Source organism: Bufo bufo, chromosome 4 (genome assembly GCF_905171765.1).
Source record: "Bufo bufo chromosome 4, aBufBuf1.1, whole genome shotgun sequence".
NCBI classification, from domain to species: Eukaryota; Metazoa; Chordata; class Amphibia; order Anura; family Bufonidae; genus Bufo; species Bufo bufo.
In genome coordinates, this window is record NC_053392.1 from 629,330,115 (window position 1) to 629,472,172 (window position 142,058).

General features: G+C 47.0%; 3 protein-coding genes across 4 annotated transcripts; 2 read left to right on the top strand and 1 right to left on the bottom strand.

Moving 5' to 3' along the window:
* Positions 1-13,307: 13,307 nt before the first annotated feature.
* AARS2 (alanyl-tRNA synthetase 2, mitochondrial) lies at positions 13,308-38,868 on the top strand. The gene is made up of 22 exons (XM_040430795.1): positions 13,308-13,651; positions 15,141-15,329; positions 17,996-18,141; positions 18,246-18,437; positions 19,929-20,073; positions 20,155-20,300; positions 20,392-20,500; positions 20,581-20,619; positions 20,702-20,813; positions 20,886-21,013; positions 23,256-23,403; positions 23,477-23,646; positions 23,720-23,833; positions 28,169-28,309; positions 28,443-28,580; positions 28,961-29,070; positions 29,213-29,321; positions 30,374-30,496; positions 31,360-31,470; positions 33,460-33,546; positions 38,107-38,217; positions 38,673-38,868. The coding sequence occupies exons 1-22, from the start codon at positions 13,358-13,360 to the stop codon at positions 38,838-38,840; spliced, it is 3,030 nt and encodes a 1,009-aa protein (XP_040286729.1). The 5' UTR covers positions 13,308-13,357; the 3' UTR covers positions 38,841-38,868.
* A 399-nt stretch (positions 38,869-39,267) lies between these two features.
* On the bottom strand, positions 39,268-68,278 carry LOC120999805. 2 transcript variants are annotated; one of them, XM_040430794.1, is made up of 19 exons: positions 68,131-68,278; positions 65,356-65,438; positions 61,348-61,505; positions 60,584-60,825; positions 54,124-54,258; positions 53,821-53,899; positions 53,584-53,752; positions 53,233-53,393; positions 52,974-53,019; positions 50,151-50,290; positions 48,526-48,652; positions 48,316-48,431; positions 47,917-48,074; positions 47,332-47,473; positions 46,337-46,417; positions 45,034-45,907; positions 44,205-44,388; positions 39,483-39,646; positions 39,268-39,414 (listed from the first exon to the last, which is right to left on the bottom strand). In XM_040430794.1, the coding sequence occupies exons 1-19, from the start codon at positions 68,135-68,137 to the stop codon at positions 39,286-39,288; spliced, it is 3,195 nt and encodes a 1,064-aa protein (XP_040286728.1). In that variant the 5' UTR covers positions 68,138-68,278; the 3' UTR covers positions 39,268-39,285. The 2 variants fall into 2 exon arrangements, with proteins under 2 accessions (XP_040286728.1, XP_040286727.1); XM_040430793.1 differs by having other exon boundaries at positions 65,356-65,444.
* A 12,680-nt stretch (positions 68,279-80,958) lies between these two features.
* On the top strand, positions 80,959-101,597 carry LOC120999809 (epoxide hydrolase 1-like). Its single transcript, XM_040430798.1, has 9 exons — positions 80,959-81,097; positions 83,476-83,683; positions 84,167-84,347; positions 86,190-86,417; positions 96,596-96,725; positions 97,721-97,935; positions 98,469-98,577; positions 98,907-99,032; positions 101,322-101,597. Exons 1-9 carry the CDS (start codon positions 81,069-81,071, stop codon positions 101,521-101,523), a joined length of 1,428 nt encoding a protein of 475 aa, XP_040286732.1. The 5' UTR covers positions 80,959-81,068; the 3' UTR covers positions 101,524-101,597.
* The last annotated feature ends 40,461 nt before the right edge of the window (positions 101,598-142,058 follow it).

The following is a 142,058-nucleotide window of genomic DNA, read 5'->3' on the forward strand; positions in this document are numbered from 1 at the left end:
TATGGTGGGAGGACGGAGATACAGATTCAGAGCCAACAGAATACAGAATGAAAGTACACTTGTTTGCAGCAGCATCATCTCCAGGTTACGCCAATTATGGTATGAAGTACCTGGCCAATCAGAATGAAAAGGGTTTCCCATCAGCAGCAAATTTTCTGAAGAAAAACTTTTATGTAGATGATGGTCTCATAAGTCTAGAGTCCACAGAATCTGAAATCAAACTAGTGAAAGAAAGCCAAGAGTTATGCGCAAGAGGAAACCTGCGCCTTCATAAATTAATCTCAAACAACAGAGAGGTACTGGAATCCATCGGTGACTCTGAACGTGCATCAACAATGAAGAATGTAGATCTCAATTATGATCATCTTCCAGTTCAGAACGAACTTGGATTGGGAAGGAATGTAGAGAATAACAAGTTCGTCTTTGAAGTATCTATTGAAGAGAAAGTTGCAACTAGACGTACCATTCTGTCCGCAGCGGCTTCTATATATAATCTATTAGGATTCTTGGCCCCAGTGATCCTCAAAGCAAGATAAATACTGCAAGAATTATGCAGACAGAAGTTAGGATGGGATAAACCCATACCTGAAAATTTGACGCCAAGGTGGGAGAGACAAATAGGAGACTCAAAACTTGACAAAAAAGGAAAACGTCTCACTACTCCACTCAAGTTGGAACGTCCTATACAGAAGTTAGATGTTCTACTTGAGAGTGATGTCCTAAACCGTAGGATATGTAGGCTAATCTCTCAATTTTAAAATCAGTTTGAGGGTTTAGTAAGACCGCAGAGTGCACCTGTCTTTGTTATTTTGTTATATTGATTATCACATCCACATAATTGCTATCTTGTGTAGGATGTCTATTGTGGTACTTGTGGTTCGCTGCGGTCATCCTCCACTGTAAGCATTTTTTATGGGTATCGTTATTAGCAACGGGCCACAAGTGCAGGATCTGCTCCCCTATATACACTGCGTGCAGAATTATTAGGCAAATGAGTATTTTGACCACATCATCCTCTTTATGCATGTTGTCTTACTCCAAGCTGTATAGGCTCGAAAGCCTACTACCAATTAAGCATATTAGGTGATGTGCATCTCTGTAATGAGAAGGGGTGTGGTCTAATGACATCAACACCCTATATTAGGTGTGCATAATTATTAGGCAACTTCCTTTCCTTTGGCAAAATGGGTCAAAAGAAGGACTTGACAGGCTCAGAAAGGTCAAAAATAGTGAGATATCTTGCAGAGGGATGCAGCACTCTTAAAATTGCAAAGCTTCTGAAGCGTGATCATCGAACAATCAAGCGTTTCATTCAAAATAGTCAACAGGGTCGCAAGAAGTGTGTGGAAAAACCAAGGCGCAAAATAACTGCCCATGAACTGAGAAAAGTCAAGCGTGCAGCTGCCAAGATGCCACTTGCCACCAGTTTGGCCATATTTCAGAGCTGCAACATCACTGGAGTGCCCAAAAGCACAAGGTGTGCAATACTCAGAGACATGGCCAAGGTAAGAAAGGCTGAAAGACGACCACCACTGAACAAGACACACAAGCTGAAACGTCAAGACTGGGCCAAGAAATATCTCAAGACTGATTTTTCTAAGGTTTTATGGACTGATGAAATGAGAGTGAGTCTTGATGGGCCAGATGGATGGGCCCGTGGCTGGATTGGTAAAGGGCAGAGAGCTCCAGTCCGACTCAGACGCCAGCAAGGTGGAGGTGGAGTACTGGTTTGGGCTGGTATCATCAAAGATGAGCTTGTGGGGCCTTTTCGGGTTGAGGATGGAGTCAAGCTCAACTCCCAGTCCTACTGCCAGTTTCTGGAAGACACCTTCTTCAAGCAGTGGTACAGGAAGAAGTCTGCATCCTTCAAGAAAAACATGATTTTCATGCAGGACAATGCTCCATCACACGCGTCCAAGTACTCCACAGCATGGCTGGCAAGAAAGGGTATAAAAGAAGAAAATATAATGACATAACCTCCTTGTTCACCTGATCTGAACCCCATTGAGAACCTGTGGTCCATCATCAAATGTGAGATTTACAAGGAGGGAAAACAGTACACCTCTCTGAACAGTGTCTGGGAGGCTGTGGTTGCTGCTGCACGCAATGTTGATGGTGAACAGATCAAAACACTGACAGAATCCATGGATGGCAGGCTTTTGAGTGTCCTTGCAAAGAAAGGTGGCTATATTGGTCACTGATTTGTTTTTGTTTTGTTTTTGAATGTCAGAAATGTATATTTGTGAATGTTGAGATGTTATATTGGTTTCACTGGTAAAAATAAATAATTGAAATGGGTATATATTTGTTTTTTGTTAAGTTGCCTAATAATTATGCACAGTAATAGTCACCTGCACACACAGATATCCCCCTAAAATAGCTAAAACTAAAAACAAACTAAAAACTACTTCCAAAAATATTCAGCTTTGATATTAATGAGTTTTTTGGGTTCATTGAGAACATGGTTGTTGTTCAATAATAAAATTAATCCTCAAAAATACAACTTGCCTAATAATTCTGCACTCCCTGTATATGCACAACTGCATGTTGGTTTGGGCACGTCCTGCTTGTTTAATACCACGCCATTCTTTTTAGTTTGTATATATGAAGTACCTGGCCAATCAGAATGAAAAGGGTTGCCCATCAGCAGCAAATTTTCTGAAGAAAAACTTTTATGTAGATGATGGTCTCATAAGTCTAGAGTCCACAGAATCTGAAATCAAACTAGTGAAAGAAAGCCAAGAGTTATGCGCAAGAGGAAACCTGCGCCTTCATAAATTCATCTCAAACAACAGAGAGGTACTGGAATCCATCAGTGACTCTCAACGTGCATCAACAATGAAGAATGTAGATCTCAATTATGATCATCTTCCAGTTCAGAACGAACTTGGATTGGGAAGGAATATAGAGAATTACAAGTTCGTCTTTGAAGTATCTATTGAAGAGAAAGTTGCAACTAGACGTACCATTCTTTCCGCAGCGGCTTCTATATATAATCCATTAGGATTCTTGGCCCCAGTGATCCTCAAAGCAAGATAAATACTGCAAGAATTATGCAGACAGAAGTTAGGATGGGATAAACCCATACCTGAAAATTTGACGTCAAGGTGGGAGAGACAAATAGAAGACTCAAAACTTGACAAAAAAGGAAAACGTCTCACTACTCCACTCAAGTTGGAACGTCCTATACAGAAGTTAGTTGTTCTACTTGAGAGTGATGAAAGACACTTGAGAGTTGAGAACATGATGGAAAATTTCTCAAATTCATGTTTAAGTCCTACTACTGAGAACATGGAATTATAGGTAATTTTGGTGGGAATGTAGCTGGCCAGCTAAGACCTGTCCTAGGTTAATAACATAGCTTATATTTTATACAGCTAGACCTGCCAATAACCTTAATACAGTTCCTATGTTTGTGTGTTAAAGACAAAAGCAGAGTTATTTACAGTGACTTCATGTTTGGATGTCATATAATAGTTATATTTTGTGTCCACAGAAGCAGAAAAAGATCATTTGCCTTTAAGAGTCATTATATAATGTAAGGTAAGCTCAATGACACAGAAGACACAACAGAAAGCATAGAGTTAAACTGTTGTTGCTAAGCAGGAGTCTTGACCAATCCTAGCTAGCCTCACACAGCCCAGGAGTTTTGACCAATCATAGCCAGCCACACGCATAGCTTCTGTGTGAAATTCCCCTAGCAGGAGCTGCTGGAATCATTATTCACCAGAGAGAGGAGCTGAACAGACACGCACTCTCCTAAGAGCTGTGTTTTATGGAAGTAAGAGGCCAAAATAGGTATTTAAAACAGTTATAGAATGTTCCTACTGATAATATAGTGATTAGAACTGTATACTGAACTGGTTATATGTGTATGTTTACTTACAGTTAGACCAAACCACAAATTCAAATTCCATATTGCAATCCAAATTGCATACAATCCAAACAAATTGCATACAAATGCGAACTGCTCATACCAGATCATAAGCAAGTGTATAGAGCAAACTGCAAACCAAGTAGAGCAAGTGAACTAATAGTTTGACCTCAGATATACCTCTCAGAGAGATCATAAAGTGCTTAACTAACCTAAAGTGAGAGTACAGATACTCAAGAGAGAAATATATCCACCATTTTATGTTGAATGACAAGATTGAACAGTTGAACCACCATTTTATGCATACCACCATTTTGTGATATCTTTTCAATAAGTGTACATGGACTATCTGCTGCGGAGGCGGCAATGTTATATGAAGAAAAGTTGAAGTTAATAAAGAAGTTTTTCAAGCATTTGGTGTGCACTTTAAACCTACTTTTGCAGTATAGTGGACTGTAAGATAACATCAGATCAGCTGCCCCAGAGGCGCCCCTCTTTAATGAATCTGTGGGGTTCTCCTTTCCTTAGGACCATCAATGTCCTTTTCTTCCAATCCTATTGATCCACTGATCTAAGGATTACTTTTGCATATTTTTGGATCTCTTCCCCTGATGATTTATCACTTGAACGTGACACGTTGGGAACCATCCTATAGGGCATTAATAGGGATACCCGCCTAATCTAGGGTAAGGTATCCGGACAGGGCCGCCCCTTGCGGGGTAGGAACTCTGTGTAGATAGGCAGGTGAACAGCAGCTTTGCCCCCTTCCCCAATCAGGGCTTACTAGGGACAACGGTTCCCTGTACCAGTCTACAACCTGAAATTACCTACGACCACATCTAACCATCGGCCCAGACGCGGTATTATTTCCACCACGCTAGGCTGATCCCTTTCAGGGGGCGTCTGTCACGACTGTGACTGATCCAGACAGGTCTGGGAGGAGAAGGTCGCAGCGACTTGCTACTCGCGATAGCTTGTGAGTTTGCTCCGTGGTTCAGGGTATGTCATCTGGGTTTTGCCTTGTGAACCTTTTTGTCCTGACTGGGAGTTTGTAGGCATCCTTCTCAGGTGAGTCCTGTCTGCCACTCCCAGCTACTATATTAGTTTCACTTTCACTTGCAGTCATTGCCAGATATAGTCCTTACTTCCAGTTCTATTCTGACCTTTGAAGGAGATCGTTTGATGGTGTTGCTGTGGAGCTCTTGTCCGGCGTGGACTGTCGCGATTGGGATCGCCTTCTCTGCTCGTGACTGGATAAGTCTATCTCTGTTATAGTTTGTTTGTTGCTGTCTTCCCCTGCTGTTCTCCTAGACATGAGTGATGGTGACTAGTGCTCCCATCGGCCTTTCCCCACTCTAGGCTTTAGGGTGACTGAGGGTTTAGGCATCCTGCTCGCCGCACAGGTTCACACCCCGTCTAGGGTATCAGGGCAGACAGGTGCCAGCTTAGGGTTAGTCAGGGGTGGCCATTCTATTTCCCATCCACAGTCCAACGGTCAGACTGAACGTACCAATCAAAACCTAGAGACATATTTGAGATGCTTTGTTTCCGAAAATCAGGAGGAATGGTCATCTTATTTACCGTTAGCCGAGTTTGCCATTAATAATCGTCGTCAAGAATCCACCGATAAGTCACCATTTTTTGGTGCGTATGGTTTCCATCCTCAGTTTTGTACGTTTAGTGAGGGGGGGCCGTCTGGGATTCCCGAGGAGGAACGATCTGCGTCTTCACTTTCTTCAGTGTGGCAGAGTGTGCAAGAAAGTTTGAAGAGAATTGGTGGTAGATACAAACGTGCGGCTGATAGGAAGCGCTCTGAAGGTCCAGACCTTGGGGTGAATGACTTGGTGTGGTTGTCTACCAGAAATATCAAGTTGAAGGTTCCCTTGTGGAAATTAGGTCTGAGATTTATTGGTCCTTATAGGGTAATTAAGATCATTAACCCGGTGGCTTTTCGTCTGGAGCTACATCAGATTCTAAGGATCCATAATGTCTTCCACAGATCTCTGCTTAAGAGATATGTAGAACCTCCTGAACCATTGCCACTACCGCCTCCACCGGTGGTTGTTGATGGCAGTCTTAAGTTTCAATTAGAAAAGATTGTTGATTCACGATATGTTCGCCGCTCTCTTCAGTACCTGGTGCACTGGAAAGGTTATGGTTCCGAAGAGAGAATGTGGGTTCCAGCATCAGAGATAAAAGCGGACAGACTCATTCGGGCTTTTCATAGCTCCCATCCGGAGAGGCCTGGTCTTGAGGGTCCAGGGGCCCTTCGTAGAAAGGGGGGTACTGTCACGACTGTGACTGATCCAGACAGGTCTGGGAGGAGAAGGTCGCAGCGACTTGCTACTCGCGATAGCTTGTGAGTTTGCTCCGTGGTTCAGGGTATGTCATCTGGGTTTTGCCTTGTGAACCTTTTTGTCCTGACTGGGAGTTTGTAGGCATCCTTCTCAGGTGAGTCCTGTCTGCCACTCCCAGCTACTATATTAGTTTCACTTTCACTTGCAGTCTTTGCCAGATATAGTCCTTACTTCCAGTTCTATTCTGACCTTTGAAGGAGATCGTTTGATGGTGTTGCTGTGGAGCTCTTGTCCGGCGTGGACTGTCGTGATTGGGATCGCCTTCTCTGCTCGTGACTGGATAAGTCTATCTCTGTTATAGTTTGTTTGTTGCTGTCTTCCCCTGCTGTTCTCCTAGACATGAGTGATGGTGACTAGTGCTCCCATCGGCCTTTCCCCACTATAGGCTTTAGGGTGACTGAGGGTTTAGGCATCCTGCTCGCCGCACAGGTTCACACCCCGTCTAGGGTATCAGGGCAGACAGGTGCCAGTTTAGGGTTAGTCAAGGGTGGCCATTCTATTTCCCATCCGTCGATAAGGGTCCCCCTTCCCCTCCGTCTGATGCGACACGACTGCTGCTGGGGTAGCGGTCGTGACAGCGTCTGAATGGTAAGACTGTTCCTTACATTTTAGCCATATTTCAAGTATCTGTCTGTGGCGCTATATATTTTATATAAATTAACAGTAAAAGTTATATTTTAAGCTGTCCCAAATTCTCTATTGTTCATTAAATTGTTAGTGGGAGCGCCAATATCTATAAATACTAACTACTCTACATATAATTTTTGGACTGTAAGATAGATGACAGATAGGACACTTGGTTTTGGTCTGATATGTAAATCTGTGTGACTGGAACTGACCCAGTCTAATTGCGATTAGATATGACCATACCAACTGTGGATATTTGAGATTAACAGAATGGAACACTAGTCTTAAGTGTTGGGAATATAAACAAGTGGAAACTACATCTAGAGTCAGTAAAGGTGAAGGTTTGTCGGAAAGGATGACTGTCCTAAAGGGAAAACCACTAAACAGTTGTAAACATAATGAGTGTAATCCTCTGTTCCTGTCCATTATAAATCCTATCCAACAGGATTCGGGGATATATGTTTTAAGAGCATGTGTAAGTGACAAAGATCCCCTAGGCCAATTTAGAATGTAGGTAAGGGAAAAACCTCAAAGTTAAGTTGCATCTGTGGCTCCTACATCCTTACTTATAATTGGCATTAAATATTTGGCCAATTTAAAAATATGAAGACAAATTGGCCTTAGAGACAGGATTTAGATTGGAATAACATCTCTATTGTCATCAACAGAGATTTGTGAATTACACCTGTGATGCTGCAAAGGGAATGGCGGAACAACTGAGCTCTTTTTCGTTGATGACTCTACAGAATTGACTGGTCCTTGACAGCAGAAAAAGGAGGGGTCTACCAGATGGTTGGAAGTTCCTGCTGCATCTACATTTCGGACAACACTGCCCCTGATGGAAGGATCACCAAGGATCTGAAGAAACTGATGGACTTTATCAAATGAACTGACGGGAAAAATTCTGAAATTAATCACATCATGGCCAGAACAATGTTTTGGGAACTGGTTCAGTGACTACAGTGTTTTTAGCATTTGGCTTTAACAGGCTGTTATATAGTTCTCCGTTTTAGGAAAATTGTTTTTAAAAATGTTTAATACATCCATGCCCACACTATGTATATGTGCTGTGCCCCTGTCAAAGACAAAGATTATTCCATCTTGAAGTAAATAAAAAATAATTAAATAAACCTTGTTGATGGTTGCAGGGTAAATAGAACAAGGTGAAGGCAAACCCGAAAGGGAGTTGAGGGGACCTGGTGAAGCAATAAGGAAAGTCCAGCTCTTCTCTGTTTAGGGCATTGGGAGAGTACCTCATTTTACCTGTTCACCTTTGGTCTATTTCCTGCAAAAGGAGGGATTTGTGAGAGATAGGTTTTTATATATATTGTGAACATCCTGTATAACACATTTTTGTCCACAAGGTGGCAGCTAACCAGCTGTGTCAGCCTCTGTACATTTTCTTTGTTTCTAAGACAACTGTAGGGAGAAGGTTGAATGCTATTTGCAGTTTTCAAATCTACCTATGAACTCAGAGTTGAAGTTGCTGAAACCACTCCTATCAAGTAAAGGAGCCAATAATCTTTTCTTAAGGAACACAGGATGAGAAGATCTTTTCATGAAACCAACTTGGGTGTCTGGTCTCATTATAAAAGCAGTATGGCATGTGCATACTTATACTTCTAATTGATTTGGCACCACACAAAGAAGATGAGAATCGCTTACGTTGCGATAACAGACTTAGCGGAGAAGTTGTTTGTTGGAGAGGTTGCACAGCTTTTTCTCTCTATGAAAAGGGTCTGTAGATATTTGAAACTCCAAGAGAATTATCATAAAGTGTTAACAAGGTGGCATTATATCCCTAGAAAGCTACATCGTGTCTTCCTGGCAGTGAACTCCATGTGCTGGAGGTGTGGGATGCAGAGGGCTCCTATTATCGCTGAGGTCCTGCGTTCAAATCCGACCAAGCACAACATCTGCATGGAGTTTGTATGTTCTCCCTGTGTTTGCGGGGTCCTTCCGTTTCCTCCCACGCTCCATAAACATACTGATAGGGTGCTTAGACTGTGAGCTCCTGGGGGCTGTAGCCTGCTCTCACTACATTCATTGGAAGCCGTCTGGCACAAGGAAAGGTATAGAGTGGGCTTGGCATGCATGTTGGTACCTGCATTCCTTGTAATGGAGGCCATTATGGCACCAAAAAGGGTAAAAAGCAGAGTGGATCCAGCATGCATGTGGATCCAACACTCCCTGAACATAATGGCGCATAACAGGTAGTATTTAGTGTTAGGACCCATCTAACAGAGATCGCCTTGACGTTCGGCAGACGGGCTCAGATGGTTTCGTACAAAATGCATTGGCCAAGCATCTCACTTTATAAATAAGCGTAGCATTAGCACTATAATTTTTGGCATTATTGTACTTTATCTTATTTGCAGGGTGCTGCTGCATTGACTCTTTTTTTCCTCTAGGTCTTTGCCATGGCGGCGTGCACCTGCGCACTGGGAGGTGCTGACTAACCCCTCTTTTTTTGCAGGGGGCGGCAAGTGGTTATAATGTCTGTACATATGCCCTGACATCGGATCGCGCAGTAAAAGGGGCACAGTACATGCGCGAGACTTCGGAAAGCGAACCCGAATTGAGGGCTGTCACTCAAAGGCAAGAGGGGGCGTGGTTACCTTGACTTGAAGCAAGGAGGCCGCTGCCCACTTGACTTCAAGCTGACATGCAAATTAGCGCGGACGGAGGATAAAAGATCGTTTTCTGACCTTATACAGCATCGGACTGCAGGGTAAAAAGTATGATTAGTATCACACTGCGGACGGGTTTACATGCATTTAGGAGGTGACAGGTTCCCTTTAACTATGCTGTATAGTAAGCCTATAGTACTGTCTTATGCATAGGTGGATCCCCCTGTCTTCCCTTTATTCTATCTCTTCTTTTAGTTTCCTTTATTCTTTTCATTAGGTTACCACTGATACATACGCATCGGCATTACACAATTAGCTGTAGTAGGAAGCACTGTAATACTGCGGATGATGTGATTTATGTTTATTGTCCCGGTTAACCTTCTTACCAATAAAATATAATTTAAAGGGGTTGTCCAGGTTCAGAGCCCATTCTTCACCCCTCTTTCATGCTCCGACGTTCCCCCTTCACCCGCTGTTTGTTTACCTTTTTACACGGCTAGGCGGAGGCTAGGACAGCGCTAAAGCCTGCCCATTAGTGCTGGTGACGTCACCTGGATCACTGCTGGGCGGAAGCCACCGCTTAGCACAGCCTAGGACTTCACCGGATCTTAAGAAAAAGCCATTGCCCTGCGCTATACAGGTCAAGAGTAGTGCTGAGCGAAGCGAGCTTTGGATGCTTCCTCCGAAGTTGCTTCGTTCAAAACTTCGGAATAATACTGTACAGAGATCCGTCTCCGTACAGTATTAGAATGTATGGGCTCCGATGAGTCGAAGTTCTTCTTCATTGAATAACTTCGGTAGTTGATTTTTAAAATGAAAAAACACTTTAAAACTTGAAACCGAACTCGGCTTCAGTTCCGACTAGTACCTCAGAACCACAGCAGAGTTAACTCTTAAGTTGTGAAGTGGTTTTCCACTTTAAAAATCTATTACAGACTTTGTGAATAACTAACTTTGGCTCATCGGAGCCCCTACATTCTAATTTGTCTCCGTACAGTATTATTCCGAAGTTTTGAACGAAGCAACTTCGCATAAAACATACGAAACTCGCTTCGCTCAACACTAGTCAAGAGACTAGAAAGAAAACCTAAAGTGGACCGTGTATATGTGAAGGCGGAGAGGCTGGAGATGAAGAAAGAAAACTTAAAGGGGTTATTCAACTTCAAGAAACCCCCCCCCCCCATGTGTTGGGCCCCTCACCGGTAACATACTTACCCCGCTCCAGCTTCTCCCTGTACATGGATGAAAACATCCAGTGTCGGGGTGGAGAGCAGCCAATGGCAGCTGGGGACGAGCCTCCCTAGGGTCACCCGCGATGCTAGGAAGGCTCGTCCCTGTCTGCCATTGGCTGCTCCCCCCCGACACCAGATGTTTTCATGCGTGTACAGGGAGAAGCAGCAGCAGCGGTGCGGGGACCAGGAGCGGGGTAAGTATATTACTGGTGAGGAGCCCGGCACATGGGGGGGGGGGTTTCTTGAAATTGGATAACCCCTTTAAAAGAAACCGATGTGAAAAATGAGGATTTGAAAGAGGTCAGTCCGCCTATAGTGGAGGAATGCGAAGAAACAGCCGTAAAGAGCAAGAAGGGAGAAAAAGAAAGTGAAGATAAAGGGATGAAGATCAGAAGAGAATTTGTCCTGGAAGGAGGACAGAGCAGTGAAGATTAGAAAGGAACCTGTTGTTTTGTGTTTTTTTAATAAAAATAAAAAAATTAAAAATAGATGTTGGTTCAGATGATGAGGCGTTAGACATGTTGGAAAAATGATGTTGTGACCTCTGACGTGCCAACTTATGGCAGATGCTGTAAGCTGCTCAGTGTGGCTCCATGGATCCCGCAGATGACGATCGGATTGAGCGCTGGGAATTTGGAGACAAGTCGTCCCCTTCATCTCTTTGTCGTGTTCCTCATTCCTGGACAGTTTTTACAGTGTGGCCGGGCGTTATCCTGCTGAAAGAGGGCACTGCCATTAGGAGGCACTTGCCTGTACAATAGTTAGGTAGGTAGTACGTGCCACATCCACATGATGTCAGGACCTGAGTGCTCCTGCAGATCATTGCCCAGAGCTTCAGACTGCCTCTGCTGACCTGTCTGCTTCCCATAATGTACCTGTAACCTGATTCCTCAGACCAGGCTACCTTCTTCACATAGTGCACCTGTAACCTGATTCATCAGACCATGCTGCCTTCTTCACATAGTGCACCTAGTGCCATCTACTCCCCAGTAAGAGAAACACACACCGGCCGTCCACATGATGTAACCTGATTCATCAGACCATGCTGCCTTCTTCCCATAGTGAACCTGCTGCCATCTACTCCCCAGTAAGTGAAACACACACCGGCCGTCCACATGATGTAACCTGATTCATCAGACCATGCTGCCTTCTTCCCATAGTGCACCTAGTGCCATCTACTCCCCAGTAAGAGAAACACACACCGGCCGTCCACATGATGTAACCTGATTCATCAGACCATGCTGCCTTCTTCCCATAGTGAACCTGCTGCCATCTACTCCCCAGTAAGTGAAACACACACCGGCCGTCCACATGATGTAACCTGATTCATCAGACCATGCTGCCTTCTTCCCATAGTGCACCTAGTGCCATCTACTCCCCAGTAAGAGAAACACACACCGGCCGTCCACATGATGTAACCTGATTCATCAGACCATGCTGCCTTCTTCCCATAGTGAACCTGGTGCCATCTCTTCTCAGGTAAGTGACGCACATACACCCGGCTGTCCACATGATGTAACCTGATTCATCAGACCAGGCCGCCTTCCTCCCATAGTGCACCTGGTGCCATCCGTACCCCAGATAAGTGACGCACACACACCCGGCCGTCCACATGCTGTAACCTGATTCATCAGACCATGCTGCCTTCTTCTCATAGTGAACCTGATGCCATCTACTACCCAGGTAAGTGAAACACACACACCGGACCATTCACATGACGTAACCTGATTCATCAGACCATGCTGCCTTCTTCTCATAGTGCACCTGGTGCCATCTACTACCCAGGTAAGTGAAACACACACACCGGACCATTCACATGACGTAACCTGATTCATCAGACCAGGGCGCCTTCTTCCCATAGTGCACCTGGTGCCATGATGTAAAAGAATTCCTCAGGCCACCTTCCACCATTGCTCCAGTTCTGATGCTTTCACGCCCACTGTAGGCACTTCTGGAGGTGGACAGGGTATAGCACAGACATTCGGACCAGTCTGGGGGTACACTGCCCCTTATAACGCAAGCTGCATGCCATGTCTGTCCTGACACCTTTCTCTCATCACCGGCACTCATGTTGTCAGCAGTCTGGTCTCCTGTGGGATCTGACGAGACGTTTTCTCTTTCACCCCCCACATGGTGAGCCTTGGGAGCCATCGCCCCGTGTCTTGTCCCTCAGTTCTCCCCCCTTGGACCAGTCTTGGTTGGTGCTGTCTTCTACACACCGGGGACGCCCCAGAAGACATTTGGAGGTGCTTCAAACCCGTCGTCTTTACTCTCTTTCGTTCTTGTCGGAGTCGTTCCTTATGTTTGCCCATTTTCTTGCTTCCAATACATCACCTTCTACAACTACCCAATACCTCTATCCCCATAGTCACTGGTCTTAATGTTATGGCTGATGGGCATCTAGTTACCAATAGGCAATGTCGCCGGACAGCTATGGGGTCCTCACTGTAGCACAATATGGTGTCCTGGAGTCATGTCTGTGGCATGATCAGATCAGCCAGCACCTGTCCTCAGACTTCTACGACCTATAATGACAAGGCTTCCACCGTTTCCTCATCTAATCCTGAGTCTTACCTGGTTTGCTTACAATTTGGGTTTATTTAATAAAGTTTCCAATTCAAACCCCCTCTATTGCGCATGCGCACAAACAGGCCGGACGTGCTCCCACTCCCCTCCTCCCCTTTTCGTAATAGCGGTGTCCTTGCCATTCCCAAGATGGCTGCTCCCTTGCGGCTGCTCCAGGGACTGACAAGTTGCGTGTCGTGCAGCGGCCGGTCCCTGTCCTCAGCATCCTCCACGTCCTCCGCCGCCATCCGCCGCACCTTCTTGCGCTATTTCGAGGAGCGGCATGGACACCGGCACGTCCCGTCCTCCTCAGTCCGGCCTCGGGGAGACCCTAGTTTACTCTTCGTAAATGCAGGCATGAACCAGGTGAAGTCACGTGGGGGCAGGAGCAGCCGTCTATTGGCTATAGGAAAGGGGCGCGTTTCGAGGTTGTCATGGTGGTGGAAACCGAGGGGCGGGGCCATTTTTATGATTGACAGGCGAGTTGTCAGCGGTGACCCTGTGTAATAATGTGTTATCTCCCGGGTATATGCGCAGCATGTAAATAATATATATATATATACACACACCGTACTTGTATCATTTCCGTAGTCGTTCACCGCGTCTCACGTGACTTCGGGCAAGACAAAGTTTTCCTCTCTGGAGCCAATACATTTTACTGCTGTACAGAAACATTAACATTGAAGGAATCGGCTGCGGATCTATCGTCCTAAGCTTGATTCGCTCACGCCTAGCCGCGCTCGGCGCTCGTTTACTTCAGCCTATCACACAGGCCGATGCACAGTGAATGGGGAGGAATGATCGCTGCCGCAGTCATCGCTCACTGTCGGTGCTGGCGATTATTGTGCATCTCTCATCCTGATAACGTACCGCCATTATCAGCAGGATCCCAGGGATTGTCTGAATATCGAAGGGATTTCCCAGTAAAAATGATTTCCTGCAGCGCGGCCTCTGAAACCGGAGACGTGCGCTCACCTGCTCCGCTGTCGTCATCCTCATGGACACGGTCACATCACTGCTGAAGCCATGCACGAGTCCACAGCGCAGAGACCAGAGGATGGCGACAGCGGAGCGGGTAAGTGTGCCCCCCGGCACCAACGGGTTAAAAATAATTTTTACCGGTAAATCCCTTTAAGTGGCGACATTTCCTTCCATCTGCCTGGTATTCATAAACCATCGGAGGACAGCGCTCGCTGGTTATCACCGCCTGCCCCCAGTTATAGGGCCCCGCCATAACCAGTGAGCACTGGTTAACCCTTTAATGACCACTTTTGTACGTTTTAGTGCAAGTGGTTCAAACGGTTGTAACTTTTTTATTTGTTGGACTATCAAAATAATTTTTAGTTTTTTTGTATTTTATTATATTTTTTATTTTATTGTGTTTTCATTTTAATTATTTCTATTTTTTTAAATATATTTTTGGCACAGAATGTGTCGTCCCCAAGAGGTCACTGAAAGACCTTTTGGAGACAATGAGACTTTTATTTTCCTTATTCTGCAGGAGCCCTGGGTACAGGGGTCCGCAGCCTTCTGCGGGGGCTTTGTAGACCCCTGACCCTGCAGCACTCCTCCACCGTGATCGCCGGGATCACACCGCACAGCGCTAACCTATCTGAGAAGCGCTTCTGCCTTCTCCTCAGCTCCCCCCGACGTCACGGACGGCCAGGGGCCCGACCCGCTCCCGTGCAGATGCTGTCGCCCAGCTCAGTGCCCCGCTCCGGGCAGAGCATGGTCAGCTCTGTTTCTGCTGCGGACCGTATGCAGGCCGCGGGTCGCGCACCCCTGATGTAGGCGTCACTATGTAAATCCGGCCCACACCTCGCACTTCAGGGTCATGTCTTTTTTTTCCTTCCAGTTTAAGCCCATTTTCCTGGGCACTGCGGACCCCCGGAGCGAGATGGCGCAGTACCGCAGGGTGGTGAACAGCCAGAAGTGTGTGCGGGCCGGGGGGAAACACAACGACCTGGAGGACGTGGGCCGAGATGTTTACCACCACACCTTCTTCGAGATGCTGGGAAACTGGTCATTTGGAGATTACTTCAAGGTATGAATGTGACCCCGACCTTACACGTACCGGCTATCTGCCCCCGGTTATATCTGATGTCACCACATACCGGCTATCTGCCCCCGGTTATATCTGATGTCACCACATACCGGCTATCTGCCTCCTGTTATATCTGATGTCACCACATACCGGCTATCTGCCTCCTGTTATATCTGATGTCACCACATACCGGCTATCTGCCTCCTGTTATATCTGATGTCACCACATACCGGCTATCTGCCTCCGGTTATATCTGATGTCACCACATACCGGCTATCTGCCTCCTGTTATATCTGATGTCACCACATACCGGCTATCTGCCCCCTGTTATATCTGATGTCACCACATACCGGCTATCTGCCTCCTGTTATATCTGATGTCACCACATACCGGCTATCTGCCCCCTGTTATATCTGATGTCACCACATACCGGCTATCTGCCCCCGGTTATATCTGATGTCACCACATACCGGCTATCTGCCCCCTGTTATATCTGATGTCACCACATACCGGCTATCTGCCCCCTGTTATATCTGATGTCACCACATACCGGCTATCTGCCTCCTGTTATATCTGATGTCACCACATACCGGCTATCTGCCTCCTGTTATATCTGATGTCACCACATACCGGCTATCTGCCCCCTGTTATATCTGATGTCACCACATACCGGCTATCTGCCTCCTGTTATATCTGATGTCACCACATACCGGCTATCTGCCCCCGGTTATATCTGATGTCACCACATACCGGCTATCTGCCCCCGGTTATATCTGATGTCACCACATACCGGCTATCTGCCCCCGGTTATATCTGATGTCACCACATACCGGCTATCTGCCCCCGGTTATATCTGATGTCACCACATACCGGCTATCTGCCCCCGGTTATATCTGATGTCACCACATACCGGCTATCTGCCCCCTGTTATATCTGATGTCACCACATACCGGCTATCTGCCTCCTGTTATATCTGATGTCACCACATACCGGCTATCTGCCCCCGGTTATATCTGATGTCACCACATACCGGCTATCTGCCCCCTGTTATATCTGATGTCACCACATACCGGCTATCTGCCCCCTGTTATATCTGATGTCACCACATACCGGCTATCTGCCCCCGGTTATATCTGATGTCACCACATACCGGCTATCTGCCCCCTGTTATATCTGATGTCACCACATACCGGCTATCTGCCCCCGGTTATATCTGATGTCACCACATACCGGCTATCTGCCCCCTGTTATATCTGATGTCACCACATACCGGCTATCTGCCCCCGGTTATATCTGATGTCACCACATACCGGCTATCTGCCCCCTGTTATATCTGATGTCACCACATACCGGCTATCTGCCCCCGGTTATATCTGATGTCACCACATACCGGCTATCTGCCTCCTGTTATATCTGATGTCACCACATACCGGCTATCTGCCTCCTGTTATATGTGATGTCACCACATACCGGCTATCTGCCCCCGGTTATATCTGATGTCACCACATACCGGCTATCTGCCTCCTGTTATATCTGATGTCACCACATACCGGCTATCTGCCCCCTGTTATATCTGATGTCACCACATACCGGCTATCTGCCTCCTGTTATATCTGATGTCACCACATACCGGCTATCTGCCCCCGGTTATATCTGATGTCACCACATACCGGCTATCTGCCCCCGGTTATATCTGATGTCACCACATACCGGCTATCTGCCCCCGGTTATATCTGATGTCACCACATACCGGCTATCTGCCCCCGGTTATATCTGATGTCACCACATACCGGCTATCTGCCCCCGGTTATATCTGATGTCACCACATACCGGCTATCTGCCCCCTGTTATATCTGATGTCACCACATACCGGCTATCTGCCTCCTGTTATATCTGATGTCACCACATACCGGCTATCTGCCCCCTGTTATATCTGATGTCACCACATACCGGCTATCTGCCCCCTGTTATATCTGATGTCACCACATACCGGCTATCTGCCCCCTGTTATATCTGATGTCACCACATACCGGCTATCTGCCCCCGGTTATATCTGATGTCACCACATACCGGCTATCTGCCCCCTGTTATATCTGATGTCACCACATACCGGCTATCTGCCCCCGGTTATATCTGATGTCACCACATACCGGCTATCTGCCCCCTGTTATATCTGATGTCACCACATACCGGCTATCTGCCCCCGGTTATATCTGATGTCACCACATACCGGCTATCTGCCCCCTGTTATATCTGATGTCACCACATACCGGCTATCTGCCCCCTGTTATATCTGATGTCACCACATACCGGCTATCTGCCTCCTGTTATATCTGATGTCACCACATACCGGCTATCTGCCTCCTGTTATATGTGATGTCACCACATACCGGCTATCTGCCCCCGGTTATATCTGATGTCACCACATACCGGCTATCTGCCTCCTGTTATATCTGATGTCACCACATACCGGCTATCTGCCCCCTGTTATATCTGATGTCACCACATACCGGCTATCTGCCTCCTGTTATATCTGATGTCACCACATACCGGCTATCTGCCCCCGGTTATATCTGATGTCACCACATACCGGCTATCTGCCCCCGGTCTTTATTTATGCCTTTCTCCTGACATGACCCTTCATTTCTAATGTTGTCCTCCTGCAGCTAGAAGCCTGTGCTATGGCGTGGGAGCTGCTGACACACGGTTACGAAATCCCAGCTGATCGCCTTTATGTCACATACTTTCGGGGAGACCCAGAACTTGGCCTTTCCGCAGATGAGGAGACCAAGGAGATTTGGCTCAGCCTGGGGTAAGTATTGATCGGCAGGTATGTAGCACTAAGATCCCATCCTCCAGGCCGAGGCCTCTATGTACATCAGTTGTAACTCTCATTATTTGTGTCTCCCCCATCAGTGTGCCGCCTTCACGTATCCTACCATTTGGGCTAAAGGAGAACTTTTGGGAAATGGGGGACACGGGCCCCTGTGGGCCCTGCACAGAGATTCACTATGATCACATTGGAGGACGAAATGCTGCCCCTCTGGTGAACCAGGATAGTCCAGAAGTGGTGGAGATCTGGAACCTGGTGTTCATGCAGTATAACAGGTAGAGCAATGCTGATATACTGCTGTATATGGATGGTGAGGGATTGATGATCTAGAACCTGAGGGTCATGTCTGGAGGTTACTATACATTAGTGTCATAGATATGAACATCTGGGTGATGTCTGTCTAGAAGCTGGTGATGAAGGAGAGATAAGTAACGTTCTTCATGCAGTGTAACAAGGAGATTATAGTCTAGTGGATGTTGCTGGGAGGTGATCATAATCTAGAACCTATAGTGTGCAGGTGGTGACCATAGCAAATCATTGCCTAGAACTGTCCGTCATACAGTATGGTGAATTGTGATCATCTAGAAGTCTTTTGTACTCTATTATAGCTCTATCTAGAATCGGCCTCATCTAGAATATGTCATTATACATGATCTGGTGCTTGTGCAGTGGGATTGTTAGTGTATTATAATCTAGAACCTGTTATTAATGCAGTGTAAGGATGGGTTATTATCATCTAAAACCAGGTGCTCATATAATGAGTATTATTTATTTTGGATCATCTTAGATCCTGGACACTGCTTATAGACCGCCATATAGTGCTTTCACAGCGCCTGTTGAGGGGAAATCTGATGAGGCGCAGTAATATTACTCCAGTAGGGGGCAGCGTAAAAAGTGGAGTAATGTCTCTAGACAAAAGTGTTAGTGTTAAGATGCTCCATATCTATCAGCTGTCTGCAAATTATAGCAATGCAGAATCAAAACTGTGGCAAAAATGACTTCAGGAATTCCTCCTGGTATCAGGTAGATTGTAATACTCGAGTGCTTGGTGACAGGTAGGTGATGGCAATCTAGAACCTGGTGCTGATGTAGAACAGGTAGGTGAGGATAATCTAGAACCTGGTGTTTGTGATGTACGACAGGTAGGTTATGATAATCTAGAACCTGGTGTTTGTGATGTATGACAGGTAGGTGAGGATAATCTAGAACCTGGTGTTTGTGATATATGACAGGTAGGTGATGATAACCTAGAACCTGGTGTTTGTGATGTACGACAGGTTGGTGATGATAACCTAGAACCTGGTGTTTGTGATATATGACAGGTGATGATAACCTAGAACCTGGTGTTTGTGATATATGACAGGTGATGATAACCTAGAACCTGGTGTTTGTGATATATGACAGGTAGGTGATGATAATCTAGACCCTGGTGTTTGTGATGTACGACAGGTTGGTGATGATAATCTAGAACCTGGTTCTTGTGATATATGACAGGTTGGTGATGATAACCTAGAACCTGGTGCTGATGTTGTAGAACAGGTAGGTGAGGATAATCTAGAACATGGTGTTTGTGATGTATGACAGGTAGGTGATGATAATCTAGAACCTGGTGTTTGTGATGTATGATAGGTAGGTGATGATAATCTAGAACCTGGTGTTTGTGATGTATGACAGGTAGGTGATGATAATCTAGATCCTTTTGCTTGTGAAGGATAACAGATAGGCGATGATGATCTAGAACCTGGTTTTTGTGTCGTTTGGTGCAGGGAGTCAGATGGATGCCTCAGGCCTCTGCCGCAGTGTCATGTGGACACGGGGATGGGACTGGAGAGACTGGTCACAATCCTTCAAGGTAAACGCTCCAACTACGCCACAGACCTTTTCGCTCCCGTCCTGAAGGCCATCGAGAGGGTGAGTGTCATGGATCACGTTCCCATCATCCGGTGCGGACAGTTCTCACACGGCCTTAACCATTGAACACCTCTATTTTAGGGCTCACAGGCCCCTCCGTACCAGGGGAGGCTGGGCAGCGAGGACTCCCAACATGTGGACATGGCGTATCGGGTGGTGGCCGATCACATCAGGACTCTGTCAGTCTGCATAGCTGATGGGGTGTATCCCGGGACATCTGGAGCAGAGTGAGTGCAGCTAAGGCCGACAGGGGGTCACTGAACGCAGGGCGATCCATCCAGTAATGCCCCCTTTAACAGCTGCTTCTCTGTTCTGCAGACTCGTGTTACGCCGCATCCTCCGCAGAGCCGTCCGGTTCTCTTCTGAGGTTCTCCGTGCTCCTCCTGGCTTGTTGTCTTCCTTGGTGCCCACTGTGGTGGAGATCTTGGTAAGTTGAGACCTTCAGCCCCATTCCTCAAACAAGCTCCGTCTCTGAGCTGAGTCCTGACGTTGGCGATTATATTACAGGGTGATGCATATCCGGAGCTGGAGCGCGAGAAATCTCAGGTGAGTGGTGCGTCGTCCTCTCCGATGCGTCACCTTGTCGCGCTCACACGGCGCGTTTCTGTGACTTTTGTGCTGATTTCAGATCATGAGGATTCTAAACGAGAGTGAGGACGCATTTCTGGTCTCCCTCCAGCGGGGGCGCCATATCATCGAGCGCACTATTCAACAAGGAGTGGCTAATCAGACATTCCCAGGTAAGTGATATGACGGGAGGAAGGGGCAGCTCTTGGCGTTCCTCGCTCACATGCCGCGTGCTGTCTCCGCAGTGACCGCGGCCTGGTCTCTGTACAGGAACCTGGGCTTCCCGCTGGATCTCATTGGGCTGATGCTGGAGGAGAGAGGACTATACCTGGACACGGCAGCTCTAGACCGGCTGGCTGTGGAGGAGGCCGAGGTCAGTCACTGGACTCCCTGTAATCTGAGGAAGTCCAGCTCTAACTTCTCTAGACTTTGATGTTCACTTCCTCATGATGTCCAAGATCCCAGCTTGCTGTCAGTGAATGGGAACATTCTGACCCGAGTCCTGATTATAGCCATATACAGTTGCAAGAAAAAGTATGTGAACCCTTTGGAATGATCTGGATTTCTGCACAAATTGGTCATAAAATGTGATCTGATCTTCATCTAATTCACAACAATAGACAATCACAGTCTGCTTAAACTAATAACACACAAAGAGTTAAATGTTACCATGTTTTTATTGAACACACCATGTAAACATTCACAGTGCAGGGGGGAAAAGTATGTGAACCCTTGGATTTAATAACTGGTTGAACCTCCTTTGGCAGCAATAACTTCCCCCAAACGTTTCCTGTAGTTGCAGATCAGACGTGCACAACGGTCAGGAGTAATTCTTGACCTTTCCTCTTTACAGAACTGTTTCAGTTCAGCAATATTCTTGGGATGTCTGGTGTGAATCGCTTTCTTGAGGTCAGGCCACAGCATCTCCATCGGGTTGAGGTCAGGACTCTGACTGGGCCACTCCAGAAGGCGGATTTTCTTCTGTTTAAGCCATTCTGTTGTTGATTTACTTCTATGCTTTGGGTCGTTGTCCTGTTGCAACACCCATCTTCTGTTGAGCTTCAGCTGGTCGACAGATGGCCTTAAGTTCTCATGAAAAATGTCTTGATAAACTTGGGAATTCATTTTTCCTTTCGTGATAGCAATCCATCCAGGCCCTGACGCAGCAAAGCAGCCCCAAACCATGATGCCCCCACCACCATACTTCACAGTTGGGATGAGGTTTTGAGGTTGGTGTGCTGTGCCTCTTTTTCTCCACACATAGTGTTGTGTGTTTCCTCCAAACAACTCAACCTTGGTTTCATCTGTCCACAGAATATTTTGCCAGTACTGCTGTGGAACATCAAGGTGCTCTTGTGCAAACTGTAAACGTGCAGCAATGTTTTTTTTTGGACAGCAGTGGCTTCCTCTGTGGTGTCCTCCCATGAAATCCATTCTTGTTTAGTGTTTTACGTATCGTAGATTCGCTAACAGGGATGTTAGCATATGCCAGAGACTTTTGTAAGTCTTTAGCTGACACTCTAGGATTCTTCTTCACCTCATTGAGCAGTCTGCGCTGTGCTCTTGCAGTCATCTTTACAGGACGGCCGCTCCTAGGGAGAGTAGCAGCAGTGCTGAACGTCCTCCATTTATAGACAATTTGTCTTACTGTGGACTGATAAACAGCAAGGCTTTTGGAGATACTTTTATAACCCTTTCCAGCTTTATGAAAGTCAACTATTCTTAATCGTAGGTCTTCTGAGAGCTCTTTTGTGCGAGGCATCATTCACATCAGGCAATGCTTCTTGTGAAAAGCAAACCCAGAACTGGTGTGTGTTTTTTATAGGGCAGGGCAGCTGTAACCAACGCCTCCAATTTCATCTCATTGATTGGACTCCAGTTGGCTGACACCTCACTCCAATTAGCTCTTGGAGATGTCATTAGTCTAGGGGTTCACATACTTTTTCCACCTGCACTGTGAATGTTTACATGGTGTGTTCAATAAAAACATGGTAACATTTAACTCTTTGTGTGTTATTAGTTTAAGCAGACTGTGATTGTCTATTGTTGTGACTTAGATGAAGATCAGATCACATTTTATGACCAATTTGTGCAGAAATACAGATCATTCCAAAGGGTTCACATACTTTTTCTTACAACTGTATGTACCATTTCTCCCTTCACGGACTCTTCTCCACATCCTCCCACTTTTAGGGCGATTATAGTCAACCTGAAATATCCCTCTTTCCTCCATGTCCAGGAAGCTGAGATATAGGATGCGGTTTGCGGTGGATCTGCGTCAGCTGCCCCTGTGGCATGGAGGGGACACTGGGGTCACCAGGGATTTTCTATACCTGACTGTCCATAATGACCCTATTGACTCCTGACCCCTGCAGCGCTCTAGGCCCCTGCTATATGGGGGTGGGGGGTGCTGAGCAGGGAATTGTGGGAAGATGGTGCTGATCTATACGTCCTGTGCTCTGCTGGTGTCAGCCTTCACTGTTTAGCTGGCATTCCATTCATGAATTGGTAGGGCCAGACATTGAGAGGCAGTTTTACCCTAGTTCCTGCGCTCTGAGTATCAGGAATGACCATTTGGCGCATTTCTTTCTTTTCTCCATGTTTTCTGTATGTAGAAGAAGGTTAGAAACCAGCAAGCGGATGGCGCCCCAGCCCGGGTACAGCTGGACGTTCACTCTCTGGCTGAGCTGCAGCACCGGGGGGTCCCCAGGACCAATGATTCGCCAAAATACAACTACCGCCTGGGGGCTGATGGGAGATACGGTAAGATGGCTGCCGTTTTTCTCTCGGCAGGGGGGCGGTTTACTCCTATATCACATGAACCTCTCCCCCGCAGTGTTCACGCCCTGCCAGGCCACCGTACTGACGCTTTACAAGGACCAGTCTCTAGTCTCTGCAGTGGACAGGGGTGAGCGCTGCACAGCAATCCTGGACCGGACATGTTACTACGCGGAGCAGGGGGGCCAGAGCTGTGATGTGGGGTACTTTGTACGAGACGGAGAGCAGGTAACGGGCGTCTGGCTGTGTGCTCTGTGCTTTCCCTCCCCGTCATCTTACGACTCCTTTACCCTCCCTGCAGGATGTCCTGTTCCCGGTGGAGTCCGTACACGTGGCAGGAGGTTACGTGGTGCATGAGATCACTGCCGCTGAGCCGCTGAGGGTCGGGGATCGCCTCCTGCTGTATCTGGACGAGGTATTTATGGCTGAGCACTTGGCTTTTCTTCTAGTTGGATCTCTTCGAAGTCCCTGCTGGTTCAGTGTCTGCGCAGTGCGAGCTCTGGCGCGGTGCATGGTGGGAGATGTAGTGCTTATGGCTGATACTACACTGAGCGCCTGTGCGCACACACTACTACTCCTGCAATGTGGTGCATGGTGGGAGATGTAGTGCTTATGGCTGATACTACACTAAGCGCCTGTGCACACACACTACAACTCCTGCAATGTGGTGCATGGTGGGAGATGTAGTGATTATGGCTGATACTACACTGAGCGCCTGTGCGCACACACTACTACTCCTGCAATGTGGTGCATGGTGGGAGATGTAGTGCTTATGGCTGATACTACACTAAGCGCCTGTGCACACACACTACAACTCCTGCAATGTGGTGCATGGTGGGAGATGTAGTGCTTATGGCTGATACTACACTAAGCGCCTGTGCACACACTACAACTCCTGCAATGTGGTGCATGGTGGGAGATGTAGTGCTTATGGCTGATACTACACTGAGCGCCTGTGCACACACACTACAACTCCTGCAATGTGGTGCATGGTGGGAGATGTAGTGCTTATGGCTGATACTACACTAAGCGCCTGTGCACACACTACAACTCCTGCAATGTGGTGCATGGTGGGAGATGTAGTGCTTATGGCTGATACTACACTAAGCGCCTGTGCACACACTACAACTCCTGCAATGTGGTGCATGGTGGGAGATGTAGTGCTTATGGCTGATACTACACTAAGCGCCTGTGCACACACACTACAACTCCTGCAATGTGGTGCATGGTGGGAGATGTAGTGCTTATGGCTGATACTACACTGAGCGCCTGTGCACACACTACAACTCCTGCAATGTGGTGCATGGTGGGAGATGTAGTGCTTATGGCTGATACTACACTAAGCGCTGTGCACACACACTACAACTCCTGCAATGTGGTGCATGGTGGGAGATGTAGTGCTTATGGCTGATACTACACTAAGCGCCTGTGCACACACACTACAACTCCTGCAATGTGGTGCATGGTGGGAGATGTAGTGCTTATGGCTGATACTACACTGAGCGCCTGTGCACACACTACAACTCCTGCAATGTGGTGCATGGTGGGAGATGTAGTGCTTATGGCTGATACTACACTGAGCGCCTGTGCGCACACACTACAACTCCTGCAATGTGGTGCATGGTGGGAGATGTAGTGCTTATGGCTGATACTACACTGAGCGCCTGTGCACACACACTACAACTCCTGCAATGTGGTGCATGGTGGGAGATGTAGTGCTTATGGCTGATACTACACTAAGCGCCTGTGCACACACACTACAACTCCTGCAATGTGGTGCATGGTGGGAGATGTAGTGCTTATGGCTGATACTACACTGAGCGCCTGTGCGCACACTACAACTCCTGCAATGTGGTGCATGGTGGGAGATGTAGTGCTTATGGCTGATACTACACCGAGCGCCTGTGCACACACACTACAACTCCTGGAATGTGGTGCATGGTGGGAGATGTAGTGCTTATGGCTGATACTACACTGAGCGCCTGTGCACACACACTACAACTCCTGCAATGTGGTGCATGGTGGGAGATGTAGTGCTTATGGCTGATACTACACTAAGCGCCTGTGCACACACTACAACTCCTGCAATGTGGTGCATGGTGGGAGATGTAGTGCTTATGGCTGATACTACACTAAGCGCCTGTGCACACACTACAACTCCTGCAATGTGGTGCATGGTGGGAGATGTAGTGCTTATGGCTGATACTACACTAAGCGCCTGTGCACACACACTACAACTCCTGCAATGTGGTGCATGGTGGGAGATGTAGTGCTTATGGCTGATACTACACTGAGCGCCTGTGCACACACTACAACTCCTGCAATGTGGTGCATGGTGGGAGATGTAGTGCTTATGGCTGATACTACACTAAGCGCTGTGCACACACACTACAACTCCTGCAATGTGGTGCATGGTGGGAGATGTAGTGCTTATGGCTGATACTACACTAAGCGCCTGTGCACACACACTACAACTCCTGCAATGTGGTGCATGGTGGGAGATGTAGTGCTTATGGCTGATACTACACTGAGCGCCTGTGCACACACTACAACTCCTGCAATGTGGTGCATGGTGGGAGATGTAGTGCTTATGGCTGATACTACACTGAGCGCCTGTGCGCACACACTACAACTCCTGCAATGTGGTGCATGGTGGGAGATGTAGTGCTTATGGCTGATACTACACTGAGCGCCTGTGCACACACACTACAACTCCTGCAATGTGGTGCATGGTGGGAGATGTAGTGCTTATGGCTGATACTACACTAAGCGCCTGTGCACACACACTACAACTCCTGCAATGTGGTGCATGGTGGGAGATGTAGTGCTTATGGCTGATACTACACTGAGCGCCTGTGCGCACACTACAACTCCTGCAATGTGGTGCATGGTGGGAGATGTAGTGCTTATGGCTGATACTACACCGAGCGCCTGTGCACACACACTACAACTCCTGGAATGTGGTGCATGGTGGGAGATGTAGTGCTTATGGCTGATACTACACTAAGCGCCTGTGCACACACACTACTACTCCTGCAATGTGGTGCATGGTGGGAGATGTAGTGCTTATGGCTGATACTACACTGAGCGCCTGTGCACACACTACAACTCCTGCAATGTGGTGCATGGTGGGAGATGTAGTGCTTATGGCTGATACTACACTGAGCGCCTGTGCACACACACTACAACTCCTGGAATGTGGTGCATGGTGGGAGATGTAGTGCTTATGGCTGATACTACACTAAGCACCTGTGCACACACACTACAACTCCTGCAATGTGGTGCATGGTGGGAGATGTAGTGCTTATGGCTGATACTACACTAAGCGCCTGTGCACACACACTACAACTCCTGCAATGTGGTGCATGGTGGGAGATGTAGTGCTTATGGCTGATACTACACTGAGCGCCTGTGCACACACTACAACTCCTGCAATGTGGTGCATGGTGGGAGATGTAGTGCTTATGGCTGATACTACACTGAGCGCCTGTGCGCACACACTACAACTCCTGCAATGTGGTGCATGGTGGGAGATGTAGTGCTTATGGCTGATACTACACTGAGCGCCTGTGCACACACACTACAACTCCTGCAATGTGGTGCATGGTGGGAGATGTAGTGCTTATGGCTGATACTACACTAAGCGCCTGTGCACACACACTACAACTCCTGCAATGTGGTGCATGGTGGGAGATGTAGTGCTTATGGCTGATACTACACTGAGCGCCTGTGCGCACACTACAACTCCTGCAATGTGGTGCATGGTGGGAGATGTAGTGCTTATGGCTGATACTACACCGAGCGCCTGTGCACACACACTACAACTCCTGCAATGTGGTGCATGGTGGGAGATGTAGTGCTTATGGCTGATACTACACTAAGCGCCTGTGCGCACACTACAACTCCTGCAATGTGGTGCATGGTGGGAGATGTGGTGCTTATGGCTGATACTACACTAAGCGCCTGTGCGCACACACTACTACTCCTGCAATGTGGTGCATGGTGGGAGATGTAGTGCTTATGGCTGATACTACACTAAGCGCCTGTGCGCACACACTACAACTCCTGCAATGTGGTGCATGGTGGGAGATGTAGTGCTTATGGCTGATACTACACTAAGCGCCTGTGCGCACACACTACAACTCCTGCAATGTGGTGCATGGTGGGAGATGTAGTGCTTATGGCTGATACTACACTAAGCGCCTGTGCACACACTACAACTCCTGCAATGTGGTGCATGGTGGGAGATGTAGTGCTTATGGCTGATACTACACTAAGCGCCTGCGCACACACACTACAACTCCTGCAATGTGGTGCATGGTGGGAGATGTAGTGCTTATGGCTGATACTACACTAAGCGCCTGCGCACACACACTACAACTCCTGCAATGTGGTGCATGGTGGGAGATGTAGTGCTTATGGCTGATACTACACTAAGCGCCTGTGCACACACACTACTACTCCTGGGATGTGGTGCATGGTGGGAGATGTAGTGCTTATGGCTGATACTACACTAAGCGCCTGTGCACACACACTACAACTCCTGCAATGTGGTGCATGGTGGGAGATGTAGTTTTCCTAGATCAGAATTGACATTGCAGTGTATTTCAGGAGTTGTAGTGTTTCCCAGACAGGCCTCAGCTGAGCCGTCAGTACGGGCATGACAGAAATGGCCGCCCTGATAATAATTATCCTTACATAGCGCCAGCATATTCCGCTGATGATGCCGATCTGTCACTCTCCCCTCCAGGGCCAGCGGCTGGCATGTATGGTGAAGCACACGGCCACCCACCTGCTGAACTTTGCCCTGCGTCAGGTCCTTGGTGAGAGCACAGCCCAGCGCGGGTCACATGTCACGGCAGAACGCCTGCGCTTTGATGTCGGCGTCACGGTGAGTCTGCGGCGGTCTGCCTCCGGGCTCTGCTTCATCATCTTTACTGCCTCCTGCGTTCTATGGTTACCCAGGGCGGGGCTCCTATGTAATATATAGCGGAGGTGTAATATACTTGTCTTCGTGTCCCCAGGGTCCAGTGAGCGGCGTGCAGCTGCAGGAGGCGGAGAAGCTGCTGCAGGAGTTGATCGCGCAGGATCTGGAGATTGACACGGCGCACGTTCCACTCTCCGACGCCAAATGCATGCGGGGTCTGCGGACAGTGGATGAGGTAGACCGGACCCAGAGTTACGCTCTGCTGCATTGCATTGTGGGCGATGTGACAGACCGGAGTATGAGACGTGTTGGGAGACGTCCTGATATTATGTCAGAACCCTCCTGTGGTCTGCTCACCCCCCCCACCCCCCTATACAAACTGCAGATGTCTCGCAGGATGGAGGGATGCTGGGAGTTGTAGCCTTGCAACATGGGGTACCAGACGGCAGTGATAAGGGGGTTCAGTGCTCGGCACGTCGGCCCTTTCCTCTGGGATTGTAGTTCCCCTTTAAGTGCAGCAGAGTATCTCCATCCAAGAGCACTACAAGGGTGACAACTGCAGGGATGTTTTCCGTTGTCACCTCGCCCATTCTGTAACGGGAATGTCTCCCCTAGGTGTACCCGGATCCCGTACGCGTGGTCTCGGTTGGGGTCCCTGTGGAGAAGCTGATGAATCCGAGTTGTCAGGATGGTCTGCAGACATCTGTGGAGCTCTGCTGTGGGACGTGAGTGAACGATGTTCTCTGTGGTCCTCCAGTTATGTGACCCCGGTGCCTCTGACTGTTCTCCCGTCACATCGCCTCCCCCTGTGACATCACAGTTTGAGGAGAGCGCCCCCATCCACATCACCTTGTCTTCTGTACCCAGACATCTGCTCAGGACCGCAGCCATTGAAGACCTGGTGATTATCTCAGAAAAACCGCTGGTGAAAGGGATCGTTCGTCTCATCGCTGTGACTGGAGAGGAAGCCAAACAGGTGTGTGCATCTACTCCAGTCATCCCAGTATACTCCAGTCAGTCCGGCCCTGGCTGACACAGTGTGGTCAACCTCCAATGCATTTAGACTGGCAGTGTAAACGCCACGGTGGTATGGGCTGCAATATTGCCATGTCCGGGTATGACTGCCATCGTGCCGACAGTGCGCCCAGGTGCAGGCTCCGGACACGGATCAGGGTGGAATAGACTAGTAGGTGCCGTAGAAGCAAAGTGTATATTGCCAATGTGGGCGTACAAGTCGTAATCCAATATCATGAGCACCACAGGTCGTGCTAGTAAAAATACTCCTCTTACTCTTGAGTATTTTTAGCCAAGGAGGAAGTAGAAGTAAGTTAAAATACATAATACGTGGCCTGCACTTGTATACATTTGCGTTGGAGGCCGCGTTTGGACACATCTCACCACCGGTGTTTTCCTTGTTTCGGATTTAGCCGAGGCGTTCGCCGATCCAGTGTTAGGACTAGGGAATCGTTTTTCCAACGTATTTCGTGCCACAAGTTCAGGCGATCAGATAAGATGACGAAGGATCTGATGAAGAGCACTTTGTCCATTCGTTGCCTACTCAGAAGGAGCAGTTATGGGTCAGCCGCGTCTTGTAGGTGACTGGACGGACCGTCTGTCTTTGAGGTTACGGCCTCGGCGATATTCCCCTACTAGAGAGCGTAAAGACGATATGTGTTCAGGATCTCCCGGACTTCTGTGTTGGCAGCATCATGGGTGGCAATTATACGGAATCGCTCCTCTCCCTTGTCCCGAGTTTTAGGGATCAATAGGCTGCTCCAGGAATTCTGGGATGTGTCCTTCAGGATCTGTGATGGACCTGGACCTCAGGTCTCCTGCCGCCCTTTGGAAATCCAACATAAGCGTACGATTGCAGCGGGCTCGCACATATTGCCCTTTCATCATTGTTACGCCTTCAGAGCAGCATTCACCTTTCTTATACTCCAGTCACATCCAGAGTAGCATACACCATTGTTATAATCCAGTCACCTCCGGAGCAGCATTCACACAATTCTGACTGATAATCCACAGGCGCGAGAGACGGGGCAGCTCCTGCATAGAGAGGTGGAGTCCATCACCGAGCGCATGAAGACGAGGCCGACCACCCTGAGTGAGGCCCAGCAGCTGTCCAAGGAGATCGGCCTCCTATCAGAGGTGAGTAGAATGGAGAAACATGGACAAGCGGGGGAGGGGGAAGTTCCCATTTTGCGGCAAAATCTGCAAGTAGGTTGGGTGTCAAGTGAATTGGTGCTGTGGCTCCTTCATCTTCCTATTGGCGGGGAACCCCCCCCCCAAAGGTGGGATAACGGCATTTCGGGCATTTTTTTTGTTTGTTTTTCTTTCCCAATGGTCTCCTTAGGGGTTAAACAGGTTTTCCAGGACTCACATATTAGGATACACGGCGCAGCGCCATGCATTGTACAGTGGCCGTGCTTGGTATTGCAGCCCACTTGAAAGGGACCGAGTTACACAAAGTCCACGTGACCGATGGGTGTGATGTCAGGCCGAGTGCTGACTGATGGGGGTGACCAGAGTCGGACCCCCTCTAATATTGATGACCTGTCCTAAGGCAGGCTCCATTAGGTGTAGTAATAACATGGGGGATCCTATCACAGGTATGCCAGCGTAGAGAGCCCCCCATCCCCCGTAAACCTTTTAGGTGCTGCACCCAGCGGGGTGTCAGCTGTAATGGACATCGCTGCGCTGTGCATGTGGCGGGAAGGGTTAAGGCCCATTTACACACACAAAGACTGCAGCGACCGAAAGACTGGCGCTAAACCGCTCACTGATCGTAGTCAGAAAACGATCGATCACCAACCACATGATAGCCGCAGACCGATGTGTGAATGTATCCGTTCTCCGGCATTGCGCGGTAATACGAATATCTGCTCATGTGTCAGGACCTCTGCTGTAATCATAACAGGGTCTGAGGGGTTAAAGAAAGGTAGAAAGACCCCCACTGTAAGGGGCCCGCAGACAGGACCCCTTTAATGATGTTTTGTATTTGTGTATTTCAGAATGTGGACAACGCCCCCATACCTCAGTGGCAGAGGAAGGAACTGCAGACATCTCTCAAATCTCTGCAGAGATCTGCTAATACGGCCATACGCAAGATGGAAGAACGACAGGTGAAGATGGTGGAGGGGGTATCAGTTACATCCTGTGTTATACTCCAGAGCAGCACTTCCTGTTCTGCTTGTTGTTATTGGAAACAGTCAGCAAACTTGTGGGTGTGCTCGGGAGAAGAAGAAAGGCTGCTGTAAAACAACACTTCCCAGACTGCAAATCTCCATAGCAAACTGATCAGTGCTGAAATAGTGAGTGCAGCTCTGGAGTGTAATACTGCATGTAACGCAGGATCAGTACAGGATAAGTAATGTATGTACACAGTGACTGCACCAGCAGAATAGTGAGTGCAGCTCTGGAGGATAATACAGGATGTAACTCAGGATCAGTACAGGATAAGTAATGTATGTACACAGTGACTGCACCAGCAGAATAGTGAGTGCAGCTCTGGAGTATAATACAGGATGTAACTCTGGATCAGTACAGGATAAGTAATGTATGTACACAGTGACTGCACCAGCAGAACAGTGAGTGCAGCTCTGGAGTATAATACAGGAAATAACTCAGGATCAGTACAGGATAAGTAATGTATGTACACAGTGACTGCACCAGCAGAATAGTGAGTGCAGCTCTGGAGTATAATACAGGATGTAACTCAGGATCAGTACAGGATAAGTAGTGTATGTACACAGTGACTGCACCAGCAGAATAGTGAGTGCAGCTCTGGAGTATAATACAGGATGTAACTCAGGATCAGTACAGGATAAGTAATGTATGTACACAGTGACTGCACCAGCAGAATAGTGAGTGCAGCTCTGGAGTATAATACAGGATGTAACTCAGGATCAGTACAGGATAAGTAATGTATGTACACAGTGACTGCACCAGCAGAATAGTGAGTGCAGCTCTGGAGTATAATACAGGCTGTAACTCAGGATCAGTACAGGATAAGTAATGTATGTACACAGTGACTGCACCAGCAGAATAGTGAGTGCAGCTCTGGAGTATAATACAGGATGTAACTCAGGATCAGTACAGGATAAGTAATGTATGTACACAGTGACTGCACCAGCAGAATAGTGAGTGCAGCTCTGGAGTATAATACAGGACGTAACTCAGGATCAGTACAGGATAAGTAATGTATGTACACATTGACTGCACCAGCAGAATAGTGAGTGCAGCTCTGGAGTATAATACAGGACATAACTCAGGATCAGTACAGGATAAGTAATGTATGTACACAGTGACTGCACCAGCAGAATAGTGAGTGCAGCTCTGGAGTATAATACAGGATGTAACTCAGGATCAGTACAGGATAAGTAATGTATGTACACAGTGACTGCACCAGCAGAATAGGGAGTGCAGCTCTGGAGTATAATACAGGATGTAACTCAGGATCAGTACAGGATAAGTAATGTATGTACACAGTGACTGCACCAGCAGAATAGTGAGTGCAGCTCTGGAGTATAATACAGGATGTAACTCAGGATCAGTACAGGATAAGTAATGTATGTACACAGTGACTGCACCAGCAGAATAGTGAGTGCAGCTCTGGAGTATAATACAGGATGTAACTCAGGATCAGTACAGGATAAGTAATGTATGTACACAGTGACTGCACCAGCAGAATAGTGAGTGCAGCTCTGGAGTATAATACAGGATGTAACTCAGGATCAGTACAGGATAAGTAATGTATGTACACAGTGACTGCACCAGCAGAATAGTGAGTGCAGCTCTGGAGTATAATACAGGATGTAACTCAGGATCAGTACAGGATAAGTAATGTATGTACACAGTGACTGCACCAGCAGAATAGTGAGTGCAGCTCTGGAGTATAATACAGGATGTAACTCAGGATCAGTACAGGATAAGTAATGTATGTACACAGTGACTGCACCAGCAGAATAGTGAGTGCAGCTCTGGAGTATAATACAGGATGTAACTCAGGATCAGTACAGGATAAGTAATGTATGTACACAGTGACTCCGCTTTCTCTGTAGATTCATCATGGCAGTCGCCTCATTCTTAGTTTCATTTGTTCTTTGTTTCAGGCTATGGAGAAGGTTGAGAGCCTCGTGGAGAAGTACTCCCACCATCAGCCAGTCATCGTGGACGCTGTGTATGTGGAGTCTCTTCCGGTGAGTATTTATTAGTGTGGCAGAATTGTGGTGAATTTCAGGTGCATTGTTGGCAGTGTGCACACTGAGGGTCTGTAATGCAGTAATTTAAATAGCCCATAACCACAGTAAGTAGAAGCTCTGGAGTCGTCTTCTTCTGTCCAGATGGAAATTCTATGTATATTTGTTGATGACCTCACTGTGTCTGGGGATGTTTGATGATGACCTCACTGTGTCTGGGGATGTTTGATGATGACCTCACTGTGTCTGGGGATGTTTGATGATGACCTCACTATGTCTGTGGATGGTTGATGACCTCACTGTGTCTGGGGATGTTTGATGACCTCTGTGGCGAAACCAAACTCGCCACTGGGTTTTGGAGAGGACTGGCTGCTGGCCTCTTGCCCCTGGATTATGGGCCATATACTAACTTTTAAACCCCTGAACCTATTCAAGGGAATTTTGGATAGGTTTGTCCCCAAGTTATACTGTTTAAATTGATGTAAGTTATATGTATGGCCAATGTAAACTCACAAAGTTGTAACAATTTATAATAAGTGTAACTTGTCAGCTTGGGAGGAATATGCTGGGTGTGTTTCTATTGTGCCATTGTCCCATTGTGTGTTTAAAGGGTGATGTCTGTCCTGTTGTCTACACATGTGTATTGGCGATCTCCCTTTGTCCTCAGAGATAATTGGATTGCTCCTCAGGTTGTCTCCGGGACAGAGAGGAGGAGACCATGATGCATTGTGGGGATATGTTGTATCTGTCCTGTGTCGCAGTCTTCATTCTGGTCCTCTGGGGGTGTGAACGATTGGTTGCTGTAGTTACATTGTATGTGTTGTAAATTACTGATTGGTTGTATTTCAAACCCCTGTGGGCAGTACTATGTTTGTGGTTTATGAATAAAAGAGGCTGTACGTGAAGTACAGTCAGACCACTGCTTGACCCTCAACACGGAGCCTTGTCTCGTTATTGGGGGGATCCGCTGTATGCTGTTAGAGATTGATTGGCAGGAGTGTAAGCTGATTCCTGTTCGTCTGCTAGCAGCTATTCGTGAGGTTCCAGTTTGGAGTGCTACTTTGTATCCAGTTTGGGAGGTTGGTGTATCCTGCAGTAGCTGGGCCTGTCTCTCAGAAAAGGGGCATATCGCCTAAACAGATTTTAACCCCTTGTCTGCTGAAACGGTCTGTTACATTGGTGGCAAGCAGCGGGATCGTTCCCACAGCCCAGAAGGACAGCTACAAAGAAACATCATTCCCTGGAATTACAATTTGAGGGCAACGCATGTCCCAGTACAGCGACCCTGACTGCACCAGAATGGAAACAGCAGTGGAGTACGATGAGGGTATCATGGATGACCGAGATGCAGTCCTCAAAGGCATCTGGTACCAGGTACTGGGTATTGTGGAGTATATGCGTGACGAGAGACTCCCCACGGAAGACCAGCGGTTGCAGAAGCGAGTAGCCCTGCGGATGCCCTTCCTGGGAGAGCAGCCCCGGGAGGAATGGGTAAAGGAATTGGAACTCCTAGCATGGCGGGAGCTGTGGCTGGAAGATGCCTACCAGGCGCTCTGGTGGTATGGGGCACAGTACCTACCCAGGACAGCTGAGCATGACAAGCCGGAGGGAGAGGAGTTTGATGGTCCTGGCTTGTTATGGGAGACTTTTTCAGAGCTGGAGTTTGGGAGCCCTACACAAGTCCGGTTCCATGATCTCTTGGAATGGAGGGAGAGCAGGTATGACTGGGACGACACTCATGAGATTGAGCAGGACCTGGTCCACCTGGTGACCCGGGAGATGGAGCTGGAACAGGGCTACCAGCAGCTGTTCCACGCCAGTGAGAAGGCTCAGCAGGACAGTAAGGTGACAGACCCAGTCTCCATTCCCCAGCGGCAGTGTGAAGTGCAGGGAGAGGAGAGCAGCGTCCTCCCTCCCCAGCGGCAGGCTGAGTTACAGGGGGCAGAGGTAGTTGTTCCTGCCCGCCAGCAGCAGCATGATTTTTTGGGAATTGGGAGCCCAGTCTCCATTCCCCAGCGGCCGTATGAATTATTGGGGATTGGGAGCCCAGTCTCCATTCCCCAGCGGCCGTATGAATTATTGGGGATTGGGAGCCCAGTCTCCTTTCCCCAGCGGCAGGCGGAGTTACAGGGGGCAGAGACAGTCGGTCCTGTCCCCCAGCGGCAGAGTGTCCAGCAGGGAATAGAGAGCCCAGTCTCCTTTCCTTAGCAACAGGACACTGTATTGGGAGCGGAGACGGTCGGTCGCCCTCCCCAGCGGCCGGAAGTATGTATGGGAGAGGAGCTTGTTACCCCCTCTCCCCAGCGGCAGCTTAACGCACCAGGGGGAGACAGTAAGCCCCACAACAGTGCAGATGGGACCGTGGTCTCTGCACTTACAGCACAGGGGGTAGAGACAGTCGGTCTCCCCCTCCAACAACCAGGCTCCAACCAGGCTTCTTCCGTGGTAGCGTTGGCACCAGGGCAGAGTACCGCTGATTCCTGCCCACAAAGCAACCTCCACTCCAAGCCAGGGAGCAACACAGAGACCGGGAGTACCAGCTACCAACCTAACCTTGGTGGACTCACTGGACAGAGACAGGCTACTAAAGTCAACAGGTCCAGTATTTGGTTGTGGGTGGGCTGCCAGACTAACTCAGGTACCGACTGGCGTGAGGTCAGGTATCTGGTTAGTCTTCCCTGGGGGGGAAAGATGTGTGGCGAAACCAACCTCGCCACTGGGTTTTGGAGAGGACTGGCTGCCGGCCTCTTGCCCCTGGATTATGGGCCATATACTAACTTTTAAACCCCTGAACCTATTCAAGTGAATTTTGGATAGGTTTGTCCCCACGTTATACTGTTTGAATTAATGTAAGTTATATGTATGGCCAAAGTAAACTCACAAAGTTGTAACAATTTATAATAAGTGTAACTTGTCAGCTTGGGAGGAATATGCGGGTGTGTTTCTATTGTGCCATTGTCCCATTGTGTGTTTAAATGGTGATGTCTGTTCTGTTGTCTACACATGTGTATTGGCGATCTCCCTTTGTCCTCAGAGATAATTGGATTGCTCCTCAGGTTGTCTCCGGGACAGAGAGGAGGAGACCATGATGCATTGTGGGGATATGTTGTATCTGTCCTGTGTCACAGTCTTCATTCTGGTCCTCTGGGGGTGTGAACGATTGGTTGCTGTAGTTACATTGTATGTGTTGTAAATTACTGATTGGTTGTATTTCAAACCCCTGTGGGCAGTACTATGTTTGTGGTTTATGAATAAAAGAGGCTGTACGTGAAGTACAGTCAGACCACTGCTTGACCCTCAACACGGAGCCTTGTCTCGTTATTGGGGGGATCCGCTGTATGCTGTTAGAGACTGATTGCCAGGAGGGTAAGCTGATTCCTGTTCGTCTGCTAGCAGCTATTCGTGAGGTTCCAGTTTGGAGTGCTACTTTGTATCCAGTTTGGGAGGTTGGTGTATCCTGCAGTAGCTGTGCCTGTCTCTCAGAAAAGGGGCATATCGCCTAAACGGATTTTAACCCCTTGTCTGCTGAAACGGTCCGTTACAACCTCACTGTGTCTGGGGATGGTTGATGACCTCACTGTGTCTGGGGATGTTTGATGATGACCTCACTGTGTCTGGGGATGTTTGATGATGACCTCGCTGTGTCTGGGGATGTTTGATGACCTCACTGTGTCTGGGGATGGTTGATGACCTCGCTGTGTCTGGGGATGTTTGATGATGACCTCACTGTGCCTGGGGATGTTTGATGATGACCTCGCTGTGTCTGGGGATGTTTGATGATGACCTCGCTGTGTCTGGGGATGTTTGATGATGACCTCACTGTGCCTGGGGATGGTTGATGATGACCTCACTGTGTCTGGGGATGTTTGATGATGACCTCACTGTGCCTGGGGATGGTTGATGATGACCTCACTGTGCCTGGGGATGGTTGATGATGACCTCACTGTGCCTGGGGATGGTTGATGATGACCTCACTGTGCCTGGGGATGGTTGATGATGACCTCACTGTGCCTGGGGATGGTTGATGATGACCTCACTGTGTCTGGGGATGTTTGATGATGACCTCACTGTGTCTGGGGATGTTTGATGATGACCTCACTGTGTCTGGGGATGTTTGATGATGACCTCACTGTGTCTGGAATGTTTGATGACCTCACTGTGTCTGGGATGTTTGATGACCTCACTGTGTCTGGGGATGTTTGATGATGACCTCACTGTGTCTGGGGATGTTTGATGACCTCACTGTGTCTGGGGATGTTTGATGATGACCTCACTGTGTCTGGGGATGTTTGATGACCTCACTGTGTCTGGGGATGTTTGATGATGACCTCACTGTGTCTGGGGATGGTTGATGATGACCTCACTGTGTCTGGGGATGGTTGATGATGACCTCACTGTGTCTGGGGATGGTTGATGACCTCACTGTGTCTGGGATGTTTGATGACCTCACTGTGCCTGGGGATGTTTGATGATGACCTCACTGTGCCTGGGGATGGTTGATGATGTTTGGGATGGTTGATTGTATTTCTGGTCTTGGAGTCATCTCCGTGTCTCCGACAGGTGTTGGTGAAGCTGGTGAATCAGGTGTGTGACAGACGTCCGGGCTCCGCTGTGATGCTGCTCAGCCGACAAAGCTCTGGGAAAGTGCTGTGCGCCTGTCACGTCCCGAAGGTGAGACTCTTTCTAAAATGGCGTCAGCGCAAAGTATCAAGTGTCGGTGACATCTTCAAGCCCTTCTGGTCCAAGAAACCAAAGACCCCCCCCCCCCAGACAGTTACACGTTACCTGCGTTGATACATTGTAACAAACCTACCAGGACAGGAATGAGATCTGTGCTGCTGTTGTTTTTAGCTCACAGAGGATTGTCTGGACTGATATATTGTGACAAACCATCAGCTGTTTGACCAGCACTAGGACCGGTTTTCGGCTTTTGCATGTAAACTAGAACACTCCAATACACTGACAGCAAGCAGAGATTGATACACAAAGTTAACAGAGAGTTGCATACGTTACACAATACGGTAATTCAGTGTCATGGATATAAAATCTGAAGCCACTGTTTCTCGTGCAGTGCCCCCTCCCCCACAGGTCCGGGGGGGTCTCATACTTTGCTCTCTCTTCTCCAGGGCTCCACGTCCGGTCTGTCCGCTGCTGATTGGGCCATCGCTGTGTGCTCGACCATGAAGGGTAAAGCAGGAGGCTCCATCGTCGTGGCCAATGGCACTGGAACTAGCGACACCTTAGACCATGTTCTGCAGACCGCCATGAATTTTGCACAGATGAAGCAGCAGTAAGTGGACGGGAAGCGCACGGAACGCCAATACGCTAATGACCTCAGGTACGAGGCACCTGGACTTGCTCAGAACTTCATATTGGCTCTGTGAGCTGCAGTCCCTGTTCTGCTGTTACTAATCACATTCAGAGCTGCAATCATAATTCTGCTAGCTTCCAGGTACAAGAGCACAACGCCTCGCTGGACTCCCTGCAGGTTCAGTCTCTGTGCAGAGCATCTTCTGTTGACGCACATTTATGGAGATATAGGCACGCGTGCATTTCTACCATGGTGTCTCTGTCAGCTCCGTGGCAGGCAGCAGAATTGTAAATGCTGCTCTGGATGTGACAGGAGCAGACACCAAATAATAAAGGATCAAAATGTAAAGTGATGTTGAAGTGGAGCTGCACATTACTGGCTACGTCGGCTCTGATGTGATTAATGTTCAGTCAGGATGGAGTTAACATTTATTCATCATCGGCTGCGATCACATCGGGCTGTGCCGTCTCTGGGAATGTGGGACTTATGGACGGTAAGAGCCCAGGCTGGGATGGTCTTCTGCTGGCCGGATGGTCGGGCGTCTGTGCAGTGTTCTCCTATGGAGATTACACCGATTAAATGTCTGCCCTGTACACAGCGTGTTGTGGTTATTGGTGTACTGTACCTTTAAGGTGAGCCCGGCGGTCATACTGAAGCTGAAGGTGACCATGGATGATCCTGCTTTTTGGGGGTTGTGCTGCACGGGAGGGAGCTGGAATGTTTTCAATGGCGTCTCTTCTACCTCAAACTTGGCCAAGCGTTTCCTAAGCATTTGCTGGACCCGGAGCTCTGTAACGAGATATAGTGATATAGACGAGTCACATAGAGTGCTGCCCCCTGTGTATAGAGTCATGTAGAGAGCTGCCCCCTGTGTATAGAGTGCTGCCCCCTGTGTATAGAGTGCTGCGCAGAGGTATGACAATAGACAAGTCATGTAGAGAGCTGCCCCCTGTGTATAGAGTGCTGCCCCCTGTGTATAGAGTGCTGCGCAGAGGTATGACAATAGACAAGTCATGTAGAGAGCTGCCCCCTGTGTATAGAGTGCTGAGCAGAGGTATGACAATAGACAGGTCATGTAGAGAGCTGCCCCTGTGTATAGAGTGCTGCACAGAGATATGACAATAGACAAGTCATGTAGAGTGCTGCCCCCTGTGTATAGAGTGCTGTGCAGAGATATGACAATAGACAAGTCATGTAGAGAGCTGCCCCCTGTGTATAGAGTGCTGCACAGAGATATGACAATAGACGAGTCATGTAGAGAGCTGCCCCCAGTGTATAGAGCGCTGTGCAGAGGTATGACAATAGACGAGTCATGTAGAGAGCTGCCCCCTGTGTATAGAGTGCTGCGCAGAGGTATGACAATAGACGAGTCATGTAGAGAGCTGCCCCCTGTGTATAGAGTGCTGTGCAGAGGTATGACAATAGACAAGTCATGTAGAGAGCTGCCCCCTGTGTATAGAGTGCTGCGCAGAGGTATGACAATAGACGAGTCATGTAGAGAGCTGCCCCTGTGTATAGAGTGCTGTGCAGAGGTATAATGATATAGACAAGTCATGTAGAGAGCTGCCCCCTGTGTATAGAGTGCTGCGCAGAGGTATGACAATAGACGAGTCATGTAGAGAGCTGCCCCCTGTGTATAGAGTGCTGAGCAGAGGTATGACAATAGACGAGTCATGTAGAGAGCTGCCCCTGTGTATAGAGTGCTGCACAGAGGTATGACAATAGACGAGTCATGTAGAGAGCTGCCCCCAGTGTATAGAGCGCTGCGCAGAGGTATGACAATAGACAAGTCATGTAGAGAGCTGCCCACAGTGTATAGAGTGCTGCGCAGAGGTATGACAATAGACAAGTCGTGTAGAGAGCTGCCCCCTGTGTATAGAGTGCTGCGCAGAGGTATAACAATAGACAAGTCATGTAGAGAGCTGCCCCCAGTGTATAGAGCGCTGCGCAGAGGTATGACAATAGACAAGTCATGTAGAGAGCTGCCCCTGTGTATAGAGTGCTGCACAGAGGTATGACAATAGACAAGTCATGTAGAGAGCTGCCCCCTGTGTATAGAGTGCTGCGCAGAGGTATAACAATAGACGAGTCATGTAGAGAGCTGCCCCCTGTGTATAGAGTGCTGCATAGAGGTATGACAATATACGAGTCATGTAGAGAGCTGCCCCCTGTGTATAGAGTGCTGTGCAGAGGTATGACAATAGACGAGTCATGTAGAGAGCTGCCCCCTGTGTATAGAGTGCTGCGCAGAGATATGACAATAGACAAGTCATGTAGAGAGCTGCCCCCTGTGTATAGAGTGCTGCGCAGAGGTATGACTGACACGAGTCACATAGAGTGCTGCCCCCTGTGTATAGAGCGCTGAGCAGAGGTATGACAATACACAAGTCGTGTAGAGAGCTGCCCCCTGTGTATAGAGTGCTGTGCAGAGGTATGACAATAGACAAGTCATGTAGAGAGCTGCCCCCTGTGTATAGAGTGCTGCGCAGAGGTATGACAATAGACGAGTCATGTAGAGAGCTTCCCCCTGTGTATAGAGTGCTGCGCAGAGGTATGACAATAGACGAGTCATGTAGAGAGCTGCCCCCTGTGTATAGAGTGCTGCGCAGAGGTATGACAATAGACGAGTCATGTAGAGAGCTGCCCCCTGTGTATAGAGTGCTGTGCAGAGGTATGACAATAGACAAGTCATGTAGAGAGCTGCCCCCTGTGTATAGAGTGCTGCGCAGAGGTATGACAATAGACGAGTCATGTAGAGAGCTGCCCCTGTGTATAGAGTGCTGTGCAGAGGTATAATGATATAGACAAGTCATGTAGAGAGCTGCCCCCTGTGTATAGAGTGCTGCGCAGAGGTATGACAATAGACGAGTCATGTAGAGAGCTGCCCCCTGTGTATAGAGTGCTGAGCAGAGGTATGACAATAGACGAGTCATGTAGAGAGCTGCCCCTGTGTATAGAGTGCTGCACAGAGGTATGACAATAGACGAGTCATGTAGAGAGCTGCCCCCAGTGTATAGAGCGCTGCGCAGAGGTATGACAATAGACAAGTCATGTAGAGAGCTGCCCACAGTGTATAGAGTGCTGCGCAGAGGTATGACAATAGACAAGTCGTGTAGAGAGCTGCCCCCTGTGTATAGAGTGCTGCGCAGAGGTATAACAATAGACAAGTCATGTAGAGAGCTGCCCCCAGTGTATAGAGCGCTGCGCAGAGGTATGACAATAGACAAGTCATGTAGAGAGCTGCCCCTGTGTATAGAGTGCTGCACAGAGGTATGACAATAGACAAGTCATGTAGAGAGCTGCCCCCTGTGTATAGAGTGCTGCGCAGAGGTATAACAATAGACGAGTCATGTAGAGAGCTGCCCCCAGTGTATAGAGCGCTGCGCAGAGGTATGACAATAGACAAGTCATGTAGAGAGCTGCCCCCTGTGTATAGAGTGCTGTGCAGAGGTATGACAATAGACAAGTCATGTAGAGAGCTGCCCCTGTGTATAGAGCGCTGAATAGAGGTATGACAATAGACAAGTCATATAGAGAGCTGCCCCTGTGTATAGAGCGCTGTGCAGAGGTATGACAATACACAAGTCATGTAGAGAGCTGCCCCCTGTGTATAGAGTGCTGCGCAGAGATATGACAATAGACAAGTCATGTAGAGAGCTGCCCCCTGTGTATAGAGCGCTGTGCAGAGGTATGACAATAGACAAGTCATGTAGAGAGCTGCCCCCTGTGTATAGAGTGCTGCCCCCTGTGTATAGAGTGCTGTGCAGAGGTATGACAATAGACAAGTCATGTAGAGAGCTGCCCCCTGTGTATAGAGCGCTGTGCAGAGGTATGACAATAGACAAGTCATGTAGAGAGCTGCCCCCTGTGTATAGAGCGCTGTGCAGAGGTATGACAATAGACGAGTCATGTAGAGAGCTGCCCCCTGTGTATAGAGTGCTGCGCAGAGATGACAATAGACAAGTCATGTAGAGAGCTGCCCCTGTGTATAGAGTGCTGCGCAGAGGTATGACAATAGACAAGTCATGTAGAGAGCTGCCCCTGTGTATAGAGTGCTGCACAGAGGTATGACAATAGACAAGTCATGTAGAGAGCTGCCCCCTGTGTATAGAGTGCTGCATAGAGGTATGACAATAGACAAGTCATGTAGAGAGCTGCCCCCTGTGTATAGAGTGCTGGGCAGAGGTATGACAATAGACAAGTCATGTAGAGAGCTGCCCCCTGTGTATAGAGTGCTGCACAGAGGTATGACAATAGACAAGTCATGTAGAGAGCTGCCCCTGTGTATAGAGTGCTGCACAGAGGTATGACAATAGACAAGTCATGTAGAGAGCTGCCCCCTGTGTATAGAGTGCTGCATAGAGGTATGACAATAGACAAGTCATGTAGAGAGCTGCCCCCTGTGTATAGAGTGCTGGGCAGAGGTATGACAATAGACAAGTCATGTAGAGAGCTGCCCCCTGTGTATAGAGTGCTGCGCAGAGATATGACAATAGACGAGTCATGTAGAGAGCTGCCCCCTGTGTATAGAGTGCTGTGCAGAGATATGACAATACACAAGTCATGTAGAGAGCTGCCCCCTGTGTATAGAGTGCTGCGCAGAGGTATGACAATAGACGAGTCATGTAGAGAGCTGCCCCCTGTGTATAGAGCGCTGCCCCCTGTGTATAGAGTGCTGCATAGAGGTATGACAATAGACAAGTCATATAGAGAGCTGCCCCCTGTGTATAGAGCGCTGCACAGAGGTATGACAATATACGAGTCATGTAGAGAGCTGCCCCCTGTGTATAGAGTGCTGCGCAGAGATATGACAATAGACGAGTCATGTAGAGAGCTGCCCCCTGTGTATAGAGTGCTGCGCAGAGATATGACAATAGACGAGTCATGTAGAGAGCTGCCCCCTGTGTATAGAGTGCTGCATAGAGGTATGACAATAGACGAGTCATGTAGAGAGCTGCCCCCTGTGTATAGAGTGCTGCATAGAGGTATGACAATAGTCAAGTCATGTAGAGAGCTGCCCCCTGTGTATAGAGTGCTGCATAGAGGTATGACAATATACGAGTCATGTAGAGAGCTGCCCCCTGTGTATAGAGTGCTGCATAGAGGTATGACAATATACAAGTCATGTAGAGAGCTGCCCCCTGTGTATAGAGTGCTGCGCAGAGGTATAACAGTCCATTTATCAGATCCGTCTTGCCATGAGCCATGCCACTGTGTGCCCATCACATGCTTCCTATTGAATGACAGCAAGCAGAGATCTTAAAAAAACAACACTTTTTTTTCTGCTGCTCCGTTCCACCGAAGCCTAATCATCCTGCGCTTGTGATTCGCCTCCTGCCATACTTACGTGGGACCCTCTGAGCGCTGGATGGGGAGCGGACCGCCCATGCTTTCCGAAATCCAGCCCAGAATGGCAATAAAGAGTTGGTCAGCCAGTCATGGAGGTGATCGAATAGTGAGATTGCGGGCAGGTCGCTGTGTGCCGCCACCTCCGCGTCTCTTAGCGCAGCCTCCAGGAGTTCCGGGGACAGCTGGACACAACACAGATTCACAAGTCACATCATGCTCGATGATGAGGGTTGTAGTCTACATCTACCTTAGGCCTCTTGCACACAACCATGGTTTGGTTCCGCATCCGAGCCACATTTTTTTGCGTCTTGGGTGCGGACCTATTCACTTCCATAAGGCCGCAAAAGATGCGGACAGCATTCCGTGTGCTGTCCGCATCCGTGATGCGGGGTGCATACGGCCGGTGCCCATGTATTGCGGACCCGCCGTACGCCGGCCACAATACGGCCACGGACACACAACATTTGTGTGCAAGAGGCCTAAGGTCCACGAGAAGCGGCATTGCCAGTGATTCTAGTTATAATACTCCTCCCAATTTGTGTCTACAGCTCCTATGCAGAGCTATGTGTCACCGTGGTTACAGACTACACATGAAGCCTGAGCAGTCACGCTCCCTAGCACCTGCCCCCTACTTCTAACTAACCTACAAGGAAGAGATGGAAGGGAGCATGACTGCAGGATCAGACTACACACAGTTTTGTGTAGTCTGTAACCATGGAGACAAATAGCCCTGCACATGAGCTGCAGACACGAAAACGATACATTTTAATCAGGGATGTTCCTGGCCCTCTTGTCTCCTCACCTGAGGTTGGTGAGAAGCCTCTTACCTGCAGCACAGGATTCCCATGTAAAAAGAGAAATCTCTCCTTGATGACATGAACCTTCCTCTTCAGGAGGCCATGGTCCGGCATGGCATGATGGGCATTCTTATACTTCATCAGCTCCAAACAGCACAGCAGGTTGTTCTCCAGTAAAGGTAACCCCTCCTGAGGACCATGTATCTGCAGATACTTCAGGAAATGCAGAACTTCTGGAGTTGGCCATCCCTTAGCTGCCATCTCCAGGGCTTGGTGGAAGGTATCTCCATCGTCAACACTCGGCTGCAGCTGTGCTGGATGATACACATCGTTCCTTCGACCGTGAAGGCGCTTCATGGCCATTTTAGTGCTTAGCACTAGAAGAATTGGCTCAAGTCTCGCCCAACCTTCATTTCCTGACTGCTCCACTCCATAATCCTTCAGCCTTCCTAACATCTCCACCCAGAACTTGTTAAAGGAGGCGGCCAGGAGCCCCCCGAGGAACCTTGTGACCTGTGTGATGGACGAACTGCTGACCATACCTTTGGACAGTTCATTTGTCAAATGTTTCCTCAGTCCTTGCAGTTGTGGGTTCTGAATAGCATCCAACTCTAGAACTTTCTGGATCAAACCCAACATCTTAGCCTCCCCTTTTTTGCTCTGTAACGCATGAAGCATCTCCAGAACCCTCAAGGCCTGTGGCATCTCCGTCTCCTGCACCAGTTTCTTGTAGGCCTTGTAGACTGCTCTGTGCTGAAGCATCTCCAGGGGGATGTTGGGATCATGCAGGAGGTGACTGGGACATCCTGTAATCTGACTGGGGACCGTGAAAGGGTCTCTCCTCTTGCTGGCCTTCTTGCTGCCCCCATGGTGAAGACCCCCATGTCCGTTTTCCTTGTGTGACCTAAATAAGACAAGAAAATCAACCCATGACACAATCCTCACCCATGATTGCCTCATGATTACCTGTTGCCTCATGGAGAACTTTTTATTGGTCTGAAGCATTGGCATCGATGGAAGTTCATCCAACTTAGCCTTGCGGTGGGATTTATTACAAAGATCAGCAGCACCTCACCACTTTATTGAGATGTCTTTCCAGCAATAAATATCAGGTGGCTGCCTCTAAAGGCGCCGTCACCCAAGGTACTTCACTAGCAGTAATGGCTGGTGGTGGAGACGGGAACTGGAGGGCTAGCAGCACCTGGCTTCTCTACTGCAGTCCAGTATTGCACCCATAAACCGGGGCCCCATAGCACTCATTGGAGGGCCACACTACCAGCCAGTGTGAGGCTCCCAGCCCCTCAGACATGATAATCTCTACTGGCAGGTTTACCTTTTCTGTCTTGTTTTTACCCCTTTACTTGCTGATGACCCCGACTTCTTGGACTTGTGGTGCGATGGTGGAACACAGTACCTGTAAGGACAAAGTAACTGCAATCAGTGCAGGGCTCACACAGCTGAGGGTCTGTTACAGTGTATCAGTGTTGACAATCAGCTTGGACTGTAGCAGTGCTTGGGTCACAGTGAATTGTCTACACTGATACATTGTAACAAACACTCAGCTACTAGGTCAAGATGGGTTTTGAACGTGTCAGAATAAACAGTGCTCCCAGTCACTGACAGCAAGCAGAGATCTTCAGAATGGTGAGGAATTGAAAAATAAAGTATATTAGAAAGTTACAGGTCATAGGCGCCGGTGAGGTCATCAGCCAGCCACAAAACGGTCGTAACGTCAGATTAGCAGGAAATCGCCCAGTAATCCGGCATATTGAGTAGTGCTGGAGCATTAGTCCAGTAGGCGGATGGGAGTCGTAGTCTGTGCACAGATAAGTCCTGATCAGTTCTTACCCCCATGTCACCCTCCTGTCGCTGGGGTCTGCTGCCCCCTCTCCCTGCACGGGCAACATATCCGGGTGTGGCGTAGGTGCTCAGAGCTGATGGTTCTGCACAGTGTTCAGTCCGCAGGTTGAATAATCTCACCCAACATCTCAAGTGTTCCCCGGGGTGTCCTTATGTGTGAGTTACATCAGCGGATTTAACCCTTCTGTCCCCGGAGAACTCAGACTGTTGTCAGGATGGAGGAGGGAGCGCAACGAGCACCCGGGCACAGTTGGCAGAGCACGGAGGGGGGGATCGGTGAGTATAAGCGCAGTTGCTGCCCCCTTTTTTGCCTTCATCACGCACCCAGAGAGAACATGGGCGTTGTACACGGCTCCTGTATTCTGCTGACCCCCCAGCTGCACCCTGACGCATTGTATCGGGGGCTTCTTCATAATTCGATCCCCAGACTGGAGCGCCCCCTCCCCCAACCAGCGTTTCATCACTTACTTCAGGAACATGGAGATGTCGTAGTTCAGGAATCGTATCCAGGAGTCGCGCAGAGCGTCCAGCGCCAAGTGATACGCAGACCCTAGATCCTCCAGGTGTATCTGTCCTGAGGAGGCGTCCGAGTGCCCCACGGCCGGCTCACCTGGAAGAGGAGAGCGCGTCCACAGGGGTGTGGAAGTAGTGAATGGGGGACTGCTGTGAAGGGTTAATAACTACTGTGAAGGGCCTAGCCGTCTGGGCAACCCCACAGATCATCCCCCAACCCCCTTGTACTTGTTCCACTGATCCACTACTTGCTGGCTGCGTGGGCATGAGTTAAGTCACTTCGGTGCGGCGGCAGGTCTCGCTGGATCACGCGCCGCAGGACAGGATTGTGCACTGCGCAGCCCACAAGTAGCGGAACAAGTACAAGGGGGGTGGGGAATAGCCATATTTTTTTTTTTAAATGCTACCAGGCCAGCATAACATTCGGGGCACTGGACAAAACATCCGGGGCTCGAGCCCGGAATGTTTTGACCTAACGACGCCCCTGCCGACCTGTACATTATATAGACACCCGCACCCTATGGAGGCCGCAGCCCGTACCTGCATGTGTAATGGAGGACTCCGGGTAAACATCAGGGCTGCGCCCCCAGACTTGGCGCTGACTGGCGCCGCTTTGGTTCCGCTCTGCCCCCCATTCTCCATAGTCACTTAGTTCTTGCCACAGAAGGAAAATCTGAGTCGTCTTCGGCAGCTCAAACCTGTTGGTGAATTATATGAGAATCATCCCCATTGTGATTGTCAGCTCCTTCTACCGCTACACTTCTGTTCATCCTGATCTTTCTGTTTCATGAATAGAATGCTAGAACTAGCATGAAGATTGACACTCGGTCCTTATTGTCACGTGGACACAGCTAGTTGTATCTTGGCCCTTGTGCTTGAGGGGCCCTTAGGCCTGGTAGGTGGGGTTCCTGGACCTTCGTGTTGTGTCTGTCTTGTCACCTGTTCAGATAGTGCAGGAACGTCCCCCCGGCTGTTGCGTCATTCTTCAGAGCTGGAATCATTCTGTCTGGTAGAGAGGAGCCGGGAATCTGCGGATCGTCCGGATACCTGAAGATCTGGGACAGACGGACATCGCCAGTGATTTCTGCCCCATTAGCTCTATGTATTACGGTCCACGCCTTCCCAGATATCTGAGGTCGGCGGACTCACCGTGTCATTGTCCTTGTTCCCCAGGGGGGTGGACGCGTCGCCTTCGACTGGATCCATAAAAGGTGAAGTATGAATGGCGACCTCCAGAGATGGGGCGTCCGGCTTCACCCCCTTATGTTCTGTACGCCTAAAATAAATGGATTTATGTGGAGGTTGCAAAGGATTGGGCTATTATAATAATTCTCAGGATATTAGGGCCACCCGAGGCGGAATCCAGAAATACCGCGGAGGGGGGCGCTGTTTCTCAAAAAAAAAAAAAAAATACACACTTTTCTCTGATCCTGGACAAAGCCTGCAAGTCTCCAGTAAATAGTCAGCTGCGTAGTAACAGAAAGGCAGCGTGCAGTGACTGCCTCCCCTTCTCAAGCGATTCAAGCCAATTGTACTAAAAAAAAATAATCCTTACCCTGGATAAATATAACATTGTTATAACTCTTGTGTAAACACCACAAGCTCCACAAGTAATCCCCTCTTGTGGTATATCTGGGCAGACACTGTACCAGCAGGTGATGATCTGTACAGACACTGAACCAGCAGGGGATGACCTGTACAGACACTGAACCAGCAGGGGATGATCTGTACAGACACTGAACCAGCAGGGGATGATCTGTACAGACACTGAACCAGCAGGGGATGATCTGTACAGACACTGAACCAGCAGGGGATGATCTGTACAGACACTGAACCAGCAGGGGATGATCTGTACAGACACTGAACCAGCAGGGGATAATTTCTGCAGACACTGAACCAGCAGGGGATGACCTGTACAGACACTGAACCAGCAGGGGATGATCTGTACAGACACTGAACCAGCAGAGGATGATCTGTACAGACACTGAACCAGCAGGGGATGATCTGTACAGACACTGAACCAGCAGGGGATGATCTGTACAGACACTGAACCAGCAGGGGATAATTTCTGCAGACACTGAACCAGCAGGGGATGACCTGTACAGACACTGAACCAGCAGGGGATGATCTGTACAGACACTGAACCAGCAGGGGATGATCTGTACAGACACTGAACCAGCAGGGGATGATCTGTACAGACACTGAACCAGCAGGAGATGATCTGTACAGACACTGAACCAGCAGGGGATGATCTGTACAGACATGTAACCAGCAGGGGATGATCTGTACAGACACTGAACCAGCAGGGGATGATCTGTACAGACACTGAACCAGCAGGGGATGATCTGTACAGACATGTAACCAGCAGGGGATGATCTGTACAGACACTGAACCAGCAGGGGATGATCTGTACAGACACTGAACCAGCAGGGGATGATCTGTACAGACACTGAACCAGCAGGGGATGATCTGTACAGACATGTAACCAGCAGGGGATGATCTGTACAGACATGTAACCAGCAGGGGATGACCTGTACAGACACTGAACCAGCAGGGGATGATCTGTACAGACACTGAACCAGCAGGGGATGATCTGTACAGACACTGAACCAGCAGGGGATGACCTGTACAGACACTGAACCAGCAGGGGATGATCTGTACAGACACTGAACCAGCAGGAGATGATCTGTACAGACACTGAACCAGCAGGAGATACCTGTGAGATATGAGGTCCTAACGGGTCACTGCACTGTGTGAATTTGGCTGATACTTACCTGAGCGGGTGTTCCCTCTGCCAGTGGATGAGGAACCTGGGGATCCAGTAGGAGCGCAGGCGTCTCAGGGCATCATATTGGGATCTCCTGAGGGCGTGGTAGGAAGGACCCCGACTCTGCTGACACAGACGGATCTGCTCCTGTAAATTAATGACTGCCAGTAAAATGGCCGCTCTTCGTGCAGCCGTCCTCTTATGGTAGGAAAGAGCAAGGAGAGTCCGCTACATGGACCAATGGCCGATCCAGGGCCTGGAGCTTCACACAAAGGGGCCCAAACTTTGGGTACTGAAAAGGTCTGCAGCTTTTCAAGATCTGTGCTTGCTGCTAGCAATATTTTTGTTTAAATCCAAAGGCTGAAAACTCGATACAGCTCTCAGCTGAGATTTTGTTACGGTTGGATCCAGTCTAGACGGTCCCTGGACCCCGGACTGCTCTGCTTAGCTCACAGAGGATTCTCTACATCAGGGCTTTTCAAACCTTTTCTACTCTGGCCTCACCAGCTACCAAATACTGCTGTGCAATGTCCACAGTACCTCTGTAGCAGCTCCAAATACACCAGAAGTAGCACTAAATACCACTGTACAGCACAACATACCTCCCCAGCAGCGTCAGATCACAGTGCAGCACAACATACCTCCCCAGCAGCGTCAGATATCACAGTGCAGCACAACATACCTCCCCAGCAGCGTCAGATATCACAGTGCAGCACAACATACCTCCCCAGCAGCGTCAGATATCACAGTGCAGCACAACATACCTCCCCAGCAGCGTCAGATACCACAGTGCAGCACAACATACCTCCTCAGCAGTGTCAGATATCACAGTGCAGCACAACATACCTCCCCAGCAGCGTCAGATATCACAGTGCAGCACAACATACCTCCTCAGCAGTGTCAGATATCACAGTGCAGCACAACATACCTCCCCAGCAGCGTCAGATATCACAGTGCAGCACAACATACCTCCCCAGCAGCGTCAGATATCACAGTGCAGCACAACATACCTCCTCAGCAGTGTCAGATATCACAGTGCAGCACAACATACCTCCCCAGCAGTGTCAGATATCACAGTGCAGCACAACATACCTCCCCAGCAGTGTCAGATATCACAGTGCAGCACAACATACCTCCCCAGCAGCGTCATATCACAGTGCAGCACAACATACCTCCTCAGCAGTGTCAGATATCACAGTGCAGCACAACATACCTCCCCAGCAGCGTCAGATATCACAGTGCAGCACAACATACCTCCCCAGCAGTGTCAGATATCACAGTGCAGCACAATATACCTCCCCAGCAGCGTCAGATACCACAGTGCAGCACAACATACCTCCTCAGCAGTGTCAGATATCACAGTGCAGCACAACATACCTCCCCAGCAGCGTCATATCACAGTGCAGCACAACATACCTCCCCAGCAGCGTCAGATATCACAGTGCAGCACAACATACCTCCCCAGCAGCGTCAGATATCACAGTGCAGCACAACATACCTCCCCAGCAGCGTCAGATATCACAGTGCAGCACAACATACCTCCCCAGCAGCGTCAGATATCACAGTGCAGCACAACATACCTCCCCAGCAGTGTCAGATACCACAGTGCAGCACAACATACCTCCCCAGCAGTGTCAGATATCACAGTGCAGCACAACATACCTCCCCAGCAGCGTCAGATCACAGTGCAGCACAACATACCTCCTCAGCAGTGTCAGATATCACAGTGCAGCACAACATACCTCCCCAGCAGCGTCAGATATCACAGTGCAGCACAACATACCTCCCCAGCAGCGTCAGATATCACAGTGCAGCACAACATACCTCCCCAGCAGCGTCAGATATCACAGTGCAGCACAACATACCTCCCCAGCAGCGTCAGATACCACAGTGCAGCACAACATACCTCCTCAGCAGTGTCAGATATCACAGTGCAGCACAACATACCTCCCCAGCAGCGTCAGATATCACAGTGCAGCACAACATACCTCCTCAGCAGTGTCAGATATCACAGTGCAGCACAACATACCTCCCCAGCAGCGTCAGATATCACAGTGCAGCACAACATACCTCCCCAGCAGCGTCAGATATCACAGTGCAGCACAACATACCTCCTCAGCAGTGTCAGATATCACAGTGCAGCACAACATACCTCCCCAGCAGTGTCAGATATCACAGTGCAGCACAACATACCTCCCCAGCAGTGTCAGATATCACAGTGCAGCACAACATACCTCCCCAGCAGCGTCATATCACAGTGCAGCACAACATACCTCCTCAGCAGTGTCAGATATCACAGTGCAGCACAACATACCTCCCCAGCAGCGTCAGATATCACAGTGCAGCACAACATACCTCCCCAGCAGTGTCAGATATCACAGTGCAGCACAATATACCTCCCCAGCAGCGTCAGATACCACAGTGCAGCACAACATACCTCCTCAGCAGTGTCAGATATCACAGTGCAGCACAACATACCTCCCCAGCAGCGTCATATCACAGTGCAGCACAACATACCTCCCCAGCAGCGTCAGATATCACAGTGCAGCACAACATACCTCCCCAGCAGCGTCAGATATCACAGTGCAGCACAACATACCTCCCCAGCAGCGTCAGATATCACAGTGCAGCACAACATACCTCCCCAGCAGCGTCAGATATCACAGTGCAGCACAACATACCTCCCCAGCAGCGTCATATCACAGTGCAGCACAACATACCTCCTCAGCAGTGTCAGATATCACAGTGCAGCACAACATACCTCCCCAGCAGCGTCAGATATCACAGTGCAGCACAATTTACCTCCCCAGCAGCGTCAGATGTCACTTACCTGACTCTCAGGACGCAGGTAGATCTGATACTTATTCTGGATGCTCCTATCAAGGAACAACAAAGTAATCGTTAATTATAGTTTATTACGAGTTTCCTCACATACATGACAGGCGGGCGAGGCAACGGCCACTGTCTTCCCTGCCATGTAGGCTGCAAGCTAAAGTGGCACACAGAGGAGGGGGTAGTAGTACTGTAGGAGGTAAGTGATCATGGTGAGGCAGAAGCAAGTCTTTAACCCTACCCTAGCCAGACTCTACCTGAAGAGGTGGACACACAGGTGCCGGGCGTCCTCAGGGCTGTGGTTGACTTCGAGATCCACTGACTGCTCCTTGAAAGCTTCACAGTCCATCCAAAAATGAAGGATGTGACTCCCCTTCGTGTCCTGGAGGAAGCGCATGAACCTCCCAATGCCAGCTCTCTGCAAGAGAAAGCATCAAACAAACCAGCGGGGGCAACAGTGAAGGCTTACAGGAAATGAGCAGAATTATGGATGCAGCTCTGGATGTGATTGGAGGACAATACATGACATAGCCTGGGATCCTCCCAAGACTCTGCCCATACAATGACACAGGCTGACCCCTAGGACAGAGGCCAGTAGATGACCTCACCGAGCTCAGAGCTTCCTCCTTCAGTTGCTGCAGGTCGTACATGGTGAGATTGTGCTGCTTCACAAAGTTCTCCTCCTCCTCTGTGATGCTGTAAAGGTCCTCATGGTCCTCGTGGTCTGCCCAGCCCATCCCCTGCTCCTCGTTACTCCGGGCTGCACTTCCAGGATCTCTGTACCAATACCATTATAATTAGTGACGTTTACAGGCTGCAGTGCAGAGGACCTCAATGAATCATACCTGGTATCCCTCTGGTATTCAGCCCAGGCCGGGGCCTCAGTGCGGAGCCGGATACTTGGAGACTCTGGACACCCGAGGCCTATAGAATCGCACAGAAAATGAAGGTTCACCAAATATCCATGGGAGGAGGGGGATGCAGCTGCAGCTTCTGTGACTGCATGCTGTGAGAGGGGGAGGAGGAACTGGGAGAGACATTTCTGACATCACACCAGGAAGTCCCGGTCACTCAGCTAGCATGGACAGAAAAAATCCAGCTCCACTGATGTATAATAATGGCGGACATATCTCCTGGCCACTTCTCACCGATGGTTTGACTGTGTGTGAAGGCCACATAGAGGTCTCCGTCCTCCATCTGAGGGTCCGAGGGATGGCAGAGCCTCATAATGGCGTCTCCATACTGCGCCAGGAGAGACAATCTGTAGGTGTCAGATTCATATCCTGTGGGACAAAACAACAGGTCGCTGCTTCAGCATTTATGGACTGTGATGTGGACTGCAGATCCAGACATTGATGACAATGAGCGAAGGTGCGACACAAGACTTTACCCAAGACTCTGTGGAAGGCGCCCAAGATTAGTGGAGAAATGCAGAAAATATTCCTGCGTCCAGTTGGAGGGGACTCCCTTCCTACAGAGATTCAGCTGAAGATCTTATCAGCTGTATTCAGGATCATAATCCCTGACAAGCAGAGCAGAGAGGAGGATGAGGCAGCTCTTTAGCTCAGTGTTGTGAAGTAACTTGTCCTGCTGTGTGATTAGGACAGGTTCTGTGTGTACTTATAGGATGGCGGCCATTTTATTTCTCCTAATGATCGCTCCCCAGACAAAACGACCCATTATAACTAATGAAAGGTATTTGGGAATATGTTTATAATAAAGTGATATTTAAGTATGTCATTTTCTTAATTCACAGAGAACCCCTATATGAAAAGTTGGAATCGGGTTCATTCATTCTAAGCATCATAAACCAGACGATGTGCCTCTGTACCCTGTAACCCCAAAATTTAACATCAAGTCTTTTTAGGTACAACATTCTGCACTGATTAGCTTCTAGTTTCCTGATACAGAGTTCCAACTCCTCTGCATAAACATAGAAATACCTGATGACATTATATCTGTCTGCAGCCACCAGTGGGGGAGCTCAGGAGATTACTACATACAGATATATACAGCCACCACTAGAGGGAACTCAGGAAATTACTACATGCAGATATATACAGTCACCACTAGAGGGAGCTCAGGAGATTACTACATACAGATATATACAGCCACCACTAGAGGGAGCTCAGGAGATCACTACATACAGATATATACAGCCACCACTAGAGGGAGCTCAGGAGATTACTACATATAGATATATACAGCCACCACTAGAGGGAGCTCAGGAGATTACTACATACAGATATATAGGGCCACCACTAGAGGGAGCTCAGGAGATTACTACATACAGATATATACAACCACTACTAGAGGGAGCTCAGGAGATTACTACATACAGATATATACAGCCACCACTACAGGGAGCTCAGGAGATTACTACATACAGATATATACAGCCACCACTAGAGGGAGCTCAGGAGATTACTACATACAGATATATACAGCCACCACTAGAGGGAGCTCAGGAGATTACTACATACAGATATATACAACCACCACTAGAGGGAGCTCAGGAGATTACTACATACAGATATATACAGCCACCACTAGGGGGAGGTCAGGCGATTACTACATACAGATATATACAGCCACCACTAGAGGGAGCTCAGGAGATTACTGCATGCAGATATATACAGCAACCACTAGAGGGAGTTCAGCAGCTCACTACATACAGATATATACAGCCACCACTAGAGGGAGCTCATGAGATTACTACATACAGATATATACAGCCACCACTAGAGGGAGCTCAGGAGATTACTACATACAGATATATACAGCCACCACTAGAGGGGGCTCAGGAGATTACTACATACAGATATATACAGCAACCACTAGAGGGAGTTCAGCAGCTCACTACATACAGATATATACAGCCACCACTTTAGGAAGCTCAGGAGTTTACTACATACAGATATATGCAGCCACCAGTAGAGGGAGCTCAGGAGATTACTACATACAGATATATACAGCCACCACTAGAGGGAGCTCAGGAGATTACTACATGCAGATATATACAGCCACCACTAGAGGGAGCTCAGGAGATTAATACATACAGATATATACAGCCACCACTAGAGGGAGCTCAGGAGATTACTACATACAGATATATACAGACACCACTAGAGGGAGATCAGGAGATATCCACTAGGGATGAGCGAATCGACTTCAGATAAAACATCCGAAGTCGATTCGCATAAAACTTTGTTTGAATACTGTACGGAACGAGCGCTCTGTACAGTATTAGAATGTATTGGCTCCTATGAACCGAAGTTATTACTTCGCAAAGTCTCAGGAGACCTCGGGTAATAACTTCAGAAATTAATTTCTACTGTAAAAAACTTTTTACCAAACTCGGGTTCGGTTCCAAGGTACCACCTGGTACAGCATTCAAATGAAGTTTTATACGTATCGACTTCGGATGTTTCATCCGAAGTCAATTCGCTCATCCCTAATTACAACATACAGATACCACTAGAGGGAGCTCAGGAGATTACTACATACAGATATATATATACAGCCACCACTAGAGGGAGCTCAGGAGATTACTACATACAGATTTATACAGCCACCACTAGAGGGAGCTCAGGAGATTACTACATACAGATATATACAGCCACCACTAGAGGGAGCTCAGGAGATTACTACATACAGATATGTACAGTCACCAATAGCGGGAGCTTGAGAGATTACTGCATACAGATATATACAGCCACCACTAGAGGGAGCTCAGGAGATTACTACATACAGATATATACAGCCACCACTAGAGGGAGCTCAGGAGATTACTGCATACAAATATATACAGCCACCACTAGGGGATGCTCAGGAGATTACTGCCTACAGATATATACAGCCACCACTAGGGGAAGCTCAGGAGATTATTATATACAGAAATACATAGCCACCACTAGAGGGAGCTCAGGAAATAACTGCATACAGATATATAAAGCCACCAATAGAGGGAGCTCAGGAGATTACTACATACAGATATATACGGCCACCACTAAAGGGGGCTCAGGAGATTACTGCATACAGATATATACAACCACTACTAGAGGGGGCTCAGGAAATTACTACATACAGATATATACAGCCACCACTAGATGGAGCTGTGGAGATTACTGCATACAGATATACACAGCCACCACTAGAGGGAACTCAGGAGAATATTACATACAGAAATACACAGCCACCACTAGAGGGACCTCAGGAGATTACTACATACAGATATATACAGCCACCACTAGAGGGACCTCAGGAGATTACTACATACAGATATATACAGCCACCACTAGATGGAGCTGTGGAGATTACTGCATACAGATATATACAGCCACCACTAGAGGGAGCTCAGGAGATTACTGCATACAGATATATACAGCCACCACTAGAGGGAGCTCAGGAGATTACTACATACAGATATATACAGCCACCACTAGAGGGACCTCAGGAGATTACTACATACAGATATATACAGCCACCACTAGAGGGAGCTCAGGAGATTACTACATACAGATATATACAGCCACCACTAGAGGGAGCTCAGGAGATTACTACATACAGATATATACAGTTGCCTTCAGGGTGTAGTTTCTATAGGGGACAGGGACATGATAAAAAAAAATAGCTGCACAACTTTACACATGCAAACAATACAGCTGAGAAATGGGGATCATTCTAAATTAAAGTGGTATTATACCTACTATAAATGGAAAATTGGAAGCTCTTAGCGCACATTTTTGATCAAACGTGTGTCGAGCCCATCTACCAGGTGTCAAGGTGGCTTCTGCAGATGGGTGCCTAACACTAATATATCGCCTCTCTTGGACTTACCTAAGCCTACATTTTTAGGGCAGTGTAGGAACCAGCTACATTTGAACTCTTGTAGTACATATAGATATATACGGCCACCACTAGAAAGAGCTCAGGAGATTACTGCATACAGATATATACAGCCACCACTAGGGGGAGGTCAGGAGATTACTACATACAGATGTATACAGCCCCCACTAGGGGGAGGTCAGGAGATTTTTATATACAGATATATACAGCCCCCACTAGAGGGAGCTCAGGAGATTACTACATACAGATATATACAGACACCACTAGAGAGAGCTCAGGAGATTACTACATACAGATATATACAGCCACCACTAGAGGGAGCTCAGAAGATTACTGCATACAGATATATACAGCCACCACTAGAGGGAGCTCAGGAGATTACTACATACAGATATATACAGCCACCACTAGAGGGAGCTCAGGAGATTACTACATACAGATATATACAGCCACCACTAAAGGGAGCTCAGGAATTACTACATACAGATATATACAGCCACCACTAGAGGGAGCTCAGGAGATTACTGCATACAGATATATACAGCCACCACTAGGGGAGGTCAGGAGATTACTACATACAGGTATATACAGCCACCACTAGAGGGCGCTCAGGAGATTACTACATACAGATATATATAGCCACCACTAGAGGGAGCTCAGGAGATTACTACATACAGATATATACAGCCACCACTAGGGGGAGGTCAGGAGATTACTACATACAGATATATACAGCTACCACTAGAGGGAGTTCAGGAGATTACTACATACAGATATATATACAGCCACCACTAGATGGAGCTCAGGAGATTACTACATACAGATATATACAGACACCACTAAAGGGAGCTCAGGAGATTACTACATACATATATATACAGACACCACTAGAGGGAGCTCAGGAGATTAGTACATACAGATATATACAGCCACCACTAGAGGGAGCTCAGGAGATTACTACATACAGATATATACAGCCACCACTAGAGGGAGCTCAGGAGATTACTGCATACAGATATATACAGCCACCACTAGAGAGAGCTCAGGAGAGTACTACATACAGATATATACAGCCACCACTAGAGGGAGCACAGGAGATTACTACATACAGATATATACAGCCACCACTAGAGGGAGCTCAGGAGATTACTACATACAGATATATACAGCCACCACTAGAGGGAGCTCAGAAGATTACTACATACAGATATATACAGCCCCCACTAGGGGAAGTCAGGAGATTACTACATACAGATATATACAGCCACCACTAGAGGGAGCTCAGGAGATTACTACATACAGATATATACAGCCCCCACTAGAGGGAGCTTAGGAGATTACTACATACAGATATATACAGCCCCCACTAGAGGGAGCTCAGGAGATTACTACATACAGATATATACAGCCACCACTAGAGGAAGCTCAGGAATTACTACATACAGATATATACAGCCACCACTAGAGGGAGCTCAGGAGATTACTGCATACAGATATATACAGCCACCACTAGAGGAGGTCAGGAGATTACTACATACAGGTATATACAGCCACCACTAGAGGGCGCTCAGGAGATTACTACATACAGATATATATAGCCACCACTAGAGGGAGCTCAGGAGATTACTACATACAGATATATACAGCCACCACTAGGGGGAGGTCAGGAGATTACTACATACAGATATATACAGCTACCACTAGAGGGAGCTCAGGAGATTACTACATACAGATATATATACAGCCACCACTAGATGGAGCTCAGGAGATTACTACATACAGATATATACAGACACCACTAAAGGGAGCTCAGGAGATTACTACATACATATATATACAGACACCACTAGAGGGAGCTCAGGAGATTAGTACATACAGATATATACAGCCACCACTAGAGGGAGCTCAGGAGATTACTACATACAGATATATACAGCCACCACTAGAGGGAGCTCAGGAGATTACTGCATACAGATATATACAGCCACCACTAGAGAGAGCTCAGGAGAGTACTACATACAGATATATACAGCCACCACTAGAGGGAGCACAGGAGATTACTACATACAGATATATACAGCCACCACTAGAGGGAGCTCAGGAGATTACTACATACAGATATATACAGCCACCACTAGAGGGAGCTCAGGAGATTACTACATACAGATATATACAGACACCACTAAAGGGAGCTCAGGAGATTACTACATACAGATATATACAGCCACCACTAGATGGAACTCAGGAGATTACTACATACAGATATATACAGCCACCACTAGAGGGAGCTCAGGAGATTACTACATACAGATATATACAGCCACCACTAGAGGGAGCTCAGAAGATTACTACATACAGATATATACAGCCACCACTAGAGGGAGCTCAGGAGATTACTACATACAGATATATACAGCCACCACTAGAGGGAGCTCAGGAGATTACTGCATACAGATATATACAGCCACCACTAGAGGGAGCTCAGGAGATTACTACATACAGATATATACAGCCACCACTAGAGGGAGCTCAGGAGATTACTACATACAGATATATACAGCCACCACTAGAGGGAGCTCAGGAGATTACTACATATAGATATATACAGTTGCCTTCAGAATGTAGTCTCTATAGGGGGCAAGGACATGACTCACATGACTGGATTGGCTATAAGAGAGAACATAATCACATCTTATTAATCGCAGCCGATCACAACCTTTTATTGTCTCGTTATTACAGTTCATTTCACATTTTAATCACCAGGCGCGGCGGGGGTGCTGTGGACGCGGCTGGGAAACCTTCCCTCAATTGGCGGTGGCTCCTCTGGCCAGATACTGGGGGTCCTGAACTGATGGGGGACAGCGGAGCAGAGGGCGGTGGACAGGGCGGCGCTGTCAATCTGGCGGCTGTACCCGCGGATGTCATAGCGGCTGGCAGGCTGGGGATCCTCCAGGGGGCGCACTAATAATTTGGCCAACTTGTATTCTAAATAGAGCGGAGACCTAAGAAATAAGGAAGAAAAAATATATCATGAACTATTGTTTGTGGGTGTGGCCTAATGGAGGGGGCGTGGCTCAGTTTTCTTAGAGGGACATGTCCTGTCTTTAGAAATAACTTGTGATCAGTGTTTCATTAAAAGTTTGGCAACTTTCTAACAGAAAGTTTACATTTCTAATCAATATCGAGATCTCTGCTTACTTTGAATGGAAGTAATTGCTGACATTCAAAGACTGGGAGCTCATCCTGGTCTACTACTGCTCGGACAGCTGAAGGATTGTAACAATGTATCAGTACACGTAACAGCAGTCATCAGACAGCCCAAATGAAGAAACATTTTGTTGTACCAATACATTGTAACAAATCCTCAGCTGTATGGAAGAACTGAGTGAATGTGCTCATTTACAGCAAGCCGAGAACTTATATATAGTTGGGAATTATATTGAGAATCCTTTGACCGCCCCAACCTCTGCAGGCTGCTCTGCCCATGTCATAAGGGTTGGGACCACCTTTATGTTCCTGCTCACCTCCTAAACAGCAAGAGTCTCTCTTGTTGCAACCACAGGAGCGTCGTCTCTCTCTGCAGGTCCCCGGCTCCGAACTCCTGGGGCCCATCCTGTAACGTCCCGTCCAGATCCCGAACATGGCCAGTCAGCCGGTCATAGAATATTCTCACTGGGAAGGCCTGGGAACAAGTAATAATGGGAAGGAGGAGTAAGTGGTCAGTGATAGAGCCCAGAAAAACAGGGGATGGGGGGTGCAAAGTACCCAGAACCCCTTCAAAACTACTGAAGAGGGAAGGGGAACACACAGCCATAGTGTAAATTGGAGAGTTATTTCTTCCTTAACACCACTAGAGGACGCTGCTTACATATGAATATGTAGAGCTAGTAGTGAATTTAAAAAGAGCTCTATCATCTGTATGCAATGAGCTCCCTCTACTGGTGGCTGTATAATCTGTATGTAGTGAGCTCCTCCTAGTGGTGGCTGTATAATCTGTATGTAGTGAGCTCCCTCTAGTGGTGACTGTATAATCTGTATATAGTGAGCTCCCTCTAGTGGTGACTGTATAATCTGTATATAGTGAGCTCCCTCTAGTGGTGACTATATAATCTGTATGTAGTGAGCTTCCCCTAGTGGTGGCTGTATACTCTATATGTAGTGAGCTCCCTCTAGTGGTGACTGTATAATCTGTATGTAGTGAGCTTCCCCTAGTGGTGGCTGTATAATCTGTATGTAGTGAGCTCCCTCTAGTGGTGGCTGTATAATCTATATGTATTGAGCTCCCCCTAGTGGTGGCTGTATAATCTGTATGTAGTAAGCTCCCTCTAGTGGTGGCTGTATAATCTGTATGTAGTGAGCTCCCTCTAGTGGTGGCTGTATAATCTATATGTATTGAGCTCCCCCTAGTGGTGGCTGTATAATCTGTATGTAGTAAGCTCCCTCTAGTGGTGGCTGTATAATCTGTATGTAGTGAGCTCCCTCTAGTGGTGGCTGTATAATCTATATGTAGTGATCTTCCCCTAGTGGTGGCTGTATAATCTGTATGTAGTGAGCTCCCTATAGTGGTGGCTGTATAATCTGTATGTAGTGAGCTCCCTCTAGTGGTGGCTGTATAATCTGTATGTAGTGAGCTCCCTCTAGTGGTGACTGTATAATCTGTATGTAGTGAGCTCCCTCTAGTAGTGGCTGTATAATCTGTATGTAGTGAGCTCCCTCTTGTGATGGCTGTATAATCTGTATGTATTGAGCTCCCTTTAGTGGTGGCTGTATAATCTGTATGTAGTGAGCTCCCTCTAGTGGTGGCTGTATAATCTGTATGTAATGAGCTCCCTTTAGTGGTGGCTGTGTAATCTGTATGTAGTGAGCACCCTCTAGTGGTGGCTGTATAATCTGTATGTAGTGAGCTCCCTCTAGTGGTGGCTGTATAATCTGTATGTAGTGAGCTCCCTCTAGTGGTGACTGTGTAATCTGTATGTAGTGTGCTCCCTCTAGTTGTGACTATATAATATATATGTAGTGAGCTCCCTCTAGTGGTGGCTGTATAATCTGTATGCAGTGAGCTCCCTCTAGTGGTGACTAAATAATCTGTATGTAGTGAGCTCCCTCTAGTGGTGGCTGTATAATCTGTATGTAGTGAGCTCCCTCTAGTAGTGACTGTATAATCTGTATGTAGTGAGCACCCTCTAGTGGTGGCTGTATAATCTGTATGTAGTGAGCTCCCTCTAGTGGTGGCTGTGTGATCTGTATGTAGTGAGCTCCCTCTAGTGGTGGCTGTATAACCTGTATGTAGTGATCTCCCTCTAGTTGTGACTATATAATATATATGTAGTGAGCTCCCTCTAGTGGTGGCTGTATAATCTGTATGTAGTGAGCTCCCTCTAGTGGTGACTAAATAATCTGTATGTAGTGAGCTCCCTCTAGTGGTGGCTGTATAATCTGTATGTAGTGAGCTCCCTCTAGTGGTGACTGTGTAATCTGTATGTAGTGAGCTCCCTCTAGTTGTGACTATATAATATATATGTAGTGAGCTCCCTCTAGTGGTGGCTGTATAATCTGTATGTAGTGAGCTCCCTCTAGTGGTGACTAAATAATCTGTATGTAGTGAGCTCCCTCTAGTGGTGGCTGTATAATCTGTATGTAGTGAGCTCCCTCTAGTAGTGACTGCATAATCTGTATGTAGTGAGCTCCCTCTAGTTGTGGCTGTATAGTCTGTTTGTAGTGAGCTCCCTCTAGTGATGGCTGTATAATCTGTATGTAGTGAGCTCCCCCTAGTGGTGGCTGTATAATCTGTATGTAGTGAGCTCCCTCTAGTGGTGGCTGTATAATCTGTATGTAGTGAGCTCCCTTTAGTGGTGGCTGTATAATCTGTATGTAGTGAGCTCCCTCTAGTGGTGGCTGTATAATCTATATGTAGTGAGCTCCCTCTAGTGGTGGCTGTATAGTCTGTATGTAGTAATCTCCTGAGCTCCCTCTAGTGGTGGCTGTATAATCTGTATGTAGTGAGCTCCCTTTAGTGGTGGCTGTATAATCTGTATGTAGTGAGCTCCCTCTAGTGGTGGCTGTATAATCTGTATATAGTGAGCTCCCTCTAGTGGTGGCTGTATAATCTGTATGTAGGGAGCTCTCTCTAGTGGTGGCTGTATAATATGTATGTAGTGAGCTCCCTCTAGTGGTGGCTGTATAATCTGTATGTAGTGATCTCCCTCTGGAAACCCTCGTTCACACCCCGCTTTAAGATCTTGGCCTCTGGACTCTTCTCTCTGACTCCTTTTGATGTGGAGTAAAATAATATTTCTTCTATGTTCTATATTTGGTGGATTTTCCATTCATTTGTCTGGGAAAGCTGGGATATAGTGAAGCGCCTGCAGGGTGACTGAGCAGAGCCAGATGTGTTGGCAGATCCTGCGTTTTGTGGTTTGGGGTTGCTATGGTTAATTATCCACCTCGTGCGGTTGTCGGATTGTGTCATCGGACTGATACGTCTGAAGTGTCTGTACAATGTGCGAGAACCTTGTACCCGGCCGCAGGTCACCACACCCGACCCATCCCCTAATCCGGGCCCACTGCCACTCAGTAAACGGTGTGACCTGACGACTGCCCGGTGAGCGCCAGCTGCTGCTCCCTGTTATCAGCTATGGGCGGACCACCAGTATTTGACACCTGAAGAACCGTCCCTGACATCAGCTCATTAGTTAGTAAATCGTTAATATTTGGATAATTTGTTTCATTAATCCTTTTCTTTTACTTTAGAATTTTTTTTGTTTGCCTTTACCAGGAAATCATCAGGAAACCATCAACAAGCATGGCAGTTCTGTAATCATCGTGTTTCCGGACAGTTGTGCTGGATAGGATTAGTGCGAATGAGCCCCCTCTAAACAGAGGCGCATGATCCGAATAACACAGGGTTTACCCTGCTTGCTGATGGTTTCCAGCGAGCAAAACCATCCCCTACTGCACAGAGATAAACTAATCCGAAAGATTAGGCAAAATGGCAAAATGGGAATCAGGATATAGGACAACGGTGCTGAGTCTTCCGATGTCCATTAAAGGTGGAGCGTCCCTTTAACTGACCCCTCGCTGTTTATTGTGGACATCTCTGTTAAGAGCAAATAATGTTATTTTGCACAAACCCATAGATCCCAAGTCCCATGGACTCATTAGAATGAAAACTTCTGCAGCTTTCCGGAAAGTAAATGTACAGCGGCAGAAATCCCCCCTGTCCAGATAGTCTGTTACAATGTATCAGTGCAGTAACAATGTATCAGTCTGGAGTGCAGGAGGTTTTCCTCACAGAGGATCATCTAGTCTTTATGCAATTGTAACAACCCTCAGCTGTGAGAAGTGTTCGGTTAGAACTGAATTTTATCCTCCAGGTGTCAAGAAGAACTTTCTGTTTCACTGACAGCAAGCAGAGATATTGAATATTGTAAGATATTAAAATGCAAAGCTGCAGAGGTTCATTACAGAGAGACGAGTCCCATTATCTTTGTGATCTGTGGATAGAAATGTCCATCATTCCTGACGTCACTCACCGGAAGCGCGACAAAAGCGTTGAAGTATTCCAGGAAGAGGTCGTCGTATATGAGAAGCTCCTCCAGATCCGCCTCGTGGACGTCTGGTGCTGCCGAGAGACATGGAGACACCTGACCTCAGCCCAAGGCTACATGCACACGAATGTTGTTTGTTTCCATGTCTGTTCCGTTTTTTTTTTGCGGATTGGATGCGGACCCATTCATTTCAATGGGTCCGAAGAAAATGCGGACAGCACACGGTGTGCTGTCCGCATCCGTATGTCTGTTCCGTAGCCCCACAAAAAAAAAAATAGAACATGTCCTATTCTTGTCCGTTTTAGGCATTGTTACAATGGCAAAAAAAAAAACGGATGGCATACAGATGTCATCCATTTTTTTTTGCGGAACGCAAAACACATACGGTCGTGTGCATATAGCCCAATGTGGAGATCGTTACTTTCAGTCCATCTGACCAGGGCCCGAAGTTCTGCTACCAGGACCTATCCCAGACAGGACAATGAGGGGGTCCGGAGGGGGCTGCCCCCCAATTAATCAGCGGTGAAGAGGAATTCCCCTTTAAAAATAATCCGTCACAGGAATCACTGCTCTCTGAATCCTGCTGCTGATGACCATGCTGACCCACGCTCCTAAATACCCCAATCTACTCCAGTCACATCTAGAGCTGCAGGCATAGTTCTGCTATTACATCATAAGGTTATTGTGACTATGCTAGACGCCGTATGGAGAGTCCAAACATTCTAATCAATGTCATAGTAAGGCCTCATGCACACGGCCGTGCCGTTTTTTGCGGTCCGCAGACCGCGGATCCGCAAGAAACGGAAGCCGCCCTTGTGCCTTCCGCAATTTGCGGAACGGGCGGCCCATTGTAGACATGCCTATTCTTGTCCGCAAAATGGACAAGAATAGGACATGCTATATTTTTTTTTGCGGGGACCACGGAACGGAGCAACGGATGCGGACAGCTCACGGAGTGCTGTCCGCATCTTTTGCGGCCCCATTGAAGTGAATGGGTCCGAACCCGAGTCGCATCGGATGCGGACCATAACTACGGTCGTGTGCATGAGGCCTAAGAATGAAGAAAAGCAGATTAGAACCTGTCTGCTGTACAGTGCCCAAATAATACCGCCATACAGTATCCAAATAATACTATCACACAATACCTATATAATACCACCATACAATGCCCCAAAAATGCCACAGTATAGTGCCTACATAAAGCCACCATACAATCCACAAATAATATAACCATACAGTGCTCAAATAATACTACCACAAAATACCACTATCCATTACCCAAATAATACTGCCATACAGTATCAAAATACTACCACAAAATGTCTAACTAATACCACCATACGATGCCCCAGAAATACCAAAGCATAGTGCTCAGATAATACCACCATGCAATGCTCAGATAATACCACCATACAATGCTCAGATAATACCACCATACAATGCTCAGATAATACCACCATACAATACCAGTCCCATTTGCTGCAGATCGGAGCAGTCTGAGGTGTTGTATGTGGAGTCTGGTTTCAGGTTTCCATGCCCGAGGAGAAGCATTGTATGAGGGAAACCTTGTATCCTGAGGCCACTGTATCTGGAGAGACCACAGTACCGCCAGGTAACACCCCAAATTATACTGTCATTCAGTGCCATACCTACATGTTTTACCCAAATAATGATACTAAACGGTTCCCATAAAATACCACCATATAGTCACTGAGTAACATTACTATACAGTGTCCATATATCACCATACAGTCACTGGATATCACTGCCATACCGTGCTCATATATTACCCCCATACATTCATTAATAAAACACTGCCATACCGTGCTCATATGATGCAGTCACTGAATAACACTGCCATACAGTGCCCATATAATACCACCATATAATACCACCATACAGTGCCCATATAATACCACCATACAGTCAGTATATAACACTGCAGTGCCCATATAATACCACCATATACAGTGCCCATATAATACCACCATATACAGTCAGTATATAACACTGCAGCGTCCATATAATACCACCATATACAGTGCCCATATAATACCACCATATACAGTGCCCATATAATACTGCTATATAGCACCTACTACAAAGTGGTTTTGTCATTTTACCAGATATCTGTATCGGGGCGCCCCCTGGGTTCCACTGTCACGTCTCTATTCTGCCAGAATACTGTATTCAGGGCTCCCCCATATCACCACTCGCCTGACGTCTCCAGGACCATAGTGCGGTATAACTAGATCACTATTGTCACATGAAGGCGCCAAGCTCCCGATAATCTGTGCAGAAGTTTGTGCACCCTGGCATCAGGGGGGTGCGTAGCCTTTCTGCTGCCTGGTATAGAACCTACCTAGACGTGATGTGAATGCAGAACTACTATGTATCATCTCAGCTCTGTGCAAAAATATCCACGCCCTGCATTTGAGTGAGAATCTTCCAGGGGTCTCCTGAGATTTTCCATTGATGACCTGAGACCCCCGGCCTGGTAATGCCCCCCACTCTTACTGCTGAAGGGTCGGGCCCCCATCAGTCACACTTTCCTGGGTCATCGATGTAAAATCCTACATGACTGTTACTGTCGGAAGTTTATATCAATAATGTCACTTTCTGAAGGGTGTGAAAACTTTTGGGGCCGAGACCGGTACCCAGGATGATTTGCCAATCAGGAGCCAAGAGAAGCTGGGTGACAACGGCCGGGGGTTCTGAGATGCGGGATAGGGAGGATTTGGGGCAGAGGGGCTCACAGACCTGTCATGTCCTCTCCTGCCTGTCGGGGATCCAGGATGTCTGCATCTCGCTGTTATCAGCCGGTGTTACTGTGTGCAGGACAAACACGGCGCGCTGGTTACTGGCTGCCAGGGCAAGGTGCGGCTGAACAACGCACACGCCCGACCTCAGCCCTGCCCTGATGATAAATCACCCCCGACTGATACATTGCAACAAACAGGAGAGACTTCTGCTGCTGATGTGTGCAGCTCACTGACACATTGTAACAAACCCTCAGTATCACGACAGGCTTTTGGCCTCTGAACGTACAACCCCCAGTTCCAGAAAAATGAGGACGCTTAGTAAAATAAACGTGAATAAGAGCAGAAGGCAATTGTAACGGATCTCCTGGCACCCCGACCGGGTACCTCCGTCGATGGATGCTCCTAGTGCTTCCAGAGGACTCCAAGCACTCCACTTGACACCGTCAGCACTGCAGACCCCACGAACCGCCGAAGCTTGGTGGAGGTCTCGCCGTCTCCTACCCACCCTGGACCTACGACAAGTCTCCAGGCTCCAGTGGGTGAACCTCTCCTAAATCCCGAGACAGGAACCAGGAACAAGCTCTTACAAGAGCTTATACTCAGGGGAGTATTGTGATATAGCAATCCCAAGAGTGTAGTTATCCCATCCCCCAAACATGAGCCAAAACTTCATGAAGGTATAAAAACAGGAACTCTCTTTATTTTAACACACAAGCATTGATTTATACACATCTTCCAACAAGGTTACCACCCCAGGGTTTTGTAAAAACAGCCAATCACCACGTACAATACACTCAGACACTCCCACACAAAATCCTCCCCTCTGTTTGTGACACAATTACCTCACTCTGGGTTGATGCAATCATCACAGGCAGGAGAATACACAATGTCCTCTGTCCTGGAGACAACCGAGACGTAATTCAATTATCTCTCAGGACAAAGGACATCGCCAATACACACAGAGAGACAATGGAACAGACCTCACTACTCAACGTATACAATGCCCAACCCTTTTCAATACACATAGTCATTTAACATCCCAAAATGGCACGAATTAGACCAGGGGTTCAAGTTAGTCCAAGTCCTTTGTGAACAAATGAGGCCTGGCTGATGAGAGGGCCCATAATCCTGGGGCAAGAGGCTGGTAGCCAGGCCCCTCCAAAACCCAGTGGCGAGGTTGGTTTCGCCACAGCAATGATTAGTAAATCTGGAGGCTCAGATGATGGGAGTAGACATTTATTTCATGAAGAACACGACCTTGTCTAGAACGTGACGGCGACACATCGCAGAAAACCGGGAAAAGTAATAATCTGTCAGAACAGAAAAATAAAGAAAAAAAGCATCCTGTATTTTAAGCCTCCGTTATGCGCAGTTCTCTGAGATCCGTTATTTTAGACTAAAAAAAATTCCAGCTTGCAACGTATGCCCATCTACAGGACAAAATATCATGAAAAGATCCGTAAAATCTGGAGAAATCCCCGTGTGATGATGTTTCCACCAATGTTGGCGCGCTTGGTCCGCGCAAGAGTGCCTGTACGCGTCAGGCAGAACGCACGCGCAATTGGAAAAGTGCTAGAGCACTGCAAGATTTGGATTCCGACTCTGAAGTCGGATCCGAGGAGGAGGCTACGGATGACGCCTTTAAGGAGGCAGAGGAGGACCCATCAGGGGTCATGGATGATAACCCCCTACCCGGGTGTAGCTCCCTTATGTCCGCTGCAGAAGGTATGCCTGCATCTTTAACGGACCCCTCTGGGGAACCCTTGTTCGACCCAGATTCGCTCCACCACCCCCGCTCGGCTGAGTGGTTACCGTTGGAGCACGTCTCCAAATATTTGGAGGCTAGAGTGCGCTGTCCTCTTTCCAAAGAGGCTCGCAATAAGCTTAGGGCAGAATGCCCCAGACCTGTCATCCCTAACAGGGTATGCGAGACTCCTACTGTCGATCCCAAGATGACGCAGTTCCTCGCAAAATCCGGCTGGAACCCGCGTAGGGGTCTGGAGTCGGCATTAAGGTCCTGTCAGGATAAACTCCTGGACATCTTTGGACCATTAGCAAAGATTTTTGACTTAGCGGAGGTAGCTAATGCAGGCAATAAACAGGTTGACCCTGTTGAATTGCGTGAATGGGTACAACGTGCCATTTGCATAGCAGGTAACGTAAATACGTCCCTGGCTATAGAAAGGCGAAAAGCCATACTTTTCAAAATAGAGCCCAAGCTATCCAACTTAGCTCTTACGGAGGCCGGTAAGGAGGCCCAGGGCCTATTATTTGGAGAACCTTTTATTAAGGACCTTGGGAGGTTTGTGGGGGCTTTCACTGCCCTAGACAAGGCCCAAAGCTCTATGAAAAGAGTTTTTCACGGTAGGGTCTCTACCAGGGCCGGCAGCTTTAGGGGCCGCCTGTCCGGCCGTGCCCAGTTTCAGTCCCGTGGTTCGGGCCGAGGCTCCTTTTCTCAGAGAGCTACCTTCCAGGAGCATAGACGGGACTCGTCATCCTTCTTCCCTTCACGAGGAAGTTCCTGGCGTCCAAGAGGATATAGAGGAAATCCTAATTCCAGACGTCCCTACGGTGAGTCTACCAACTCATTCCAATTTTTCAAGTGTTTGTGTAGGGGGCAGATTACGCCTTTTTTCTCCAGCTTGGTCCCGTATCACCTCAGACCAATGGGTCCTATCCACGGTAAGGGGTTTCCACATCGAGCTGACGTCCTCCCCGCTGTCCATCCCACATCCACATCCTGTGGTGCTGTCAGCGGAAAGCCGCATACTGGTCGAATCAGAACTGTCGGATCTTGTCCGCAAAGGAGCCATAGAACCGGCTCCTGTATCCCCTTGCGTGGTAATCAGCAATATATTTCTGGTGGCAAAGAAGGGGGGCCAACTTCGGCCTGTTATCAATTTACGCGCCCTCAACGCGTTTGTCAGATACCGCCATTTCAAAATGGAGGGCATCCATCTCCTGCGGGACCTTCTACAGATGGGTGATTGGATGGTCAAGTTGGATTTGAAGGACGCTTACCTTACTGTCCCGGTGGAGGACGCGTCCAGAAATCTTCTCTGTTTTTCTTGGCAGGACAGGATTTGGCGGTTCACGTGCCTCCCATTCGGCCTCTCTTCAGCTCCCTGGTGCTTCACCAAGCTGATGCGCCCGGCTATGGCATGGTTACGCAGTCGAGGAGTTCGCCTCATCATATATCTGGACGACATTCTGATCATGGCCCAGGATCGATCGGTACTGCTGAATCATCTGCATTGGACCATGGATCTTCTGGCGGATCTGGGCTTCCTCATCAATCAGGAAAAATCTTGCCTCATCCCGTCGCGCGAGATGGAGTTCTTAGGTTTTCTAGTGGATTCCACGGCGGGAACACTCAGCCTACCTCCGGCCAAGGTTCGATCAATACGGAAGGAATTGTGCAAAGCCAGGTCATCTGCCCAGATCCCTTTACGCCAACTAGCCAGGATCATAGGTCTGCTGGCCTCTTCTATCCAGGCGGTTTTTCCGGCTCCACTTCATTATCGGGCCCTTCAGCGCCTGAAGATTTCCCACATATGGGCGGGAGTTTCCTACGCGGATTGGATCTCTCTGGACGAGGAGACCAAGGAGGAGCTTTCCTGGTGGATCCACAATCTGCAGGCTTGGAATGGCAAAGCTATCTTCGGCCATCGTCCGGATTTCGTGGTGGATTCGGATGCCAGCCTGTCAGGCTGGGGTGCTCATTGCGAAGGGATTACGACTGGAGGCGGTTGGTCAGAGACCGAGGCAGGATTCCATATCAACGCGCTGAAACTGTTGGCTGGATCGTTCGCGATCAAGAGCTTCACGAGGGACACAGCCAGATCCTGCATCCAATTACGCATGGACAATGTGTCAGCGGTGAGGTACATCAACGGCATGGGCGGAACCCGTTCCACCATCTTGTCTCGTTTGGCGAGGGATTGTTTTGGTTGTTTTGGCGGAATATCTTCCAGGGGTCCAGAACATTCATGCGGACTGGAGTTCTCGGTATCTTTCCGATTCCAGCGACTGGCAGTTAGATCCAACGGTGTTCCGTTCATTAATGTCAGTTTGGGGTCCTTTCTGCATCGACCTCTTTGCTTCCCGTCTGAACTCGCAACTAGACCGTTTTTACAGCTGGCGCCCGGACCCGGAAGCCGAAGCGGTGGACGCGTTCCTGCAGGATTGGTCCAGAGATCTGCTCTACGCATTTCCTCCATTCCAGCTGATTCCCAGGGCCCTGATTCAAGTACGACGATATTCGGCGGATCTGGTGCTACTGGTTCCGTTTTGGAACTCCCAGTCCTGGTTTCCCCACCTTCTGGAGATGTTGATAGAGATCCCATACCTGCTCCCGACATCTCAGACTCTCCTCCGAGGCCCGAATCACCAGCTACATCCTCTTCTTCTGGACGGTTCCCTGCGCCTGTTGGCGTGTCGGATTTCAGGGGACCCTGGGAGGTCCCAGGTGTTTCGGGAACAGCTAGAGTCCTTTTGGAAAATGCATGGGCCCCAGGCACCAGAAGATCTTACAAATCAGCCTGGGGATCTTGGGCTCGCTGGTGCGTGGCTAGGGACATGGATCCTGTATCGGCACCTGTAACGGAGATCTTACATTTCCTGTCTTCTTTGTTTGACCAGGGCAAGGCTTACCGCACAATTGGCCTGTTCAGGTCGGCTATTTCTGCCTCCCATCAAGGTTTTGATGGTACTCCTGCGGGGCAACATCCTTTAGTATGTCGTCTCCTGCGCGGTTCTCGGATGTCTCGTCCTCCTAGGCCTAGATTTTCTGCCACTTGGGATGTGTCTTGTGTCCTTTCCTTTTTATCTTCTTGGCCTCAGAATGCGGACCTTTCCCTACGGCAACTGTCGGCGAAGCTGGTCACTCTTTTTTGTCTTATATCCTGCAAGCGGGTTTCAGACGTCCGGGCTTTGGACTATGATGCACGCTCGTTCACCCCGGAGGGGGTCTCCTTTGATATCTCTAGGAGGACTAAGACCCACATACGATCGGTCGCTTATCCTGCTTTCCCGGCCTCGCCTTCTCTTTGTCCCGTAGCGTGCCTTAAGGAATATGAAGCTCGCACTATGCTTCATCGTTCGCGAGAGTTTCCTCAGCTCTTCCTTTCTACCATTCGTCCTTTTGCCCCAGTGACCACTCCCACGCTGGCTAGGTGGATGAAGTGGATCATGGAGCTGGCGGGCGTGGACACTTCTATATTTTCGGCGCATTCCGCTAGGGGGGCATCTGCTACCTCTTTGGCGGTTTCTGGTGCCAGACTGGAAGACATTTTGAAATTGGCGGACTGGTCCAGAGTATCCACGTTTAGGGAATTTTATTTTCGGCCAGGTCCTCACGTTTTCTCAGCAATTATTGAGAATTTGTCTTAACTTTGAACTTGCAATACGAAGCCTCCGGGTCTTGTAATAAAATCAGATGATTTTCCTATTCCATGACGTAAAGTCATGATTTTATTAAAGACACGGAGGCGAGTATTGCCCACCCTATGTTTTTTCCCTCCCTATGGGGTTTTTAAAATTGACATGATTTTGACTGTATATCATTTGCATATTGCTTTAACTCTATGAGTTTTTTCCTGAGTAGGTTTGTCGCAACCATTTGTTTTTGTGAATACATGTCACAATTTGCTTCTATCATGGTTCTGTTTTCACCTTTTTTCAGGTTGAGAGCGGCCTAATGGGCGGTATCCTGTGGTCTACATCTTGTTTCGGAGGGTCGGCAGTTTGGTTCCAGCCGATCGTGTGATGTGGACAGCTTCAGGAGATTCTTCAGAGTGGTTTCCTGTTGTTCCAGTTCGCTTCCGGATGGATGGCGCTTTTGTTTCCAGGCTGTTCCGGTTCCTGGTTGGCGGTTCTGTTGGACTGTTCGGTTTGGACTTACAAAGAAAGAGGAGGTTTTGCAGGCGGTGTGGCCTGTTATAGAGAGACTATGGGGAGGGGCTGATGACATGTTTCAATATTTTTATATTTTCTTTGCTGCTATTGGTCAGAAGTAAAGAAGGAGAATAGCAATACTCGCCTCCGTGTCTTTAATAAAATCATGACTTTACGTCATGAAATAGGAAAATCATCTGATTATACAGCAACCACTAGAGGGAGCTCACTACATACAGATTATACAGCCACCACTAGAGGGAGCTCACTACATACAGATTACACAGCCACCACTAGAGGCAATCACTACATACAGATTATACAGCCACCACTAGAGGGAGATCACTACATACAGATTATACAGCCACCACTAGAGGGAGCTCACTACATACAGATTATACAGCCACCACTAGAGGGAGCTCACTACATACAGATTATACAGTCACCACTAGAGGAAGATCACTACATACAGATTATACAGCCACCACTAGAGGGAGCTCACTACATACAGATTATACAGTCACCACTAGAGGAAGATCACTACATACAGATTATACAGTCACCACTAGAGGGAGCTCACTACATACAGATTATACAGCCACCACTAGAGGGAGCTCACTACATACAGATTATACAGCCATCACTAGAGGGAGCTCACTACATACAGATTATACAGCCACCACTAGGGGGAGCTCACTACATACAGATATACAGCCACCACTAGAGGGAGCTCACTACATACAGATTATACAGCCACCACTAGGGGGAGCTCACTACATACAGATATACAGCCACCACTAGAGGTGTTTAAAAAAGTTACAGAAAGGGTGTGTGTGACATTTTTACATCAAAAACTGCATTCAAATGTTAGTAAATGACCCCCATTGTGGATATATATACCATTAAACTTTTTGGATGGTTAAGAGGGACAGTTTTACCTCATTATATTAATGTTGAGACAATAGAAGGAGGTGAAGTGCAGAAGGGATTCGGCGCTGTCAATATTGCGGCTGCAAAGGATCGGTGAGGGGGGTATAAGCACTACTCCAAACTTGGGAAAATTGTCCAGCAAGTTTTTTATACTAGGCCATGCCTCGAACTCCGCCCAAAGCATAACTATACACCCCCAGTCTCCGTAATGCCCCTTTACAGGAATAAAAAATAAATAAAATAAGGGTGTCATTTACTATTCTGAAATACGCCTATTTGGGATGAGCGAATCGATTTCGGATGAAACATCCGAAGTCGATTTGCATAAAACTTCGTTAGAATACTGTACTTCGCGGGCGCTTCGTACAGTATTACAATGTATTGGCTCCGATGAGCCAAAATTATTTCTTTGTGAAGTCTCGCGAGACTTCGGGTAATAACTTCAAAAATTAATTTCTACTGTTAAAAACCTTTTCCCGAACTCGGGTTCGGTTCCTAGTAGTATCTTAATAATAACTTCGGCTCATCTGAGCCAATACATTCTAATACTGTACAGAGCGCTCACTCCGTACAGTATTTAAACAAAGTTTTATGCGAATCGACTTCGGCTATTTGCGACTTTTCCCTGCTTATGCCAGTCTAATATTGTGGGCGTGGCATGGAGAGGAAGCGTTAATTTTAACGTAAATTTGTTTTCCCTTAGTCCTAACAGCAGCACAAGTGGGCAGTTCTCCCCTGTGAAACTGGTAGGACAGGTGGAATTTTTATTGATTAAAATTGCTACCAAGACAATTAAACAATTAACCCACCCCCTATAAAGGGACGCCCGCCCCTCTACCAGTGCTTTATCAGCAAGTACACAAACAAAAATAGGGTGGGAAATTTGTGCGCTGCCGTTAGGACTAAGGGAAAACAAATTTACGTTAAAATTAACACTTCTCTTACGTCCTAACCAGAAGCACAAGTGGGGACCTAGCAAGGAGCGACAGACAAATTGGGAGGGTTCCCCCTTTTTTTTTTTCTTTTATGAGAGTGCGGCACTGAGAATGGTACGTCCAAATGCCACTCCCTCAGAGCGCCTAGAATCTAGGCGGTAATGCTTCATAAAGGTGCTGTGGGAGCTCCAAGAGGCTGCAGCACAGATTTGTTCTAGCGGGACCAAACATTTCTCTGCGTACGAAGTAGATACTACCCTTGTAGAGTGGGCAGTGACAAAGGATGGAGGAGTAAACCCCTGGTCTAGAAAAGCTTCATGGATTGCCTCTTTTACCCATCTACTAGAGGCCTTTAGACCTTTGTTTTTCCCCGACAAGGACAGCAGGAGGTGTTCGGATCTTCTGAAGTCCGCAGTTCTGTTCAGATAGATTCTGAGATTTCTTGAAATGTCCAAGGAATGGAGGGCTTCTTCCTCTGGAGATGAGGGAGAGGGACATAAAACCGGCAAGGTGATGGTCTGATTAGTATTTCTAAATGATGGTACCTTGGGGACAAAGGTCGGTAGGAACCTCAACAGAACTCTGTCCTGGAGGAAGAGGGTATAAGGCTCAGCAGCCGCTAAGGCCTGCAGTTCTCCAATCCTCTTGGCCGAAGTTATGGCCAGTAGAAATGTGACCTTCAAAGATAAAAATCTAAGGTCCACATTTTCTAAGGGTTCAAGAGGGGGGAGAGGAGAGCCCCTTCAGAACCACAGATAAATCCCATTCAGGGATAGGTCTCAGGATTCTAGGTTTTAATCTTTCGGCTCCTTTGAGGAACCTCCTGAGTAGGGGGTCTTGAGCTACAGGTCTGCCTAAAAAAGCAGAAAGCGCACTGGTATGAACTCTGAGCGTTGACGGGCTTAGACCCTTGTCCAGGCCGTCCTGCAGAAACTGTAGAATCGCTGAAAGAGGAGGATCTGAGGGTACAACCTCTTTATCAGCACACCACTGAAGGAAGATCTTGTATATCCTTGAGTAAGCTTTGTTTGTAGACTCCGCCCTGGAGTGTGAAATGGTTCTCAAGACCTCCGCAGAAAGCCCTCTAGCTTCTAGTAGGGACCTGTCAATCTCCAGGCTGTCAGATTGAGTTTCCTCAGATCTAGGCAGGGACCTGTGTCCTGATACACAAGGTCCTGCGTTAGGGAAAGTCTCCAATATGTGCCCTGACTCATCTTCATGAGCTGGGTGAACCAAGACCTCTTCGGCCAGAATGGTATTATCGCAATGACCGGGGTCTGGTCTTGCTTGATTTTCGGCAATACCCTTGGTATCATGAAAATTGGAGGGAATATGTGCGCCAGCCTGAACCTCCATGTTATGGACAGAGCGTCTATCGCCAGAGGATTGTCCTCCTTGTAGAGGGAGCAGAAACTGTCCACCTTGGCATTCAAGCGGGTCGCCATCAAGTCAATCTCTGGACCACCCCATCGGAGTGTGATCTGGGTGAAAACGTCTCTGTTCAATGACCATTCGCCTGGAACTGGCAGACCCCGACTCAGCCGATCTGCAACTATGTTGAGATTCCATCTGATGTGAACAGCCGAAAGGTGGGATAGACTGGTTTCTGCCTAAGCAAGAATTAAACCAACTTCCTGGAGGAGAGGTTAAGATCTTGTGCCTCCCTGTCTGTTGATGTAAGCGACTACCGTCGTATTGTCCGAGCGGACTCTTACCGCCTTCCCGCGGATAAGAGGAGCAAAGTGGTAGAGAGCAAGACGAACTGCTCTCAATTCTCTCAGATTGGACGAGAGAAGCCTCTCCTCCGGACTCCAGGTACCTTGTACTGGATTGTACTCCAGATGGGCTCCCCAACCTAGAAGCGAGGCGTCTGTGGTCAACATGATCCAACGAAGTTGAATCAAGGACCTCCCATCTGATAGGTTCCTCCACCACCGAGAGAGGAACGGACTTCGGTAGACAGGGAGTGCGTCTTGTCCAACCCCTTGGGTTTGCGATTCCAGACTGCTAACACTTCTTCCTGAAGTGGACGTAGGTGCCATAGGGCCAAGGAACTGTTTCTGCAGATGCTGACATGTGGCCTAACATCTTCATGAGTGTTCTGATGGACACCCGCCGAGGTGCCATGAGGAACTGAGCGGCTCTTATCACTCGATCCTTCCTCCCTGGATAGAGGGAAAGAGTCATCCGTTCGGAGTCTACAAGAAAACCCAGGAACATCCTGGAAGTATATGGAACGATCTCCGATTTTTCCCAATTTATGAGCCAGCCCAAGCGCTGGAGAGACTGAAGAGGCAGCTGAAGATGAGATAAAAGAACGTCTAGAGTGACGGCTTTTAGAAGCCAGTCGTCTAGGTATGGCACGATTTCAAGCCCTTAAAGCCTGAGTTGGGCGACAACCGGAGCCACAACTTTTGTAAAAGTGTGGGGAGCGGAAGAAATGCCAAAAGGCAGCACAGCAAACTGGTAATGTTTTACCACCCCTCTTATGGAGACCGCAATTCTTAAAAATCTCCTGTGAGCTGGGTGAATGGGGATATGAAGGTAAGCATCCTTCAGATCTAAGGTGATCATTAGATCGCCGGGGTTTAGGATGCTAAGTGATCGAATAGTCTCCATTCTGAAGCGCTTTGGTCTTATGAACCGATTTAGGTAACGCAGGTCTATGATCATGCGCCAATCGCCTGACAGCTTCGGGACTAGAAAAACAGGGGAGTATACTCCCAGTCCTTGTTCGTGAGGAGGAACTTCCTCTAGGGCCCTTTTTTGAACATAAAGGAGGACAGAATCCTCTAAGATAGACTGGTCTGGTTTAGGGTTCTGGTTAAAACAAACTTCTCTTTGGGAGGAGATAGAAAATCTATTTTGTACCCCAACATAATTATTTCTAGGACCCACTAGTCCGGAATATTTTGCAGCCAGGCCTGCTGAAATAAACTTAGACGACCTCCAACCGGAGGGGAACTGAAATTCTGAGCATCTCACAGACGATTTGGAGGGGATGGGGGAAGGTAAGTGGGAGAGTCATAGATCCGCTTCCTTTCTACGGTCCTTTCCATGACCGTGACCCCATCCGCGTCTGGATGACTCCTGACGTCTCAGACCTGGAGGGCCCCGGGGTTCTAGAACTTCTGGGCCTACTCTGGCCTCGAAAGGATTGTTGGGGGAGGGACTTCCATTTTTATCCGCCAGGCTCTTCATTAACTTATCTAATTCTGAACCAAAGAGTCTTCCTGGTTCATATGGTAAGCCACACAGATTGAATTTGGAGGCGTTATCGGCAACCCAGGGACGCAACCATAGGGGCCGCCGACTGGCGGAAGAGAGAGCCATGCCTTTAGCGGCTAACTTCAGGTGCTGTGTGGAAGCGTCACACAAAAAATCAGTTCCAAGGAGTAAGGTCTTGAACTGGTCTAGCACGTCAGTTCTAGAGACTCCAGATTGCAGGTCCACCTGGATTCTGAGAACGCGGGACCGAACAAAATCTACGACTTCTGAGGAAGCAACTGCAACTGAAGCACAGGCTGCAGCTGCAGAATAGCTGCGCCTCAGAGCGCACTCGGCCCTCCGATCTAATGGATCCTGAAGGTTGCTTCCATCATCAGAAGGAACTAAGGTCCTCTTAGACAACTTGGAGATCGCCATATCGACCTTCGGAGGCGGTACCCACAGTTCTGATTCCGACTCCCGGAGAGGAAACATCAGTTTAAATCTCTTCGTGAGAACCGAACCTTCTTCAGGATGCTTCCATTCAGTTAACATAAGCTTTTTTAAATCTTTATCCACTTTAAAGGCCCTTGGCCTCCTAGAGGTGGACGGTGGAGCTTCCCCGTGCTCAACATCATGATCCCTTGATCGGATGGAGCGTAGAAGTCTTTGCGTCTTCTCAGCAGGAAAAAGGTAAGTGGCATCATCTTCATCAGAGGAGGAGGAGGAGGAACGGTCTTCAACCGAAATTATGTCTTCAGCCATAGGTACAGGACCTGGCGATGAAGCTCTGGGCCTCTTAGAAGAAAGGGCGCTCTTGATCTACATAATGGAATTACCCATGAATTCCTTCATCCAGCCGAACATGTCACCCATCGCGGGCTGCGTCGGAGGAAGACGGCATAAAGGACACCTATTGTATTCATAGGACTCCGGCATCGGCATCTCGCAGTTGGCACAAGTTAGGTGCTTCTGTTTATGGGAGGATTTCCCATGCTGGTCACCATTGGGAGACGCCATCTGAAAAACAACTTGGAGAAGTACTTTAGAATAGACCCCCTTCCCCCCGCCGGAAGTGACCCCTGTCACTACTTATCTATTTAGAAAAATAACAGACCCCCCCCCCCCCCCCTCCCGATTATATGTGTAAATCTGGGGCAAAAATACAATACAGGGGCGGGGAGGGGCAGGACTGGCAGGCTCGTCTCGTTTACCATTTTCTACACCTGTTTCAGGCACAGAAAATGGTTGAAATGTAAAAAAAGCTAGCACTAGGGCCCAGGTGTGACGCGGGGGCCCCTGAAGCACTAGGGCCCAGGTGTGACGCGGGGGCCCCTGAAGCACTAGGGCCCAGGTGTGACGCGGGGGCCCCTGAAGCACTAGGGCCCAGGTGTGACGCGGGGGCCCCTGAAGCACTAGGGCCCAGGTGTGACGCGGGGGCCCCTGAAGCACTAGGGCCCAGGTGTGACGCGGGGGCCCCTGAAGCACTAGAGCCCAGGTGTGACGCGGGGGCCCCTGAAGCACTAGGGCCCAGGTGTGACGCTGGGGCCCCTGAAGCACTAGGGCCCAGGTGTGACGCGGGGGCCCCTGAAGCACTAGGGCCCAGGTGTGACGCGGGGGCCCCTGAAGCACTAGGGCCCAGGTGTGACGCGGGGGCCCCTGAAGCACTAGAGCCCAGGTGTGATGCGGGGGCCCCTGAAGCACTAGGGCCCAGGTGTGACGCGGGGGCCCCTGAAGCACTAGGGCCCAGGTGTGACGCCTGCTGCTCAGACATTTACCTGCATGTGTCACTACTACGGCCCAATTTAGGGTCACTGGCCCTTTAAGAGACTTTTTACTGTGAGCTGCACTTCAGTCAGAGATTACACAACGAGAGGGATAGTCTGCAGCGTTCACACCCAGAGGAGGAGGAGGAGGAGGGGAGGCGCACGAGAACACAACGCAAAGTGTCCGGAACCCAGGAGTCGACATGTGGCGTCAAGCGTTAGAGAACAGCAGGTGAGGGGCGACCCCACAACCCACAGTGCAATGTGCTGCACAGTCATGTAGATAGTCTGCAGGCTGTGTGTCAGGAGGTAGAGAGGACAGAGCAATGTTCTGCAGATCTGTAGAGAGGTCAGAGGTGTAATAGTCTGCAGGATATATCACTGTGTATCTGTCAGGAGGTAGAGGGACAGAGCGATGTTCTGCAGATCTGTAGAGAGGTCAGAGGTATAATAATCTGCAGGATATATCACTATGTATCTGTCAGGAGGTAGAGAGGACAGAGCGATGTTCTGTAGATCTCTAGAGAGGTCAGAGGTGTAATAGTCTGCAGTTAATATATATCACTATGTATCTGTGGAGAGGTAGAGAGGACAGAGCGATGTTCTGCAGATCTCTAGGGAGGTCAGTGGTGTAATAATCTGCAGGATATAGCACTATGTATCTGTCAGGAGGTAGAGAGGACAGAGCGATGTTCTGTAGATCTCTAGAGAGGTCAGAGGTGTAATAGTCTGCAGTTAATATATATCACTATGTATCTGTGGAGAGGTAGAGAGGACAGAGCGATGTTCTGCAGATCTCTAGAGGTCAGAGGTGTAATAATCTGCAGAATAAATCACTGTGTATCTGTCAGGAGGTGGAGAGGACAGAGCGATGTTCTGCAGATCTGTAGAGAGGTCAGAGGTGTAATAATCTGCAGGATATATCACTATGTATCTGTCAGGAGGTAGAGAGGACAGAGCGATGTTCTGTAGATCTCTAGAGAGGTCAGAGGTGTAATAGTCTGCAGTTAATATATATCACTATGTATCTGTGGAGAGGTAGAGAGGACAGAGCGATGTTCTGCAGATCTCTAGAGGTCAGAGGTGTAATAATCTGCAGAATAAATCACTGTGTATCTGTCAGGAGGTGGAGAGGACAGAGCGATGTTCTGCAGATCTGTAGAGAGGTCAGAGGTGTAATAATCTGCAGGATATAGCACTATGTATCTGTCAGGAGGTAGAGAGGACAGAGCGATGTTCTGCAGATCTCTAGAGAGGTCAGAGGTGTAATAGTCTGCAGGATAAATCACTATGTATCTGTGGAGAGGTAGAGAGGACGGAGCAATGTTCTGCAGATCTCTAGAGGTCAGAGGTGTAATAGTCTGCAGGATATATCACTATGTATCTGTCAGGAGGTAGAGAGGACAAAGCGATGTTCTGCAGATCTCTAGAGAGGTCAGAGGTGTAATAATCTGCAGGATCTATCACTATGTATCTGTGGAGAGGTAGAGAGGACAGAGCGATGTTCTGCAGATCTCTAGAGGTCAGAGGTGTAATAATCTGCAGGATATATCACTGTGTATCTGTCAGGAGGTAGAGAGGACAGAGCGATGTTCTGCAGATCTCTAGAGAGGTCAGAGGTGTAATAATCTGCAGGATCTATCACTATGTATCTGTGGAGAGGTAGAGAGGACGGAGCAATGTTCTGCAGATCTCTAGAGGTCAGAGGTGTAATAGTCTGCAGGATATATCACTATGTATCTGTCAGGAGGTAGAGAGGACAGAGCGATGTTCTGCAGATCTGTAGAGAGGTCAGAGGTGTAATAATCTGCAGGATATATCACTATGTATCTGTCAGGAGGTAGAGAGGACAAAGCGATGTTCTGCAGATCTCTAGAGAGGTCAGAGGTGTAATAATCTGCAGGGTATATCACTGTGTATCTGTCAGGAGGTAGAGAGGACAGAGCGATGTTCTGCAGATCTCTAGAGAGGTCAGAGGTGTAATAATCTGCAGGATCTATCACTATGTATCTGTGGAGAGGTAGAGAGGACAGAGCGATGTTCTGCAGATCTCTAGAGGTCAGAGGTGTAATAATCTGCAGGATATATCACTATGTATCTGTCAGGAGGTAGAGAGGACAAAGCGATGTTCTGCAGATCTCTAGAGAGGTCAGAGGTGTAATAATCTGCAGGGTATATCACTGTGTATCTGTCAGGAGGTAGAGAGGACAGAGCGATGTTCTGCAGATCTCTAGAGAGGTCAGAGGTGTAATAATCTGCAGGATCTATCACTATGTATCTGTGGAGAGGTAGAGAGGACAGAGCGATGTTCTGCAGATCTCTAGAGGTCAGAGGTGTAATAATCTGCAGGATATATCACTGTGTATCTGTCAGGAGGTAGAGAGGACAGAGCGATGTTCTGCAGATCTCTAGAGGTCAGAGGTGTAATAATCTGCAGGATATATCACTGTGTATCTGTCAGGAGGTAGAGAGGACAGAGCGATGTTCTGCAGATCTGTAGAGAGGTCAGAGGTGTAATAATCTGCAGGATATATCACTGTGTATCTGTCAGGAGGTAGAGAGGACAGAGCGATGTTCTGAGGTGTAATAGTCTGCGTCTCTTTCCCGCAGGGCAGCGTTCAATGATCACTGGCCGCACAGCGCGCTGGTTCCGGTCGGGGTTGGCGGCGCGGCGGTTCTTTGCTGGCTGTTATGTGGACGCAGAAGGAAAACCATAGAGATGGGGGCTGGGTGGTGGGGCCCCGGGGTGAAGCCCCAGAAGAACGAGGACCCCAGCGTCAGAACTTTCCGTATCGAGGCATCTGAGGAGGATATTAAGGTACTGGGGGGAGGGGATGCCCAACCGGCGGCCCTCCAGCTGTTGCAAAACTACACTTCCCAACATGCCTGCACAGCCTACAACTATTAGAGCATGCTGGGAGTTGTAGTTTTGCAACAGCTGGAGGGCCGCAGGTTGAGCCCCCTGCCTTAGAGGGAAGGGTTATTAGGGTTTATTCTCAAGTGTGGATTTCCCTCTGTCATGTCCATATGACCTTCCCACAGCTGAGGGGTTGTTACAATGTGTCCAGTTAACACAAGACTCCAGAGCTATACATTGTAACAATCAGTGCAGGAGAGCATGACTAGGCTGATACATTGAAACAAACTCTCAGCTGTGTGATCAGACCATGGCAGGTTTACATTAGGTGAAGGTTCACACCCATGAGGGGTGCCTCTATGGAAGCAGGCCCCTCCCCCTCCCATAGGCCCCGCCCCTGCTTTAGAGGTGAGCTCCTCTCTCTGACACCTGTGTGGTCTCCAGGATCTCCAGGACCGCCTGGCCCGGACCCGCTTCGTCACCCCCCTGGAGGATGCACAGTTCCACTACGGTCTTAATGGGACGGAGCTGCAGAAGGTCGTCTCCTACTGGAAGGACTCGTTTGATTGGGGCAAGCAGGTGGAGATCATCAACAGATACCCGCACTACAAGACCAGCATCGAAGGCGAGTGCCCGGCATCTGCCCCCCATGTCTAGTCCTTGGGTAACAACCGATATGGCCACCAGTTCACTCCCACAGGAGCTGCAGTCACAATTCTGCTGTTATATATCATACTCCATTCACATCCAGAGCTGCAGTCACAATTCTGCTATTATATATCATACTCCATTCACATCCAGAGTTGCATTCACAATTCTGCTATTATATATCATACTCCATTCACATCCACAGCTGCAGTCACAATTCTGCTGTTATATATCATACTACATTCACATCCACAGCTGCAGTCACAATTCTGCTATTATATATCATACTCCATTCACATCCAGAGCTGCATTCACAATTCTGCTATTATATATCATACTATATTCACATCCAGAGCTGCAGTCACACTTCTGCTATTATATATCATACTCCATTCACATCCAGAGCTGCAGTCACAATTCTGCTATTATATATCATACTCCATTCACATCCACAGCTGCATTCACAATTCTGCTATTATATATCATACTCCATTCACATCCACAGCTGCAGTCACAATTCTATTATTATATATCATACTCCATTCACATCCAGAGTTGCATTCACAATTCTGCTATTATATATCATACTCCATTGACATCCAGAGCTGCAGTCACAATTCTGTTATTATATATCATACTCCATTCACATCCAGAGCTGCATTCACAATTCTGCTATTATATATCATACTCTATTCACATCCAGAGCTGCAGTCACAATTCTGCTATTATATATCATACTCTATTCACATCCAGAGCTGCAGTCACAATTCTATTATTATATATCATACTTCATTCACATCCACAGCTGCAGTCACAATTCTGCTATTATATATCATACTCCATTCACATCCACAGCTGCATTCACAATTCTGCTATTATATATCATACTCCATTCACATCCACAGCTGCAGTCACAATTCTGCTATTATATATGATACTCCATTCACATCCACAGCTGCAGTCACAATTCTGCTATTATAGATCATACTCCATTCACATCCACAGCTGCAGTCACAATTCTGCTATTATAGATCATACTCCATTCACATCCACAGCTGCAGTCACAATTCTGCTACTACATTTTATGTTATAGTCCAGTGACATACAGAGCTGCAGCTACCACAATGGCAATGCATTATGGGATCTAGCGACTGCGTAGAACTGAGGTATTCCGAGTAGGAAACTAGCAGAAATGTGACTGCAGCTCTGGATGTGACTAGAGTATAACAGGTGATGTAAAAATAGAAATGTGTCTGCAGCTCTGGATATGACTGGAGTATAAGAGGTGATGTAATAGCAGAACTGTGTCTGCAGCTCTGGATGTGACTGGAATATAAGAGGTGATGTCATAGAATAATTGTGTCTGCAGCTCTGGATGTGACTGGATTATAAGAGGTGATGTAATAGCAGAACTGTGTCTGCAGCTCTGGATGTGACTGGAATATAAGAGGTGATGTAATAGCAGAATTGTGTCTGCAGCTCTGGATGTGACTGGAGTATAAAAGATGATGTAATGGAAGAATTGTGTCTGCAGCTCTGGATGTGACTGGACTATACGAGGTGATGTAATTCCAGAATTGTGTCTGCAGCTCTGGATGTGACTGGAGTATACAAGGTGATGTAAAGGTAGAATTGTGAATGCAGCTTGAGATGGGACTGGAGTAGACACGATGTAAAATAAATCACTTAGTCCCCCTTCTCCAGTTCTATGACCCTGTATGTGTAACCGGTCACCTGGGGTCCCCAGTATGGGGCTGCCCCCCAGTAGATGCCCTGTTGGGCTGTGCTGACCTTGTGCACTCTCGCTTGGCTCCTGTAGGTCTGGACATCCATTTTGTCCATGTGAAGCCCCCGCACCTCCCGCCCGGACAGAAGGCTATCCCCCTCCTCATGGTTCATGGCTGGCCCGGCTCCTTCTATGAATTCTACCGTATTATCCCGCTGCTAACAGAGCCCCGGAAACACGGCCTGGACCCCGGCGTCACGTTTGAGGTCATCTGCCCCTCTATCCCAGGATACGGGTTCTCCGACGCTTCGCAGAAGAAAGGTAAGCGGGGGAGGGGTCACATCCGTGAGCTAGATAAGGCAAATGGTGGGTCCCGGAGTATTATATTATATATCAAATAGTCCTTAAAGGGGTCCTCTCACCTCAGAAAATGGCATTTATCATGTAGATGCAGGTAACACAAGGCACCTACTAATTGTAACGGACCGTTTCAGCAGACAAGGGGTTAAAATCCGTTTAGGCGATATGCCCCTTTCTGAGAGACAGGCCCAGCTACTGCAGAACACCAAAGTCCTGAACTGGATACAAAGTAGCACTCCAAACTGGAACCTCACGAATAGCTGCTAGCAGACGAACAGGGATCAGCTTACACTTCTGGCAATCGGTCTTCTAACAGCATACAGTGAATCCCCCCAATAACGAGACAAGGCTCCGTGTTGAGGGTCAAGCAGTGGTCTGAGGTGCTGGCACACCCAGCCTGGTTTTTATTACAGTTGTTGCAAATACAGGTCTGCCCACAGGGGTTTGAAATACAGCCAATCAATATGTTACAACACATACAATGTAAGTACACGCCCCTAGGGGACCAGAATGAAGACTTGTGACATAGGACAGATATGCAGCACTGTAGGATACACAGACAATACATCCCCACAATGCATCATGGTCTCCTCCTCTCTGCCCTCGAGACACCCGAGGCGTAATCCAATTATCTCTCAAGACAAAGAGAAGTCACCAATACACATGTGCAGACAATAGGACAGACATCACCCTTTAAACACACAATGGGACAATGGCACAATAGAAACACACCCAGCATTTCCTCCCAAGCTGACAAGTTACACTTATTATAAATTGTTACAACTTTGTGAGTTTACATTGGCCATACATATATCTAACATCAATTTAACCAGTATAACCTGGGGACAAACCTATCCAAAATTCACTTGAATAGGTTCAGGGGTTTAAAAGTTAGTATATGGCCCATAATCCAGGGGCAAGAGGCCAGCAGCCAGTCCTCTCCAAAACCCAGTGGTGAGGTCGGTTTCGCCACACATCTCCCCCCCCCCCAGGGAAGACTAACCAGGTACCTGACCTCACGCCAGTCGGTACCTGAGTTAGTCTGGCAGCCCACCCACAACCCAATACTGGACCTGTTGCATTTGGTAGCCTGTCTCTGTCCAGTGAGTCCACCAAGGTTATGTTGGAAGCTGGTACTCCCGGTCTCTGGGTTGCTCCCTGGCTTAGAGTCTGGTTGTTGGAGGGGGAGACCGACTGTCTCTACCCCCTGTGCTGTAAGTGCAGAGACCACGGTCCCATCTGCACTGTTGTGGGGCTTACTGTCTCCCCCTGGTGCGTTAAGCTGCCGCTGGGGAGAGGGGGTAACGAGCTCCTCTCCCATACATACTTCCAGCCGCTGGGGAGGGCGACCGACCGTCTCCGCTCCCAATACAGTGTCCTGCTGCTGGGGAAAGGAGACTGGGCTCTCTATTCCCTGCTGGACACTCTGCCGCTGGGGGACAGGACCGACTGTCTTTGCCCCCTGTAACTCCGCCTGCCGCTGGGGAATAAAGACTGGGCTCCCAATTCCCTGTACATCACACGGCCGCTGGGGAATGGAGACTGGGCTCCCACTTCCCAAAAAATCATGCTGCTGCTGGGGGGCAGGAACAACTACCTCTGCCCCCTGTAACTCAGCCTGCCGCTGGGGAGGGAGGACGCTGCTCTCCTCTCCCTGCACTTCACACTGCCTTCCCGGCATATCACTCTGCTGCTGGGGGGCAGGAACAACTACATCTGCCCCCTGTAACTCAGCCTGTCGCTGGGGAGGGAGGACGCTGCTCTCCTCTCCCTGCATTTCACACTGCCTTCCCGGCATATCACTCTGCTGCTGGGGGGCAGGAACAACTACCTCTGCCCCCTGTAACTCAGCCTGCCACTGGGGAGGGAGGACGCTGCTCTCCTCTCCCTGCACTTCACACTGCCGCTGGGGAATGGAGACTGGGCTCCCAATTCCCTGCAGGACCGGTGGAGAGACCTCGGTCCCATCTCTACCGGCCACCTGGGGTCCTTCCCAGTAACACTCTACAATATCTGCCCAGCTGAATGGGTCTGGATCTGGGTCTGTCACCTTACCGTCCTGCTGAGCCTTCTCAATGGAGTGGAAGAGATCTCGGTAGTCCTGCTCCAGTTCCCACTCCAGGGTTGCTAGGTGAGCCAGGTCTTGCTCTACCTCATGGGGGTCATCCCACTCATGCCTAGCCTCCCTCTCATAGAAAATGTCCTAAAGTCTGGACTGTGCAGGGCTCCCGAAGTCAGGCTCTGCAAAGGACTCCCATAACAAGCCAGGACCATAAAACTCCTCTCCCTCTGGCTTGTCATGTTCGGCTGTCCAGGGTATATACTGTGCCATATACCACCAAAGCGCCTGGTAGGCATCCTCCAGCCATAGCTCCTGCCATACCCAGTGCTCTAGTTCCTTCACCCATTCCTCCAGGGGCTGCTCTCCCAGGAAGGGCATCCGCAGGGCCACTTGCTTCTGCAACCGCTGCTCTTCACTGGGGAGACTCTCACCCTGCTGGTATTGTAGATTATCCAGGGCCTGGTACCAGATGCCTTTCCTTAATGCATCCTGGCCATCCAGGTCCTCCTCCTCGTATAACACTGCTGGTTCCATCCTGCTGCTGTCAGGGACGCTGTACTGGGACATGCGTTGTCCTTAAATTGTAGAATCCACAAAAATGGTGTCTCCTGTAGCTGTCCTTCTGGCTGTAGGAACGATCCCACTGCTGCCACCAATGTAACGGACCGTTTCAGCAGACAAGGGGTTAAAATCCGTTTAGGCGATAAGCCCCTTTCTGAGAGACAGGCACAGCTACTGCAGGATACACCAAACTCCCGAACTGGATACAAAATAGCACTCCAAACTGGAACCTCACGAATAGCTGCTAGCAGACGAACAGGGATCAGCTTACACTTCTGGCAATCGGTCTTCTAACAGCATACAGTGAATCCCCCCAATAACGAGACAAGGCTCCGTGTTGAGGGTCAAGCAGTGGTCTGAGGTGCTGGCACACCCAGCCTGGTTTTTATTACAGTTGTTGCAAATACAGGTCTGCCCACAGGGGTTTGAAATACAGCCAATCAATATGTTACAACACATACAATGTAAGTACACGCCCCTAGGGGACCAGAATGAAGACTTGTGACATAGGACAGATATGCAGCACTGTAGGATACACAGAGACAATACATCCCCACAATGCATCATGGTTTCCTCCTCTCTGCCCTCGAGACACCCGAGGCGTAATCCAATTATCTCTCAAGACAAAGAGAAGTCACCAATACACATGTGCAGACAACAGGACAGACATCACCCTTTAAACACACAATGGGACAATGGCACAATAGAAACACACCCAGCATTTCCTCCCAAGCTGACAAGTTACACTTATTATAAATTGTTACAACTTTGTGAGTTTACATTGGCCATACATATAACTAACATCAATTTAACCAGTATAACCTGGGGACAAACCTATCCAAAATTCACTTGAATAGGTTCAGGGGTTTAAAAGTTAGTATATGGCCCATAATCCAGGGGCAAGAGGCCAGCAGCCAGTCCTCTCCAAAACCCAGTGGCGAGGTCGGTTTCGCCACACATCTCCCCCCCCCCAGGGAAGACTAACCAGGTACCTGACCTCACGCCAGTCGGTACCTGAGTTAGTCTGGCAGCCCACCCACAACCCAATACTGGACCTGTTGCATTTGGTAGCCTGTCTCTGTCCAGTGAGTCCACCAAGGTTATGTTGGAAGCTGGTACTCCCGGTCTCTGGGTTGCTCCCTGGCTTAGAGTCTGGTTGTTGGAGGGGGAGACCGACTGTCTCTACCCCCTGTGCTGTAAGTGCAGAGACCACGGTCCCATCTGCACTGTTGTGGGGCTTACTGTCTCCCCCTGGTGCGTTAAGCTGCCGCTGGGGAGAGGGGGTAACGAGCTCCTCTCCCATACATACTTCCAGCCGCTGGGGAGGGCGACCGACCGTCTCCGCTCCCAATACAGTGTCCTGCTGCTGGGGAAAGGAGACTGGGCTCTCTATTCCCTGCTGGACACTCTGCCGCTGGGGGACAGGACCGACTGTCTTTGCCCCCTGTAACTCCGCCTGCCGCTGGGGAATAAAGACTGGGCTCCCAATTCCCTGTACATCACACGGCCGCTGGGGAATGGAGACTGGGCTCCCACTTCCCAAAAAATCATGCTGCTGCTGGGGGGCAGGAACAACTACCTCTGCCCCCTGTAACTCAGCCTGCCGCTGGGGAGGGAGGACGCTGCTCTCCTCTCCCTGCACTTCACACTGCCTTCCCGGCATATCACTCTGCTGCTGGGGGGCAGGAACAACTACATCTGCCCCCTGTAACTCAGCCTGTCGCTGGGGAGGGAGGACGCTGCTCTCCTCTCCCTGCATTTCACACTGCCTTCCCGGCATATCACTCTGCTGCTGGGGGGCAGGAACAACTACCTCTGCCCCCTGTAACTCAGCCTGCCACTGGGGAGGGAGGACGCTGCTCTCCTCTCCCTGCACTTCACACTGCCGCTGGGGAATGGAGACTGGGCTCCCAATTCCCTGCAGGACCGGTGGAGAGACCTCGGTCCCATCTCTACCGGCCACCTGGGGTCCTTCCCAGTAACACTCTACAATATCTGCCCAGCTGAATGGGTCTGGATCTGGGTCTGTCACCTTACCGTCCTGCTGAGCCTTCTCAATGGAGTGGAAGAGATCTCGGTAGTCCTGCTCCAGTTCCCACTCCAGGGTTGCTAGGTGAGCCAGGTCTTGCTCTACCTCATGGGGGTCATCCCACTCATGCCTAGCCTCCCTCTCATAGAAAATGTCCTAAAGTCTGGACTGTGCAGGGCTCCCGAAGTCAGGCTCTGCAAAGGACTCCCATAACAAGCCAGGACCATAAAACTCCTCTCCCTCTGGCTTGTCATGTTCGGCTGTCCAGGGTATATACTGTGCCATATACCACCAAAGCGCCTGGTAGGCATCCTCCAGCCATAGCTCCTGCCATACCCAGTGCTCTAGTTCCTTCACCCATTCCTCCAGGGGCTGCTCTCCCAGGAAGGGCATCCGCAGGGCCACTTGCTTCTGCAACCGCTGCTCTTCACTGGGGAGACTCTCACCCTGCTGGTATTGTAGATTATCCAGGGCCTGGTACCAGATGCCTTTCCTTAATGCATCCTGGCCATCCAGGTCCTTCTCCTCGTATAACACTGCTGGTTCCATCCTGCTGCTGTCAGGGACGCTGTACTGGGACATGCGTTGTCCTTAAATTGTAGAATCCACAAAAATGGTGTCTCCTGTAGCTGTCCTTCTGGCTGTAGGAACGATCCCACTGCTGCCACCAATGTAACGGACCGTTTCAGCAGACAAGGGGTTAAAATCCGTTTAGGCGATAAGCCCCTTTCTGAGAGACAGGCACAGCTACTGCAGGATACACCAAACTCCCGAACTGGATACAAAATAGCACTCCAAACTGGAACCTCACGAATAGCTGCTAGCAGACGAACAGGGATCAGCTTACACTTCTGGCAATCGGTCTTCTAACAGCATACAGTGAATCCCCCCAATAACGAGACAAGGCTCCGTGTTGAGGGTCAAGCAGTGGTCTGAGGTGCTGGCACACCCAGCCTGGTTTTTATTACAGTTGTTGCAAATACAGGTCTGCCCACAGGGGTTTGAAATACAGCCAATCAATATGTTACAACACATACAATGTAAGTACACGCCCCTAGGGGACCAGAATGAAGACTTGTGACATAGGACAGATATGCAGCACTGTAGGATACACAGAGACAATACATCCCCACAATGCATCATGGTTTCCTCCTCTCTGCCCTCGAGACACCCGAGGCGTAATCCAATTATCTCTCAAGACAAAGAGAAGTCACCAATACACATGTGCAGACAACAGGACAGACATCACCCTTTAAACACACAATGGGACAATGGCACAATAGAAACACACCCAGCATTTCCTCCCAAGCTGACAAGTTACACTTATTATAAATTGTTACAACTTTGTGAGTTTACATTGGCCATACATATAACTAACATCAATTTAACCAGTATAACCTGGGGACAAACCTATCCAAAATTCACTTGAATAGGTTCAGGGGTTTAAAAGTTAGTATATGGCCCATAATCCAGGGGCAAGAGGCCAGCAGCCAGTCCTCTCCAAAACCCAGTGGCGAGGTTGGTTTCGCCACACTAATGTTTTGTGATTCTCCATGTTGCTTCCTTTGCTGGCTGGATTCATTGTTCCATCACATTATTCACTGCTCATTTCCATGGTTACGACCACCCTGCAATCCATCAGTGATACACATTTCTCTCGGTGGGTATATAAGGTGTGTGATAGGCTGTCTGCACACATATCCCTTGGTGGGTATATAAGGTGTGATAGGCTGTCTGCACACACATCCCTCGGTGGGTATATAAGGTGTGTGATAGGCTGTCTGCACACATATCCCTCGGTGGGTATATAAGGTGTGTGATAGGCTGTCTGCACACATATCCCTCGGTGGGTATATAAGGTGTGATAGGCTGTCTGCACACATATCCCTCGGTGGGTATATAAGGTATGTGATAGGCTGTCTGCACACATAGCCCTCGGTGGGTATATAAGGTGTGATAGGCTGTCTGCACACATATCCCTCAGTGGGTATATAAGGTGTGATAGGCTGTCTGCACACATATCCCTCAGTGGGTATATAAGGTGTGATAGTAGGTATATAAGGTGTGATAGGCTGTCTGCACACATATCCCTCAGTGGGTATATAAGGTGTGATAGGATGTCTGCACACATATCCCTCGGTGGGTATATAAGGTGTGATAGGCTGTCTGCACACATATCCCTCGGTGGGTATATAAGGTGTGATAGGCTGTCTGCTCACATATCCCTCAGTGGGTATATAAGGTGTGATAGGATGTCTGCACACATATCCCTCGGTGGGTATATAAGGAGTGATAGGCTGTCTGCACACATAATCCTTCGTGGGTATATAAGGTGTGATAGGCTGTCTGCACACATATCCCTCGGTGGGTATATAAGGTGTGATAGGCTGTCTGCTCACATATCCCTCAGTGGGTATATAAGGTGTGATAGGATGTCTGCACACATATCCCTCGGTGGGTATATAAGGTGTGATAGGATGTCTGCACACATATCCCTCGGTGGGTATATAAGGTGTGATAGGATGTCTGCACACATATCCCTCAGTGGGTATATAAGGTGTGATAGGCTGTCTGCACACATATCCCTCAGTGGGTATATAAGGTGTGATAGGCTGTCTGCACACATATCCCTCGGTGGGTATATAAGGTGTGATAGGCTGTCTGCACACATATCCCTCCGTGGGTATATAAGGTGTGTGATAGGCTGTCTGCACACATATCCCTCCGTGGGTATATAAGGTGTGTGATAGGCTGTCTGCACACATAATCCTCGGTGGGTATATAAGGTATGTGATAGGCTGTCTGCACACATATCCCTCGGTGGGTATATAAGGTGTGATAGGCTGTCTGCACACATATCCCTCCGTGGGTATATAAGGTGTGTTGTAGGCTGTCTGCACACATATCCCTCGGTGGGTATATAAGGTGTGATAGGCTGTCTGCTCACATATCCCTCAGTGGGTATATAAGGTGTGATAGGATGTCTGCACACATATCCCTCGGTGGGTATATAAGGTGTGATAGGCTGTCTGCACACATATCCCTCGGTGGGTATATAAGGTGTGATAGGCTGTCTGCACACATATCCCTCCGTGGGTATATAAGGTGTGTGATAGGCTGTCTGCACACATAATCCTCGGTGGGTATATAAGGTATGTGATAGGCTGTCTGCACACATATCCCTCGGTGGGTATATAAGGTGTGATAGGCTGTCTGCACACATATCCCTCCGTGGGTATATAAGGTGTGTTGTAGGCTGTCTGCACACATATCCCTCGGTGGGTATATAAGGTGTGATAGGCTGTCTGCACACATATCCCTCGGTGGGTATATAAGGTGTGATAGGCTGTCTGCACACATATCCCTCCGTGGGTATATAAGGTGTGTTGTAGGCTGTCTGCACACATATCCCTCGGTGGGTATATAAGGTGTGATAGGCTGTCTGTACACATATCCCTCGGTGGGTATATAAGGTGTGATAGGCTGTCTGCACACATATCCCTCGGTGGGTATATAAGGTGTGATAGGCTGTCTGCACACATATCCCTCGGTGGGTATATAAGGTGTGATAGGCTGTCTGCACACATATCCCTTGGTGGGTATATAAGGTATGTGATAGGCTGTCTGCACACATATCCCTCCGTGGGTATATAAGGTGTGTTGTAGGCTGTCTGCACACATATACCTCGGTGGGTATATAAGGTGTGATAGGCTGTCTGCACACATATCCCTCGGTGGGTATATAAGGTGTGATAGGCTGTCTGCACACATATCCCTCGGTGGGTATATAAGGTGTGATAGGCTGTCTGCACACATATCCCTCGGTGGGTATATAAGGTGTGTGATAGGCTGTCTGCACACATATCCCTCGGTGGGTATATAAGGTGTGATAGGCTGTCTGCACACATATCCCTCGGTGGGTATATAAGGTGTGTGATAGGCTGTCTGCACACATATCCCTCACTGCCATCATGGGTAAAAGGGATGATTTATCATAGTTGCATAAAGGGATCATTATTCGGACTGACACGATACAGTGGAGTAGCTCATCTCGAAAATGTACCCGCGGCACCAGACGTGCGTCTAATGTTTTTAGTGAACCTACTGCATATTGGGCTCTAGAGCAAACGGACGGTCACTGCGCCTCTGATAGTGATGCTACCGTGGCAAAAAAGGATACTCTCCACCGATTTGGATATGAATCCATCCCTGCATATCACATACACCCCTACATGCTGATTGTCTCCCCTAGGGTGGATGGGATCTTCCAGCAAGTCCATGCAGCATGTCACACAGCTAGTAATGTCTGACATTCGTTGGAAGAGCATGACCAAGCCTTCCATGTCCTACCTTCGCCACCTTATTCCCCAGACTGAACCGAATTGATCCTCTGTGGGCTCAACTTGATAGTTGTGTTCACTCCATGAATTCCCCCTGTGCCCGCTCTAGCATCTGTGGGACCACCTTGATGGTCGGGTTCTCTATGGATCTCCCACGCCCCCTCCAGCATCTGTGGGACCACCTTGATGGTCGTGTTCGCTCTATGGATCCCCCCACGCCCCTTCCAGCATCTGTGGGACCACCTTGATGGTCATGTTCACTCTATGGATCCTCCTTACCCCCCTCCAGCAACCACCTTGATGATCATGTTCACTCTATGGATCCTCCTTACCCCCCTCCAGCATCTGTGGGACCACCTTGATGGTCATGTTGACTCTATGGATCCTCCTCACCCCCTTCAGCATCTGTGGGACTATGTTATGCTCTATGGATCTCCCACGCCCCCTCCAGCATCTGTGGGACCACCTTGATGGTCGTGTTCGCTCTATGGATCCTCCTTACCCCCCTCCAGCATCTGTGGGACCACCTTGATGGTCATGTTCACTCTATGGATCCTCCTTACCCCCCTCCAGCATCCACCTTGATGATCATGTTCACTCTATGGATCCTCCTTACCCCCCTCCAGCATCTGTGGGACCACCTTGATGGTCATGTTCACTCTATGGATCCTCCTTACCCCCCTCCAGCATCTGTGGGACCACCTTGATGGTCGTGTTTACTCTATGGATCCCCCCGATGCCCCCTCCAGCAGCTGAGAGATGCACTGCAGTCATCATGGCTCCACATATCTGTGACAACTGTCCAGGACCTTATGGAGTCACTCCGAGCCCATCTAGCTGCTGTCCGTGCTGCACACAGTGGTCACTCTGCTGCTCAGAATAATGGCAGTCCACTGCGTATATCATACTGTCATTAGTAGCGCACTATGGTATTATTTAAACAGGATTTCATATTCCTTTATTACATTACACTTTGTATCATCCGTGTATTTTTTCACCCTGTGATTACATTCCCCGTATTGTATCGTACAGTTTTTTTCTCTGATTATAGAACACAGTGTAATATCATATTACATGTATCCTACAGTATATTATTACATGTATCGTACATCATAAGTATTTCTACACCCTGTGATGTCGCCCTCAGGTTTTGACGCCCGTGCCGCCGCTCGCATCTTCTATAAACTGATGCTACGACTGGGATTTAGTGAGTTCTACCTGCAGGGAGGAGACTGGGGAAGTCTCATCACCACAGTGTTGTCGCAGATGAAACCGGAGTAAGTTGTCAGCTGTGACCTGTGAATGGCGCCTCTTCTTCTGCACCAAATACTGTCTGTAGCATGTGAAGGATCTGTGACTGGGAGTTGTAGTACCACTAGCCCAATGTTAGGCTCAGGTAAGATGATGGATGTGATTGATGCAACATAACCAGGAAAGATCCAGAGAAGAATCTGACATAAGGACCAATGATGTCTGTTGGTTCTGGAACCATGACTATGCAGCGAGCTCCTGCGGAGCTGATGCAGAGGATGGGAGTGGTAGTGGCCCCTGATGAGATGTTAGGTCACAGTGCATTCCTTCAGGCCGTTGCTCCCTGGGTTTCGATGCAGGAGAATCAAGCCAGAAGTAAAGGTATAACAGTCTCCCTTTACTTAGTGCAGAATATAACCCGTGGCACATCAAGCACCAGTAAGTACAAAGTGCAGCTTCTGGCACCAGTTGAGGGGGTATGGTGACTAGTTGTATGGCAACTTATTAGCACTAACACTCACGTGTGGATAAAGTTGTACACTGTGGTACAGGCCTGATTTTATTCTGGCCTAGCAATGGTTTGGTTAGTGGTGGTGTCTGAGCCATAGTCCCTCACCTGCAGCAGTGTCTGTAAAGCTTTGTCAAGCTGAGGCTTTCTGGAAGCTGTGTTCTGAGGAGTAGGAGCGCTGACATGTGCTTCCTTTCCCTTCTTTGAATAGACTGGAACCCCCCCTTCCCCCTCCAGCAGGTGCCACCAGGTCTGACCCAATGTGACAGAACCGTACAGGTTACATCTACACATGATCTGGGGGTGAGCAGACCAGTCACAGGTCACTGGAGTTTGAACTTCATGTAAGGGCCCCACGGACTTCGGGCCCCGTAGTGGTGGTCTCTTCCCATGTATGGCCGGCACATGGTGATCCTTATCTGGGACTGTGTCGCCCCCTGATGGTCCAGTGTCTTCTACCCTGAGGTCTCCTGACCACCATTCATTGTGCTCCTTATCTCCTCTGTTCCTCAGGTCGGTGAAGGGTCTGCACCTCAATATGGTTATGTTACCTAGGAGCGGCTTGAAGATGTTTCTGTATCTGCTCCTCGGCCGTCATCTCCCTTGGCTGGTTGGCTTCACAAGAGAAGATGTCAGGCGTGTCTACCCGTACTTTGAGAAGTCGGTGTACGCCTTGCTGCGGGAGTCGGGGTACCTCCACATCCAAGCTACCAAGCCGGACACTGTTGGTAAAGAGTGCTCTGAAAGGGAGCGATTATACAGAAAGAGTACCGAGGTCTCCTCCATGTCCGGCCTCCTGAGGAATGAAGAACCTGTCCTGCCTATACAGCTGAGGGTGCGTTACAATGTATCCACTTCGACAATCCTGTGAGCAAAGCACAGCTCTGTCCCATCATGGACTCCAAGCTGAAAGCACTGACCTTGACTAATACATTGCAACAAACCATCAGCAGTGTGAGCAGGAGGAGGCCAGGACTCTAGATAACATCAATGACCGCAAAAGTAACAGAGACACAAAGTTCTAAAATGTTGCGATAATTGGTTGTGAATTGTGATCATTGGTCTCATGAAACATCACTTACAGACTGGTGGGTCCCTTTAAGTTAGCGAATTACAAACTGTGGCAGAAGTACAACTCCCAGCCAGAGGCTGATGGCATGCTAGGAGTTGTAGTTTTGCAGCTACTAGAGAGCCACAGATTGCATACCAGAGGTGGTCCTGTGTCTGCTGCATTGACCAGATGATGTTCTCCTCCCTCCAGGCTCCGCTCTGAATGACTCCCCTGCTGGTCTTGGGGCCTACATTCTGGAGAAGTTCTCGACATGGACAGATCCGGACTTCAGAAAACTAGAGGATGGAGGCCTGCAGAGGTCAGAAATGACAGAAAGCAAAAAAAAAAAAAGTTCTTACACATATTAGAGTGGAGTGGGCCATAATGACTAGATACAAGCATGCTCGTGCCTCTGTAACCCATATACAAATAAAATGGTGCAGTTCCATTAGTGGCCACTAGAGGTCAGCATAACTGACCACATTTAGAAAGCAGACACATTTTACAGCTTGCTGCAAAACTTAAATGCTCTATCATCACCAGTAGCAGGAAGAGGGGTGATAACAGAGCGACAGTGGTGTAATACTGCCAGAGACCCTGCAGATAAGTACACAGAAAACTGACCGCAGTCTCATATTCTTTTCACAGGAAATTCACCCTGGACGATCTGCTCACCAATGTGATGATTTACTGGACTACGGGATCCATTACATCATCAATGAGGTTCTACAAGGAGAATCTCACACGAGAATTCCAAACGTCTCCTGCAGCAACGTAAGTTATATACAGAAGATGCCCAGGTTGTACAATCTGTACCTGTATAATTATAGGAGAAGCTCAGGTTATACCAGCACTATATGCAGAAAATGTATAACTGATACCAGCTGTACATATATAATTATATACAGGAGATACCCAGGTTATACCAGCATGGTCCATATCACTATATACAAGAAGAGGTATAACTTATACCAGCTGTACATATATAATTATATACAGGAGATGCCCAGGTTATACCAGCATGCTCCATATCACTATATACAAGAAGATGTATAACTTATACCAGCTGTACATATATAATTATATACAGGAGATGCCCAGGTTATACCAGCATGATCCATATCACTATAAACAAGAAGATGTATAACTTATACCAGCTGTACATATATAATTATATACAGGAGATCCCCAGGTTATACCAGCTGTACATATATAATTATATACAGGAGATCCCCAGGTTATACCAGCATGCTCCATATCACTATATACAAGAAGATGTATAACTTATACCAGCTGTACATATATAATTATATACAGGAGATGCCCAGGTTATACCAGCATGCTCCATATCACTATATACAAGAAGATGTATAACTTATACCAGCTATACATATATCATTATATACAGGAGATACCCAGGTTATACCAGCATGGTCCATATCACTATATACAAGAAGATGTATAACTTATACCAGCTGTACATATATAATTATATACAGGAGATGCCCAGGTTATACCAGCATGCTCCATATCACTATATACAAGAAGATGTATAACTTATACCAGCTGTACATATATAATTATATACAGGAGATCCCCAGGTTATACCAGCATGGTCCATATCACTATATACAAAAAGATGTATAACTGATAACAGCTGTACATATATAATTATATACAGGAGATGCCCAGGTTATACCAGCATGGTCCATATCACTATATACAAGAAGATGTATAACTTATACCAGCTGTACATATATAATTATATACAGGAGATACCCAGGTTATACCAGCATGCTCCATATCACTATATACAGAAGATGTATAACTTATACCAGCTATACATATATCATTATATACAGGAGATACCCAGGTTATACCAGCATGATCCATATCACTATATACAAGAAGATGTATAACGGATACCAGCTGTACAGATATCATTATATACAGGAGATGCCCAGGTTATACCAGCATGCTCCATATCACTATATAGAAGAAGATGTATAACTGATACCAGCTGTACATATATAATTATATACAGGAGATACCCAGGTTATACCAGCATGGTCCATATCACTATATACAAGAAGATGTATAACTTATACCTGCTGTACATATATAATTATATACAGGAGAGGCCCAGGTTATACCAGCTGTACATATATAATTATATACAGACAATGCCCAGGTTATACCAGCATGGTCCATATCACTGTATACAAGAAGATGCATAACTTATACCAGCTGTACATATATAATTATATACAGGAGATGCCCAGGTTATACCAGCTGTACATGTATAATTATATACAGGAGATCCCCAGGTTATACCAGCATGGTCCATATCACTATATACAAGAAGATGTATAACTGATACCAGCTGTACATATATAATTATATACAGGAGATGCCCAGGTTATACCAGCATGGTCCATATCACTATATACAAGAAGATGTATAACTGATAACAGCTGTACATATATAATTATATACAGGAGATGCCCAGGTTATACCATCATGGTCCATATCACTATATACAAGAAGATGTATAACTTATACCAGCTGTACATATATAATTATATACAGGAGATACCCAGGTTATACCAGCATGGTCCATATCACTATATACAAGAAGATGTATAACTGATAACAGCTGTACATATATAATTATATACAGGAGATGCCCAGGTTATACCAGCATGGTCCATATCACTATATACAGAAGATGTATAACTTATACCAGCTGTACATATATAATTATATACAGGAGATACCCAGGTTATACCAGCATGCTCCATATCACTGTATACAGAAGATGTATAACTTATACCAGCTATACATATATAATTATATACAGTACATACCCAGGTTATACCAGCATGGTCCATATCACTATATACAAGAAGATGTATAACTTATACCAGCTGTACATATATAATTATATACAGGAGATGCCCAGGTTATACCAGCATGCTCCATATCACTATATACAGAAGATGGATAACGTATGTAGAATTATATACAGATGATGTCAGGATTATATCATGTTTTTTATTCTAGGACCCCGGTGTATGTTCCCACCGGCATCGCTGCTTTTCCCTTTGAGCTGGGGCATCCCCCAAGGGTTTTTGCTAAAGAGAAATTTAAGAACATCATCACTTACTCCTTCATGCCGCGTGGAGGACATTTCGCTGCCTTCGAGGAACCTGAACTTCTTGCCCGCGACATCCAAAACTTTGTGTCCAAAGTAGAAAAAAAATAAAGTGCGTCCCCCCATCCCCCATCCTCTGGGTTTTGATACCTGTCTGTCCTTTAATAAAGTTTATTAGCAATAAATGTTTGTGCTAACCTGTGAGGAATAACCTGGAGACCCGGGGCCCCAATGCAAAATCTGTAGAAGGGCCCCCACCTACCATGTGTGTTGATTATAAGAAGAGGAGCTATTTATGGGGCAGAAATGTTCTGGGTGAACTTCAGGCACCAGCTTGTCTAAAGTTTCCAAAGTTATATATATATCTTCATGGTGGAGGCCCATTATTCTGAGCAGCAGCCGTAGTAACCGCCATGTGCAGCACGGACAGCAGCTGGACGGGCCTGGAGTGACTAAAATAATAGACGGTGGAGGTGCAGTAGACATCGCATATCTAGATTTTAGTAAGGCTTTTGATACTGTCCCACATAGAAGACTTATCAATAAACTGCAGTCATTGAGCATGGACTCCCATATTGTTGAGTGGATTAGGCAGTGGCTGAGTGACAGACAGCAGAGGGTTGTAGTCAATGGAGAACATTCAAAACAAGGTCACGTAACCAGTGGGGTTCCACAGGGATCTGTACTGGGACCAATTTTGTTTAATATCTTCATAAGTGATATTGCAGAAGGCCTCGCTGGTAAGGTTTGTCTTTTTGCTGATGACACAAAGATATGTAACAGGGTTGATGTTCCTGGAGGGAAACGCCAAATGGAAAAGGATTTAGGAAAACTAGAAGAATGGTCAGAACTCTGGCAACTGAAATTTAATGTGGATAAGTGCAAGATAATGCACCTGGGGCGTAAAAACCCAAGGGCAGAATATAGAATATTTGACACAGTCCTGACCTCAGTATCTGAGGAAAGGGATTTAGGAGTAATTATTTCAGAAGACTTAAAGGTGGGAAGACAATGTAATAGAGCAGCACGAAATGCCAGCAGAATGCTTGGATGTATAGGGAGAGGTATAAGCAGTAGAAAGAGTGAAGTGCTTATGCCGCTCTACAGAGCACTAGTGAGACCTCACTTGGAGTATTGTGTGCAGTACTGGAGGCCATATCTCCAGAAGGATATAGATACTCTAGAGAGAGTTCAGAGAAGAGCTACTAAACTAGTACATGGATTGCAGGATAAAACTTACCAGGAAAGAATAAAGGACCTTAATATGTATAGCTTGGAAGAAAGAAGAGACAGAGGGGAGATGAGAGAAACTTTTAAATACATAAAGGGAATCAACTCGTTAAAGGAGGAGAGCATATTTATAAGAAGAAAAACTACCACAAGAGGACACAGTTTTAAATTAGAGGGGCAAAGGTTTAACAGTAATATAAGGAAGTATTACTTTACTGAGAGAGTAGTGGATGCATGGAATAGCCTTCCTGCAGAAGTGGTAGCTGCAAATACAGTGAAGGGGTTTAAGCATGCATGGGATAGGCATAAGGCCATCCTTCATATAAGATAGGGCCAGGGGCTATTCATAGGATTCAGATATATTGGGCAGACTAGATGGGCCAAATGGTTCTTATCTGCCGACACATTCTATGTTTCTATGTTTCTATGACTCCATAAGGTGCTGGTAGGTGGTCACAGGTATCTGGAGCCATGATGACTGCAGTGCATCTCACAGCTACTGGACAGCGCGTGTCGGGCATCCATAGAGAAGACAACCATTGAAGTGGGCCCACAGCTCATAAATTGGGTCCAAGTCTAGGGAATTGGGGGCCAGGGTGGTTCTTGGAAGTCTTGGTCATGCTCTTCCAACCAATGTTAGACATTTATAGCCATGTGACATGTCGCATTGTCTTGCTGGAAGATCCCATGTGCCCCAGAGGAGACAATCGGCATGTATGGGTGTACGTGATCCAAGGATGGATTCATACCCAAATTGGTGGAGACTGAGAGCCTTCCACAAGGATGAGTGGCCCAGAGAATGCCAGGAAACCTTCCCCCGACCATAACGCTGCCCCCACCAGCTTGTGTTCTTCCAGCAATGGTTGCAGGGTGTTCCCTCTCTGATGTTTCTCACCTGACAATCCAACTTCCATCTGTTCCATGAAGCAGAAAACGTGACTCATCGGAGAAGACAACCCTTTACCAATCAGCGGAGGTCCAATTCCTAAAATTGAAGCCTTTTCTGCCGAGCAGCTTCATTATCAGAGGCGCAGTGACCGTCCGTCTGCTCCGGAGCCCCATACGCTGTAGGAGTCCCTGGACTGTTGTGTTAGGCCATACGACCGTATGGCTTTTTCAGTATTTTGCAGACGGTTTTAAACGGATCCGTTTTTTGTTTCAGTAGTGTTTCCGCTTCCATTCCATTTTGCCGTTTCGTTTTTCCGTTTGTGATCCGTTTTTTGCGGATTGGAAACGGAAGCATATAATAATGTTTAAACAGTAAGTACATAAAAAAATTGGGCTGGGCATAACATTTTCAATAGATGGTTCCGCAAAAACGTAACGGATACGGAAGACATACGGATGCTTTTCCGTATGCATTCAGTTTTTTTTTACGGACCCATTGATTTGAATGGAGCCACGGAACGTGATTTGCGGTCAATAATAGGTCATGTTCTATCTTTTAACGGAACGGAAATAAGGAAATGGAATGCATACGGAGTACATTCCATTGTTTTTGTGGACCCATTGAAGTGAATGGTTCTGCATACGGACCAAAAACGGAAACCACAAAAACAGAACGGAAACAGAAAAAAAAAATTGTGTGCAAGAGGCCTTTAATTTTATATGTGTATATAGCTAGACCTGCCAATAACCTTAATACAGTTCCTATGTTTATGTGTTAAAGACAAAAGCAGAGTTATTTACTGTGACTTCATGTTTTGGATGTTATATAACTGTTATATATATTGTTTTCACAGAAGCAGAAAAGATAGTATGCCTTTAAGATTCATTATATGAATGTGAGGTAAGCTCAATGACACAGCAGAAACAACAGAAAGCATAGAGTTAAACTGTTGTTATTGAGCTGGAGTCTTGACCAATCACAGCCAGCCTCACACACAGCAGGAGTTTTGACCAATCACAGCCAGCCTCACACGCAGCCTGTGTGGGAAATCCCCCTAGCAGGAGCTGCTGGAATCATTACACTAGAGGAGAGGAGCTGAACAGACATTCACTCCACTAAGAGCTGTGTTTTATAGAAGCAGAGAGGCCAAAATAGGCATTTAGAACAGTTACAAAATGTTCCTATTGTTAGTATTGTGATTAGAACTGTATACTGAACCAGTTATATGTGTGTTTACTTACAGTTACAGGCCTGTTATAGGTGGGGCTTATCATCTCTCCCAGTACCTGAGTGATTTCACTATGGAGGTATGTGGGAGCTTGGCTATAAGTTGTATCTTAGCACCTCTCAGACCGTGTTCACACACCATAGGTAGTCTAGTGGTAGGAACCCATGCCACGCTGAGATACCTTCACGTGGTGCAAAAGGGCTCCAATGTGTTCCTGACTGGAATACATTGGCTAAAGTCTCAGTTCTTAACATCAGCCTGAGGGATTAGCCAGTTTTGTCAGTTGCAAATCATTGTGGTGCACCTTTCACAGTGATTTATGTAATTATTTACAGTTCCACCAAATTCCATATTGCAATCCAAATCCATACCAGATCGTACTCAACCAATCTGCAAATAGACACTGCTAACTGCATACTGCAAGTGAACTATTAGTTAGACCTCAGATATACCTCTCAGAGAGATCATAAAGTGCTTAAATAACTTAAAGTGAGAGTACAGATACTGAAGAGAGAAATATATCCACCAGTTTATGATGAATGACAAGATTGAACAGTTGAACCATCATCTTATGCATACCGCCATTTTGTGATATCTTTTCAACATGTGTTATGTACATTACATGGACTATCTGCTGCGGAGGCGGCAGTGTTATATGAAGAAAAGTTAATAAAGAAGTTATTTCAAGCATTTGGGGTGCTCTTTAAACCTACTGCTTTCCATAGAACGGTGCTAGAGGAATTACAGAGTAATAGACAGTCTGGTTAGACTAAAAAGTCAGAGATATCAAAATTCTTCTAATGCCACAGCGCAAAAGGTGTAGTAGAGTAATAGAAATCCAACAGACCCAAAAGTCATGACATGCATGCTGCTGATTCTCTGTAATTCAATCACTTATTGAAAGGGGCATGTTCAAAATAATAGCAGTGTGGAGTTCAATGAGTGAGATCATTCATTCTTTGAAAAACAGGTGGCAATTATTGCCCTTATTTAAGGAAGGAAGGCAGCACATGTCGTACCTGCCGGTTACAGTGCATTTCTCTCTGAAATTCGGAGGAAAATGGGTCGTTCCAGACATTGTTCAGAAGAACAGCGTACCTTGATTAAAAAGTTGATTGGAGAGGGGAAAACATATAAAGAAGTGCAGAAAATGATCGGCTGCTCAGCTAAAATGATCGCAAATGCTTTAAAATGGCAACCAAAGCCTGAAAGACGTGGAAGAAAGTGAAAAACTACCATTCGAATTGATAGAAGAATAGCCAAAATGGCAAGGACTCAGCCGACAATCAGCTCCAGGAAGATGAAGAAGGTGTAAAGTTCCCTGTGAGTCCTGTTACAATGAGAAGACGCCGATGTGAAGCCGAGCGATCTGCAAGAAGCCCCCGCAAAGAAGACATGTGCTGAAGAGGTTACAATTTGCCAAAGAGCACAGTGACCGGCTTGAAGAGACATGTTGTGGACTGATGGAAGTAAGATTGTTCTTTTTAGGTCTAGTGGCCGGAGACAGTTTGTCAGACGACTCCCAAACACTGAATCCAAGCCCCAGTACATTGTGAAGACAGTGAAGTATGGTGGAGCAAGCATCATGATATGGGGATGTGTCTCAGACTATGGTGTTGGGCCTATTTATCGCAGACCAGGGATCATGGATCAGTTTGAATACATCCAGACCAACAAGATTGACGTTATGGAGCGGCCAGTCCAATCCCCGGATCTTAATCCAATAGAAAACTTGTGGGGTGACATCAAAAATGCTGTTTCTGAGGCAAAACCAAGAAATAGAGAAGAACTGTGGAATGTAGTCTGAACATCCTGGGCCGGAATACCTGTTCACAGGGGCCCAAAGGTGGTGACTCCGAGCAACACAGATGTCCAGCAGTTCTCAGAAACAGCGGTTATACAACTGATTATTAGTGAAGTGATTCAAAGGAAAGCAAAATCTTCAAACGTTTCTCAGTTTATATAGTGAATGTTTGAGTTTGGAAGGGGGACTGCTGAAAGGGGTTAATAACTAGTGTGAAGGCCCCTCCCGGTGGCGATGAGGGAGTGGCTTCATAGGGTGGGGGGGTGGCTTCACGGGGGCTCGTGCCCCGGATGTCTTCAGACCCTAGCAATGCCCCAGACGTGTATTACTTATAATCCTTATTATTCATTATGGTTTTCCAATTTGTCCGTAAAAGATTTTTGAATAAGTTGTCGAGAAAAAAGAAAAATTTTGGTTGGCAACCCTGTATGGAGGCCTGGTGGTGAGCGCTTCAATCCTGCCTTAGCTGAGCAGTGCCACACTGCTCCAACTGCTGGTGTGATGATCTGGGGAGCCATCACATACGACAGTCGGTCACCCTAGTAGTAGGGCTTCCATTTTTCTGCTGCATAATGTTCGCCCGCACACAGAAGGGTTTCCCAGGAATGTCTCCTCCAGATTACAACACTTTCTTGGCCGCCCGGTCACCAGATTTATCTCCAATCCAGCATTTATGGGACCAGCGGTGACGCCGGCTTCACCAACGTACGAGTGTTCAGGATCTACAGGCTCAGCTGTATCTCATCTTGTATCCAGGCTGGAGGCCGTATCTCATCTTGTATCGAGGCTGGAGGCTGTATCTCATCTTGTATCCAGGCTGGAGGCCGTATCTCATCTTGTATCCAGGCTAGAGGCCGTATCTCATCTTGTATCCAGGCTAGAGGCCATATCTCATCTTGTATCCAGGCTAAAGGCCATATCTCATCTTGTATCATAGCTAGAGGCTGTATCTCATCTTGTATCTAGGCTACAGGCCATATCTCATCTTGTATCAAGGCTAGAGGGCATATCTCATCTTGTATCCAGGCTAGAGACCGTATCTCATATTTTATCCAGGCTAGAGGCCGTATCTCATTTTTTAACCAAGCTATAAACCGTATCACATCTTGTATGTAGGCTACTGGTCATATCTAATCTTGTACCCAGGCTAGGGGCCGTATTTCTCTTTGTATCCAGGCTAGAGGCTGTATCTCATCTTGTATCCAGGCTAGAGGTCGTATCTCATCTTGTATTCAGGCTAGAGGCCGTATCTCACCTTGTATCCAGGCTAGAGGTCGTATCTAATCTTGTATCCAGGCTAGAGGCCGTATGTCTTTGTATCCAGGCTAGAGGCCGTATCTCATCTTGTATCCAAGTTAGAGGCTGTATCTCATCTTGTATCCAGGTTAGAGGCTGTATCTTATCTTGTATCCAGGTTAGAGGCTGTATCTCATCTTGTATCTAGCCTAGAGGCTGTATCTAATATTTTATCCAGGTTTGAGGCTGTATATAATCTTGTATCCACGCTAGAGGCCGTATCTCATCTTGTATCCAGGTTAGAGGCCATTTCTAATCTTGTATCCAGGTTAGAGGCCGTATCTCATCTTGTATCCAGGTTAGAGGCCGTATCTCATCTTATATCCAGGTTAGAGGCCGTTTCTAATCTTGTATCCAGGTTAGAGGCCGTATCTCATCTTGTATCCAGGTTAGAGGCCGTATCTCATCTTGTATCCAGGTTAGAGGCCGTATCTCATCTTGTATCCAGGTTAGAGGCCGTATCTCATCTTGTATCTAGGTTAGAGGCCGTATCTCATGTTGTATTGAGGTTAGAGGCCGTATCTCATGTTGTATCCAGGTTAGAGGCCGTATCTCATGTTGTATCCAGGTTAGAGGCCGTATCTCATGTTGTATCCAGGTTAGAGGCCGTATCTCATGTTGTATCCAGGTTAGAGGCCATATCTACTCTTGTATCTAGGTTAGAGGCTGTATCTCATGTTTTATCCAGGTTAGAGGCCGTCTCCCATCTTGTATCTAGGTTAGAGGCCATTTCTAATCTTGCATCCAGGTTAGAGGCCGTTTCTAATCTTGTATCCAGGTTAGAGGCCGTATCTTATCTTGTAACCAGGTTAGAGGCCGTATCTCATCTTGTATCTAGGTTAGAGGCTGTATCTCATGTTGTATCTAGGTTAGAGGCCGTATCTCATGTTGTATCCAGGCTAGAGGTCATATCTCATCTTGTATCCAGGCTAGAGGCTGTATCTCATCTTGTATCCAGGCTGGAGGTCGTATCTCATCTTGTATCCAGGCTAGAGGTCGTATCTCATCTTGTATTCAGGCTAGAGGCCGTATCTCACCTTGTATCCAGGCTAGAGGTCGTATCTAATCTTGTATCCAGGCTAGAGGCCGTATGTCTTTGTATCCAGGCTAGAGGCCGTATCTCATCTTGTATCCAAGTTAGAGGCTGTATCTCATCTTGTATCCAGGTTAGAGGCTGTATCTTATCTTGTATCCAGGTTAGAGGCTGTATCTCATCTTGTATCTAGCCTAGAGGCTGTATCTAATATTTTATCCAGGTTTGAGGCTGTATATAATCTTGTATCCAGGCTAGAGGCCGTATCTCATCTTGTATCCAGGTTAGAGGCCATTTCTAATCTTGTATCCAGGTTAGAGGCCGTATCTCATCTTGTATCCAGGTTAGAGGCCGTATCTCATCTTGTATCCAGGTTAGAGGCCGTTTCTAATCTTGTATCCAGGTTAGAGGCCGTATCTCATCTTGTATTCAGGCTAGAGGCCGTATCTCACCTTGTATCCAGGCTAGAGGTCGTATCTAATCTTGTATCCAGGCTAGAGGCCGTATGTCTTTGTATCCAGGCTAGAGGCCGTATCTCATCTTGTATCCAAGTTAGAGGCTGTATCTCATCTTGTATCCAGGTTAGAGGCTGTATCTTATCTTGTATCCAGGTTAGAGGCTGTATCTCATCTTGTATCTAGCCTAGAGGCTGTATCTAATATTTTATCCAGGTTTGAGGCCGTATATAATCTTGTATCCAGGCTAGAGGCCGTATCTCATCTTGTATCCAGGTTAGAGGCCATTTCTAATCTTGTATCCAGGTTAGAGGCCGTATCTCATCTTGTATCCAGGTTAGAGGCCGTATCTCATCTTGTATCCAGGTTAGAGGCCGTTTCTAATCTTGTATCCAGGTTAGAGGCCGTATCTCATCTTGTATCCAGGTTAGAGGCCGTATCTCATCTTGTATCCAGGTTAGAGGCCGTATCTCATCTTGTATCCAGGTTAGAGGCCGTATCTCATCTTGTATCTAGGTTAGAGGCCGTATCTCATGTTGTATCCAGGTTAGAGGCTGTATCTCATGTTGTATCCAGGTTAGAGGCCGTATCTCATGTTGTATCCAGGTTAGAGGCCGTATCTCATGTTGTATCCAGGTTAGAGGCCGTATCTCATGTTGTATCCAGGTTAGAGGCCATATCTACTCTTGTATCTAGGTTAGAGGCTGTATCTCATGTTTTATCCAGGTTAGAGGCCGTATCCCATCTTGTATCTAGGTTAGAGGCCATTTCTAATCTTGCATCCAGGTTAGAGGCCGTTTCTAATCTTGTATCCAGGTTAGAGGCCGTATCTTATCTTGTAACCAGGTTAGAGGCCGTATCTCATCTTGTATCTAGGTTAGAGGCTGTATCTCATGTTTTATCTAGGTTAGAGGCCGTATCTCATGTTGTATCCAGGTTAGAGACCATATCTCATGTTGTATCAAGGTTAGAAGCCATATCTACTCTTGTATCTAGGTTAGAGGCCGTATCTCATCTTGTATCCAGGTTAGAGGCCGTTTCTAATCTTGTATCCAGGTTAGAGGCCGTATCTCATCTTGTATCCAGGTTAGAGGCCGTATCTCATCTTGTATCCAGGTTAGAGGCCGTATCTCATCTTGTATCCAGGTTAGAGGCCGTATCTCATCTTGTATCCAGGTTAGAGGCCGTATCTCATCTTGTATCTAGGTTAGAGGCCGTATCTCATGTTGTATCCAGGTTAGAGGCCGTATCTCATGTTGTATCCAGGTTAGAGGCCGTATCTCATGTTGTATCCAGGTTAGAGGCCGTATCTCATGTTGTATCCAGGTTAGAGGCCATATCTCATGTTGTATCCAGGTTAGAGGCCATATCTACTCTTGTATCTAGGTTAGAGGCTGTATCTCATGTTTTATCCAGGTTAGAGGCCGTATCCCATCTTGTATCTAGGTTAGAGGCCATTTCTAATCTTGCATCCAGGTTAGAGGCCGTTTCTAATCTTGTATCCAGGTTAGAGGCCGTATCTTATCTTGTAACCAGGTTAGAGGCCGTATCTCATCTTGTATCTAGGTTAGAGGCTGTATCTCATGTTGTATCTAGGTTAGAGGCCGTATCTCATGTTGTATCCAGGCTAGAGGTCATATCTCATCTTGTATCCAGGCTAGAGGCTGTATCTCATCTTGTATCCAGGCTGGAGGTCGTATCTCATCTTGTATCCAGGCTAGAGGTCGTATCTCATCTTGTATTCAGGCTAGAGGCCGTATCTCACCTTGTATCCAGGCTAGAGGTCGTATCTAATCTTGTATCCAGGCTAGAGGCCGTATGTCTTTGTATCCAGGCTAGAGGCCGTATCTCATCTTGTATCCAAGTTAGAGGCTGTATCTCATCTTGTATCCAGGTTAGAGGCTGTATCTTATCTTGTATCCAGGTTAGAGGCTGTATCTCATCTTGTATCTAGCCTAGAGGCTGTATCTAATATTTTATCCAGGTTTGAGGCTGTATATAATCTTGTATCCAGGCTAGAGGCCGTATCTCATCTTGTATCCAGGTTAGAGGCCATTTCTAATCTTGTATCCAGGTTAGAGGCCGTATCTCATCTTGTATCCAGGTTAGAGGCCGTATCTCATCTTGTATCCAGGTTAGAGGCCATTTCTAATCTTGTATCCAGGTTAGAGGCCGTATCTCATCTTGTATTCAGGCTAGAGGCCGTATCTCACCTTGTATCCAGGCTAGAGGTCGTATCTAATCTTGTATCCAGGCTAGAGGCCGTATGTCTTTGTATCCAGGCTAGAGGCCGTATCTCATCTTGTATCCAAGTTAGAGGCTGTATCTCATCTTGTATCCAGGTTAGAGGCTGTATCTTATCTTGTATCCAGGTTAGAGGCTGTATCTCATCTTGTATCTAGCCTAGAGGCTGTATCTAATATTTTATCCAGGTTTGAGGCTGTATATAATCTTGTATCCAGGCTAGAGGCCGTATCTCATCTTGTATCCAGGTTAGAGGCCATTTCTAATCTTGTATCCAGGTTAGAGGCCGTATCTCATCTTGTATCCAGGTTAGAGGCCGTATCTCATCTTGTATCCAGGTTAGAGGCCGTTTCTAATCTTGTATCCAGGTTAGAGGCCGTATCTCATCTTGTATCTAGGTTAGAGGCCGTATCTCATCTTGTATCCAGGTTAGAGGCCGTATCTCATCTTGTATCTAGGTTAGAGGCCGTATCTCATGTTGTATCCAGGTTAGAGGCCGTATCTCATGTTGTATCCAGGTTAGAGGCCGTATCTCATGTTGTATCCAGGTTAGAGGCCGTATCTCATGTTGTATCCAGGTTAGAGGCCGTATCTCATGTTGTATCCAGGTTAGAGGCCATATCTACTCTTGTATCTAGGTTAGAGGCTGTATCTCATGTTTTATCCAGGTTAGAGGCCGTATCCCATCTTGTATCTAGGTTAGAGGCCATTTCTAATCTTGCATCCAGGTTAGAGGCCGTTTCTAATCTTGTATCCAGATTAGAGGCCGTATCTTTTCTTGTAACCAGGTTAGAGGCCGTATCTCATCTTGTATCTAGGTTAGAGGCTGTATCTCATGTTGTATCTAGGTTAGAGGCCGTATCTCATGTTGTATCCAAGTTAGAGACCATATCTCATGTTGTATCAAGGTTAGAAGCCATATCTACTCTTGTATCTAGGTTAGAGGCCGTATCTCATCTTGTATCCAGGTTAGAGGCCGTTTCTAATCTTGTATCCAGGTTAGAGGCCGTATCTCATCTTGTATCCAGGTTAGAGGCCGTATCTAATCTTGTATCCAGGTTAGAGGCCGTATCTCATCTTGTATCCAGGTTAGAGGCCGTATCTCATCTTGTATCTAGGTTAGAGGCTGTATCTTATGTTGTATCCAGGTTAGAGGCCGTATCTCATGTTGTATCCAGGTTAGAGGCCGTATCTCATGTTGTATCCAGGTTAGAGGCCGTATCTCATGTTGTATCCAGGTTAGAGGCCGTATCTCATGTTGTATCCAGGTTAGAGGCCATATCTACTCTTGTATCTAGGTTAGAGGCTGTATCTCATGTTTTATCCAGGTTAGAGGCCGTATCCCATCTTGTATCTAGGTTAGAGGCCATTTCTAATCTTGCATCCAGGTTAGAGGCCGTTTCTAATCTTGTATCCAGGTTAGAGGCTGTATCTTATCTTGTAACCAGGTTAGAGGCCGTATCTCATCTTGTATCTAGGTTAGAGGCTGTATCTCATGTTGTATATAGGCTAGAGGTCATATCTCATCTTGTATCCAGGCTAGAGGCTGTATCTCATCTTGTATCCAGGCTGGAGGTCGTATCTCATCTTGTATCCAGGCTAGAGGTCGTATCTCATCTTGTATTCAGGCTAGAGGCCGTATCTCACCTTGTATCCAGGCTAGAGGTCGTATCTAATCTTGTATCCAGGCTAGAGGCCGTATGTCTTTGTATCCAGGCTAGAGGCCGTATCTCATCTTGTATCCAAGTTAGAGGCTGTATCTCATCTTGTATCCAGGTTAGAGGCTGTATCTTATCTTGTATCCAGGTTAGAGGCTGTATCTCATCTTGTATCTAGCCTAGAGGCTGTATCTAATATTTTATCCAGGTTTGAGGCTGTATATAATCTTGTTTCCAGGCTAGAGGCCGTATCTCATCTTGTATCCAGGTTAGAGGCCATTTCTAATCTTGTATCCAGGTTAGAGGCCGTATCTCATCTTGTATCCAGGTTAGAGGCCGTATCTCATCTTGTATCCAGGTTAGAGGCCGTTTCTAATCTTGTATCCAGGTTAGAGGCCGTATCTCATCTTGTATTCAGGCTAGAGGCCGTATCTCACCTTGTATCCAGGCTAGAGGTCGTATCTAATCTTGTATCCAGGCTAGAGGCCGTATGTCTTTGTATCCAGGCTAGAGGCCGTATCTCATCTTGTATCCAAGTTAGAGGCTGTATCTTATCTTGTATCCAGGTTAGAGGCTGTATCTCATCTTGTATCTAGCCTAGAGGCTGTATCTAATATTTTATCCAGGTTTGAGGCTGTATATAATCTTGTATCCAGGCTAGAGGCCGTATCTCATCTTGTATCCAGGTTAGAGGCCATTTCTAATCTTGTATCCAGGTTAGAGGCCGTATCTCATATTGTATCCAGGTTAAAGGCCGTATCTCATCTTGTATCCAGGTTAGAGGCCGTTTCTAATCTTGTATCCAGGTTAGAGGCCGTATCTCATCTTGTATCCAGGTTAGAGGCCGTATCTCATCTTGTATCCAGGTTAGAGGCCGTATCTCATCTTGTATCCAGGTTAGAGGCCGTATCTCATCTTGTATCTAGGTTAGAGGCCGTATCTCATGTTGTATCCAGGTTAGAGGCCGTATCTCATGTTGTATCCAGGTTAGAGGCCGTATCTCATGTTGTATCCAGGTTAGAGGCCGTATCTCACGTTGTATCCAGGTTAGAGGCCGTATCTCATGTTGTATCCAGGTTAGAGGCCATATCTACTCTTGTATCTAGGTTAGAGGCTGTATCTCATGTTTTATCCAGGTTAGAGGCCGTATCCCATCTTGTATCTAGGTTAGAGGCCATTTCTAATCTTGCATCCAGGTTAGAGGCCGTTTCTAATCTTGTATCCAGGTTAGAGGCCGTATCTTATCTTGTAACCAGGTTAGAGGCCGTTTCTAATCTTGTATCCAGGTTAGAGGCCGTATCTCATCTTGTATCCAGGTTAGAGGCCGTATCTCATCTTGTATCCAGGTTAGAGGCCGTATCTCATCTTGTATCCAGGTTAGAGGCCGTATCTCATCTTGTATCTAGGTTAGAGGCCGTATCTCATGTTGTATCCAGGTTAGAGGCCGTATCTCATGTTGTATCCAGGTTAGAGGCTGTATCTCATGTTGTATCCAGGTTAGAGGCCGTATCTCATGTTGTATCCAGGTTAGAGGCCGTATCTCATGTTGTATCCAGGTTAGAGGCCGTATCTCATGTTGTATCCAGGTTAGAGGCCATATCTACTCTTGTATCTAGGTTAGAGGCTGTATCTCATGTTTTATCCAGGTTAGAGGCCGTATCCCATCTTGTATCTAGGTTAGAGGCCATTTCTAATCTTGCATCCAGGTTAGAGGCCGTTTCTAATCTTGTATCCAGGTTAGAGGCCGTATCTTATCTTGTAACCAGGTTAGAGGCCGTATCTCATCTTGTATCTAGGTTAGAGGCTGTATCTCATGTTTTATCCAGGTTAGAGGCCGTATCTCATGTTGTATCCAGGTTAGAGACCATATCTCATGTTGTATCAAGGTTAGAAGCCATATCTACTCTTGTATCTAGGTTAGAGGCCGTATCTCATCTTGTATCCAGGTTAGAGGCCGTTTCTAATCTTGTATCCAGGTTAGAGGCCGTATCTCATCTTGTATCCAGGTTAGAGGCCGTATCTCATCTTGTATCCAGGTTAGAGGCCGTATCTCATCTTGTATCCAGGTTAGAGGCCGTATCTCATCTTGTATCCAGGTTAGAGGCCGTATCTCATCTTGTATCTAGGTTAGAGGCCGTATCTCATGTTGTATCCAGGTTAGAGGCCGTATCTCATGTTGTATCCAGGTTAGAGGCCGTATCTCATGTTGTATCCAGGTTAGAGGCCATATCTCATGTTGTATCCAGGTTAGAGGCTATATCTACTCTTGTATCTAGGTTAGAGGCTGTATCTCATGTTTTATCCAGGTTAGAGGCCGTATCCCATCTTGTATCTAGGTTAGAGGCCATTTCTAATCTTGCATCCAGGTTAGAGGCCGTTTCTAATCTTGTATCCAGGTTAGAGGCCGTATCTTATCTTGTATCCAGGTTAGAGGCCGTATCTCATCTTGTATCTAGGTTAGAGGCTGTATCTCATGTTGTATCCAGGCTAGAGGTCATATCTCATCTTGTATCCAGGCTAGAGGCTGTATCTCATCTTGTATCCAGGCTGGAGGTCGTATCTCATCTTGTATCCAGGCTAGAGGTCGTATCTCATCTTGTATTCAGGCTAGAGGCCGTATCTCACCTTGTATCCAGGCTAGAGGTCGTATCTAATCTTGTATCCAGGCTAGAGGCCGTATGTCTTTGTATCCAGGCTAGAGGCCGTATCTCATCTTGTATCCAAGTTAGAGGCTGTATCTCATCTTGTATCCAGGTTAGAGGCTGTATCTTATCTTGTATCCAGGTTAGAGGCTGTATCTCATCTTGTATCTAGCATAGAGGCTGTATCTAATATTTTATCCAGGTTTGAGGCTGTATATAATCTTGTATCCAGGCTAGAGGCCGTATCTCATCTTGTATCCAGGTTAGAGGCCATTTCTAATCTTGTATCCAGGTTAGAGGCCGTATCTCATCTTGTATCCAGGTTAGAGGCCGTATCTCATCTTGTATCCAGGTTAGAGGCCGTTTCTAATCTTGTATCCAGGTTAGAGGCCGTATCTCATCTTGTATTCAGGCTAGAGGCCGTATCTCATGTTGTATCCAGGTTAGAGGCCATATCTCATGTTGTATCCAGGTTAGAGGCTATATCTACTCTTGTATCTAGGTTAGAGGCTGTATCTCATGTTTTATCCAGGTTAGAGGCCGTATCCCATCTTGTATCTAGGTTAGAGGCCATTTCTAATCTTGCATCCAGGTTAGAGGCCGTTTCTAATCTTGTATCCAGGTTAGAGGCCGTATCTTATCTTGTAACCAGGTTAGAGGCCGTATCTCATCTTGTATCTAGGTTAGAGGCTGTATCTCATGTTGTATCCAGGCTAGAGGTCATATCTCATCTTGTATCCAGGCTAGAGGCTGTATCTCATCTTGTATCCAGGCTGGAGGTCGTATCTCATCTTGTATCCAGGCTAGAGGTCGTATCTCATCTTGTATTCAGGCTAGAGGCCGTATCTCACCTTGTATCCAGGCTAGAGGTCGTATCTAATCTTGTATCCAGGCTAGAGGCCGTATGTCTTTGTATCCAGGCTAGAGGCCGTATCTCATCTTGTATCCAAGTTAGAGGCTGTATCTCATCTTGTATCCAGGTTAGAGGCTGTATCTTATCTTGTATCCAGGTTAGAGGCTGTATCTCATCTTGTATCTAGCATAGAGGCTGTATCTAATATTTTATCCAGGTTTGAGGCTGTATATAATCTTGTATCCAGGCTAGAGGCCGTATCTCATCTTGTATCCAGGTTAGAGGCCATTTCTAATCTTGTATCCAGGTTAGAGGCCGTATCTCATCTTGTATCCAGGTTAGAGGCCGTATCTCATCTTGTATCCAGGTTAGAGGCCGTTTCTAATCTTGTATCCAGGTTAGAGGCCGTATCTCATCTTGTATTCAGGCTAGAGGCCGTATCTCACCTTGTATCCAGGCTAGAGGTCGTATCTAATCTTGTATCCAGGCTAGAGGCCGTATGTCTTTGTATCCAGGCTAGAGGCCGTATCTCATCTTGTATCCAAGTTAGAGGCTGTATCTCATCTTGTATCCAGGTTAGAGGCTGTATCTTATCTTGTATCCAGGTTAGAGGCTGTATCTCATCTTGTATCTAGCCTAGAGGCTGTATCTAATATTTTATCCAGGTTTGAGGCTGTATATAATCTTGTATCCAGGCTAGAGGCCGTATCTCATCTTGTATCCAGGTTAGAGGCCATTTCTAATCTTGTATCCAGGTTAGAGGCCGTATCTCATCTTGTATCCAGGTTAGAGGCCGTATCTCATCTTGTATCCAGGTTAGAGGCCGTTTCTAATCTTGTATCCAGGTTAGAGGCCGTATCTCATCTTGTATCCAGGTTAGAGGCCGTATCTCATCTTGTATCCAGGTTAGAGGCCGTATCTCATCTTGTATCCAGGTTAGAGGCCGTATCTCATCTTGTATCCAGGTTAGAGGCCGTATCTCATCTTGTATCTAGGTTAGAGGCCGTATCTCATGTTGTATCCAGGTTAGAGGCCGTATCTCATGTTGTATCCAGGTTAGAGGCCGTATCTCATGTTGTATCCAGGTTAGAGGCCGTATCTCATGTTGTATCCAGGTTAGAGGCCGTATCTCATGTTGTATCCAGGTTAGAGGCCATATCTACTCTTGTATCTAGGTTAGAGGCTGTATCTCATGTTTTATCCAGGTTAGAGGCCGTATCCCATCTTGTATCTAGGTTAGAGGCCATTTCTAATCTTGCATCCAGGTTAGAGGCCGTTTCTAATCTTGTATCCAGGTTAGAGGCCGTATCTTATCTTGTAACCAGGTTAGAGGCCGTATCTCATCTTGTATCTAGGTTAGAGGCTGTATCTCATGTTGTATCTAGGTTAGAGGCCGTATCTCATGTTGTATCCAGGTTAGAGACCATATCTCATGTTGTATCAAGGTTAGAAGCCATATCTACTCTTGTATCTAGGTTAGAGGCCGTATCTCATCTTGTATCCAGGTTAGAGGCCGTTTCTAATCTTGTATCCAGGTTAGAGGCCGTATCTCATCTTGTATCCAGGTTAGAGGCCGTATCTCATCTTGTATCCAGGTTAGAGGCCGTATCTCATCTTGTATCCAGGTTAGAGGCCGTATCTCATCTTGTATCTAGGTTAGAGGCTGTATCTCATGTTGTATCCAGGTTAGAGGCCGTATCTCATGTTGTATCCAGGTTAGAGGCCGTATCTCATGTTGTATCCAGGTTAGAGGCCGTATCTCATGTTGTATCCAGGTTAGAGGCCGTATCTCATGTTGTATCCAGGTTAGAGGCCATATCTACTCTTGTATCTAGGTTAGAGGCTGTATCTCATGTTTTATCCAGGTTAGAGGCCGTATCCCATCTTGTATCTAGGTTAGAGGCCATTTCTAATCTTGCATCCAGGTTAGAGGCCGTTTCTAATCTTGTATCCAGGTTAGAGGCCGTATCTTATCTTGTAACCAGGTTAGAGGCCGTATCTCATCTTGTATCTAGGTTAGAGGCTGTATCTCATGTTTTATCCAGGTTAGAGGCCGTATCCCATCTTGTATCTAGGTTAGAGGCCATTTCTAATCTTGCATACAGGTTAGAGGCCGTTTCTAATCTTGTATCCAGGTTAGAGGCCGTATCTTATCTTGTAACCAGGTTAGAGGCCGTATCTCATCTTGTATCTAGGTTAGAGGCTGTATCTCATGTTGTATCTAGGCTAGAGGTCATATCTCATCTTGTATCCAGGCTAGAGGCTGTATCTCATCTTGTATCCAGGCTGGAGGTCGTATCTCATCTTGTATCCAGGCTAGAGGTCGTATCTCATCTTGTATTCAGGCTAGAGGCCGTATCTCACCTTGTATCCAGGCTAGAGGTCGTATCTAATCTTGTATCCAGGCTAGAGGCCGTATGTCTTTGTATCCAGGCTAGAGGCCGTATCTCATCTTGTATCCAAGTTAGAGGCTGTATCTCATCTTGTATCCAGGTTAGAGGCTGTATCTTATCTTGTATCCAGGTTAGAGGCTGTATCTCATCTTGTATCTAGCATAGAGGCTGTATCTAATATTTTATCCAGGTTTGAGGCTGTATATAATCTTGTATCCAGGCTAGAGGCCGTATCTCATCTTGTATCCAGGTTAGAGGCCGTTTCTAATCTTGTATCCAGGTTAGAGGCCGTATCTCATCTTGTATCCAGGTTAGAGGCCGTATCTCATCTTGTATCCAGGTTAGAGGCCGTTTCTAATCTTGTATCCAGGTTAGAGGCCGTATCTCATCTTGTATTCAGGCTAGAGGCCGTATCTCACCTTGTATCCAGGCTAGAGGTCGTATCTAATCTTGTATCCAGGCTAGAGGCCGTATGTCTTTGTATCCAGGCTAGAGGCCGTATCTCATCTTGTATCCAAGTTAGAGGCTGTATCTCATCTTGTATCCAGGTTAGAGGCTGTATCTTATCTTGTATCCAGGTTAGAGGCTGTATCTCATCTTGTATCTAGCCTAGAGGCTGTATCTAATATTTTATCCAGGTTTGAGGCTGTATATAATCTTGTATCCAGGCTAGAGGCCGTATCTCATCTTGTATCCAGGTTAGAGGCCATTTCTAATCTTGTATCCAGGTTAGAGGCCTTATCTCATCTTGTATCCAGGTTAGAGGCCGTATCTCATCTTGTATCCAGGTTAGAGGCCGTTTCTAATCTTGTATCCAGGTTAGAGGCCGTATCTCATCTTGTATCCAGGTTAGAGGCCGTATCTCATCTTGTATCCAGGTTAGAGGCCGTATCTCATCTTGTATCCAGGTTAGAGGCCGTATCTCATCTTGTATCTAGGTTAGAGGCCGTATCTCATGTTGTATCCAGGTTAGAGGCCGTATCTCATGTTGTATCCAGGTTAGAGGCCGTATCTCATGTTGTATCCAGGTTAGAGGCCGTATCTCATGTTGTATCCAGGTTAGAGGCCGTATCTCATGTTGTATCCAGGTTAGAGGCCATATCTACTCTTGTATCTAGGTTAGAGGCTGTATCTCATGTTTTATCCAGGTTAGAGGCCGTATCCCATCTTGTATCTAGGTTAGAGGCCATTTCTAATCTTGCATCCAGGTTAGAGGCCGTTTCTAATCTTGTATCCAGGTTAGAGGCCGTATCTTATCTTGTAACCAGGTTAGAGGCCGTATCTCATCTTGTATCTAGGTTAGAGGCTGTATCTCATGTTGTATCTAGGTTAGAGGCCGTATCTCATGTTGTATCCAGGTTAGAGACCATATCTCATGTTGTATCAAGGTTAGAAGCCATATCTACTCTTGTATCTAGGTTAGAGGCCGTATCTCATCTTGTATCCAGGTTAGAGGCCGTTTCTAATCTTGTATCCAGGTTAGAGGCCGTATCTCATCTTGTATCCAGGTTAGAGGCCGTATCTCATCTTGTATCCAGGTTAGAGGCCGTATCTCATCTTGTATCCAGGTTAGAGGCCGTATCTCATCTTGTATCTAGGTTAGAGGCTGTATCTCATGTTGTATCCAGGTTAGAGGCCGTATCTCATGTTGTATCCAGGTTAGAGGCCGTATCTCATGTTGTATCCAGGTTAGAGGCCGTATCTCATGTTGTATCCAGGTTAGAGGCCGTATCTCATGTTGTATCCAGGTTAGAGGCCATATCTACTCTTGTATCTAGGTTAGAGGCTGTATCTCATGTTTTATCCAGGTTAGAGGCCGTATCCCATCTTGTATCTAGGTTAGAGGCCATTTCTAATCTTGCATCCAGGTTAGAGGCCGTTTCTAATCTTGTATCCAGGTTAGAGGCCGTATCTTATCTTGTAACCAGGTTAGAGGCCGTATCTCATCTTGTATCTAGGTTAGAGGCTGTATCTCATGTTGTATCTAGGTTAGAGGCCGTATCTCATGTTGTATCCAGGTTAGAGACCATATCTCATGTTGTATCAAGGTTAGAAGCCATATCTACTCTTGTTACTAGGTTAGAGGCCATATAGTAACATAGTTTATAAGGCTGAAAAAAGACATCTGTCCAACCAGTTCAGCCTGTTATCCTGCAAGTTGATCTAGAGGAAAGCAAAATTAACTCTGTGAGGTAGAAGCCAATTTTCCTCTATTTAGGGGAAAAAATTCCTTCCCGACTCCAATCAGGCATCAGAATAACTCCCTGGATCAAAGACCCCTCTCTAGTAGCTATAGCCTGTAATATTATTACACTCCAGAAATACATCCAGGCCTTTCCTGAACTCTTATAGTGAACTCCCCATCACCACCTCCTCAGGCAGAGAGTTCCATAGTCTCACTGCTCTTACTGTAAAGAGTCCATAGTCTCACTGCTCTTACAGTAAAAAGTCCATAGTCTCACTGCTCTTACAGTAAAGAGTCCATAGTCTCACCGCTCTTACAGTAAAGAGCCCATAGTCTCACTGCTCTTACCGTAAAGAGTCCATAGTCTCACCGCTCTTACAGTAAAGAGCCCATAGTCTCACTGCTCTTACCGTAAAGAGTCCATAGTCTCACCTCTCTTACAGTAAAGAGTCCATAGTGTTACCGCTCTTACAGTAAAGAGTCCATAGTCTCACCGCTCTTACAGTAAAGAGTCCATAGTCTCACTGCTCTTACAGTAAAGAGTCCATCGTCTCACCGCTCTTACAGTAAAGAGTCCATAGTCTTACTTCTTTTGCAGTAAAGAGTCCATAGTCTCACTGCTTTTACAGTAAAGAGTCCATAGTCTCACTGCTCTTACAGTATAGAGTCCACAGTCTCACCGCTCTTACATTAAAAAGTCCATAGTCTCACTGCTCTTACAGTAAAGAGTCCATAGTCTCACCGCTCTTACAGTAAAGAGCCCATAGTCTCACTGCTCTTACCGTAAAGAGTCCATAGTCTCACCGCTCTTACAGTAAAGAGCCCATAGTCTCACTGCTCTTACAGTAAAGAGTCCATAGTCTCACTGCTCTTACAGTAAAGAGTCCATAATCTCACTGCTCTTACAGTAAAGAGACCATGGTCTCACTGCTCTTACAGTAAAGAGTCCATAGTCTCAATTCTCTTACAGTAAAAAGTCCATAGTCTCACTGCTCTTACAGTAAAGAGTCCATAGTCTTACTTCTTTTGCAGTAAAGAGTCCATAGTCTCACTGCTCTTACAGTAAAGAGTCCATAGTCTCACCGCTCTTACAGTAAAGAGTCCATAGTCTCACTGCTCTTACAGTAAAGAATCCATAGTCTCACTGCTCTTACAGTAAAGAGTCCCATTGTCTCACCGCTCTTACAGTAAAGAGTCCATAGTCTCACCACTCTTACAGTAGAGTCCATAGTCTCACTGCCCTTACCGTAAAGAGTCCATAGTCTCACCGCTCTTACCGTAAAGAGTCCAATTGTCTCACCACTCTTATAGCAAAGAGTCCATAGTCTCACCGCTCTTACAGTAAAGAGTCCATAGTCTCACTGCTCTTACAATAAAGAGTTCATAGTCTCACTGCTCTTACAATAAAGAGTCCATAGTCGCACTGCTCTTAGAGTAAATAGTCCATAGTCTCACTGCTCTTACAGTAGAGTCCATAGTCTTACTGCTTTTACAGTAAAGAGTCCACAGTCTCACTGCTCTTGCTGTAAAGAGTCCATAGTCTCATTGCTCTTACAGTAAAGAGTCCATAGTCTCACTGCTCTTACAGTATAGAGTCCATAGTCTCAATTCTCTTACAGTAAAAAGTCCATAGTCTCACTGCTCTTACCGTAAAGAGTCCATAGTCTCACTGCTCTTACAGTAAAGAGTCCATAGTCTCAGCGCTCTTACAGTAAAGAGTCCATAGTCTCACTGCTCTTACAGTAGAGTCCATAGTATCACTGCTCTTACAGTAAAGAGTCCATAGTCCACTGCTCTTACAGTACAGAGTCCATAGTCTCACTGCTCTTACAGTAAGGAGTCCATAGTCTCACCGCTCTTACAGTATAGAGTCCACAGTCTCACTGCTCTTACAGTAAGGAGTCCATAGTCTCACTGCTTTTACAGTAAAAAGTCCATAGTCTCACTGCTCTTATCGTAAAGAGTCCATAGTCTCAGCGCTCTTACAGTAAAGAGTCCATAGTCTCACTGCTCTTACAGTAGAGTCCATAGTATCACTGCTCTTACAGTAAAGAGTCCATAGTCTCACTGCTCTTACAGTAGAGTCCATAGTCTCACCGCTCTTACAGTATAGAGTCCATAGTCTCACCGCTCTTACAGTAAGGAGTCCATAGTCTCACTGCTCTTACAGTAAAAAGTCCATAGTCTCACTGCTCTTACCGTAAAGAGTCCATAGTCTCACTGCTCTTACAGTAAAGAGTCCATAGTCTGACTGCTCTTACAGTAAAGAGTCCATAGTCTCAGCGCTCTTACAGTAAAGAGTCCATAGTCTCACTGCTCTTACAGTAGAGTCCATAGTATCACTGCTCTTACAGTAAAGAGTCCATAGTCTCACTGCTCTTACAGTAAAGAGTCCATAGTGTCACTGCTCTTACAGTAAAGAGTCCATAGTCTCACTGCTCTTACAGTAAAGAGTCTATAGTCTCAATTCTCTTACAGTAAAAAGACCATAGTCTCACTGCTCTTACCGTAAAGAGTCCATTGTCTCACTGCTCTTACAGTAAAGAGTCCATAGTCTCAGCGCCTTTACAGTAAAGAGTCCATAGTCTCACTGCTCTTACAGTAGAGTCCATAGTATCACTGCTCTTACAGTAAAGAGTCCATAGTCTCACTGCTCTTACAGTAAAGAGTCCATAGTCTCACTGCTCTTACAGTAGAGTCCATAGTATCACTGCTCTTATAGCAAAGAGTCCATAGTCTCACTGCTCTTACAGTAAAGAGTCCATAGTCTCACTGCTCTTACAGTAAAGAGTCCATAGTCGCACTGCTCTTAGAGTAAATAGTCCATAGTCTCACTGCTCTTACAGTAGAGTCCATTGTCTTACTGCTTTTACAGTAAAGAGTCCACAGTCTCACTGCTCTTACAGTAAAGAGTCCATAGTCTCGTGTCACTGCTCTTGCTGTAAAGAGTCCATAGTCTCATTGCTCTTACAGTAAAGAGTCCATAGTCTCACTGCTCTTACAGTAAAGAGTCCATAGTCTCACTGCTCTTACAGTAAAGAGTCCATAGTCTCACTGCTCTTACAGTAGAGTCCATAGTCTCACTGCTCTTACAGTATAGAGTCCATAGTCTCACTGCTCTTACAGTATAGAGTCCATAGTCTTACTGCTCTTACAGTAAAGGGTCCATAGTCTGACCGCTCTCACAGTAAAGAGTCCATAGTCTCACTGCTCTTACAGTAAAGAGTCCATAGTCTCACTGCTCTTACAGTAAAGAATACATAGTCTCACTGCTCTTACAGTAAAGAATCCATAGTCTCACTTCTCTTACAGTAGAGTCCATAGTATCACTGCTCTTACAGTAAAGAGTCCATAGTCTCACTGCTCTTACAGTAAAGAGTCCATAGTCTCACTGCTCTTACAGTAAAGAGTCCATAGTCTCACTGCTCTTACAGTAAAGAGTCCATAGTCTCACTGCTCTTACAGTATAGAGTTCATAGTCTCACTGCTCTTACCGTAAAGAGTCCATAGTCTCACTGCTCTTACAGTAAGGAGTCCATATTCTCACTGCTCTTATAGTATAGAGTCCATAGTCTCACTGCTCTTACAGTAAAGAGTCCATAGTCTCACTGCTCTTACAGTAAAGAGTCCATAGTCGCACTGCTCTTAGAGTAAATAGTCCATAGTCTCACTGCTCTTACAGTAGAGTCCATTGTCTTACTGCTTTTACAGTAAAGAGTCCACAGTCTCACTGCTCTTACAGTAAAGAGTCCATAGTCTCGTGTCACTGCTCTTGCTGTAAAGAGTCCATAGTCTCATTGCTCTTACAGTAAAGAGTCCATAGTCTCACTGCTCTTACAGTAAAGAGTCCATAGTCTCACTGCTCTTACAGTAAAGAGTCCATAGTCTCACTGCTCTTACAGTAGAGTCCATAGTCTCACTGCTCTTACAGTATAGAGTCCATAGTCTCACTGCTCTTACAGTATAGAGTTCATAGTCTCACTGCTCTTACCGTAAAGAGTCCATAGTCTCACTGCTCTTACAGTATAGAGTCCATAGTCTCACTGCTCTTACAGTATAGAGTTCATAGTCTCACTGCTCTTACAGTAAAGAGTCCATAGTCTCACTGCTCTTACAGTAAAGAGTCCATAGTCTCACTGCTCTTACAGTAGAGTCCATAGTATCACTGCTCTTACAGTAAAGAGTCCATAGTCTCACTGCTCTTACAGTAAAGAGTCCATAGTCTCACTGCTCTTACAGTAGAGTCCATAGTATCACTGCTCTTACCGTAAAGAATCCTCTTCTATGTTTGTGTACAAACCTTCTTTCCTTCAGACGCAGAGGATGTCCCCTCGTCACAGTCCTGGGGATAAATAGATGATGGGATAGATCTCTGTACTGACCCCTGATATATTTATACATAGTAATTAGATCTCCCCTCAGTCGTCTTTTTTCTACATTGAATAACCCTAATTTTTATAATCTTTCAGGGTACTGTAGTCCACCCATTCCAGTTATTACTTTAGTTGCCCTCCTCTGAACCCTCTCCAGCTCTGCTATGTCTGCCTTGTTCACAGGAGCCCAGAACTGTACACAGTCCTCCATGTGTGGTCTGACTAGTGATGTGTAAAGTAGTAGGACTATGTTCTCATCACCGCCATCTATGCCCCTTTTGATGCAACCCATTATTTTATTGGCCTTGGCAGCAGCTGCCTGACACTGTTTTTTGCAGTTTAGTTTGCGGTTCACCAAAATTCCTAGGTCCTTTTCCATGTCAGTGTAAGGCCTCATGCACGCAACCGTTTTTTTTTTTGCGGTCCGCAAAAACGGGTTCTGTAGTTCCGTGATCCGTGTCCGTTTTTTCTTCCGTGGGTCTTCCTTGATTTTTGGAGGTTCCTTGGACATGAAGGAAAAAGTCGTTTTGGTGTCCGCCTGGCCTTGCGGAGCCAAACAGATCCGTCCTGACTTACAATGCAAGTCAATGGGGACGGATCCGTTTGACGTTGACACAATATGGTGCAATTGCAAACGGATCCGTCCCCCATTGACTTTCAATGTAAAATCAGGAGTCCCTATTATACCATCGGATCTGAGTTTTCTCCCATCCGATGGTATATTTTAACTTAAAGGGTCCCCATCACCATGGGAACACCTCTATGTTAGAATATACCATCGGATTTGAGTTATATCGTGAAAACTCAGATCCGACAGTATATTCTAACACAGAGGCGTTCCCATAGTGATGGGGACGCTTCAAGTTAGAATATACTAAGAACTGTGTACATGACTGCCCCCTGCTGCCTGGCAGCACCTGATCTCTTGCCGCACCTGAGGGGTTAATTGTGCATATCATAGCCCCCTGTAAGAGATCAGGTGCTGCCAGGCAGGAGGGGACAGACCCCCCTCCCTCTTCAGTATTAAATTCATTGGTGGCCAGTGCGGCCCCCCTCCCTCCCCTGTATTAAATTCATTAGTGGCCAGTGCGGTCCCCCTCCCTCCCCTGTATTACATTCATTGGTGGCCAGTGCGGTCCCCCCTCCCTCCCTCCCCAGTATCAAATTCATTGGTGGCCAGTGCGGTCCCCCTCCCTCCCCTGTATTACATTCATTGGTGGCCAGTGCGGCATCCCCTCCCCCCTCCTAATTAAAATCCCCCCCCCATCATTGGTGGCAGCGGAGAGTGCTTATAGCACAAACCTGTCACTTACCAGTAGGAGGAGCGCCCGGCCGGTCACAGACAGCGCAGGTAAGTATAATGCTTCTAAAATTGCTAAGTAACCATGGCAGCCAGGACTGCAGTAGCGTCCTGGTTGCCATGGTTACCGATCAGAGTCCCAGCGATTAAACTGGGACTCCGATCAGAACTCTCCGCTGCCACCAATGATGGGGAAGGGCGATTTTAATTAGGAGGGGGGGGAGAGGGGAGGCCGCACTGGCCACCAATGAATGTAATACAGGGGAGGGAGGGAGTGGGGGCCGCACTTGCCACCAATGAATTTAATACTGGGGAGGGAGGGGGGCTGCACTGGCCACCAATGAATTTAATACAGGGGAGGGAGGGGGGCCGCACTGGCCACCAATGAATGTAATACAGGGAAGGGAGGGAGGGGAGGCCGCACTGGCCACTAATGAATTTAATACTGGGGAGGGAGGGGGGCCGCACTGGCCACCAATCAATGTAATACAGGGGAGGGAGGGGGTCTGCCCCCTCCTGCCTGGCAGCACCTGATCTCTTACAGGGGGCTATGATACACACAATCAACCTGTATACTGTCCTCTGTAGTATATATACAGAATACTGTCCTCTGTAGTATATATATACAGTATACTGTCCTCTGTAGTATATATACATTATACTGTCCTCTGTAGTATATATACAGTATACTGTCCTCTGTAGTATATATACAGTATACTGTCCTCTGTAGTATATATACATTATACTGTCCTCTGTAGTATATATACAGTATACTGTCCTCTGTAGTATATATATACAGTATACTGTCCTCTGTAGTATATATACAGTATACTGTCCTCTGTAGTATATATACAGTATACTGTCCTCTGTAGTATATATACAGTATACTGTCCTCTGTAGTATATATATACAGAATACTGTCCTCTGTAGTATATACATATACAGTATACTGTCCTCTGTAGTATATATACAGTATACTGTCCTCTGTAGTATATATACAGTATACTGTCCTCTGTAGTATATATACAGTATACTGTCCTCTGTAGTATATATACAGTATACTGTCCTCTGTAGTATATACAGTATACTGTCCTCTGTAGTATATAGCTGACTGACTGACCTTCATTTCTTAAAGTAATGATGGCCACTCGTTTTTCTTTACTTAGCTGCTTTTTTCTTGCCATAATACAAATTCTAACAGTCTATTCAGTAGGACTATCAGCTGTGTATCCACCTGACTTCTCCTCAACGCCACTGATGGTCCCAACCCCATTTATAAGGCAAGAAATCCCACTTATTAAACCTGACAGGGCACACCTGTGAAGTGAAGACCATTTCAGGGGACTACCTCTTGAAGCTCATCAAGAGAATGCCAAGAGTGTGCAAAGCAGTAATCAAAGCAAAAGGTGGCTACTTTGAAGAACCTAGAATATGACATATTTTCAGTTGTTTCACACTTGTTTGTTATGTATATAATTCCACATGTGTTAATTCATAGTTTTGATGCCTTCATAGTCATAAAAATAAAGAAAACTCTTTGAATGAGAAGGTGTGTCCAAACTTTTGGTCTGTATTGTATATATACAGTATACTGTCCTCTGTAGTATATATATACAGTATACTGTCCGCTGTAGTGTATACAGTATACTGTTCTCTGTAGTATATATATACAGTATACTGTCCGCTGTAGTATATATACATTATACTGTCCTCTGTAGTATATATATACAGTATACTGTCCTCTGTAGTATATATACAGTATATTCTCCTCTGTAATATATACAGTATACTGTCCTCTGTAGTATATATACAGAATACTGTCCTCTATAGTATATATACAGTATACTGTCCTCTGTAGTATATATACAGTATACTGTCCTCTGTAGTATATATACAGCATACTGTCCTCTGTAGTATATATACAGTATACTGTCCTCTGTAGTATATATATACAGTATACTGTCCTCTGTAGTATATATACAGTATACTGTCCTCTGTAGTATATATACAGTACACTGTCCTCTATAGTATATATACAGTATACTGTCCTCTGTAGTATATATATAGTATACTGTCCTCTGTAGTATATATACAGTATACTGTCCTCTGTAGTGTATATACAGTATACTGTCCTCTGTAGTGTATATACAGTATACTGTCCTCTGTAGTATATATATAGTATACTGTCCTCTGTAGTATATATACAGTATACTGTCCTCTGTAGTGTATATACAGTATACTGTCCTCTGTAGTATATATACAGTATACTGTCCTCTGTAGTATATATATACAGTATACTGTCCTCTGTAGCAGGGCCGATCCTAGGGTCACAGGCGCCTGGGTGCAGAAATATTTCTGGCGCCCCCACATGGGCGTGGTTATCTTACTAACTCCTCCCCTTTACAATGTAGTGGTAATAGAGTCTCAAGGGTCTATAAAAGCAGCTACACTATTTTTACAAAGCATTGAAGCTCTATTAACACTACTATCAACATAAGGTCATCTAGAGAAACCGTAGGTTTTTATTTATTTTTTCTTTCTCTTTAGGTGTTAAAACATAACTTTAATTAGATTGCTCTAACACCTAAATGGGAAAAATAAGAATTTTAAAAACCTGCTTTTTCTAGTCTAGATGACCTTATGTTAATAGTTAATAGTAGTGTTAATAGAGTCTCAAAGGTCTGTAAAAATAGTGTAGCTGCTTTTATAGACCATTGAGACTCTATTTCCACTACCATAAACATAAGGTCATCTAGAGAAACAGCAGGTTTTTAAAATAATTTGGGGGATCTGTGGATGACACATTGTTATGGGAGATCTGTGGATAACACACACTGTTATGGGGGACATTATACAGGGGTGATATAACTGAGGGGTATCAGGTAAATTATACAGGGGGTAATATAACTAAGGGGTATCAGGGTACACTATACAGGGGTAATATAAGTTATATTACCCCTGTATAATAATGTCCCCTGATACCCCTTAGTTAGGCCCCAGAATTCAGAACACAGTGTTACCTGAAGTCTGGGGCCGGATGCGGCAGTGTGGGTCAAATTCTATATACCCCTTACCCTACCGAGAAACAGATATGTGCATGGGTAATATTATTACAGGAGAATGCCGCACCATACCTGTTACATCCAGTGACGTCTCCTGTGATGTAGACTTTCCTTGACGTCTTCATCCAGAGATAAGACCGCCATGACACCTTCTTTCAGCCGCTTCTCGTCTCTGCAGAGTTTCACAGATTATTTTTTAGGTTCCTCACTTTACTCTCATCCTCTCCTTCCTGGTGTCTCAACAACTCATCCTGCTGCCCCCCAATACTGTGCTAGAGCCAGACAGGTAGTCCCCCATTCCTCATAATATTATTCCCCCTGTATATTATAATGGCCCCCTCTTCATCATTAATGTAATGGCCCCCTCTTTATTATTAATATAATGGCCCCTCTTTAATAACAAAGAGGGGGCCATTACATTAATAATAAAGAGGGGGCATTACATTAATAATAAAGAGGGGGCCATTACATTAATAATAAAGAGGGGGTCATTACATTAATAATAAAGAGGGGCCATTACATTAATAATAAAGAGGGGGCCATTACATTAATAATAAAGAGGGGGCCATTACATTAATAATAAAGAGGGGGCCATTACATTAATAATAAAGAGGGGGCCATTACATTAATAATAAAGAGGGGGCCATTACATTAATAATAAAGAGGGGGTCATTACATTAATAATAAAGAGGGGGCCATTACATTAATAATAAAGAGGGGGCATTACATTAATAATAAAGAGGGGGCCATTATATTAATAATAAAGAGGGGGCATTACATTAATAATAAAGAGGGGGCATTACATTAATAATAAAGAGGGGGCCATTATATTAATAATAAAGAGGGGGACATTATATTAATAATAAATAGGGGGCCATTATATTAATAATAATGTATGGGCCCCCTCTTTGTTATTAATATAATGGCCCACTCTTTATTAATATAATGACCCCCTCTTTGTTATTAATGTAGTGGCCCCCTCTTTATTAATATAATGGCCCCCTCTTTGTTATTAATGTAATGACCCCCTCTTTATTAATAATATAATGTCCCCCTCGTTGTTAATATAATAGCCCCCTCTTTATTATTAATATAATGGTAGTCTCTCCAGTCTCCACTCTTATTAATACTATGATGTCCACTGACTGAGTACTGTCAGTGGTCCTCCTCTCGTGCCCCCAGTGCCTCTGCAATAAGGGTAGAACGTAGGGTACATAAAAAAAAAAAAATAATTAATACTTACCTCTCTCTCCTTCACAGCTTGTGGCATCCTGGTACAGGCGGTCATCATGCCTCACTCACTGTGCCTTCCCGCGCCGCGTCATCTCGCGAGATCCGACGCAGGAGGTCACAGTGAGGTACGTGACTAAGTCCTGCGTCGCACCTCAATTGAAGCCGCTCCCCCGGCCCCTCCTCCTCACTTCGCCTGCCCAGCTGCCCTGCACAGTGCGCGTCACACAGGGCCTCTCCTCTCGGCCTCCGCTCCGCCCCCTGTAAATCGTATCTTAGTTATTCAGCTGCGGCTGCGTTCTCCTGCCCTCAGGGGCCCGGTCGCAATTGCGACCGCTGCGACCCCTATAGCTACGCCACTGCGGGCATTATAAAATAACTGTAGTATATATACAGTATACTGTCCTCTGTAGTATATATACAGTATACTGTCCTCTGTAGTATATACAGTATACTGTCCTCTGTAGTATATATACACAGTATACTGTCCTCTGTAGTATATATACAGTATAATGTCCTCTGTAGTATATATACATTATACTGTCCTCTGTAGTATATATATACAGTATACTGTCCTCTGTAGTATATATACAGTATACTGTCCTCTGTAGTATATATACAGTATACTGTCCTCTGTAGTATATATACAGTATACTGTCCTCTGTAGTATATACAGTATACTGTCCTCTGTAGTATATATACACAGTATACTGTCCTCTGTAGTATATATACAGTATAATGTCCTCTGTAGTATATATACATTATACTGTCCTCTGTAGTATATATATACAGTATACTGTCCTCTGTAGTATATATACAGTATACTGTCCTCTGTAGTATATATACAGTATACTGTCCTCTGTAGTATATATACAGTATACTGTCCTCTGTAGTATATATACAGTATAATGTCCTCTGTAGTATATATACATTATACTGTCCTCTATAGTATATATATACAGTATACTGCCCTCTGTAGTATATATATATATATATACAGTATACTGTCCTCTGTAGTATATATATACAGTATACTGTCCTCTGTAGTATATATACAGTATACTGTCCTCTGTAGTATATATATACAGTATACTGTCCTCTGTAGTATATATACAGTATACTGTCCTCTGTAGTATATATATACAGTATACTGTCCTCTGTAGTATATATACAGTATACTGTCCTCTGTAGTATATACAGTATACTGTCCTCTGTATTATATATACAGTATACTGTCCTCTGTAGTGTATATATAGTATACTGTCCTCTGTAGTGTATATACAGTATACTGTCCTCTGTAGTATATACAGTATACTGTCCTCTGTATTATATATACACAGTATACTGTCCTCTGTAGTATATATACAGTATACTGTTCTCTTCAGTGTTAATTACTTTACACAGTTTAGTGTCATCTGCAAATTTGATATTTTACTATGCAAGCCTTCTACAAGATCATTAATAAATATATTGAAGAGAATAGGGCCCAATACAGACCCCTGAGGTACCCCACTAGTGACAGTGACCCCTGAGGTACCCCACTAGTGACAGTGACCCCTGTGGTACCCCACTAGTGACAGTGACCCCTGAGGTACCCCACTAGTGACAGTGACCCCTGTGGTACCCCACTAGTGACAGTGACCCCTGTGGTACCCCACTAGTGACAGTGACCCCTGTGGTACCCCACTAGTGACAGTGACCCCTTCAGTACAGACCCCTGAGGTACCCCACTAGTGACAGTGACCCCTGTGGTACCCCACTAGTGACAGTGACCCCTGTGGTACCCCACTAGTGACAGTGACCTCTCCAGTACTGACCCCTGAGGTACCCCACTAGTGACAGTGACCCAATCTGAGTGTGTACCGTTAATAACCCCCCTCTGTTTTCTATCCCTCAGCCAGTTAACCACATACAGATGTTTTCTCCCAGGATTCTCATTTTATATACTAACCTTTCATGTGGTACAGTGTCAAATGCTTTGGAGAAGTCCAGATACACGACATCCATTGATTCACCGCTGTCAAGTCTAGAACTTACCTTCCACTAGAAACCCTATAGTTTTTCAGTGCTTCCGCGCTCCCCTCCTGTTTTAGTGATTTAAATGCTTTCTATTCGTCAATTATTGCTTTCTTTACAGTTCTATTTATCCACATAGTTTTTTTCTTGTTCCTTAACCTTTTATTCCCATACGGTATGTACCTCTCACAATTAGATTTTAGGATGTTTTTAACCACTTAAGGACCACAGGTTTATGCCCCCCTAGTGACCAGGCCCTTTTTTTTACAAATCGGCACTTCACAACTTTAACGGTTTATTGCTCGGTCATGCAACTTGGCACCCAAATGAATTTTACCTCCTTTTCTTCTCACAAATACAGCTTTCTTTTGGTGGTATTTGATTGTTGCTGAGATTTTTTGTTTTTCTGATATTAATCAAAATAGCAATTTTCTCAAAAAAAGTGTATTTTTAACTTTTTCTGGTAAAATTGTTCAAATATAATTACATTTCTATACAAGTTTGTGTCAGAATTTATTGTGCTACATGTCTTTGATAAAAAAAAATCCAATAAGTGTATTTTTATTGGTTTGTGCAAAAGTTATAGCGTTTACAAACTATGGTACAAAAATGTGAATTTCCGCATTTTGAAGCAGCTCTGACTTTCTGAGCACCTGTCATGTTTCCTGAGGCGCTAGAATGCCCGGATAGTATAAATACCCCCCAAATGACCCCATTTTACAAAGAAGACACCCCAAAGTATTCACGGAGCGGCATGGTGAGTTCATGTATGATTTAATTTTTTTTCACAAGTTAGCGGAAAATGACACTTTCTGAGGAAAAAATAAAATAAATAAAGTTTCCATTTCTGCTAACTTCTGGCAAACAAAAAAAAATCTCCCACGGACTCACTATGCCCCTCAGTGAATACCTTGGGGTGTCTACTTTCCAAAATGGGGTCATTTGTGGGGTGTGTTTACTGTTCTGGCATTTTGGGCGGGGCTAAATTGTGAGCAACCCTGTAAAGCCTAAAGGTACTCGTTGGACTTTTTGCCCCTTTATGCACCTAGGCTGCAAAAAAGTGTCACACATGTGGTATCGCCGTACTCAGAAGAAGTAGGGCAATGTGTTTTGGGGTGTATTTTTACATATACCCATGCTGGGTGAGAGAAATATCTCTGTAAATTGACAACTTTGTATAAAAAAAAATAAAAAGTTGTCATTTACAGAGATATTTCTCTCACCCAGCATGGGTATATGTAAAAATACACCCCAAAACACATTGCCCTACTTCTCCTGAGTACGGCGATACCACATGTGTGACACTTTTTTGCAGCCTAGGTGCGCAAAGGGGCCCAAATTCCAATGAGCACCTTTAGGATTTCACAGGGCATTTTTACGCATTTGGATTCCAAAATGCCAGGGCAGTATAAATACCCCAGAAGTGACCCCATTTTAGAAAGAAGACACCCCAAGGTATTCCGTGAGGGGTATGGCGAGTTCATGTAAAATTTAATTTTTTGTCACAAGTTAGTGGAATATGAGACTTTGTAAGAAAAAAATATATATATCTTTTTCCGCTAACTTGTGCCAAAAAAACCAAACTTCTATGAACTCGCCATGCCCCTCACGGAATACCTTGGGGTGTCTTCTTTCCAAAATGGGGTCACTTGTGGGTATTTATACTGCCCTGGCATTTTAGGGGCCCTAAAGCGTGAGAAGAAGTCTGGAATCCAAATGTCTAAAAATGCCCTGTGAAATCCTAAAAGTACTCATTGGAATTTGGGCCCCTTTGTGCACCTAGGCTGCAAAAAAGTGTCACACATGTGGTATCTCCGTATTCAGGAGAAGTAGGGAAATGTGTTTTGGGGTGTATTTTCACATATACCCATGCTGGGTGAGAGAAATATCTCTGTAAATGACAACTTTTGAATTTTTTTTATACAAAGTTGTCAATTTACAGAGATATTTATCTCACCCAGCATGGGAATATGTAAAAATACACCCCAATACACATTGCCCTACTTCTCCTGAGTACGGCGATACCACATGTGTGACACTTTTTTGCAGCCAAGATGCGCAAAGGGGCCGAAAGTCCAACGAGTACCTTTAGGATTTCACAGGGCATTTTTACGCATTTGGATTCCGTGAGGGGTATGGTGAGTTCATGTAAGATTTTATTTTTTCTCAAAAGTTAGTGGAATATGAGACTTTGTAAGAAAAAACAAAAAAACTAACAAAAAATCAATTTCCGCTAACTTGTGACAAAAATAAATAAATCTATGAACTCGCCATGCCCCTCAAAAGTGATCTTTATAGCGCCGCAGCGATTTTACGGTGTTTTTTCAGTGATCAGAAAAAGAAAAATTTCTGTCACTGCGGTGGGGCGGACTGAACGCAAGTGTGCGCACAAGATCAGGCCTGATTGGGCGAACACTGCGTTTTTTGTAGAGCCTAAGGTGACCCTAATGTACTGATATAGATCTGATTGCGATCAGTCTTGATCACTTACAGATACTATATAGTACTAGTGCTGATTAGCGACAGCGATGACGCTAATCAGCGACTAATCAGTGACTGCGGTGCGGTGGGTGCTAACTACCTAACAAGTAGCTAACTAACTGGTGGTGATAAGGGACCCTTAGGCCCCATTCACACGTCCGCAATTCTGTTCCGCATTTTGCGGAACGGAATTGCGGACCCATTCATTTCTATGGGGACAGACTTTGTCCCGCTCGGATCCGGAATTGCGGATCTGCACTTCCGTTCCGCAAAAATATAGAACATGTCCTATTCTTGTCCGCATTTTCTATATAGTTCTGGCAATGTGCGGATCCGCAAAACACATACGGACGTCTGAATGGAGCCTTACAGGGGGGTGATCAATGACAGGGGGGTGATCAGGGAGTCTATATGGGGTGATCAGGGGTTAATAAGGAGTTAATAAGTGACAGGGGGGGTGTAGTGTAGTGTGGTGCTACTTACAGAGCTGCCTGTGTCCTCTGGTGGTCGATCCAAGCAAAAGGGACCACCAGAGGACCAGGTAGCAGGTATATCAGATGCTGTTATCAAAACAGCGTCTGATATACCTTTCTGATGCGATTATTTTAACATCTACAGCCTGCCAGCGAATGATCATCGCTGGTGGCAGGCTGTAGTATAACTTCCGAGCAGCGCGTTCACGCGAAATCTCGGGTCTCACGAGATGATGCCAATAGGCGTCATTGAGACCTGAGAGAGCCGCCGCACTGACGCCTTTTGGCGTTAGTGTGACGGCAAGAGGTTAAAGATATCCCATTTTGTGGCTGTATTTTTATTTTTGAGGACTTTGTCCAAGTTAGTTAGGCCTATGGCCTCTCTTAGTTGTATAAATTTAGCTTTTTTGAAATCTGGAATTTTTGTTCCTCCCTGAAGAAACACTCTTTTTACAATTGGAAGGTTATTACTTTCTGGTCACTATTTCCCCGGTGTCCCCCGACCTGCACGTCTGTTGTTCTGTCAGGTCTACTGGTTAGTACTAAGTCCAGTATGGCCGTTGAAACGGAACGCCGAGCACCCCGACCGGGTACCTCCGTCGATAGTTGCTCCTAGTGCTTCCAGAGGACTCCAAGTACTCCACTTGACACCGTCAGCGCTGCAGACCCCACGAACCGCCGAAGCTTGGTGGAGGTCTCGCCGTCTCCTACTCACCCTGGACCTACGACAAGGCTCCAGGCTCCAGTGGGTGAACCTCTCCTAAAACCAGAGAGCAGGAACAGCTCTTAAAAGAGCTAGTAGTAAAGCCAGGGGAGTATAGCAAATCTCCCAGCATATAGCAATCCCCCAGTGTTGATCAGTTACCCAAACACCAGCCTCAACATGATGAAGGATAAAACAGGAACACTTTATTGAGGGCTACCCGCCCGTATTTATGCAAGTCCCCATCTGGTGGACACGCCCCTAGGGGACCAGAAGGAAGACTGTGACACAGGACAGATACGTAGCACTCAGGATACACAGACACAACACATCCCCACAATGCATCATGGTTTCCTCCTCTCTGCCCTGGAGACACCCGAGGAGCAATTCAATTATCTCTCAGGACAAAGGGAAATCGCCAATACACATGTGGAGACAACAGGACAGAAATCACCACCCAAACACACAATGTCACACCCCCACAGCAAACACAGACATTTAACATATCCCCAGATAGCTCAAGTCTGAGTGCATATCATTAAGTGAATAGCACTCAGAATACACGAATACAATAAAATTAGCTATCTGGGTACCCTCACATAACAAAATACAATTGCAAAGACAGATTTAAGCTGTGCGGCCAGTCTGTCTGCTCCTTTAAAGTTAGTATGGGCCATAATCCTGAGGCAAGAGGCTGGTAAACAGGCCTCTCCAAAACCCAGTGGCGAGGTTGGTTTCGCCACACATCTCCCCCTCCCAGAGAAGACTAACCAGATACCTGACCTCACGGTCAGTATCTGAGTTAGTCTGGCAGCAGTGGCGTAGCTAGAAAGGACTGGGCCCCACAGCAAATTTTTGAATGGGGCCGTCCTCCCCCAGTAATTTTTTCGCAACTTCTTCCCTTCATGCCGCCCCCGTTCCTGTGGCTAGCAAAGATCGCTCTCTCAGACCAGGCCCGGCAGCTGTCTATACTGTCACTGTATATAATTTCATTGTTTACTACTGTTGAGGGGGCCCTGATAAAATCTTTTAGTCCTCCTCCTCCTGGATGGGCCCCCTTCTGGGTCAGGGCCCCAAAGCAGCCGCTTCCCCTGCTTCCCCTATAGTTACGCCCCTGTCTGGCAGTCCAACCACAACCCAATACGGGACCTGTTGAATCTTGGGGCCTGGCTCTGTTCTGTATGTCCCCAGCTGTTAAGGGGGCATCTGCTACTCCTTGCTTCCTTGCTTCTCTATTGCAAGTACCTACAGTATAACCCCTGCACCATCCCATACAATATACAGTATAACCCCTGCACCATCCCATACAATATACAGTATAACCCCTGCACCATCCCATACAATATACAGTATAACCCCTGCACCATCCCATACAATATACAGTATAACCCCTGCACCATCCCATACAATATACAGTATAACCCCTGCACCATCCCATACAATATACAGTATAACCCCTGCACCATCCCGTACAATATACAGTATAACCCCTGCACCATCCCGTACAATATACAGTATAACCCCTTCACCCTCCCGTACAATATACAGTATAACCCCTGCACCATCCCATACAATATACAGTATAACCCCTGCACCATCCCGTACAATATACAGTATAACCCCTGCACCATCCCATACAATATACAGCATAACCCCTGCACCATCCCATACAATATACAGTATAACCCCTGCACCATCCCGTACAATATACAGTATAACCCCTGCACCATCCCATACAATATACAGTATAACCCCTGCACCATCCCATACAATATACAGTATAACCCCTGCACCATCCCGTACAATATACAGTATAACCCCTGCACCATCCCATACAATATACAGTATAACCCCTGCACCATCCCATACAATATACAGTATAACCCCTGCACCATCCCATACAATATACAGTATAACCCCTTCACCCTCCCGTACAATATACAGTATAACCCCTGCACCATCCCATTCTCTAGCTTCTCTAGTTTGGAGCTGTAGGTACTTGGTGGGCAGAGGCCGACTGCGCTCTGCCCCGATGCCAGCTCTTCCGCTGGGGTAGCCTGTGGGAAGTCCGGCTCTGGAGAAGAGGAGGGCAGAGGCCGACTGCGCTCTGCCCAGATGCCAGCGCTTCCGCTGGGGTAGCCTGTGGGATGTCCGGCTCTGGAGAAGAGGATAGGGGAGGGCAGGGGCCGACTGCGCTCTGCCCAGATGCCAGCTCTGCCGCTGGGGTAGCCTGTGGAAAGTCAGCCTCTGGAGAAGAGGATAGGGGAGGGCAGAGTCTGACTGCGCTCTGCCCAGATGCCAGCTCTGCCGCTGGGGTAGCCTGTGGAAAGTCAGCCTCTGGAGAAGAGGATAGGGGAGGGCAGAGTCTGACTGCGCTCTGCCCAGATGCCAGCTCTTCCGCTGGGGTAGCCTGTGGGGAGTCAGGCTCTGGATAAGAGGATAGGGGAGGGCAGAGGCCGACTGCGCTCTGCCCAGATGCCAGCTCTTCCGCTGGGATGTGGTCAGGGAATCCTATCCCCAGGACCTTGTTGCAGATCGGCTGTGGAGAGGAGGAATCGCTTACTTCCTCCTCCTGGCATTCCTGCAGGGTTGGTGGGGATCTGAACCGGCCGTCCAGCATCCCGGTAGGCCTGGTGCAGAGACCGCGGTCCCATCTGCACCATCAGAGTTAGGGGTGCTGTCCCCCTGTGGTTTGGGAGAGAGATAGGTTGTCTCTTCTCTCTTTACAACACACTGCCGCTGGGGAATGAAGACGATGCTCTCCTCTCCCTGCAAAACATACTGCCGCTGGGGAGCAGGACCGACTGTCCCTACTCCCTGAAACTCCGGCTGCCGTTGGGGATCTGGGCCGACTGCCCAGCATCCCTGTAGGGCCGGTGGAGAGATCTCGGTCCCATCTCCACCTGCCATATGGGTTTCCCCCCAGGACCAGTCTATGAGGTCCCCTACCTCTGTAGCTGGTACTGAAGCAGGGGATACTTCAGTCGGGTCCTCCCAGAACACCTCCACAATATCTTCCCAGCTGAAGGGCTCTGGACCTGGGTCTGACACTCTGCTCTCTCGCTGAGCCCTCTCAATGGAGTGGAAGAGATCTCGGTAGTCCTGCTCCAGTTCCCACTCCAGGGTTGCTAGGTGAGCCAGGTCTTTCTCTACCTCGTGGGGGTCATCCCAATCCAGCCTAGCCTCCCTCTCGTAGAAGATGTTCTGAAGTCTGGACCTTGCAGGGCTCCCGAAGTCAGGCTCTGCAAAGGACTCCCATAACAAGCCCGGACCATAAAACTCCTCTCCCTCTGGCTTGTCATGCTCAGCTGCCCAGGGGGAATGTTGAATGACATGCCACCTTAGGGCCTGGTAAGCGTCCTCTAGCCAAAGCTCCTTACATACCAGGCTCTGGAGCTCTGTTACTCAGTCATCCAGGGGCTGCTCTCCCAAGAGACCTATCCACATCGCCACACGCTTCTGTAGCTGCTGCTCATAACTCGGGAGACTCTCACCTCGCCGCCGCTGGGCATTTTCCAGGGCATCATACCAGACTTCCTTTCTGTCTGCATCCCTGTAGTCCGCGGCTGCCTCCTCCTCCTCGTCATAGAACGCTGTCCGAAGACTAGCCGATTCCATCCTGCTGTAGCCAGGGGCGCTGTACGGATACTAGCGTTGCCCTCAATATACTCCACGAACGGTGTCTCCGAGCTGCTTCTCCTCACACTAGGACGCCATCCCACTGCTTGCCACCAAATGTAACGGAACGCCTAGCACCCCGACCGGGTACCACCGTTGATGGATGCTCCTAGTGCTTTCCAAGGACTCCAAGCACTCCACTTGACACCGTCAGCGCTGCAGATCCCACGAACCGCCGAAGCTTGGTGGAGGTCTCGCCGTCTCCTACCCACCCTGGACCTACGACAAGGCTCCAGTGGGTGAACCTCTCCTAAATCCAGAGAGCAGGAACAGCTCTTACAAGAGCTAGTAGTTATAGCCAGGGGAGTATAGCAAATCTCCCAGCCTATAGCAATCCCCAGCGTCGATCAGTTACCCAAACATCAGCCTCAACATGATAAAGGGTAAAACAGGAACACTTTATTGAGGGCTACCCGCCCTTATTTATGCAGGTCCCCATCTGGTGGACACGCCCCTAGGGGACCAGAAGGAAGACTGTGACACAGGACAGATACGTAGCACTCAGGATACACAGACACAACACATCCCCACAATGCATCATGGTTTCCTCCTCTCTGCCCTGGAGACACCCAAGGAGCAATTCAATTATCTCTTAGGACAAAGGGAAATCGCCAATACACATGTGGGGACAACAGGACAGAAATCACCACCCAAACACCCAATGTCACACCCTCACAGCAAACACAGACATTTAACATATCCCCAGATAGCTCAAGTCTGAGTGCATATCATTAGGTGAATGGCACTCAGACAACATGAATACAATAAAATTAGCTATCTGGGTACCCTCGCATAACATACACTACAATTCCAAAGACAGATTTAAGCTGTGCGGCCGGTCTGTCTTCTCCTTTAAAGTTACTATGGGCCATAATCCTGAGGCAAGAGGCTGATAAACAGGCCTCTCCAAAACCCAGTGGCGAGGTTGGTTTCGCCACAGCCGTCCCTCTAGTCGGGTCCTGAACCAGTTGACAGAGGTCATTGTCTTTGGTTATTGCCCAGAACCTGTTTCCCTTATGAGATGTACAGGTCTCAGTTTCCCAGTCTATATCTGCGGAGTTCCCCCATAATAACCACCTCATCATTTGCCGCCTCGTCTATCTCGTTTAGTAGTAGATTTTCTGTGGACTCTGGTATATTAGGTGGTTTATAATAAACTCCTATTAGTAATTTATTATTGTTTTTAGCTCCATGTATCTCTACCCACAGTGACTCCACATGTCCATGGCCCTCACTTATATCCTCTCGGAGTGTGGGCTTTAGACAGGACTTTATATAGAGGCAGACCCCTCCTCTGTCTGGTTTTGACGATCCTTTCTAAACAGACTGTAACCCTGTACATTAACTGCCCAGTCATAGCTAACATCCAGCCGTGTCTCAGTTATTCCCACTGTCATAGCTATCATCCAGCCGTGTCCCA

What these genes read in the sequence shown, in the direction of transcription:
- LOC120999805 (XM_040430793.1), bottom strand. An exon ending in CTGTGTGTCCACCTCTTCAG is followed by an intron (nt 53,020 to 53,232) that starts GTAGAGTCTGGC and finishes GTTCCTTGATAG; the next exon opens with GAGCATCCAGAATAAGTATC. An exon ending in GGAACAAGGACAATGACACG is followed by an intron (nt 48,432 to 48,525) that starts GTGAGTCCGCCG and finishes CGTCTGTCCCAG; the next exon opens with ATCTTCAGGTATCCGGACGA.
- AARS2 (XM_040430795.1), top strand. Translation starts at nt 13,358, where the DNA reads ATGCGCACAAACAGGCCGGACGTGCTCCCACTCCCCTCCTCCCCTTTT. An exon ending in TAAATGCAGGCATGAACCAG is followed by an intron (nt 13,652 to 15,140) that starts GTGAAGTCACGT and finishes TTTTCCTTCCAG; the next exon opens with TTTAAGCCCATTTTCCTGGG. An exon ending in GTGGAGCTCTGCTGTGGGAC is followed by an intron (nt 29,071 to 29,212) that starts GTGAGTGAACGA and finishes TTCTGTACCCAG; the next exon opens with ACATCTGCTCAGGACCGCAG.
- LOC120999809 (XM_040430798.1), top strand. Translation starts at nt 81,069, where the DNA reads ATGTGGCGTCAAGCGTTAGAGAACAGCAG. An exon ending in CATCTGAGGAGGATATTAAG is followed by an intron (nt 83,684 to 84,166) that starts GTACTGGGGGGA and finishes TGTGGTCTCCAG; the next exon opens with GATCTCCAGGACCGCCTGGC. An exon ending in CAAACGTCTCCTGCAGCAAC is followed by an intron (nt 99,033 to 101,321) that starts GTAAGTTATATA and finishes TTTTTATTCTAG; the next exon opens with GACCCCGGTGTATGTTCCCA.